Source organism: Xiphophorus maculatus, chromosome 2 (genome assembly GCF_002775205.1).
Source record: "Xiphophorus maculatus strain JP 163 A chromosome 2, X_maculatus-5.0-male, whole genome shotgun sequence".
Lineage (NCBI taxonomy): Eukaryota > Metazoa > Chordata > Actinopteri > Cyprinodontiformes > Poeciliidae > Xiphophorus > Xiphophorus maculatus.
In genome coordinates this window covers 1-113,521 of record NC_036444.1, presented here as the reverse complement: position 1 = coordinate 113,521, position 113,521 = coordinate 1, and the positions used below count along the sequence as shown (strand labels likewise).

General features: G+C 42.7%; 5 protein-coding genes across 18 annotated transcripts; 1 reads left to right on the top strand and 4 right to left on the bottom strand.

The window, feature by feature from the left end:
- Positions 1–2,159: 2,159 nt before the first annotated feature.
- vps9d1 (VPS9 domain containing 1) lies at positions 2,160–21,101 on the bottom strand. 2 transcript variants are annotated; one of them, XM_023348345.1, is made up of 16 exons: positions 20,944–21,101; positions 19,800–19,860; positions 18,676–18,849; positions 18,414–18,549; positions 18,193–18,304; positions 13,600–13,662; positions 12,572–12,627; positions 9,862–9,949; positions 9,633–9,715; positions 9,284–9,561; positions 8,917–9,135; positions 8,724–8,853; positions 5,553–5,758; positions 4,921–5,002; positions 4,098–4,202; positions 2,160–3,948 (listed from the first exon to the last, which is right to left on the bottom strand). In XM_023348345.1, the coding sequence occupies exons 1-16, from the start codon at positions 21,028–21,030 to the stop codon at positions 3,846–3,848; spliced, it is 1,983 nt and encodes a 660-aa protein (XP_023204113.1). In that variant the 5' UTR covers positions 21,031–21,101; the 3' UTR covers positions 2,160–3,845. The 2 variants fall into 2 exon arrangements, with proteins under 2 accessions (XP_023204113.1, XP_023204115.1); XM_023348347.1 differs by having other exon boundaries at positions 12,572–12,624.
- An 11,802-nt stretch (positions 21,102–32,903) lies between these two features.
- Positions 32,904–38,359, top strand: znf276 (zinc finger protein 276). Of its 5 annotated transcripts, none has more exons than XM_023353500.1 (13): positions 32,905–33,174; positions 33,261–33,308; positions 33,390–33,652; positions 34,032–34,353; positions 34,433–34,479; positions 34,561–34,902; positions 34,998–35,073; positions 35,154–35,231; positions 35,380–35,496; positions 35,573–35,648; positions 35,743–35,860; positions 36,094–36,193; positions 38,029–38,359. In XM_023353500.1, the coding sequence occupies exons 3-13, from the start codon at positions 33,433–33,435 to the stop codon at positions 38,279–38,281; spliced, it is 1,749 nt and encodes a 582-aa protein (XP_023209268.1). In that variant the 5' UTR covers positions 32,905–33,174; positions 33,261–33,308; positions 33,390–33,432; the 3' UTR covers positions 38,282–38,359. The 5 variants fall into 5 exon arrangements, with proteins under 5 accessions (XP_023209275.1, XP_023209268.1, XP_023209272.1 ...); XM_023353504.1 differs by having other exon boundaries at positions 32,905–33,178; XM_023353507.1 differs by lacking the exon at positions 33,261–33,308 and having other exon boundaries at positions 32,904–33,178.
- Positions 38,360–38,973: 614 nt separating this feature from the next.
- Positions 38,974–71,788, bottom strand: fanca (Fanconi anemia complementation group A). Of its 9 annotated transcripts, none has more exons than XM_023353468.1 (41): positions 71,541–71,776; positions 70,780–70,892; positions 70,594–70,708; positions 67,504–67,643; positions 67,134–67,229; positions 66,817–66,890; positions 66,033–66,142; positions 65,598–65,657; positions 65,468–65,513; positions 63,999–64,111; positions 63,801–63,877; positions 63,413–63,554; positions 62,730–62,863; positions 62,474–62,584; positions 61,666–61,761; positions 61,526–61,585; positions 58,544–58,626; positions 56,907–57,092; positions 56,733–56,803; positions 56,376–56,465; positions 56,185–56,297; positions 56,045–56,115; positions 55,696–55,795; positions 55,222–55,385; positions 55,046–55,142; positions 54,545–54,748; positions 53,786–53,859; positions 50,053–50,181; positions 49,557–49,644; positions 48,828–48,982; positions 48,640–48,745; positions 48,494–48,553; positions 48,322–48,426; positions 44,887–45,002; positions 43,810–43,960; positions 40,082–40,144; positions 39,920–40,013; positions 39,760–39,838; positions 39,444–39,579; positions 39,279–39,377; positions 38,974–39,191 (listed from the first exon to the last, which is right to left on the bottom strand). In XM_023353468.1, exons 1-41 carry the CDS (start codon positions 71,593–71,595, stop codon positions 39,105–39,107), a joined length of 4,263 nt encoding a protein of 1,420 aa, XP_023209236.1. In that variant the 5' UTR covers positions 71,596–71,776; the 3' UTR covers positions 38,974–39,104. The 9 variants fall into 9 exon arrangements, with proteins under 9 accessions (XP_023209236.1, XP_023209241.1, XP_023209220.1 ...); XM_023353473.1 differs by having other exon boundaries at positions 56,045–56,297; positions 56,907–56,956; positions 57,032–57,092; XM_023353452.1 differs by having other exon boundaries at positions 49,557–49,641; positions 56,045–56,297; positions 71,541–71,777.
- Positions 71,789–76,265: 4,477 nt separating this feature from the next.
- On the bottom strand, positions 76,266–78,229 carry slc10a3 (solute carrier family 10 member 3). Its single transcript, XM_005815739.2, has one exon. It carries the CDS (start codon positions 78,135–78,137, stop codon positions 76,767–76,769), a length of 1,371 nt encoding a protein of 456 aa, XP_005815796.1. The 5' UTR covers positions 78,138–78,229; the 3' UTR covers positions 76,266–76,766.
- A 5,777-nt stretch (positions 78,230–84,006) lies between these two features.
- Positions 84,007–92,994, bottom strand: chmp1a (charged multivesicular body protein 1A). Its single transcript, XM_023325889.1, has 7 exons — positions 92,853–92,994; positions 91,920–91,939; positions 91,721–91,798; positions 89,979–90,125; positions 89,722–89,850; positions 89,448–89,641; positions 84,007–84,787 (listed from the first exon to the last, which is right to left on the bottom strand). The coding sequence occupies exons 1-7, from the start codon at positions 92,857–92,859 to the stop codon at positions 84,766–84,768; spliced, it is 597 nt and encodes a 198-aa protein (XP_023181657.1). The 5' UTR covers positions 92,860–92,994; the 3' UTR covers positions 84,007–84,765.
- Between the last annotated feature and the right edge of the window lie 20,527 nt (positions 92,995–113,521).

Here is a 113,521-nt window from a genome sequence, read left to right as displayed (position 1 = left end):
TCTGTGGCATCTGCTGAGTACAGGACAAGAGCTTGGGTTTCTGACTTGCCATCTGAAGTGTCCAGTGAGTTGTCGTCGACTGAGGATAATGAACCAGAAGGCACGGTTGTGGAGCATCAACTGGCCTCCACCTACGTCACCTCTATTGACGCTGATGTACATGAAAATGTGACCAGTGATGAGCAACAATCTGACTTGGTCATATCATTGGATCCAGCTACATGCTCTTCTGCTTTGGAGGCAGCAACGACTGCTGAGCATGATCCGAACTGTTTGCCTTTAGTTACGGTTCCTGTCTCACCTGAAACTGTTGTGCCCACTGGAGACCATACTGTTGTTGACAGGGTGGTAGGTATTCGCACAAGATCAAGGGTGGGAAGGTTACTTAAGCCTGTTTCCAGATTGATTGAGATGATGCACCAGAAAACGGAAACAGTTTGAGTCTTGTTAGAGTGAGGAGAGAGTTTGTTTTATTGTACTTGTAATAGACAATGGTGTTTTAGAATAAACAAGGTGCTTTTGTTTTCATTTGTCTGTATCAGGATGGCGTATGGTTATAAGATGGAAAAATATGTAATCGGCATATTTTGTTTTTTTATGCTTCCCACACGTGTGATGATGAGGTCTGGCCAACTTCTTCTTACACTGATTCTTTTGAGAATAGTCGTCTGACTGGACTTTCTTTGTAACTGTACTGCCTGGACTTTGCTGAGCAGAACTATCACATTTCAATGGCTGTGAAGATGCTATTGAAAAATTGTCTAGAATATTAATTTTGTTTTTGTTCTCTTTTTTTCTTCTGGTTGCTGTGATGTACCTGTTTTTTTTTTAGAGGGGATGTTGTTTTTGTTTGTGATGTTTGTTTATTTCAGGGTGCAAGTGGAATTCAGCAGGGGGGAATGTAACAGTGTTTAGGTTTAAGTTGTAGAATCCCACTTGCTTTATATGGATCAGTGCAATGGGGAAATAGCGCCCCCTCTCTGTGTGGCTGGTTAAATGTTGCTGGCTCCTGCACTCAGTGCCAGTCTGTGAAAGCTGCACGAGAGGTGAGTTGCGTTTTTCAGCACACAGTAGAAACGTATTAGCAACATAATTTTTATTAACTTGGACAAATAGTGTGAAATTTATTAATTACTAGATGTGTGCCTAGCACCAATTTTTGTACTTTTAGTTTAGTTAAAATTATCAAACACTTCATGTGCTAAGCTAAAGGCTAACTTAACGCTCTGTTGTAGTGTGCTGAATGAAGCGGAGCCGTTGCACTGATCTGAACTCCCCATATGTTCCCATTCAGGAAATAAACTTGATAAACCAGAAACTTCTCGTCTTCATTAAAAATCTACACAACGCAGAGTCGAGGGGTTACTGGGGCCGGCCTGGTACAGTGGAGTGAAGCAGAACCCGGTTACATACAGTATTTACCCGCCATGACTCACACCGCTCACCACTTCAGCCTCCTTACGATGGTCCATTCCGGGTTTTGGAGACCTAAGGATGTTTTGGTGGAGTTGGGGGTAATCAGGAGAGTATTTTGGTGGACCGTTTGAAGCCAGCTCATGTGTTACCAGGGACCCAGTTGGCTCAGTCGCCTCGCCGTGGTCGGCCTCCAGTTTCTTTACAAACTCTTCCGGGTCGTCCCCTTCCAGCTGGTTTGTCCCCTCAGGTGGACAGTTTGGTAGCAGTCGATCTGGAGAGTCTGTTTCAGTTTCAACCCGTTCCTGTGAAAAGAAGCCGTGGCGGCCGACTTGTTAAACTCTCTAGTCGTTACCGTTAAGTATTTCAGTTGTTTTGTTTGTTGCTGCTGTTTAGTTTTTCCTTTGTGTTTTGTTGTATGTAAAGAAACGTACAACAAACAACAATGTGACGTTGTTTCACATGTTGTGTGTTTTTGTGTTTGTGACATTCTGTGCTTGTGGCCCCCTGTGTGGCGGATACAATGTATATATTTCACCCCCGAATGTATGCTTTTATTGTGAAGGGGAGGAGGTGAGGTGAGAAGACACCAACTGTTTTACTACATTCTGTTTTTGGTTTGGATTGGAAGACGTTGAGAATAAAACTAGACTCAAATTATATTTTGGTCTTTTTCTGCTGACTTCCACTGTGCATTACATACAGTATATAAGCCAAATGATGGAAAATCAGTTCATATATTAAAACTTTTTAAGTCATTTTATTAGCGACGTACAGGCAGGAGGAACATGCTGTCAGAATGGCAGCCAGTGCAGTTAGTGAGAGGTTGATCAATCCCAGGTGAAGCTCGGCTTCCTGCTGAGCTTCTGAGCATTTGAAAGGGAAATTAAGAAAATTCAGCGATTTTCAAGAAAAAAAAAATGATCAAAATTGGTAAAGCTAAATGAAAAATAAATACTTTATAGTACAAACCACAGGGTGAAAATAGAAATATAAATTTTATTACATATTTTTCCATGATAATTTTTGAAAAGGTGGAGCCCAGTCATTTTGACCTAAATTACAAGTTTTATTAATAACTGCCCTCCGCTATGAACAGCTGGACGCGTACTCGCTGAAAAATTAACAGCTGAAGGATTTCTTCCTCCCTAAGTAAGAAAATTAGACGTCTGGCTGGACGAGACGGTTTAAACTGGAAATCACCCAGAGAGAGATAAATAAACAAGCTGTTTAACAGTTAAACAATTTATCTTGTTAACTCTTCTCACAAAGATGCATTATTTCAGAAACATTCCCAGTACAGTTTAGAGTAAAATCACAGGATCTTTAACATCTTTCCAGTTGTAACATTTTGAATGTTACAACTGGAAACAGGATTTTCTGTCTTTTGAAAACATCTTAAATAAAAACGATGCAGAAATATTCCAGCAGGTTCTCCCAGTTGCACCAGTTTACTGGTACCGGTTCTTCACTCTGGGTCCGTTCTGTATCTCGGAACCAGAAACTAAAACCGGTTTCTGCTCTTTGGACCAGAAATTATTTTTGCTTCTTAAACAATTGAGAATAAAAAATGAACTAAATGAATCTTTGGGATGTATAAACTGGTCTGATTTAAAACTAAACAATAAAATACAAAGTTACCTGATTGATTTAATGACCTCCGACCTCTGCACAGGTCCTGGTGAATTGCATAAAAACTAGAGGAGAAGAAACTAAATTCTGGGAAAAAATAAAAAACAAAACCAAGATTCCCTTCAGCTCCTCTGGACCAACGTAGGCCTCAGAGGTCATCCTGAAGGTCACCCAGAATCTGCTCTGTCATCACATCCACTGCAAGCAGATTACCCACAATGCCGTTCACCAACATGGTGACCCGGATAGATCATCAGCAGGATTATCAGACTTCCTGTAGTTTCAAACAGTAATCTGCAGCAGCGTTTAACTCCCATGTTTTGACTGAATAATCCAGTAAAGTCTGGATTACAGGCCTCAGATCTGCTGCTGCTTTAATTCCTGAATGTTTCTCTCCAGCTCAGGCTCCGCCCACCAACCAGGTGATCATGTTTGCAGAGGAATTATTGAAATGTCCTGCAGGGGGCAGAAAAACCAATTGACACCTGGAGTCTTCTGATTGGCTGGGAGGCGGAGACAAAAGCTGCAGCGTCAGAAAACGATGAAGAGTGAGGAAGATGAGGAACAACCTGGAAAAGTAGAAGAAACGCAGAAGCAGCCCCTCCCCCAGTCCAGCCCGGTCCGGTCCAGTCCGGCTGCAGTGCTTCCCGTTTCTCAGCCCCTACTGAGCATGCTCAGAACAGGCAGCAGTAAGTTCTTCCTGATATCCAGGAGCCTCCACAGCAAAGGTCATGACCTCATCTCCGTCTGGCCAATCAGAGGCCAGCTGGTACCTGTGGCGGCTCCACAGGTCGGGGGCGTTACTCGGTGTCAGCAAGGTCAGCTCTTGCTGGAAGAGACTCAACGTAGGCCAGAGCGCTCTGCAGGGAGGTGAGACAGTAACCCTCCTCACCAATCAGGAAGCTGGGAAGACAACAGGAAGTTGGTCAATAAACAAACAGGAAATGGTTTTAAACTTGATGGCGGGACACAGAAGATCTGTAGCAAAGAGTCAGAAGAAAACAAGTCAACGTTCTGATAGACTGTTAGCCGTTTCCATGACGACGACTCGCCTCTCATGGATGAACTCCTCCAGGGCGGCGCACTCCGACAGCAGCTGGGGACACTGGCAGCGCAGCGCCACGAAGGACAGGATGGGCAGTAGGTCATCGGCGCCGCTGAGGGGACAGAGGGGAGCTGAAACGGTTCGTCGTCGTTATTGAAATAACCGTCAATTAATTCATTAATCATTAACTGGAGCACAGAGGCTCTGAAGACGCTGCTGGCCAGAAGAACTGAAACAATGAAGCTGAGCTGGTCTAGCGCCCCCTGGTGCCGGGTTAGCAGCTTTTCTCTATTTCTAACGTCTAAAAAAGGATTAAATGGTTAACAGAAAAATCTATTTATTACCCGATTAATCAATACAGTAATTGATTAATAAAATAACTATAATGAAAGCTAAATCTGGTCTTAAATTACAACTCCAGAAAAGAGATTAGAAATTATTAGTTCAGATTATTAATCCCCTCTAGAAAAGTGAGGACCAAGTTCAGAGTTTGTTTGGGTTCTACTGGGTTTTATGGTTCTGCTGGGTCGCCCTCTTCTTCCCGCTCCAACGGCCTCGTTGACCTCCTGCTTCAGACGTGGCGACCCAGTTTCAGGCCGGGCCAGCGGGGGAGGGAGGCAGCTCCAGAACCGGGGCGGTTCCTGCTGGGCCGGGCCGAGTGATTCTGATGAGACCCGACAGCGGCGCTGCTGGGTCACGGAGCACCAGACGGCGCCGGCCGCCTTTCAGAACCAATTTCACGGCTGAAGGAGTCCGAAGCTCAACGAGGTCAAAGACAAGAAAGACTGTTTACTCTAACCGGGCCGGCGCTGGCCCGGCACGTTACTCACATGGCGGCGGCCCGGGAGGCTCCGCCCCCCTGCTGGTTCCGGTAATCCTCGGCGCAGCCGCAGATCAGCCGCAGCGTCCGCACTGAGACACAAACAGAACAGAACCGGTAAGTGGGTCCGATTCACGGTTCTGAAGAACCGGTTGACAGAGCAAGGAGCGGCGCTGCCGGGCCGGTGGTTCTGCCGGGCCTCCACTGACCTCATAGGAAGAACCAGTTTGGTTTCTTACTGTTCAACATCCTGGTTCTGATAGGTCGGGTTTGGGTTTCACGTTGGCCCAACAGAACCTCCACAGTGCCGGTTCCGGATCAGCAGAAGCAGCTGCAGGTTCTGAAACGGACTGACCCGACTTGCTAAGAACTTTTTGAAAAAGAACCAAACATGGAGGGAAACCGGATCAGAACCAAGAGAGTTCTGCTTCTGAGGTCAGACATTTCCAGCAGCACCTTGCGGTCCGGTTCTGTGGTTCTGGTAAACCAAACCACTCAGCTCCGACTCAGAACCAGAACAGCTGTAGACCCAAACTGGGTTGCGTTCAGGCTGTTCCTAGGATACCAGGCTTTCCCCAGACAGAACCAGAACCAGATTTAGGAGCAGCTGGACCTCCAGATTATAATCTGGTTTAATCTCACCTACGCAGTCCAGCTTCCTCTGAGGGCAGCGGTCCCGCACCAGCAGCTTCAGCTCCTGCACCGCCACCTGGTAGGGGTAGGAACCTTGGAGCGCGCCGGGGTCCTGGGGGAACAGTTTGAGGGGAACACCGACCTCTGCTGGCGAGGCGCTGCAGTACAGCGCCATGTTCCTCTGGAAGAGAAGCTCTCGCTCCCGGAGGACTCGCCTGAGGAACACAGGATGCAGGAAAACTTTTCACCCTGCAGTCAGGAGCAAAAAATAATCCCAATAAAGCTGCTAATCCCTGCAGATTAAACGGATAAATATGGAGCATAAACTCTGACTGGACAAATATTCAGCCTCTTCCTGGCAGTATTTAGTATCAGCACCTCAGTCTTCCTGGATCCGTCAGCTTTCCTCCATTTTTCCTTTTCACCTCTCCCATCAGGTTGGAGGGGCGGGCACACATACCTGATTGGCAGCGCTTAGACCCGCCTCCAGGCTCTGACAGTTTCTACTTCGCACTGAGAGAAGGCATACTGTCACCACATGCACCTAGAAGCTGCAGCACCTAAAATAAAATCGCTATTTACATGGCGTTGAAAGAAAACGTCGTCTAATATGTTGTAATTTTGAATGGTTTAAATCCACCAAAGGTCAGGGGTCACAGGCGACTCCTTAAAGGCTCACAGTGCAGCTGGAAATGGAACAAAAGCAGGAAACTTCTAGAATGCATATTTCTAAGTAGATAAGCCAGTCAGTGGTGGGGGGCGGGGCTAAAGCCTCGTTAACACCCAGAGCGCCGACATTCAAAGATGATTTTTTATTTCTACGCCATCAGGAAGCTGAGAACCGGCTGTACATACGGAGGATGTGAATACTTTTTCAAATAAAAACATCTGATGGTGATTTAGATTAGGCCTGTCGCCATAAACAATAAATCTATTAATCGCAGGATAAATTAAACTATCGACCTCATTTTAATTATCGGCTTTACCGTTTCTTCTTTTTCTCTTTCTGTTGACGACACTCAGGCGCATTTCATTTTCATTTTACAATCGTCGGCCCATTTTCAAAACCTGAGAGACCAAACAGTAACCGACAGGAAATCGTAGGTGTGTCAGGTTTGATCAGATCGGGTTTGACCGGGCCATAGGTCCAGCCACACGGCACGATCAACACACCACATTCGAACCGGTTTCTCTCACCTGCATTCAGGTTTCAGGCAGAAAACCCCATCAAAAGTCACACATGAATTAATGTAAACAAACACGGCTGATGACGAAGAAGCAACAACGATAGTTTATGAACTTATTTTAAAAGATGTAACAAAACGAAAAGGCGTTGGATAAAAGAGTGGAGGACGGGGCTTCATTTGCTGCACTATGATGTGGAGGTGAATTATTCTGTTTTTTCTTCTTTACCATTTGTGTGTTTAAGTTTCATCAGTTAATTAGTATTTTTAATGTTTAAAATTACATTGAGAACAATGGGCACAAAATAATGGCTCCAGTTAAGTCATTTGAAAACCAGCATTAATCATCGTTTACTGGACTCGACCTGCAGTGCATGTGGTCAGTGTCAGCATAAAGTCCTGAATGAATGAAAATCATTAGAACCTGTTTGTAGAAGCCATTTCTCCATTTTCAGTTAAATCTTAGAATTTAGATTATTTAGTTTATTTGTTTGTTTTTTTTGCTTATTTTCTAGCTGATTTATAATTAGAATTTTTGTTTAATTTGTTATTTAGGTTTTTGGCTAGTGATTCACTTAATTAGTTAATTAATTTCAGTTTGGGACGTGGCTGTTTCAAGGTATAAATAGGTAGCTCATTATGCACCTGGGTGGTCATATGGGTTTTTGCCAGTCCCAGTCCCAGTCCGCCAGTTTGTCATCAGTCTATCAGCTTATAACTTGTTTTGCCTGAACTGTGGAATAAAACAAAGAACTGCATTTTGACCTTTTTTGAACTTTTGGCTGCATAAGACAGAATCCACGGTGCATCAGTGATTATTTGAGTTGAATTCACCTTTTGTTTGATCACCTTTAAGTTTTAAGTTTTTTGAATTTGTGTTTTGGACAAATAGTCATTACACTATTTATGTCACTTTAATGATGAACAGCTGAAAAGTTACCGGGTTCATCAACTGCGGAACCAGTTCCGCTCCAACTCCTCTCCTTGCCATTTATGTGGATATTCTTTACACAAAATGTTGAATAAACATTAATGTTGTTTCCACATATCATCTCTGATGTCCACTGGACTTCGGGTTGCGCCTTGTCAACTGTTTGGGATTCCCCTCCGCGCTTTCTGATTGGCTACCTGTCACATTCAACAGGCTGCGTTCTCCTCCCAGTCGGAGAAAACCAGTGATAAACTGGCCAAGACAATCCAACATGTTGAATATGACTGATTTAGATCGGAGCGGTCCGATGTTCTACCGACTGGACCCGATCAGTAAGATTGTCATAAGGGGAAAATCGGGGCAAAAAACAAAATCGTGTTGTTTGACGTTGGCTTAAGAGAGGAGAGAAGTATCACATCATAGCAGTCTGATATGACCGCCTTTCTCTAAATCTATTGATTATTGAAGGGCAACATGGTGTACAGACTTCATAATCTGCACTCTTTTGGTTTAATGTAGTTTTTATTTCCACTTTTTTATGTTTAGTTTTTATTCAAGCCCATTTTTTGTTAATGGAGACTGAGAATCCATTTTATTTTTGTTTTTTTTCACCAGTTCCAGGATTTAATATTCTTTTGAAAATAAATTGCATCTATTTTTGCAGGATATTGTTTGCATTATTACGTCATTTCCATTAAATCAGTTTAAAAAGGTCTACAAACAGTATTATCGTTATTGCAATAATTTGAGACAATTAATCGCTCAGCAAAATTTGTTATTGTGACAGGCCTGCTTCCAGTCCATTTCTACCGGGAGAATTTGTCAAGATTTTAATTAGAAAACCAATTTATGAGAAAATTGGCAATCTTACAATAACCCTGAAAACGCCGCCATGCGACGCAACGTCTGCCGGCTGTCCCAGGAAGAAACTAAAACTGAGTTTAGGCTGATTTCCATAAACCAGAGAAACTTTCTGTCACTGGCTGGAGGGCAGAGCGGGGCGGAGCCGCAGGGCGCAGTGGGGCGGAGCTGCCCACCTGGCCCAGCAGAAGACAGATGTAATACCTGAAGAGAGCCAGCAGGGGGCTCCACAGCGGCGTGAAGAAGGCCTCCTCGATGCAGCCCAGACTCAGATCCTTAAAGGTCGCCGTGTTCAGGCAGTCGAAGGAGAGCAGGCAGAGCGACAGCAGCTGATCTAGAACCGAAGCTCAGGATCAATATTCAGATCCATCGATCAATAATCGGTCGATCAGCTCACCGACGGCTCCGTGGACGTCTCTGACGATGGCCTTCAGGTGTTCTTTTAGAGCTCTGAGCTCCAGCTGCTCCAGCTCAATGGAGGGGTCAAAGGTCAGCACCGCCCGCAGGTCGCCACAGTCCAGCTGGGACAGGAAGTGCTCCAGGTCCTCGAAGGAGTCGTCCCACTGCACAGGGTCCTCGCCGTCCAGAGAGCTGCCGGTTCTGGTCGGTTGTCGCTCTGTGACGGGTCGACACACAACATTCACCACCGACCCGCTGAGATGATGACCTGCTGCGACGGTCGCCGTGGCAACAATCTGCGACGCCCCACATCATCTCAGCGGGTCGACGCCCAACTTTAACCCTAACGCAACTGGATGTTTCACCTGGAGAGAGCCGGGCGTGGACGCTGCGAGAAGACCTGAGCAGCAGGGCGGGGCTCTGAGGAAGGCTCTGAGGAAGGCTCTGAGGAAGGCTCTGAGGAAGACTCTGAGGAAGGCTCTGAGGAAGACTCTGAGGAAGGCTCTGAGGAAGACTCTGAGGAAGGCTCTGAGGAAGGCTCTGAGGAAGGCTCTGAGGAAGGCTCTGGGTGACGATGGGGTAGAGCTGGTTGTAGATCCTGAACTGATGTTTCCTCAGCAGCTCCACTAGTGGATGATCAGACCTGGAAGAAACCAGGATCATCACTCCAGACTCAGATATAGATATATAGATATAGATATATCCCATAATCACCTGAGCAGGTAGGAGAGCAGATCCAGAACCAGCGAGGCGTCCGGGTTCTTCTTGATGTTGGTTCTCCACTGTTTGGGCCAGTCCTAGAACCAGAACCGCCTTTAGCCAGACCACTCTGGGCCCAGCAGAACCTCTAGCAGATGGACCCATCCCAACTAGAGCAGAACACGGTTGGTACCGAGACGTTCTGCTGAGCCAGCTGGTCATAATGATATGCCGGGTCACTCACGTGGTCCAGTTCGTACTCCAGAACCCGGGAGTAGAGGAGCCGCTGCTCCTGCTCCTCTGCAGTCAGTGCTCCAGAGGCAGCAAACCTCCTGTTGAGACCAAACAGACCAGATTAGATCAGATTATATCAGATTATCCAGGCTCCTGAGAGGCCTGAGAGATCCGCTCCTGGATCAGGTGGGCTAACGTCCGCCATTTTGATCGCTGTTTACATTCCCCCATCAGCTGATGCAGCGGTGGCCTGTGACGTCATCAGCGCTACTGCAGCCAAAATACAGACTAAAAACCCGGACGCCTTCATGGTCATCACAGGTGACTTTAACCATGCCTCATTGGACAAAACTCTAAACAACTTCCAGCTGTATGTTGTCTGTCCCACCAGGGAAAACAAAATGCTGGATCTCCTGTATGCTAATGCCAAAGATGCATACAGCACCACAGCCCTGCCCCCCCTTGGCAGGTCGGACCACATCTTGGTAAGGATGACTCCCAAGTATGTCCCTCTAGTGAGCAGGCAGCCTGTGCGCATCAGGACGGTGAGGAGGTGGACACAGGAGGCAGCTGTACAACATGTACAACCTGAGCTTGAGGCTGGAGAGAGTCTCACTGCGGTGGAAGACATCACATGTGGTTCCTGTTCCCAAGAAGCCAAGGCCATCCGACCCAGAGGACTACAGACCAGTTGCTCTCACATCTCATGTGATGAAGGTCATGGAGAGACTGGTCCTGGCCCAGCTGAGGCCTCAGGTGAGGACGTTTCTAGACCCCCTGCAATTTGCCTACCAGCCCCACTTAGGAGTTGACGATGCCGTCATCTTCCTGCTGCACCGAGCACTGTCACACCTGGATGGTGGAGGAGACACTGTGAGAATCACATTCTTTGATTTCTCCAGTGCCTCCAACACCATCCAGCCTCTGCTGCTGGGTGAGAAGCTGCGGAGGATGGGTGTCAACAACTCAGTGATCTCCTGGGTTACTGACTACTTGACAGGCAGGCCACAGTTTGTCCGTCTGGGCAGTGTCCTGTCTGATGTGGTGGTCAGTGACGTAGGAGCTCCACAGGGAACTGTGCTTTCTCCCTTTCTCTTCACCCTGTACACCACTGATTTCCAGTACAACTCTGAGTCATGTCACCTACAGAAGTTTTCTGATGACTCAGCGGTTGTCGGGTGTATAGGGGCTGGAGGGGAGGAGGAGTACAGGACACTGGTGGACAGCTTTGTGGAGTGGTCTGACCAGAATCACCTGAGGCTCAACATTAGTAAGACCAGAGAGATGGTGATTGACTTCAGAAGGAAGAAGATACCTTCACGGCCACTAAAGGTCAAAGGGGAAGTGGTGGAGGAGGTGGAGGATTACAAATACCTGGGAGTTGTAATCGGCAACAGACTGGACTGGGCATCTAACACTGACGCTGTGTGCAGGAAGGGGATGAGCAGACTCTATTTTTTAAGGAAGCTGAGATCCTTCAATGTGTGCAGCAAGATGTTGGAGACCTTTTATCACAGTGTTGTTGCCGGCGCCATCTTCTTTGCTGCTGTGTGTTGGGGAAGCAGCATCAGAGCCAGCGACTCTAATAGACTAGACAAAATCATCAGGAAAGCTGGCTCTGTACTGGGACTAAGGCTGGAGTCCCTGGAAACTGTGGTGGAGAGGAGGACACTGAAGAAGGTTCTGTCTATGATGGACAATAAACAGCAGCCTCTCCACCACATAGTGGACAGACAGCGGAGCTCCTTCTCACATAGGCTGCTCCAGCTCCGCTGTCGTAGGGACAGATACAGGAAATCCTTCCTGCCACATGCCATCTCACTGTACAATAAAAGCTAAATCATTGTTCTGCACTAATCAGTCCGATTTCACACAATGCACTGTGGCACACTGCTGTACATATATTTACATATACATTCTGTTCTGCATTTTGAATCTTTGCAAGGACTGCTCTAAGCTGCTTTTATATTGACAGCATGTTATATTTTATTCTTATTTATCTACAACTGCTACTCAGTGGTGGTTGTTATTGTGTCTTGTCTCTATGCTGCTGTAACTGCAAAATAATTTCCCTGCAGGGATGAATAAAGTACTTCTATTCTATTCTATCAACCAGCAGACCTCTCAGGTCTTCTGGTTCTGCTCTGCATCAGAACCAGAACCAAACATGGAGAAGCAGCATTCAGCTTCTATGCACCACAGATCTGGAACAAACTTCCAGCAAACTGCAAAACATCTGAAACCCTGAGATCCTTTAAGACTAGAAGCTGCTGTTGAACCATAATCAATGAAACGCTGATCAATAATCTGATGAGATTCTGTTGACGTCTCATCGACGTGTTCAGTTGCCGACTGTGTGGCTGAGCAACTTTCTATTTTGGGGTTCATTGACGTAAATCAATCTGAGCGCCTTGCTGCTGACATGTGCTAATAAGTTGATTGATTAGACCAGAACCTGTTTAATCAACTATAACCAGGTTGATTTCTTTATAGCCACAAATATGCGACTGCTAAAGTTTACAGGTGCCACTGCAGCTTCCAGTGGAACTGGGAATGTTGGGAACGCTGGGCGGACACGGAATCCCAAACTGAACCAAGAGTTACATCAGACCAAACCAACAGATAACAGAGCGATCTTTGGATCGCATCTGACCAGCCAGGCAGAAACGAGCAGCTGGACGCTCCCCCCACCCCAGGTGAGGATGATGATGTGCTGCTACCTGTTAGCTTCGTCCTGCAGCCTCTGCCTCCTCTCCTCCACCTTCCTCTGCAGCTGCTCTTCACGTTGAGGAAAGGTCAAAGTTCAGAACAACCAACTCTACTGCTCACAAACTATGGCAAGCTGCTTTAGCATAAAATCTGCTTCACTCACATCCCTGATCTCTGAAAGTGGTTTATGAATAAATGTTTTAGTTCATGAAGATTTCTCTAATTCCATTCTGACAGATTTACTATTGGAGTGTTTGGAGGCTTCAATTCAAGAAATGCACATTTCATGTATCTATTGCAATCGGACTAGTCAAAGTAAATTTATGATATCCTTTTTTCTGACCAGTCATAATTCTAAATCAAGATATCTTAAATCTTTTAGATTTATGCAGATTTTAAAATTTCAATGAAAACGCATTTCTGAAAATTTGTCTCTTCTGTTTTTAAGTGCAATGGCTGTTGGAAGAGGACAAATAGGAATCTACAGATTTCTGACTCAGTCTTCAATCACAAAGTTAGTGTTGTCATATCTAGTAACGCTGAGCTCTTTCTCCATTGTGGCATTTTCAGACTATTTTGTACCGGAAACCCAAAAATTCTGCAGGCAACAGTTTGGACGGCTCAGGGGGCTTAACATCCACAAATGTAGTTTTGATGAGTCATAAATGTGTGAAATCTTAAAGTGTAATTATGAACGCTTCAGATGACAAATCATTTGAGATACTTTGGAAATCTAATCTTTATTCTATTTAGCTCTATTTTATAAATAGGTCTAAGTTTAATTATGTGAGAATTTCTGTTTGTTCAGTCAGTATTTAATAAAACTGACAAAAAAAATGTAAAAATTTTGATGATGGTTTTTAACTCAGCATGTTATGATAAATTTAGCCTGTTCTGTTATGGAAATATGATCAGGCTCATTGATTTTTTTTTTAACTCAATCGATAACTGGCTTCCCTCATCTGGATATTAAAGCAGCTCAAGTTCTAGAAAGCAGCAGATTTTAACTCCATCTTGGCAGCGCTCGGTGAAAGGATACGGCGTCCTGTCTGGCTCTGGCGATGATCAGATTCTCCATCATCTGCCGCTGCAGAGAAAGCGTCTGCAGCAGAAAGATATTTATGATAAACATTTATATCCAAAACTCAGACATTTGAAACAAACTTTTAAAAGCAGAGAGAACCAGATTCCTAAACACGGTTCAGTGTCCAGACAGAAACCAGAGGTCCATTTTCCTTAAACAATGAAAACAGGAAACACAACATAAATATTTCTATTATCTTTATTACATTTTAATTTGTGACAAAAACACGACAAGAGAATAAGGAGCAATCAGCAGAAATCCAGCAAACAAAAGTGGAATAAAAACAGAAACTGAGTCTCCATCAGTTGATGAGTTAATGAAAGTCCAGAGAACGATCCAGACCGGTTCAAACCTAAACGTTGGCAGCAACTCTCAGAACCGGTTCTGCAACAGCAGGAGGCTTAGCCGCAGCCCAGAGTCCCAAAATAATCCGGAATAATACGCCATGATGACCAATATGAATAAATGAATTGAACATTGTTTCATATTTTCATGTCAAACAACAAAATCAAGTGTAAAACTGCAGATGAAGGTAAACAGAGCTGCAGACTCAAAGTGTGTCGATCGTTAGGAGAAGAACCCAAATATCGCAGCAGCCATCATCCACACTAAACTCCAGATAACCAGAACAAACACCATAGCGCCTGAAACGCATGCATCTGGGCCGCAAAGGTCAGAGGTCAGCAGCACTTTAGATCCACCAGGTGCTGCAGGAGTGAGGTCACTGCTCTGTTTCATCACCTGCAGCATCTGAAGATGAAAAATGCTTTTAGGTAATCAGATTACTGATCGCTTCATCAGAAAACAGAGAAAATCCATCAAGTCCTCCTAAAGCCCCCTAAAAACCCCTAAAACCCCTAAAACCCCAGACCCTCCTAAAAACGGTCTGTCACTGGCTGGAGGGCGTCACCAGGTCTGTCACCTCCCAGTGACTCGGTGTTGGAAATCGCTCACAATCTGTCATCAGCTTTTAGAAATGTATAAAATAACCGTTTATTATTTAAGGGGTGAGTATTCTCTACCGTTCCATCAGCCAAAAGGAATTCATTTTCCAGTTTGTTGCCAATAAAAAGCCCAACTTTGACAGGAATCTTGTTCTTTGATGCATTTTGTTTTGAAAGGAATAGAATAAAATATACTTTATTGATCGCCAACGGGAAATTGCTTATTTGTTGACAAGCCACTCCATCAAGGTGTTAAATATTAATAACACAAATATAACCATAAGAGATAGTTTATTTTACACACACATTTGAGTGATGTAAGTAATTCAATATGACTGAATGTAAATAAATTTAATAACAACCATGCTCATGCAAATATATTAATCCACAGGTGTAAATCCCGGGGGGTCGGGGGGGTCCGGACCCCCAATCTTATAAAAGTCAAGAATTGTCCCCCCCAAAAAAGCCATTAAAGAAACATTTGCATTTAAGTAATATCAATATGAAAAGAAAAATGAAACAAAGGACGAAATAAATCTGCCATTTATCTCAGGAAAAAATAAGAATTAATTTTTAGGTCCCCCCTCCATTACTAGAACAATGGTTCAGTCCAAAGTGTGGGAGGAGCAACAGCAGCTGAACGGTACCGACTGGCAGAACCGCTGGAGTGAGGAGCTAGCTGTTAGCTGCTAGCTGTTAGCTGTTAGCTGTGGCTCTGCAGCACAAACATAAAACCTTTCAGTAAGTAAATACTTAAAGCAAAAGACATGTAACACCTTTTATTTACTTTTACTGCTCAAAAAGAAGAAACACATTAACAATAAAAATCAGACTGCAGTAATTTCATTACTTTGAATCATGATAAGCTGCCTTATTAGCAAAACTGCTACATTGCTTTCATAAACTTTAAGCTTTTTTGTCAAAGGTAGTAAACATCTCATTCATATTTAGCTCTTTAACTTTTAGTTAATTAGAGTTTGAAACTGGAGGAGGAGCTGAGGAAGTGGACCAGCTCAGAGTGGGAGCCCAGAACGGATAGAAAAAACTAAAAGTTATAACTTTATTTCTCACTGTCTTCAACGTAGAGCCTTTAAAAACACAAAATAGGATCTGAATATTTTTCTATATAAACCCTGGTGCTTTAAGTGTTTCAGTTATAATACCTCCCAGATATTAATTTCTATCTACCTGCTGGTTCTCAGTCACCAAGGACATGGCAAAGCTAAAAAAGGCTTAAAAACAAAGCATCTTAAGTTATAATTTAAACAGCTCATAACTTGTATTGGGAGCCATTTCAATAAAATGATCAGTTAAAACTTTTTTATTTAGAGCCTTAAATGTTTGTAAAAGTGCAGCAGAGATTAGATCAGACTGAACAAATCGTATCTAAGCAACATTTGAATTTTAGTTTTATTTCTCTGCAGGCTGTTTACTGAGAATAAAACATGTTTGATGTGCATTACTAGTCATTTTTGGTCCTGCAGCTTGAATGTGGTTTAAAAATTTTCTAAACTACCTTTTACCTTACATTTCACTGTAACTTTGCCGACCCCCCAAAATTGTTCTTAAGAAATGTTCCTGTTTATGGTTCCCCCATAATGAGATGGATTTACGCCCTTGAAAAACCCGAACAGCAACTTGGATCTCTGAGAACCTCCGGACCAAGAAGCTGAGAGACGACCGCCTCAAATCACTTAAATTATGAATCACACCTGCAGAGCTTACTGTGGAAAAGCATCTCTGCTGTCTGGATGTTCAGCTGTTAGCACGAGACTGTCTTCAGTCAGAGGCCTCTTTAAACTGACTGCTACTGGAGGTCCGTACGTTCCCCAACACCATCAATACTTCGTCAATATGAGTTACGACAAGATTTAATAAAAATAAATATTATTTCAACCCATTAAATTAACACCTGAAGTTGGAGCTTAACTGGGTTAACTGGGTCAGACTGGAAGTGGAACAGGTTGAAAGATCTCCAGGAATCTGAACCAGAATTTCACCGTTTAATCTGGAAGCACTCAGACTTTATGGACCCGTAGTTCTGGTTCCGAGTGGTTCTACGTTGGTTCTATCTATATTTGGTTCCGGTTCTGTTCGGGTTCTGTGTGAGGCTCGTTACCGTGTCTGCAGCGGACCACGTGTCAGTCTGGACCGAACCGACTTGCAGTAGTTAGCCAACACTTTACCTTCATGAACATCGTCAGCTTCCTCCAATATGGCCGCAGCTCCACCTGGTTCCGAAACATTTTCCTAATCTAAACGGAAAATTTTCCTTTAATCCAAAATTTCTCTGACAACTAGAGAAATAGAATCTAAGACGGGAGGAACCGTGGTTCAAGAAAAGGTTCGGCTCACCATGGTATTTCTTCAGGCTCTGGTTCCCAACGACAGACATGAGACGAAGGAGAGGTTCTACAGGGCCACTTGGACCTTATCTGGAGTTAAATAAGCCCAGAGTCCAGATGAACCCACCCTTCCACCCCCAGCTTCATCAATGACGCCGAAACGGAACCACTACAGTTTCAAAATAAAAGCCCGGAAGTCATGTTTCGGATCTCTTGGTACATTTCAGGTCCCGGTGGAGTGTGCTTATATCTTGACCGGATCAGAATCAAAGCGTTCTAGTTCAGATATCCTGAAGTCCATCTGCTGCTGGCAGAACCATCGACTGGAACGGATCCATCAGAACCCAACATCCGTTACTGAGGCTACAGCGCCCCCTAATGCAGGGGTGTCAAACTCCAGTCCTCCAGTCGCTGTCCTGCAGGGTTTAGATGAGCCACAGGTACAAAACACTGGAATGAAACGGTTTAATGACCTCCTCCTTGTGTAGATCGGTTCTCCAGAACCTTAATGACCTAATTATTCTGTTCAGGTGCTGCAGCAGAGACTCATCTAAAAGTTTCACGGCAGCGAACCTCCAGGACTGGAGTTTGACACCTGTGCCCTAATGAATCAATAAACACACCAGAAAACACGCTGGGGCGCTAGAGAGAAGGTTCTGGTTCTGTTAGTGTCGACCATTGTCTGGAGGTTTTGGTCCTGAAACCTCAGGGTGTCATCTTGGGTTTCTGCAGATGGTTCTGTTGGTTCTTCTCTGTGCGGTTGGGTCATCGTCAATGGGTCTGAGGTTCTGGTTCCTCCGGCTCAGAGGTCTGGCTCATGTGGAGCAGTTTCTGAGTGATGGATCAGAACTGCAGTGATAAGAACGCTGCTCCAAAAGGTTCTGGTTAAGAAGGAGCTGGTCCAAAGGTCTCAAAGTTCTGGTCCCGAGATCGGGATTGTGACAAAAGAACCAGAACCTGGTCCAATCAGCTGGACTTCAGAGATCAGGAGAAGAGCTCCATCATCCACAGATGCTGCTCCTTCACGCAGAGGTTCAACAGGAGGTCAGAAACTCCTCCCAGGACCAACTGGACCAACTGGACCAATGTTCTGTGGAAAACCTTTCCACTTTGACATTAAAGGTCTTAATCCTGTCAATCCTGACTGGCTGAAGCAATAAAGGGAGGGTGTGAAAACTTTTTCCAGGAACTGTAAATTGGCCCTTGGGATTCAGACAGGAAGTGATGACAGAGATCGGCTCTGCAAGGTCCAGACTCACCAAGGAGGTTTTCTGGAACGCCTGACCCGGAGCCAGCCGGGCCACACGAGCCTCATAGGACGCCTGGAGCTTCTGGTTCTGCCGGGACGCTTCCTCCACCGGGGTCAGCGTCCTGCAGGGGACACATCCAGGACACACGAGGACAATCAGTGGACACATCGGTCTGCTATAGTCTATAGAACCAGTGGAATCAGTGGAACCAGCAGCAGATTTGGACTTACTTCCTGCTGGAGTCGTGTGAAGCTGCAGTCTGTTGTCTCTGGAAGACATCAGGAGGAGGGAAAGAGGACGGCTGTCCACCATCATCTGACAGACCAAACCGGGACGAAGCGTCAACCTGTCCCTCAGCAGCAGAGGCTGGGGACAAGATGGGACATTAAGAGACAAGATGACAATGTCAGAGCCCTAACCCAGGAGGAAGTTAGCTGTGATTGGTCTCTGAGTTTATACCAGGCCTGCTTCTGATTGGAGGAGAGGACTCACCTCTGTCTCCAGCCTTAGGACCGGCCTCAGCCTCTGATTGGTCAGCTGAAGAACAGGAGGCGTTGTGGAGGACAGGGGGGACAGGATGGACAGAGCGCTTCCCTATGAAGGTCTTGGCTCGGTCCAGACACTGCTCCGCCAGCCGCAGCATCCGCTCCACCTCCACCTGCGTCTCTGAGGACAGAGACACACGAGACGGACAAATAATCCAGGACAAAACCTATGAAAAGTTCAGCTTGTTCAGTTCTAAAAGTTAAATAATTTATTCTACAAGATTAGAGCGTCATGAAGTAAAATATTCCAGATGTTTCTTCCTGTTTCATAATTCTGACCCCCAGCTAATGAAAATGTTCAGGTTATCTGAAAATTACAGCAATTAATACAAGATTATAATCCAGAAAGATGGAGCTGAACGTCCTCACAGAGGGACAATTAAGGACATTTCTATTCTGTTCTGTTGAACAGGAGGTCCAGGTTCTGGTTCTGGTTCTTCAGGTTGACCTCAAGCTGGTCTTCTTTGTTGGTTCTGGCGTCTCTCATCTTCTTCTGACGTTTTAGTGAGCTTCAGTCACGCTGCCACAGACTGGCTGGGAAGCAGATCGACCCAACTGGGTGGCTACTGGTTGCTCCGTGGTTCCCAGTAACGTACTGGTCCGTGAAGCGGATCGACCCAACTGATCTGACTTCTAGATGTTGCTTATTGTCTGTTCTTGGTGCTGCAGCTGCTAAGTTAGTAATCTATCCTGATTTTCACCTTTCTCCACCAGGGGGCGATAAAACTCTAAAGTGAGTGAACCTGGACAGGTAAACCAGGTGAAGCCTGAGGAACTGCAGGATGTCAGAGCCAGCAAACCGCATCTCCCCTTCCTCACACTTTTCACTGAACACAGCTGCTAATCCGGGTCATCATGCTCTTCTGAGATGGGATTATATTAAATAAATGTCAGTAAATTATGACTTCAAGTCTGGAAATAATGAATATTACTGCATCTATCAATCAATAAATGGGTCTGCTTTATGTAAAATGAAGTAACTCACTGGAAACTGCTGAACATGAAACTAATGAAGCAGCTAAATATATATATTATTTAACATGCGGCGAAGCTCTGATCTTTGAGGCTCACCTTCTTGGAGAAGAACGTGTGAAATGTAGTTGATGGTTCGCAGGTATTGGCAGTAAGCTTCCTGCAGACAGAAACACATCAACTGTAACATCTGGTCATGTTGACACGAATTTCACACCAGATCAGCCTGAGGATTTCCTCCAGAAATAACCAGAACAAACATTCTCCAAACAGTTGAAGTCAAAATAAATGTTACTTTATTAAAAAAGAGATTTATCTTCATAAATATTCAGTCAGTCCAATCCCATTCCAGTTTTCAATCACTGGAACGGGATTGGACTGAATGGGATCAAAACGTTGATTGCCCATTTGGGATACAAATAAATCTGAATCTGCATTTAGTCCAGTTCTTTATTCCAACCTGTTAAACTGGTTCTATCTCAGGAAACCCAACAGAGCATTGACTCACTCCTCCTGGACCAGCAGGGGGCGACAGTGGAGAGAAAAATACCTCCCCTCAGGAAAGAAGTCCAGCAGAACCAGAACAAGAACCACGACTGAGCCAAAATAAAATAAAGATCTACGTTCATCAGGTAGCTGGAAAGAAATGTGAGCAGGTTTCAGATTTACCCCATCAAGAGACTGAGGAAGGAGAGGATTCCTCCAGAGAGGTCAGAGGGTTCAGAGGTCAGAGAGTCTGGAGGCTCCGGTGATCTGGAGGAGGATCAATATACTCTACAAATTTACCATCAGTGGGTAAACTACCACCTCTAGGGGTAAACGTAGGGAGCCTCTCCACATCTACCACCTCTGGGGGTAAACGTAGGGAGCCTCTCCACATCTACCACCTCTGGGGGTAAACGTAGGGAGCCTCTCCACATCTACCACCTCTGGGGGTAAACGTAGGGAGCCTCTCCACATCTACCACCTCTGGGGGTAAACGTAGGGAGCCTCTCCACATCTACCACCTCTGGGGGTAAACGTAGGGAGCCTCTCCAGTCCATCAGGAGCTTCCGCCCCATTTTTACCCACATTATGACCATTATAACCAGTCAAGCTCCCAGCTGGTCCGTTTACTGGCTTTCCTGGACATGACAGCTGGAATAGCCCCCGCCCCCATGTTTGTTTACATTCCATACATCGTCACTTCCGGTCGGCTTCAGCCCGGAGCTTTGATCCTGCCGTCCAGTGAGCAGCCGCCTACCTGCTGCCTGTCTCCCCCCTCCAGCTGGATCGCCTGCTTGGCCATCTTCATGGCGCTCTGCAGCGGCTTCCCTCCGTCGTCCGCCATACTCTTCCTCTTCTTCAGCTTCACGGGCTGCTCACTAAGGTGCACGGCGCCCTCCGGTGGCCATGCAGGTTGTTTCCTAGGGAAATTATTAATATCTGTCTTCTATTGTCAGATGTACGGAAGAGGATAAGGGCCACCAAAAAAAAGAAGAATTCCGAGAATTCTTTTTTTTTTTGGTGGCCCTTATCCTCTTCCGTAGATTCTGACTTTAAACTCAGAATTATTTATTTTTTATTTTTTCGGTGGCCCTTATCCTCTTCAGTACAGATGTGTTAATCCGAGGTGGTGGTTTCATTTTCAGTTGTCAAATAAATATTTATCAATGTCGCATTGTTGCATTACTGCTTATTCTGTGTCAAGTCCAGGGTTTAAAAAAGTTTGAATGATTAAAGGTGATAATTTCCTCTCTACATATTCAGAGGTTGGCGGGGCATAGCAAATAAACTGAAAAAACTACATGAAAATATGAAGACTTAAATTGTGGAAATGGGCTTCCATACATAAATAGAGCTGCAGATGAAAGAGACAGTTACACTAGAGAGATTGGATTATAAATTTATATGTTCAAGTTACAAACTTGAACATATAAAGTTTTATATGTTAGTTAAGTGATAAAAAATATAATTTATATTATGTATATAATTATAAATATCTATATATGGACTCTAATTAAAGGACCTCATATTCTGCTGAGGCCCTGGTCTCGCAGAACCGGAACGCGGAAGTTGGTTGGGTGTGAAAGGCGAACAATTGAACACAACAAACAAAGAAGGCGGTAGGAGCTGATTTGGTGGATCACATAAGCTGTGCATTGACTGTAGTAGCATGGCTTCTACATCAGGAGGAAATAGTGGAAAGGAAATGGAGTGGACGATATCGAGGTCAGCAAAAATGAAAAGAGCAATCAGAAAGAGACATGAAAGGGCAAGAAGTTGGTCGGATGAAAGTGAGCCAGGAGCGGAAGGCAGTAAAAGGACAAAAATAAATCAAAGAGTGAGTTCACGGGAACAAGATAACAGTAAATCAGAAGTGGAATACAAAGTTGTGGTAGAATTTCAGCAAGAAAGAGGTTATATTCATCCGATAAAGATAACCAAAGCAATAGAGGAAGAGATAGGGAAAATTAAAACGGCCAGAATCATGAACAACAGAAAAGTGATAATTCAAGCTATCAGTGAGGCACAACAACAGCAGATAATCAAAATGAAAACTCTGATGGGAGAAAGAATTAAATCATATATACCAGGTTATATGGCAAGGTTGAGAGGAGTAATTGCAGGAGTTCCACTTGAAATGACAATGGAGGAGGTGAAGAATGAAATCAAAGGAGGGAAGATAACAAATGCCATCAGGATTAAAAGTAGAAGAGAAGGGGAACTCAAAGATACTATGGCTGTGATATTACAGTTTGAAAACAAAATGTCAGAAAATATTCAGCTAGGATTCATGAATTATAAAGTTAGAGAGTACATCCCGAAACCGCTCAGATGTTTTACCTGTCAAAGAATGGGACACATTGCAAAAGAATGTAAGGGAAAAACTAGATGTGCAAGATGTGGAGTTCCACATGAATTTGGAAAGTGTGATTAAGATGCTAAAATCAAATGCTGTAACTGTGGAGGTGATCACAGTGCAGCCTATGGTGGATGTATAGTTCAAAGGGAAGCTAAAGAAGCCCAGAAAATCAAGATAACAGAAAAAGTTTCATATGCAGAAGCATTAAAAAGAGTAAAGAAAGATAGTACAAGAGGAATGAGGCTGGGAGAAACAGATCAAAGTTACACTTCTCGGAATAAAAATGAAGGACAGAATGATCAGAGACAAATACTAATGCCAACAACAAATACGTATAATACATGTGTGCATAAATGTAAAGTAGAGGAAAATACAATGATGGTGAAAAAAGAAAACTTTGTAGCATTTATATGTCATATTATTAATGTTGCAGTCCAAATGAAGAAGAAAAGTGATAAAATAAAAGCAATAGTAACAGCAGCAGGGAGGTTCCTAGATATGAAAGAAATTCAAGCAGATCAGATTCATAACATTTTGAGAGCCACTGAAACAACAGAAAATGGTCAGGATTAGGATACAAGATGGTTCTTCATATTCTTCAATGGAATGCCAGAAGTTTAATAGCCAATGGACAAGAATTTAAAAAGTATGTTTATGAATTAGAAATAATACCAGATATAATATGCATACAAGAAACATGGTTAAATTCAAATTTAGATTTTAAAATTCCTGGATATAACATAGAAAGACAGGATAGAAGTAATGGTAGTGGAGGAGGATGTGCCACCTTAATTAAGGAAGGAATTGCTTATAAGAAAAACTCATTAAATAAAAAATTAGAATGTGTTAATATAGAAATATTTCATTTAAGGAAATATGGAAATATTAAAATTATAAATTATTATAATCCATGTAAAAATCTTGATAGTGAAATATTTAAGGAAATAGGGAAAATACATAGAAGAGAAGTTTGGTGTGGAGATTTTAATGCTCACAATAGTCTATGGGGTAGCAAGAAGACAGATCATAATGGTGAAATAGTGGAAGAATTAATGGATGAAAGGTCATTAGTTTGTCTTAATAATGGAAAAGGTACAAGAGTAAATATACATAAAAATGCAGTTTCATGTCTGGATATCACATTAATATCTGACTGTCTTGTTAGTGCATGTGAATGGGATGTTAATTGGGAGTCTACAATAGGGAGTGATCATTTTCCAGTAAGTACAATAATTGATGACAATATAAATAGACAAGAAGAGTTAACATTAATAAGATGGTGCTTTAATAAAGCTAATTGGTTTAAATTTAAAACAAAATGTGAAGAAACAAGTCATGTAGTAACATTAAAAGGTAATATTGAAGAATGTACAAATCAAATAACAGAACATATCTTAAATGCTGCAAATTATAGTATACCAAAAATAAAAGTGAAAGGTCAGAAGAAAGTAGTTCCTTGGTGGAATAATGAATGTAGTAAAACAATTAAAGATTGTAATAAAGCTTTTAAAATATTACAGAAAAATTTAACAATCGAAAACCTTATTGATTATTAAAGGAAAAGAGCAAAGGCTCGGAAAACTATAAAGGATGCAAAAAAGAAAACATGGAGAGATTATTGTTCATCAATAGGTTCAGAAATAAATTTAAAGAATGTTTGGTTAATGTTTAGAAAAATGATGGGGAAAAAGAATAATGTTAATATTCCATCCTTAGTTAGAGGACAGGAGGTATTGGTTTTAAATAAAGATAAGGCAGATTTATTAGGTGAGACATTTGCGGCAGTTCATAGTGGTGATCAGTTGACAGATACTCATAGAAGGCAGATGATTCAAAAAATTGGAAATCATAAAAATTCACTAGAAAAATATCAAAAATATATGTCAACATTAGATATGAATATAACCATGAAAGAAATAAAAACAGTATTGAAAGGGACAGGATATTCAGCTCCAGGGGAGGATCAGTTATGTTATGCTATGTTTCGACAGATTCCGGAAGTAACATTGAAATTAATATTAAAATTATTTAATAAAATATGGAAAGAAGGATCGATACCAAATAGTTGGAAAAGGGCAATAATATTACCATTTAATAAGCCAGGTAAAGATCCTACCTGTCCAAATAATTACAGACCAATTGTTCTAACTTCTCATTTCAGTAAATGGATGGAGAAAATAATAGTAAATAGACTAGGATATTATCTTGAGAAGAATAATCTAATTAATGGATATCAATGTGGATTCAGAACAGGAAGATCAACAATGGATGCTCTAACTAGAGTCAGTAATGAAATAGAGAAAGCTTTAAAAATGAAGGAACTAATGATTATAGTATTTTTTGATATAGAAAAAGCATATGACTCACTATGGAAAGAAGGATTACTTATAAAAATGAAACAGATGGGAATAGGTGGGAGAATGTATAATTGGATAGCAAATTTTCTGCTAGATAGAAAAATAAGAGTAAAAATTGGGAATGATTATTCAAAAGAATTTAATGTTGAAAATGGAATACCTCAAGGTAGTGCAATTAGTCCAATTTTATTTAATATTATGATCAATGATATTTTCTATGATACTGATAAATGTATAAAATCTGCACTATATGCAGATGATGGGGTCATATGGATGAAGGGGAAAAATATTAAATATGTGGTAGGAAATATTAAAAAAGCAATTAGTAAAGTAGAAAAATGGTCTTATGAATGGGGTTTTAAATTATCAGCAAGCAAGTCTTGTTATATGGTTGTCACAAAGAAGAGAAATATTAATATAGAAACAATAACATTATATGGACAAACATTAGAAAGAGTAACAGAATATAAATATCTAGGTTTATGGTTGGATAGTACTTATTCATGGAAAACACATTTAGATAACTTAGAAACCAAGTATAAAAAAGTTATTAATCTATTAAAGGCTGTGGCTGGAAATAATTGGGGTGCAGATAGACAGTCATTATTAAGCATATACAGGGCTCTCATGAGATCAATAATAGATTATGGCAGTATAATATATGGAGCAGCAGCTAAAACATCCTTACAAAAAATAGACAGATTACAGTGTAGGGCTTTACGTATATGTACAGGAGCAGCAAAAACAACACCTATTAATGCTCTTTTAATTGAAACTGGGGAAACTCCACTGGAAATGAGGAGAATTAAATTAGCTTTAGCATATTGGATGAAAATTAAAAGTAATAAAGATGATAATGTGAATTCAATTATTTTACAGAATTGTTGGGAATATTTGAAGTTCCAAAGTAATGGATTTGGATGGATGGTTAGGAAATGGATTAAAATGTATAGATTAGATGACAAGGAAATAGCTCATTTTAATCCAATTAGCGTTATTCCTCCATGGTTAGTACCAGAGGTTAATGTAGATTTGAAAATTAATACAATGAAAAATGACTGGAATTTAAATGAAATAGGGATCAAGACTGATATTTATTTAAGAAATACATATAACAATTATCTTAAAATTTATACAGATGGTTCTAAGAATTTAAAAGGATATGTGGGAATAGGAATATATATATCAGAGTTTAAAAAATTTATTTCTAAAAGAATATCAGATCAATTGTCGGTTTTTACAGCAGAAATGGTGGCAGTTATATTAAGCTTGCAATGGGTGGAGGAGGTCCGACCAGACAGGGTGGTGGTGTGCACAGATTCCAAAGCAGTAGTAGAAAGTATTAAGGGAGAAGGAAACGATAGAAAAGATTTAGTATTAGAAATTCCTCATATTTTATTTAGATTATATAGGGGTGGCATTGATGTTTGGTTTTGTTGGGTACCAGCACATGAAGGAGTAAAAGGCAATGAAAAGGCAGATAAATTAGCTAAAAGGGCTTTAGAGGGGGAAATAACAATTTCAATTCCTTTTGGGAAAGGGGAAGGGAAATCACTTATTAAAAGTAAAGAAATGGCAAAAAATGTGGAATGAAGATAAGAAAGGAAGATTATATGAAGTACAAAAGTCAGTTCGAACTCGAAGCATTAATGAAAGAAACAGAAGAGAAGAAATAATAATTAGTAGATTAAGAGTAGGTCATACCTACTTAAATGACATGCTTTATACAATAGGGAGGAAAAATAATGATAAATGTGAGAGATGTGGAGAGAAAGAAAATGTAGAACACATATTGATGAACTGTAAGTCATATGAACTCGAAAGGGAAGAATTAAAGAGAATAGTTAGAAATATAGGGCATGAATGGAATCTTAAAGGTATATTAGGAAATGAAGGAAACATAACAGATATTCACAAATTAAGGAAAGCCTTGTTTATTTATCTTAAGAATACAAAATTAAAAAATAGAATTTAATAGATGTGAAGTAATGCTTCTACACACTAATGTACAGTAGGTGGCGGTATGCACCTTAAAGTTGCTTGTGATCCGCCATAATAGAAAAGAAGAAGAAGAAGAAGAAGAAGAAGAAGAAGAAGAAGAAGATTTTTTTGATTTTTCACAAAACATTTATTATACAATAAACCTATTTTTGTCACATTATTCCCTTAAATCAAGGCACTAATCAATACATAAAAAATAAATATACATATTCACAATAACAATTTGTTATAAAATAAATCCTTCTGGTCTGAAATGGTGCACAATACATTTTTAAAACCCCACAAGCTTAAAAACCCCGACAAATTCCCAGTGGCTCTGTGGAAACAAAACTCCAACCTCAACCTGGCTTTGACGTTGACCTTCCACAGAGTCACAGCATCAAATTGAGGTCCAGCCTGCATTCTGTCCCGTCGAGTAATATAAATAGCCATTTTGGCTTCGGAAATTAAATAATTTAAAATCCGGGATTTAAAACTAGTGGTTTTACTATGATGTACTCCATTGATAAAGACAGCATTAGAAAAAACCATATGAAAAAAACTAAAAAAAGTCGATAAAAGATTAAAAAAACTAGTTAACCGTGCACAATCTATAAAAACATGAAAAACACTCTCGGACATCTTGCAAAAAGGACACTCGTTTAAAACCCCAGGACTGATGACAGATAAAAAAGAATTGGTGGCAATGGCTCCGTGAAGGATCCTCCACTGAAGGTCACCAGTCCTTTTCTTGATTGGAGGCTTATACAAGGTTCTCCAGTGAGTTTTCTGTCCTCCGAACTTGCTGTCCCACACACTCACTTCTCTTTTTTGGAGGGTCCTTTTGTTTAAGAGTTTTGTACAGTATCTATACAGTATTTTTGGACCTGTTTTACACAGGTCCATCTTCGAGTCTGTGCTCTGCAGTAGGGGACCACTGTCCTCCTCAAAATCCGGGTCCAGAAACATTTCTGGGAACGGGTCAGTGGAATCCGGCAGGCACTCCTCCTTCTCGTACCATTGTAGGAGCCTCCTCTCCTCGGCGGTCAACCGATTTTTCACCCTCTCCAAGAAGCGCCTCGTCAATCTGACGGACCGTATTCCAATGACCGAGGCAACCTCCTGGGCATTATCAAAGTCCGGTCCGGACGCCTGGATCAGTTGCCGTAGAGTTACCGTTCTGGACTCAGACAACACTTCAGAAAAACCCGGAACGGCATTATCGCTGACATCCAATCTTGCTCCACAGATCAAAGGTTCTTCTAAAAGCCAATACAGAGAGTTATTCTTATCTGGTCTGTGCAATTTAAAAAATGCACACGATCTAAAAACGCTTTGATAAAATTGAGGAATTCCCTTTAACTTTAAAAGGCTAAAATTTGTTAAAAACAGAGCAGCATCCAGCCCTAGAAAATTTACACGTCTCAGAATGCAGCTGGCCACATCCCTCCACACAGGGGATCCTGTTAGATACTTTTGCAGAAACTGCAACCGGAAAACAGCGGCTCTACTGGCCAGGTGGACAAGGCCCTGGCCCCCCTCCTCTCTGGATAAAAACAAAACGGACTGCGGCACCCAGTGATGGTTGTTCCAGAAGAAATTGACCATCTCTGACTGTATTTTTACTAGTAGTCCTGATGGAGGATCTAAAACAGCAAGCTTGTGCCACAATTGTGACGCCACCAAATTATTCAGAACCAGCACTCTTCCTCGATATGACATTTGTTTATGCAACCATTTCCATTTTGCCAGTTTATTCTGTATTTTTTGTTCCAAGTCTTCCCAGTTTCTTTTTACAGTATCCTTTCCACCTAAAAAAACACCAAGATATTTAAAACCGTCTCTCTTCCACTGGAGTCTTTGAGGGAGAACTGGTAGCCCACCGGGCCACTCGCCCACGGCCAAAGCTACGGTCTTTCCCCAGTTCACCTTCGCAGCAGACAAGACGGAGAATTTTTCTATTATCTCGATTAAAATGTTGACATCATGTTGATCTTTAATAAAAACAACAACATCGTCAGCATAGGCGGATAAAATCAACTTGTTGTTAAAACCAGGTAAAACCAGACCATGAATTTCTGAGCGTATTTTCAAGAGAAGGGGTTCCAGGGAGAGTGCGTAGAGCATCCCCGAGAGCGCACAGCCCTGTCGGACGCCTCTACACACTCTAAAAGGGGCACACAGGCTACCGTTGATCTTCAGCACACTCTCAATGTCACTGTACATCACCTGGATCTTGGCGATAAAACCCTCGCCGAACCCAAACCTCCTCATTACTTTCCAGAGGAAGTCGTGTTCGACGCGGTCAAACGCCTTTTCTTGATCTAATGAAATCAAGCCTGTCTGTAAACCCAATGAACTGGAGACTTCCAAAATGTCCCGAATTAGATAGACATTGTCCACCATGGACCTGCCGGGGACGCAGTAGGTCTGGTCCCGGTGGATGACTTGCTCCATGGCTTTCCCTAGTCTCGTGGCCAGAGCCTTCGAAAGGATTTTGTAATCCGTGCAGAGGAGGGACACGGGGCGCCAGTTTTTTATTTCCTGCAGGTCGCCCTTCTTTGGCAGCAGGGTGATGACCGCCCTGCGACAGGATGTGGGGAGCGAACCGGTGGCTAGACTCTCGTTGTACATTTCGAGCATGTCTTGGGCCAGAAGGTCCCAGTAGGCCTTGAAAAACTCGACTGTTAGCCCATCAACGCCCGGGGACTTCTGGCCCTGCATGCTCTGGAGGGCTGTGTGGAGCTCTTGTATGCCCAGCGGGCGCTCCAGATCGGTACTGGTCTCCTTATAGATCTGAGGTAGTTCTTCGCAGAACTCCTCCATCATTCTCTCACTCTCATCATATTCGCTCCGGAACAGAGAATGATAAAACTCCACAGCCCTCCTCCTGATCTGCCCCGGTTCGCTCAGGTGCTGCCCCGTGTCCGACAGCAATGAGTGGATCATCTTCCTCTGACCTTGTTTCCTCTCTAGACCAAAGAAAAAGCCAGAGGGAGCATCCATCTCTGTGATGTTCTGCATCCGGGACCTGACCAACGCGCCTTGTACCTTACTCTCCAGCAGGTTGGCTAAAGTTAGCCTTTTTGATTTGAGAGCTTCAAAATACTCTCGATTTCCTGTGGTGTCACTAAGTCGCTCCAAATCCACTATACTCATCTCCAGATCTCTGATAGATTCAGTGATGTCACGAGTGACATTGACAGTGTGCTGCTGACTCAGCAGTCTAATCTGGACCTTCCCATAGTCCCACCACTGTTTGATTGAACTAAAATCAGCCTTTGTTTCTCTAAAACCGGTCCAAAAATAAGTTAAAACCTCTTTAAAACTCTGATCGTATATCAATGCAGAATTAAAATGCCAATACGCACTTCTCGGTAAAATGTTTCTAATAAAAACACTTCCTAAAAGTAACGAATGGTCTGTGAAGGGTACAGGTACGATCTGGCATGTTTTAAACACATTAAAATGATGCTTAAAACAATAAAAACGATCTAAACGAGCTAAAGAGATTTTACCTTCCTTGATGTGGGACCATGTATACTGCCTGAAACCTGCATGCATCCTCCTCCATACATCCACCAGGCTATGAGACGAGACCAGCTGCTTTAAGACATGTTGGGCTGCCGGGTGCGGCTCTGCGTGATTACGATCTAAAAACTCGTTTTCTGTGCAATTAAAATCCCCACCTATAAAAACATAATCTTCAGTCTCACAATTTTCCAATCTTTCCCCAATTTTCTCATAAAAACATTTCTTCTCTGCATTGACGATTGGAGCATAGATGTTAATAAAAACCATGTTAAAAAAATCAAACTTCATCTTTACTAAGAGACACCTCCCTTGTATAACGTGCTCAGTTTCAATAGAAAGCGGGATAAAAGCTTTAGAAAAAACAAAGCCCACTCCTGCATTCTTGGAGGTGCCGTGACTCAGAATCACCTCCCCCCTCCACTCTCTTCTCCAGTCTGCTTCGATCAAAAGATCGCTGTGCGTTTCTTGCAAGAAAATGACATCTATTCTTTTTTGATTCAACATTTGATACACTAATGCCCTTTTTTTTGCCTCCCGCGCCCCGTTAAGATTCAAAGATGCTATCTTAAAAGAATCCATGATGGGTAAAAGGCTAAAGACAACATGCCAAAAACAATTTAAAAAAATTAAAAATATTAAAAAGTTACTGTGCATCATTAAAACTGTTTTCTGGCTTTGGTCATTATTTTCTTTAACCTAAAAACCTCTGTATTTGTAAAACCTGACACCTCTTTGTTTTTTACATAATGCCTCGCAGAGAAATAAAATATTTTTAGATCAGGGAAATAGCTTTCAAGTTTTATTCCTTTTAATCCTTTTGTTTGTTTTAAAAAGGTCTTGAATAATTCTACCGGGTACCTTGGTTCTTTGCTTGCTTGTGACATTGAAACCTCACTGGTGTCGGAAAACCAGCTCTCTTCATCACTGCTCTCCGACACCTCTTTCCTTTCTACAGCTAACTTACTAGCTTGCTTACTAGCCTGTTCAGCAGTAACCACATTTCTCCTTTTGCTTCGCCTCTTTGCTGAATAACAAACCTCTAAATCCATCTCTTTCTCCGCCCCACCCATATCCCTCTCTTCTCCACCTCCTTTAACCGACTTTTCACTATATTTTCCTTCAACCTGTTCATGCGCCTGCACTTCCCCTCTCTCCCCCTTGTCTCCACACACTAGATGTTCCACATCATCCTGCACTCCCTCCTGCTCTTCCTGTACATCACCTCCTCCCCCCTCTACACTCTCACCTGCATCACCAATTGTCCCACCTCCACACACCACCGTGCTCTCATCTTTTTCCGCATACACACTCCTACTACTATCCTCTATTGACCCCTCAACAGTGGCTTCCACCACCACCTCCTCCGCTGCCCCCAAATCCCCCACCGCGGCGTCGGGTTCCCCCGCCGCTTCAGCAGCAGCTGGCTTCTCCGCTGCTGCAGCAGCAGCAAGTTCTCCCTCCACAACAACCTCGCTGCCTGTTCCCCCACTCTGCTCAGCAGCAGCGGGTTGCTGCTTTTCTGAATCCGGCCTGGCCGACTCTGCCTTATCCGGGCACATTTTTATTACGTGGCCCTCCTGTCCACATCCAAAGCATTTCATCTGACCTGATGTTGCAAACAGCACATAATCAAAATCATCCACTCTAACGTGAAACCGCAAATTCATTTCCTCATCTTTTTTATTCAAAATCATGAATAATTGTCTCCGATGAGAAACAACATGTTTCAGTAGCGGTGATTTACACCCGGAAGGGATTTTTTTGATCGGTGACACCACTTTGCCGTGCCTCGACAATTCTTTTATCAAGAACTCGTCGCTGATAAAAGGGGGTATATTTGACAACATTATCTTAGTGGCTGGTAGCGTGAGCGGTGTAACTTGTAAAAATAACCCATTCACCGACACACCTTTTTCCACCACCTGTTGTGCATGTTCCACTTTTGCAACAAACAATACCACCGCTCCATTCATTCGTGCCGCCGACCTTATATTCCCGTGTCCAATCATTTCCCCTACAGCCAAACAAACTTCCTCCACGCTGCACGGAGAACCAGCACCCACCTTGATACCGTTCTTCCGTGTCAGCGTGGAGAAAAACCCACCACCGACAACACCCACCATTGTTGCCGTCAGACGCCGGCAAGCCAGGCACGCCCGACGGCCACACCTAAACTAAACGAAAAACCCCCCTAAAACGTGACCAACTAACACAAAAACACAATTAAACAAATGAAAAACAAAACACCTAGTGAAAAACAGTAAGACAAACAAAGATAGAAAAGTACACACTCGCTCTCTCTCTCACTCTTCTTCCGCTCTCCACTCACCCTCCTCTCACACGAAGAAGAAGAAGAAGAAGAAGAAGAAGAAGAAGAAGAAGAAGAAGAAGAAGAAGAAGAAGAAGAAGAAGAAGAAGAAGAAGAAGAAGAAGAAGAAGAAGAAGACCTCATATTCTTATTATTATGCCGGTGAAGTAACGGTATTGCAGGTAGGTGGCGCTCTGAGCTGTTTGTCCTTCCCTCTCTCTCTGGTAGTACTTCCGGGTCCTGATGTTTACAGCAGCTTAGCAGCCGCGGACTTTGTTTGTTTATTTGCTTGTTTAAGTGGCTCAGAAAGTCACGTGGTACAGTTAAACATGTTCAGCTGCTGCTGGTCTCTGCGCATGACAACTGCAGGCTCTAATTTCTAACTCTGGTGTTGCGCAGACTCACTGAAGCTAAGCTAACGAGGCTAACGAAGCTAAGCTACGACGTCAGGTCGGTATGTTTTGATGAAAATCAGCAACCTTCAGAAATCTGGAGATATAATCAGAGGCTGTTTTATGATCTTTCCAATCCACCAGCCTCCATTTACTGCAATACAGGACTACAGTCTCTGAATAAACCTCCAGGTCAAATCCAGAAACGGGAATAATTTCCAATTTTCTCCAGATGTTTCATGTCAGTGGCTCACGGACACGTTTTCTCCACAGGCTGCAGAAGATTCGGATCTGAAGGTCCAATAACGCAGAAACCATGAAGAAGAAACCTCGGCGTCTAAAGATCTCATCGCCTCAGACAGCAGCCGATGGATGTGAGGGGAGGAAGACTGGAGACAGAGAGACTCTGCTGAACACCGTCCCCTCAACCACAGACGGCTTGTCTCCTGAAAGGACGGCGATGGACACAAACTCACACTTCAGTGTGATAAAAGATGATGAAGAGAAAGATCCAGAGAGCAAGTCCAGATGTTCAGGTGAGTTCAACCTGACCTCAGACCTGCAGAGGTTTTATCTGGAATAACGGTTCGGTATGACATGAATGACCTGAGTCTGGATGTAAATATTGGCTCATTTTGGAAAAGCTGCATCCATCATCTATCACCTGTCCATCAGAGAGACACAGGACAGTTCAGAGACTGACTAACCCAACAGCTGTGAGTCTGGATAGGGGGAGGAAGCTGGAGTACCCAGAGAGAACACAGGGAGTTGAACGCAAAACTTTCTCGCTACCAGTTGTAGAATAGATTAGGATTAACGCAACAAACGATCTTTTCCTTCAGCGGTCAGACGTCCCAGCTCCAATCCAACAGGAAACAACCTGCGTCTGATTTTCACTGTTTTGTCTCCCTGCAGGAAGGACGTCCAGCGCCGTCTGTCGTCTCTGCCACGGAAAGTTCTCCCCACGCAGTCTGAGGCATGCCTTCAGCAGGTGGCCTCCAGGGCCGCTGCGGGCCCTGGACCTGGCTGCCCCGTCGCCCCTTTTGGACCCGGCCGCCCCGTCTCCCCTCCCGTTCCATTCGGACTTCCAGCGTCTGGTCGGAGTGCGGTTGGACCGGGATCCACGGCTCTCAGACTTCATCTGCAAAAGGTGCCACACCAAGTTCTACAAGTGCCACAGCATCCTGCGGCGGTTCCTGCAGAGGGTCAACCTGCCGGCGCTCAGAACCGGGAACCGGTGAGGCGGCTAGCGCGTCTCTAGAGGTCCGATTCACAGAGAGAAGTTCCGAACCTGAAGCGGGTTTGTTTCTTTCCAGGAGGAACCTGAAGGGTCCGAACGCGCCGGCAAATGAGTCGCCAGGAAGTAAAGAGACCCGTCCCTCAGAGGTTCTGGTTCTGGTCCAGCTGCTGCCTGGTGTCGTCACCGTTGTCTCTCTTCCTCCAGAACCACCGTGCTTCCCGTCTTCAGAACCGCCATGCTTCGCCTCTGACCCAAAGTGCCTTCACAGCCTGGTGGGTTGGGCACACCGCCACGGCGAGGCTTGCACTTCCTGCCCCGACCTGAAGGAGGTGCTGGAGGGGCGGTGCGGGGGCTCCCTGAGGGCCGTGTGGGGATGCGCCGACGGCCACCGTTACATCATGGACACTCAGAATGCCGCCGCCGGTTACCTGGGAGACCAGGTGGGCTACTTGTGGAGGCGGAGCAACGAGGAGGATGGAGTCGAGAAAGTTCTGGATGGACGGATGGACCCAGGAACCCAACAGAACCAGGACGACTGGGCCAAAGGTGAGAACCTCATCAGACCTGCAGGAGGCCGGGCTGAGCGGTTCTGACCCGCTGGGCTCACTGGGAACTGAGTCCGGTCCGGTTGGTTCTTCCAGGCTTTCCTGAGGAGGCGACATCGCCGGCACCCGGCCCGCTCCAAGACCGGACCGCTGACAGCGACCTGTCGGACAGGTGAGTCTCTTTGGTCCTGTCTAGGTCTACCGGACCAAACTCTTTGGACCGGTCAGACTGATGTGGTTCTGTGGTTTCAGGGCAATCTCTGAGGAGGAGCTCCAGGAGAACCGGGCCCGGTCCGATGAGGAGATGTTTGACCCAGTCCAGAACCAGAGGTACGCTGGCGCTATCTGCCCTGCAGAACTTTTCCCGATTCATAAAAACATGTTTTAGAAACTGGACCAGAGTTCTGGACTCCTGGTTCTGGTCCACAGTAGAAATCAGGTTCTGACCCGATGTTCTGACCGTCCTCTCCTCCTCCAGAACCTCGAGGCTCAGCAGAACCCGGAGGAGGCAGAACCCAAAAACCTTGGAGGAACCCCGAGTCCGAAAGAAACCCGGACCCAAACCGGGTTGGAAGAACCAGTTCCGGCCCAAAGGGTGCGTAGAGGTTCCAGAAACCATCATCGGTTTTGACCGGTTTGGTTCTGACCCATTTGGTTCTGCTGTTTTTAAGGGAGGAACTTCCCAACATCTACAAGTGTCCGTACCAGGGCTGCACCGCCGTCTACCGAGCACCTGACGGGTTAAAGGTCAGAACCGTTGGTCTGGTTCCGGTCCAGAGCCTCAGTCTGTTCGGACTTGGTTCTTATTCTGGTTCCGACCCGCTGCTCTTGTTCCCCTCAGAAACACATTAAGGAGCATCATGAGGACATGAGGGAGCGGCCGTGCCCCCATCCCGGCTGCAACAAGGTGTTCATGATCGACCGCTACCTGCAGAGGCACATCAAGCTCATCCACACAGGTGAGGCAGCGCAGCCACAACTTTCTGCTGCTAGTGGTTCTGGAGCGCAGCTGGTATCAGCTGTCGTCATGGTGACGGCTCCATTAGGTTGCTGTACTTTAATTGGCAGGACTTTTCCAGGCCTTAATAATTCAGATCTAATATTTTTAGATTTTCCACTTTGTTGTTTTCGGTTAGAATCAGATTTCTGTCCTGTTGACGTTTTTCCTGCTGATTGAAACGGTTTCTTCCAGAGGAGAGGAACTACATCTGTGATCAGTGCGGTCAGACCTTCAAGCAGCGGAAACACCTGTCGGTTCATCAGATGAGACATTCAGGAGCCAAACCGCTGCAGTGAGTCCTGGTGGTGGCACTATAACACACCTTAGGAATAGAATGTTTGGACTTTACCTGTCGCATCCCCCATCCTCATGTTTTAGGGACCTCTGTAGAAATATGGCACATACACTGCCTGGCCAAAATAAAAGTCGGCACCAAAAACTGGTCACACTCTCTAATATTTTGTTGGCCCGCCTTTAGCTTTGATTACAGCCCACATTCGCTGTGGCATTGTTTCAATAAGCTTCTGCACTGTCACAAGATTTATTTCCATCCAGTGTTACATTAATCTTTCACCAAGATCTTGTATTGATGGTGGGAGAGTCTGACCACTGCGCAAAGCCTTCTCCAGCACATCCCAAAGATTCTCAATGGGGTTAAGGTCTGGACTCTGTGGTGGCCAATCCATGTGTGAACAAGATGTCTCATGCTCCCTGAACCACTCTTTCACAATGTGAGCCCCATGAATCCTGGCATTGTCATCTTGGAATATGCCCGTTCCATTTGGGAAGACAAAATCCATTGATGGAATAACCTGGTCATTCAGTATATTCAGGTAGTCAGCTGACCTCATTCTTTGGGCCACAATGTTGCTGAACCTTGACCTGACCAACTGCAGCAACCCCAGATCATAGCACTGCCCCCACAGGCTGGTACAGTAGGCACTAGGCATGATGGGTGCATCACTTCACCTGCCTCTCTTCTTACCCTGATGCGCCCATCACTCTGGAACAGGGTAAATCTGGACTCATCAGACCACATGACCCTCTTCCATTCCTCCAGAGTCCAATCTTTATGCTCCTTAGCAAACTGAAGCCTTTTTTTCTGGTTAGCCTTACTGATTAGAGGTTTTCTTATGGCTACACAGCTGTTCAGTCCCAACCCCTTGAGTTCCCTTCGCATTGTGCGTGTGGAAATGCTTTTGCGTTCACAATTAAACATACTCCTGAGTTCTGCTGCTGTTTTTCTTTGATTTGATTTGACCAAACGTTTAAGTAATCGCCGATCACCATCATTCAGGATTTTTTTCCGACCACATTTCTTCCAGGAAGACCATGGTTCCCCACCATCCTTCCAGTTTTTAATGATGCGTTGGACAGTTCTTAACCCAATTCTAGTAGTTTCTGCAATCTCCTTAGATGTTTTCTCTGCTTGATGCATGCCAATGATTTGATCCTTCTTAAACAGACTAACGTCTTTTCCACGACCACAGGATGTGTCTTTTGCCATGGTTGTTTAAGAAATGAGGAGTTACTCATTGCATCAGCTGGGGTTAAATAACTTGTTGCCAGCTGAAAGATAATGGCCTATGCAGAACTTATCCAATAGGAGGCTTGTACCTATTTGCTTAGTTAAATCCAGGTGGCGACTTTTTTTTGGCCAGGCAGTGTAGATTTATGATGAACTTTTATTTTAAAAAAAAAGTCTAAAATTTTAAAATGAAAACCATGTAAAAAATAAAAAGTTAAATTATTAAATTTCTAAAACAATCAGGAAATAAGGAGGTAATTAACATTGTTTAATTTATTGGTAAGAAGCATTTAGATTAAAATTGATTTTCCTGCTGCTGATGAAACAGATTCATAGCTACAAATATAGATTTATTTTCTGTTATTTTAATTGGACTTAATAAAATAACAGGATAAAATAATAAGTAAAATAATAAACAGGAACAATTTAATTGTAGTTTCCAAGAGTTTATCAAGCTGATGTCAGCTGCTCAACACTGCATTACCTTAATCAGACTGATGGTGGCGCTCCTTTAGTCTCCCCACCACCAGTCTCGATGTCTGAAACATTGGACCCAGTACCGACCAGAACCAGAAGCTGACCCTGTCCCTGTCCTGCAGGTGCGAGGTTTGCGGCTTCCAGTGCCGCCAGCGGGCGTCCCTCAAGTATCACATGACCAAGCACAAAGCCGAGTCCGACCTGGCCTTCGAGTGCCGGACCTGCCGCAAGCGCTTTGAGAAGCCTCACAACCTCAACGTCCACATGTCCATGGTCCATCCGCCGGTTCTGGCCGAGGCCCGGCAAGCCGGCCCGGTTCGCCTGCAGACCATTGGCCTCACCGGAGAGCTGGTCCTGCAGGACCAGGACAGATGACGGGCGGGGGTCCGGTCCGCTCCGTCCGGAGGAGTCTGCAGCTGGACGCAGTTTTTCACAAGGTTCTTCAGACGGGCTACAACAGAACCAGGAAGCAGAACTCAGCCGGGTTCGTCTGAATCTTACTGTAGAAGCAACTGATCAATATTTAATCCCATCGATTATGATGGGATTAACAGAGAAGCGACTTTCTGGATTACGGCTCCATCGTTTAGAAATACAGCTGCAGCCCTTATTACCATTTCATAACTATGCTTTATTTTGAAGGTCTCTGTGTTTTTTCAGTTCTGTGCAACATTTCTGTGGAGGATCAGTTAATCCAGATTTCTAAATCCTGACAGTTTTCTATTTATTCATTACACTCCATGACTGATGAAGTCGCCTGTTCAGATTTCTCTGGATTATTTAGGTTTAAAAGCCCAGAACTCAGTTCAGTTTGATCAGATATTAATGTTCAGATGAACAGGTTGTGGAGTTCCTGTTTCGTCCACCAGAGGGCGCTGAAGTTCAGTAATGTGAAGCTACAGCAGCACTGAAGTCTTTGGTTCTGGAACCGCTCCTGTTATTCCAGAACCAAGTTTCTAACAATTGGGCTGCTGGTCAGACAATGAAATATTTAAAAGCTGATGTTTGCAGTTGATGCACCAGGTGGCGCTGTACTTCCTGTCAGCAGCAGGAAGGAGAAGAAGAAGAAGGAGGAACTGGTTTTATTTTATTTAGGATTCATGTTACTGCAGAAAAAACAGAAAATAAAAAGTTTTCATGAAACCGAGTCGACTGTCTGGCATTCAGTATCAGATCAGCTGGTTCTGGTTCCGGTCCGCTAGAGGAAGCCCACCCTAGGATGGTCCAGGTGAATTGAAAGAGTTGCAGCCAGTTCTGGGTCCAGGTCCGCACAGCGAGTCTCCAACTGGACCAGAACCGAGACATGAAGAGGAAAAGCAGGTCAGTAGGGCCGGGCCGGGCCAGGCCGAGCCGAGCCGGGTCAGGGGGTTACCTGTCTCCACTGGCTGCAGCTCAGGGCCGCTGCCGGCGCCTGCCGGATCAAACTCAGGACAAACTGCTTGGTGCGGTCCAGAACCCGGGTCGGTTCCACCTGCAGAACAGGACCACAGTTAGAGTTGGTTGTGAAGGTTCTGTGTCCGGACAGAACCTCGCTCACCTGGCGCGCCGAGGCCGGCGCCTCTCCGTCCAGGAAGAGCCGCAGCACCGCCAGGTACCACAGGGTGGCGCTGTGGAGGAACCCGGGGCAACGCAGCGCCCTCTGGTGGAAGGCGGCGCTTTGCTGCTGCAGCAAACTGAGAACATGGAGGAAAAATGTTCAGACACTGAGAAAAGTAAGTACACCCTTACAATCAGTTTGCATGTCGAAACGTTTCAAAGTTTAATTTTTTACGACGATTCAGGAGGAAGGAAAGGAGATAAAGAGCCCGGTTCCCCAGCAGAACCGAACCGCAGCAGGAACCGGGTTGGTTTACCTGCAGACTGCCCAGGGCATCAACCGGCTGCAATCATCCGAGACCGTCAGGGTGACTGGGTCCGGTTCCGGGTCCAGTTCTGGAGAACATCAACAGCACAGATCTTTAGGCTACAGAACATCCAGAACACTAGATCCGGAGCAGCCGGAGTAAACGGTACCGTTGGACCTGAAGAGCAGCAGCCAATCAGCTGAGTTCACCAGAACCGCCAGAAGTTCTGAGCATAACCATTTGGACCTTCCAGAATTTTTCTCCTGCAGAGAGAAACCAACGAGTCAGAATGATTCAACAGAGCACGTCGGTTCTGTTGGTCTGGACCCACCTGAGGATCCAGAAGTTCTGACAGGAAGTCCGTCACGAAAAGAAAGAGCAGAGAAACCAGAACCTGGAGGGGAAAGCAGAACCTTCAGAACCGACCCAATGGACCTTACCAAGCTCCGCCCACAACCTGGCGGCGCCCTGTTTCTAGGTAACATGACTGATTAGTGCGTCATTTCTAGCGGATTTTCACAATAAATCAGCTGCTAAATGGACAGAGGAACTAACAAGTTCATGTCATCAACTGGGAGGAGGTTACTGGTTTCTCAGTCACAAGCTGGTTGCAAACCTGAGGCCAGCAGGTGTCAGTCAGTTATGGTAGATCTGAACTTTGACCTCAATATGAGAAGCTACAGTCTGATAGGATGAACCAAAGAGCTCTGTAAAGGTAAAGGCAAATCTTCTGAAGTTGGGATATAATTCATTTAATTTCACATAATTACCGCGGTAGAAGCCATTTGTTTGTTAAAATTTTATGAAATACATTTGTTCTATTTGATGTTTGTTGTGAATGACGTAAACTCACAAACGAACGAGGTAATTAGTCCAACGTTTAGAAACTACAGCGGCTGTAATGAGCCACAGCAAAGGGAAACAAAGGTAAAATAACCTGAACAGGTGATCAACTCAGAACCACTCCTACCTTTTTACTCTCTCTCTCTCTGTAGTTTAAGCACACCTGTTACCGTGGCAACCGCCTGCGCCCCGCAAGTCGAGCAAAGATTACGTTAAAAACACAACATTCAGTCCGTTACGATATCCAGTTTCCAGGCTTGATATTTATTTATCGATTATTAATCAGCGCTTCCCTGAACACAGCGATGGTTGATTGACTAGCTGTACTTGGTGCTAACGTGGCTAACAGAGTAACAGTTTAGTCCAAAGCCTTTTCTGCTAAAATAAAATCTTTAGTGTATGTCAGATACAGACACATTGCATATTGATCAGTTTAGCTAACGTCAGACTGTGTAGCAGACAGGCTGCAAGGTGTAGAAGTTGTATCAGTTCTGCCATTATGCTGCACTTAGCTCCTCCTGACTACCAGTAGTTCAAATTTGGCCTCTGTAGAGGACATTTGTAAACTTGAATATCTCCCACCCACTGCATACTACTGAATTAATTCATTTTGCTATCTACAGAGGACATTTAGGGCTTTTCAATGATACCAAATGTGAAGGGGTGGAGCTTTTGAACCTTCCTTTTCCTCATTCAGAAAAACGGCGTCCGTCAGTACAAGCACATTTTATGGGAAGAGAAAAAGTAAGTGCATAATACTTCTTATTGTGCAAATTTTGGTTTAAAATTTTGTTGGCATATTCTAAATAAGTCTCTTAGCAACATATTAAAACATTCTATCAAGTATTTTGACTGTATTTTATCGTAGTATTTAAAAGTTGAAAAATTGTCCTCTGTAGTGGACATTTGTAGTTATCTCCTCTGTTTTTTGTTGATTTTTTTAAATGACAAGAAAGGGAGACGTTCTCAGATGCAGAGAGAATTTTACTGCAGATTATTGATGGAGACTCAGATATTGAGTTGTCTGATGAAGAAGGTGAAGATGCAATGTTTCAGGCAGAAGCAGAGGAAGTTGATTCAGAGAGATCTGTGGATGAAATTCAGGCAGGGCAAGCAGATGCAGAGTCAGATGAAGCAAGACAGTCCAAATCTCAGTCCAGTAGGCGTCCTCTGTGGAGCCAGAATACGAAGTACACATTGAGTTTGTATTCTAAAAAAAACTTATTTTTTCTCTAAAAATTGAGACTCATTCTAATTTTGTTTCTTTTCCTTTATTGTTTTTGTTTTAAGATTCCAATTCCAACAAAGTGATTCTCCCATCATTCAGAGCAATGATGCCATGACACGCCAAAACTGGACCCCAATGGATTATTTTAAGCAGTACATTGATGACTCTGTGTTTGAAGTGATGGCCCTGTGCACAAATCAGCGTGAAGTCCTTGTGTCTGGAGCAACATTAAATACCACTCCTGATGAACTGGAGACATTCTTTGGGAATTCTATTTACAAGGGCTGTCTAGGATACCCAAACATTCAAATGTATTGGGCCTCAAATACCAGAGTTCCAATTGTGGCAGAATCGATGACCAGAAATCGGTTTTACAAGCTTAGAAACTCCATCAAGATCGTCAATGATCTTGATGTCTCACATGATGAAAAAAGAAGTGATCTCTTGTGGAGAATCAGGCCCCTCTTGACCAAAGTAAGGCAAGGATGTTTGAGTCTGCCTAGAACAGGGAAATTGTGCATTGATGAACAAATGGTTCCATTTACTGGTCGATGCCCAGTGCGCCAGTATGTACCAGGCAAACCACATCCAACTGGATTGAAAGTGTTTGTCTTTGCTGCACCAACTGGTCTGGTCTTGGACTTTGTAGTCTACCAAGGTAAGACTACCGTCCAAGTTACAGGAGGAAATGGCATTGGAGAACAAGCTGTTCTTCATTTGGCAGAGTCTGTTCCTCAAGGAACCCACCTGTTCTTTGACAGGTTCTTTACAACAATCAACCTCCTTGATACCCTGATGACAAAAGGGTTAACAGGAACTGGAACGCTCATGAGTAACAGGATTCCAAAGAACTGTAAGATCATAGAGGACAAGACCTTCAAAAAGAAAGGAAGAGGTGAATCAGAGATGGTTGTCAGATGAAGCCCTTCTGAAGTTGCTGTCATAAAATGGTTGGACAACAAGTCAGTTGTCATGGCATCCTCTGCCTATGGCATTGAACCTCAGGACACACGCAGAAGATGGTCCAAGAAAGACAAAAGATTTGTCCAGGTGTCAAGGTCACTAGCGATTGCTGAGTACAACACCAACATGGGTGGCGTGGACTTGGTTGACCGAATGTTGAGTTTCTACAGGATGGCTTCTCGCACTCAGAAATGGACAGTGCGTGCAGTTTTCCACTTTTTTGACCTGGCAATTACCAACTCATGGCTTCAGTATAAGAGTGACTGCCAGTTTCTGGGGAAGAAACCACTGAAGTTGCTTAACTTCAAACTGCTCCTTGGTGATGAGTTGATTACTCGGGCCCAAGCAGGAATTGGAAGTGACAGTGAAGATGACTACACTCCTCCACGTCAAAAGTGGAAACCACACCCAAATGCAGCTCTGAGACACTACGGTGCCATCCATCTTCCAGAGATGGTGGACGAAACACATGCGTCAAGATCTGGATGCACAAGCAAAACATATGTGATGTGCACAAAGTGCAAAGTGTTCCTTTGTGTTTCCAAGAAGGGGAATTACTTTTTGAAGTATCATAGCAATTAAGCACAGGAAATGCTATGATACTCACACTAATATTTATGTTAGTGTGATGATGGACAGTTTTGTCAATGTGAAATTCATTCTTATGTTGATGTTTGGATATTTTCTTTGGGACAAACTGGTTGCCATCAAGGTTCAATTTCAAATGTATGGAGTTCAGATGTCCACTGTAGTGGACACATGATATTTCAAAAATAAAAACTTTTTTTCCAAAATTCTTTTTTCAGTATTCTATTTACCTTACAAAGATTGTGGAATAAAAAAAAATTGTGATTGGACAATATTTTTTTCCCTGGTAGTCAGCTGTACTTAGCTAACGGGAAGCTAAGTGTGTTTGTGAGACAGCCACGCACGTGACCACGTAGAATGGGCATCAGCCAATGAAAAGCGGCCCCTCTGGTAAGGTCCATTACAACAAACCGATCAGAACCTGGTTGGACTCTCACCTGCTGGTTCTCAGCCTCTCTCAGTCCGTCCAGAACCTCTCTGAAGTTCTGCTGGGGTTCCGCCCCGCCTCTGAAGGAGCCATGCAGGCTGGCGGCTTGGACCAGAACCGGACCTGGAGGGATCTGGACCAGAACCGGACCTGCTCTCAGACTGCAAAACACAACAGAACAACGCTGACCCCGGTCCGTTTAGACCAGTCTTTCTCAAACTGTGGACCGCAGGCGCCCCTACTGGCCAACAAGGTACTGCATGTAAACGACCATTAATTTGCCGTGACGCTACAGCTAGTTTACCGATGACTGCAGTTAAAAACAATAATGGATAAGTGGCTTAAGACCGGCTGACTCAAAACAAAAGCTGAAGATATGCTGGGAAGAAAACAAGTCCAGGAGTATTTCTGATCAGAAGAAGCCTCCGATCAGTTTTAATGTTTCATTCATCAGCGATTCCATTCTTTTGAACGGCTCTATTCTGTGAAATATAGGACTCAAGTCTGTTAGTGAGAAATGTTCTTTATTTTTCTTACGACCTTGCTACTATTATGTTAATTATTACTTTTTATTCAATTAAAATTAACATTAATTAAAAACAATCGATAAATAAGTGGGTGTATATTTTTATGTTTAATGGTGCAGAAGAGGATTTTTGTTTCTGCCAAAGCAAATCAAGTCTATTTTTCTTTAATTCTGCTTCTAAATTACAAAAAGACCTAAATGTTATGCACACAACACTTGGGATTATAGAACTTGTTTTTTACTTTCCATGTGTTTGACAAAATTTGAAAGCTTAGAAACTTACACGTTTCACAATAAAAATAACTCAAAACGTCCTGAGAATTGTTCCTGACAATAAGTGAGCTACTGTCCTGAACAAACATTTCAGGTCGTATAAATTAGATGTTATTGTGGTTAATTTAGGGTTAGGCGTTTGTTAAACGGGTTAAGTGATCCTTTGCCTGAAAAAGTTTGAGAAATTCTGGTTTAGAGGGTTCAGGAAACGTTCCTGCATGGTTCTGGGATATCTGTGGTCTTGGCGAGTCAGGGGGGAACCGGGTTCTGGGTCGGGTTGGGTTCTACCTGCAGGCCCAGAGTCGGCAGGCTGAGAGAAGCTGCAGCTGCTCTGGAAAAGGTTCTGCATCCTGGAGGCGAATCCAGAGTGAAACCAGAACCGGAGAAATCTGCTGCCACCAACGCTAGAGAGAGAGAGAGAAAGATATTGATTTTTAATAATTCATTTATTTTTCAATAAGTAAGCAACATAGTATCACAGCCTGTGTAACAGAAAATAGAACAGAAATCAAAGAAACATAATATTACATAGAATAAATTACAAATTACTTCTCCATAACTCCAGAGGTGACCAAATGAATTCAAGTTTGAGACTGAGCTATAAAATTTTTATTCAAGCAATAGCCTAGAATTCACCATGTTAACAAATAAAGAAACCACATCAATATTCAACTCTTTCTCTTTCTGCTTATGTACACGGCCATTTTAGCCTGTCCTAACAAAAAATTAATTAACTGACATTTATTCTCACGTGTAAATTTAAAACCACAAATAAATCCATGTTTAGTCAAAGCTTCCCCACATCTGTTGAAGATTGTTTAAAAAGCACAAAGAGCTGAAAGACAAACAGCCAGAAAAATAATGAAACCGTTTCTCTCTGTTCCCAGGATGGATTAATAACAGAAACAAGAGATTTACAGCTATAATACCATGAAGGATTCTCCATTGTAAATATGTATGTTTTATACAAAGATTTCCATTCAGGTTTGATTTCAGGTGTTAAGGAGAGATGACTTCTCCATACTGTGTCACTGCATCCATTCAGTTTGTTTTGATTGAGAGTTTTTACAATCAGCCTATAGATAATTTTTCCAGAAGCTCCTTCTAGGGAGATTCCTTTACTGTCCACCGAATCCAACAAAGGGCCAGAGCAGTTCTCTATTCCAGGAAACAGTCTGAAGGATGGAAATGGGTCCAGGTGATTTGGTAACGCAGTACCTTCATAATAATCAGTCAAAAGGGACATTCATGTTCACTTCACTTGTTCCAGTAGCTCAAAAGCTGAACCAACAACTGAAACAGATTTTATTCCCAAACAAGCAGCGAGTTTAACAGGATCATCCAGCCGAGGTCCAGCCAGCTCCACCGCCCTCCCAAGGCAATAAACTTTTGTGCAGCAGTCTGGACCAGGTTGTTGTTCCCCAAACAGGACAATCCAACAAACTCCCAAACAGAACCGGTTCCTGGAGCAGCCAGTGCAGAGACTCAGCCTGCTGCTGCCTACACAGAAAACGCTCTTATAAAAAACTGGAAGGAGAGAAGAGTTCACTTTGCTGGAGTCCATCAGAAAGAGAGGATCCAGACCCATGCCACCAAATCTCTGAAGAAAGCAGCATGATATTCTCCTCCACAGCAGATCTGCGGGTCCAGTCAGCTGTCTCTGAATAAACTGAAAATGAAAAGCAGCGCCTCTGCTGGCCGGATGGACCAGGCCTCGTCCACCTTCTTCTCTTAGCGGAAAGAGAATACTTTGAGGAATCCAGTGAAGTTTATCCCATAAAAATCCACCAGAATCCTTTGAACATTTGATAAAAGAGAAACTGGAGGATCAATAGACATCAGAGGTCTTGGGTCTGCACACACACAAACTAACTCATCCAAAACAGTCCTAGTAAAATCCAAAATGTCTCTGCGCTCCGTCTCCAAAACTCTCTCCAGAGCCTCTCTCTTACAGTAGACTTTTAAATGCGTCACGTCAAGCCTGCTAAGGGCATCGACCTTAGAGAGTTAAAGAGACATTACACCCAGGAATAGAAGCGCCACACAAATCTTTCCTCAACTTATGAAGCAAAGGTTAGGGTTAGGGTTAACCCAACACAACCAGCTGATCCGTTTCTCAGTCCAGATTAGGCCCATTCGAGGAGTCTTTAGGAACATTAGTCCCAGTTTTCCCAGTATCCTCCCGTACAGGGTGCTTATTCAGACCACTGCTTCCCTCCCCGCCATCAGAGCCAGCTGACGGAGGAAACAGCCCCACCCTCTGCAGGCGGAGGAGCTCCAACCGTAGGCGACGCCTCTGCACTTCCACTCACCTCAACCTGCGCTTCCGGATTTTTGTGCGGGCGAGAATCCCGTTTACGTCCAACATCCCCAGTCAAAACATTTCATGTTCCCAGTGCTCATATAAGATCCTTCTTCACATTTAACTCTGAAAGAAACTTCCAGCGTCTGTGTGGCAGAGATTAAGATCATAAAAACCTGAACATGTCTCAGTTTATCATGTTTACATCCCAAACCAACAGTTTTAAAACCACTGGAGCTCTTTCTCCAACAAAACATTAGGAATGAACGGCGGGACACCGAGACAATAACCCGGGTGGAGGGCGACACCTGCAGGTGTGTCCACCTGTTGTCACCCACTGACAATCAGATGATTCACAAAACGCTCCTCTTTTATAAATATCACTACTCCCTTATTCATTCTGGAAGCATAAATTAAATTGATGTGACCAACTAGATCACCAACTGCCAACAGAACCGTTTCAACTGGGATTGTCGGATCAGGTTGGACCCGAGTCCCATTCCTCAAAGAGAGGGGTGGTGGCCCTGAAGATGCAAACTAACAGCGCCGTAAGCGCTAAAACTGAAAAATAAACCTCAAGATTTAGAACCAATGCAAGTAAAGAATATTAGAAAACAAATGCTTAAGAGAAAGAAAAGATCAGAAAACGTTAGAGACACTTTCACTCTATCAGACTCACCGTCACCAACACTGAGAGGGAGAGAGAGAGAAACTCGTTTTCTCCGATGTTCTCGGCTCCCTCCCTGCAGCTGATCAGAACTTATAATCACAACATTTTCTTGTTTCATGTCTGAACTAAAATATTGTTTTGGTTCTAAAATCTCAGCTGCAGTTTGTAACTTTTGTAAAAATGTTTTTTACATATTTGTTCAAACAGTTTAATATGAGAGATAATCTGTGAAACGTCCAGGGTTAACTACAGAAAGCTCTGTTAGAAACACCCAATCAGAGCCAGTGGGAGGGTCTTAGCGCTGTAAGTCATTCCTGTGTCTACGCTGCTCTTGCTGTCCCCTTGCTCTCTGCAGCGCTGCAGCTTTTTCTGCCAGCAGAGCCTGCCATAAATGCTTGGCTAGTTAGCATAGCCACCCATGACGACTTGCTGTTCCAATAAATAATTGGAAATTGTTTTCCACCATTAACACATGGTGTATACGAGGATGACTAATAGTGGTAAGCTCCGCCTCCTGGCTCTGATTGGTTCAGACGGTAATAGCAGCTCATGGAGGAGTAGATCGAATTCTTCACAGATTATCTCTCAAACGTGGGGTTTGTTGAAAGGAGACACTTTTAACAAATATGTAAAAAACATTTTAGAAAAGTTATGTATTGCAGCTTTAAGAGTTTTCCTCTCCACTCTGCCTCCTGCTGGTCAGGAGGAATCACTACAATCTGATAGAAGAGGCATGAAAAGCAAAGAGTACCACTGCAGAGATGAGGAGGAGAGGACAGGAGGTGCTCATCAAGGACCAGACACGGTCCACTTCTGCTGCTGGACGTCCACACTGTCCCACAGCAAAGAGCAGGCCCTGCAGAGATGGAGCAGGTTCTGGTTCTGGTTCTTGCAGGACCTTCAGGTTTGGAGCAATTACTCACCTTCAAGAGATGTACTGTCACCGCGCAGGGCAGCACGCCGGCTGGAGGACACGCCTTCCTCTGGGGAAATTGGAGACGGAAGCTGAAGCAGTGGCAGCTAACTATCAGCTACCCTGCAGCTAAATGGCAGCTAGCCTGTAGCTAACCTGAAGCTGTGTGATGTGCTGCAGCAGCTGGCTACAGTCTACAATGCTCCGCCCTGCTTCAGCCTTTATTTTGAAGAACATCGCGGGTGGCAGTGTCAGGAGCACCCTGACACACACACACACAGAGCCAGCATTGAGTCTCAGACCAGTATCACCTGTCCGCAGGTGTCACCTGAGTGGAGCAGCACCTGTTCCAGGCCTCCATGGTTCTCTGCAGGCTGAGCCTGGAGGAGATGCTGCCAGAGGAGGCGGAGCATTTCTCAGACACGACCCGGAGCAGGAAGTCCCCCAGATGCCCCCGGCGACCCGAGAGTTCACCGACCTCTGCCTCGTAGACCAGCTCCTGAGGGCGGACCAGCAGAACCAGGAAGTAACTGGTGGTGACTGTTTCTTTATAACGTGAAAATCCTGCATGTCAGCGTTTTGTGAAAGATTAACGGTTTAGTAATTTTTCTGATGCGAGATGATTTGGAGTTATGTACTGTTATTCATTGACTGGAGTTGTTTTCTGTCACATCTTCAGTGAAATGAATAACAGAAACATGTATAGAAGAAGAAACCTGCTATTAAGCGTGAAAATGTGTAATCTTTGTTTTCCAGAGTAAACTCTCCTTTGCTGCAAAGAATAAATTCAGTTTGTCTTTTCAGCATTTTCTTTATGTTAGAACTCCTTAAAGAGTCTACTGGCAGACATTACTGATGGAGGTTCTGATCCTGTGGGAACCGACTGCAGCGCTTCGTCTTCAGAGACATAGATATTTATCATGTAGACAGACACACAGGATAGAAATATTTTTCAGACCAGAAACTTTGCTAAATTAACATTATTTCAGTTTTTCACAATTGAAGCTGCTCTGAGCAGCATGGAGTTCTCCTATGTGATGCTAACTGTGAGCATCGTTAGCCGAGTTGCTAACCTGTAATCTGGACAGCAGGTCCGGCAAACAGGTTCCAGTTCCAGACGATCCTGGAGAAAAGTCCAGGTTTTCCAGGTTCATCTCCCTACTAACATCAAACAAATTAATGGCAACTAGAACAATCAAATTACTGAAGAAACATTATAAAATATGCACTTCTTTCATTTTGAGCGTTGCAACATCTTAAACAAACGAAACCAATAAGCTGCCGATATTCATGATAATGTAGAAATTTTATCGCAGATGTTTCAGACTCAAACTGGAAGCTTCAGGAACTCCAATAATTCATTGCTGCTTTGTTTTAATCTCAGAATGATGTCCAGATGTTTCATCTCTAAGTTTATCTTTATTCACCTGGAGCTTCAGGTCCGTTTCTGATTCCAAAAAACAATAAAAAATATTCTGCAACCTTTAAAAAACACAGCAGGTCATTAACTATTTCAGGTTCAGGTTTGTGACGAGTCGTGAGAGAAGGTTATCAGAGTGTGGCTGGCACCTGGGTGGCGGCTCCATGACGGCGGTCAGCAGACGGGAGCAGAGCACCCTGGGGTCGCCACCACAGCCTCCCTGCTCCTCTGGCCGGGGCAGATAAAGCTCCCAGCAGGCCCACTGCTGGTACTCCTGCCTGCAGGTAGACGGACAGCAGAGCTGCACTCAGACGCCTCAGTGGTGACCTGTGGTTTCCGTGGCGATTACGTGTGAAGCTGCAGCGCCGCGCATTCAGAGGTTTCTGAAGCATTCCAGGAAATTATCAGAAATTACTGATGCAACTAATTTAAAGACAGAAATAAAACTTTACAATAATAAAAAAAACTCTGTTATAGCCATGAACCTGACGGTTTATCAGGTTTATTGTTGTGGATGATATTGATTATTTCTGGGTATAAAGAATTAATCGATATTAATCAATAATTGGGAAACAAACTAAATATTGTAAACAGAAACATTTGTGTGTTTATCAAATAGAAATAGTTTAGTTAATAAAGCTTCAAAAGTGAGAATGGAAAAGTTATTTTTTAACCGAAGCTGTTTGCATGGAGTTCAGACCAGTACGGAGCCCTCTAGACCAGTGGTTCTCAAATGGGGGTACGTGTACCCCTGGGGGTACGTGGAGGTACTGCAGGGGGTACGTGAAGCTTTTCAAAATATCTTTAAAAAATCAGTAGGCTCCTCATAATAAGTCTTGGGAAAAATTATTTTGTAAAAAGTTCGATAAAATATAAATGTGTGTTCATGCACTGAATTTTATATTCAGTATTTAGTTTCAATATCCTTTAAAATAAAACGGACCCCCCCACCAAGTTAGTTTGACCCACGGACCCAGGGCACTCGTCAACGACTTGTTGTTATCATGATTACACTGTAACCATGGAGACGTGGCTAAAGCGTAGCAGCAATGCTGCTGAAAGTACAGATAAAGTGAAAAAGAAGGCAGTGTACCTCTTTTTTGTTCCAAAAATGTTTTACCAGTGTCAGGGGGTACTTGACTAAAAATATATTTTTAAGGGGGTACATCACTGAAAAAAGTTTGAGAACCACTGCTCTAGACCAGTGGTCCCCAACCATTTTAGTCCCGTGGACCGGTCAGCCCTTCGCAATTTTGCTGCGGACCGGGGTGTTGGGGCCAACCCCCTGGTGTTTTGCGGCGGTTACGTTCCAAAAAGAACCGCGACAGGCGAAACCCGCGAAGTAGGAACCTTTAATATTTTTTACAATAATTATACAATAAAATACTCCATAATACACTGAAACCAAAGAACAAAACCTTTTTACAGGCCCAAACATTTGTTTAACAAATAAAAAGTACTGTATAAACTTTTTTTTTTTTTTTTTTACAAATAACTACTGTACTGTAAAATAATAATTTTAATATGAACTGAAGGCGGATTCCCGTGCCCGAATTGCGGAGATCAGCGCCGCCCCACCGCGACCTGAGTTATTGGATTAGAAAGGGAGAAAATAAAAAATGATTATGAAAAATCAAAGAAAACAAAGTACAGTAGGACAAATAGTGACTATCATGTATTTCACTCCTCTCTGACTGAGCCGCTGCATCCTGACTTCGCTCTGTAGCGGTTTTTTCTTATAAAGCCCGAGTTGCAGGTGGGTTTCTTAGAGAGAAGAACATAGTTATCGGTAGCTGCTGTCGCTCTTTGTTCTTCTGGGCAAAAAGATTCTTATAAACCGACATGCCACCATCGATTATGTTAAATCTGGCAAGCTGTTTTACGTAGGTGTACATATTAAACCGCAACGTTGTTGACACACAGGTAGAGAAGAAGCGGAGAGACTGTTTAGCCAATCAGAATGCAGAACACAATGCACGATGCAAATCCGCGAAGCAGCGAGACCGTGAAAGGTGAACCGGGAAATAGCGAGGGTTCACTGTACTCTGATGTTTTGTTACTCATTCTGCTGCAAGTTGGCTCAATTTTGACACGCAAGACGTAACCGGTAAAATCCGGTTTAGGATTTTCAAAATAAAAGATCCAGAAGTAGTTCATTATTTCTTGCGTGGCCCGGTACCAATTGGTAGGGTAAGCCCGGTGGTTGGGGACCACTGCTCTAGGGGACATGGGGAATTTTTTTTCTTTTGCGTTCCCTCGCAAAACCTTTTGCGTTCCCTCGCAATACTGTACTGGTCAGTTATGCAGCATTACTGAATCCTGTAGCCTTTCTTACGGTGGGCGCCGTATTTATGCTTTAATATAAGGTTATGTGAGGTTTTTCCATGAATGTTAATATCTCTTTGTGAAATATCTGAAGTTTTATATCTTTCTTTAGGATAGAAAGGCACCACAAACCTGTGATATAAACAGAAACTTTACGTAAGTAGGAAAGAAATAAAAATACATCCTAATTTGGACTATTTCTGAGTTATTATAGCGGGTAATAAATCATCTGACAGTTTTGATTGTGTCTCTGTTGTGTTCATAGTCTGAATGGTTTAAAGAGCTGCTTTCAGTGTCGCTCCATCTCAGCCTTAACAGACATAAACATGCAGGAAAAAATAAATCGATTTTCAATCAGTGTTTTGCACCAAACAGTTAATAATAATAGACAAGTTTTCACTGAGGCTCTGTAAGAGCCATATGAATGAAATAAGTAATTATTGATATGACAGGAGCAGGAGGCTTTGACACTTAGGTGTGTCGATGTGGGCGTGACGTCACCAGGTGTGAATGGGAAGGATACTGACCTGCTGGCTTTGTGTGTATGAGGAAGCGGTGAGCGGGGCGGTCAGTCCTGGCAAAGTTTGGAGCCTGATCATCAAAATGGAATAAATCGATAATTGTGACAGAACAAAGAAAAGGTTTGGACTTGATTGATAAACGAACAGGTTAGATTCCCCGAGTTAACCCAGTGCGGCCCTTTACCATCATTAGTTTGTCGTGTTTTTAATAATAAAAACTTGTTAATAATAAAAACTGTTTGGTGTAAAAACACTGATTGAAAATCGATTTATTTTTTCCTGCATGTTTATGTCTGTTAAGGCTAAGATGGAGCGGCACTGAAAGCAGCTCTTTAAACCATTCAGACTAGAACACAACAGAGACACAATCAAAACTGTCAGATGAATTATTACCCACGATAATAACTCAGAAATAATCCAAATTATAATGTGTTTTTATTTCTTTCCTACTTATGGAAAGTTTCTGTTTATATCGTAGGTTTGTGGTGCCTTTCTATCCTAAAGAAAGATATAAAACTTCAGATATTTCACAAAGAGATACTAACATTCATGGAAAAACCTCACATAACCTTATATTAAAGCATAAAGTACGGCGCCCACCGTAAGAAAGGCTACAGGATTCAATTATGCTGCATAACTGACCAGTACAGTATTGCGAGGGAACGCAAAAGAAAAAAAATTCCCCATGTCCCCTACAGGGATCCGTAGACCAGAGATATTCAAGTATAAAGTCATTTTTAAAAGGAATATTAATGCTGTGGAGCGGTCCAGTTCAAGTCCAGACCTGGTTCTGGTGGAGGTCGCTACAGATTAGGGTGATGGTAAGGAGGCCTTCCATCAGGAACCAGGAATCTTTTCTGAAGAAAATTTTTAACGTGATTACCGAGATCAAAATAATTTCCAACATTTTTTAGTTGAAATGTGAATAAAAACGGGATTTAATTGTTTCCAATAGAGGTCACTGTTCTCTGATTTCTCATTTTATTATTTGTGATGAACAAACTTGTGGATGATTTTAAGGAGTTTCTAATCTCACCGCTCTGCGTCCGACAAAACATCTGAGTTTCTCTGGACTCTCAGCTCTTCATGCAGCCACTCTGAAAAACACAACTACACACAAACAGCAGATATTAAACATAATTAAACATTAATAAATCCTTAATAAAGTAATTAATATAACATTTCTAAGACCATTAATAAAACATTAATAAACATTATCCAGTCACAATCAGCAGATTTAAAACTTCATCTTCAGATGAATAACCAGTTAAAAAATTCCCATGAATAAAGTGGGTGGACCAGCTGGTTCCGACGGCTCCAAACGTTCAGCTGGTTCCGACGGGTCCATGACTGCCAGGAAAATGTCCCCCACATCATGATACCACCTATTTAGTTTCACCTGGTTCTGACCCAATCCAGCTTGATTGGACCAGATCATGTCTCTCCAACCTGGTCTGGTTCTGGTGCTGCATGCTCCAAGGGTCTACAGGTTCCGCAGAACCCGGTCGGAACCAGTGGGTCTCTGAACTTCTGGACCCAGTCGCCCGTTCTACTTTGACCTCTGACCTGAGCAAGACATTCTCCTCCAATCAGCTCATTTGTTCCTTCACCACATGAACAGAGATTATAATCCAGGAGATTAACTGATTCACAGTTCATCAGTTCACAGCCCGGCTGAGCCTTCATCATCCTCATCATCGTGTCTGAAACATTGAACCTGCTGGTTGGATCCAAACACTGAAGGTAGGGAATCTCTCCAGCTGAGCAAAAAGAACCTGATCCAGATTGATCTCACCTGGTACAGCTGCAGTTGCTGCAGCTGCTGGAAGGCAGCGTGTCTCCACAGATGCAGCACCGTCTTCGTCCAGCTGGTTCCATCAGTGAAGCTCCACAGCAGAGACAGACCGTCCCCAAGATGGCCGCCTGTTGGACCGTCTCCCCCCTGTCCCTCTGGACGTATCCTGGCCTCAGGGAACAGCCTTGGGACCAGGAACAGGAGCTGGACAGAGAAACGACCACTGATGAAGAACGAGGGAGAGACAGAGAGAGGTGGAGAGAGAGAAACAGAGAGAGAGAAACAGAGAGAGAGAAACAGAGAGAGAAACAGAGAGAGAGAAGCAGAGAGAGAGAAACAGAGAGAGAGAAACAGAGAGAGAGAAACAGAGAGAGAGAAACAGAGAGAGAGAAGCAGAGAGAGAGAAGCAGAGAGAGAGAAACAGAGAGAGAGAAACAGAGAGAGAGAAACAGAGAGAGAGAAACAGAGAGAGAGAAACAGAGAGAGAAACAGAGAGAGAACCTTTTTATAAAGGCTCCTGGGGACAAAGTCCTGCAGTCGCTGTGGAGACGCAGACTGTCCTCTGCAGAGTCCATAGGACACAGCAGCCACAGCCAGCCTGGGGACAGAGAGAGCTGCTTTAATACCCAGGATGTAAACTGGGAGGTTTATTGGTTTCACTGGTTTTCAGTTTTCACCTGACAGAGAACAGCATGCTGCTCCGACTGCCGCTCAACACGGCCGAACCCAGAGCCTCTTCTACCGAAACCGGACCCGGCTGGGCCGGACCCGGCTGAGCCGCCTGCAGGTGGACGATGAAGGCTGCCAGGCCCAGGATGTGAGCCGGTTTCAGAGAAGCTGCCTGAGGACAGAAGACGGGGTTAACCCTTTAACAGTGACCATGACAACGTTCCCAAAGCAACCGTCGAGGACGCCGGCGTCATCATGGCAACTGAGGGGTTAATCTTTGCAACTGGTTCAATAGAAAACTATTACTAGATTAAGGTGAACCTGATGAAGCCAATCTGTTTTTGCAGCTCAGCTGATTCGACTATTTTTCATGAAACGTATTCAGACGATATTTGTTGTGAATTGCTTTTGTCTAAATGAATTGTGTAAGACATCCATTTATTGGCGGCGGCCTGGCTGAGCTGTAATCTGGATTACGGTACCTGTCGGTTAAACAGATCCTTCAGTCTGTGGATTACACTGGAGAGAAGCTGCCGGTTATCGAGCAGCACGCAGACGAACCTGCTGCCCCACAAACTCTGTCTGAAAACAGAAACAAATCAGAAAAAATAAGGAATTTCTGATCAGAAATTGAACATTTCTGATCGAAGTTGCTTTTCCACGTTAACAGAAACGATTCTTATTAAATATGATTAACCCCATGTAGTTTCTGAAACATCGACAGAAAACTATTAGTACGATATCACTGCAGATCGATCATCTGCCAATAATCACTTCAAGCAGCAATTTGCAGTAAATAAAGCTTTTAATGTGAAAGTCGCAGGAAGTCACCTGTTGGGAGGATTTCCTCTGGAAGCGACCAGCAGACTCTGACAGAAACTTTGCAGAATTAAATCAGCCACCTGAAGATCACAACACAAACGCTTCAGAACCGCAGACCCAACATGGTCCAGAACCAGAACCAGGTTTACCTTCAGGAGGAGCTCGGGCAGCAAGGGGGCGGCGGCCGGTCCAACCGGGTCATCAGAACCGGGACACACGACACTCAGGGTGTGAGAAATCCTGGACAGCTGGGCCAACGACTCTGAGGGACCAGAAGCGGGTTAAAGGAACAGAACCAGAACCGGGTTAAAGGAACAGAACCAGGTTAAAGAACCAGAACCTGGGTCCCGTCCTGCTGCCAGCAGTTCGGTGAATTCCTGCAGTTGCTCCTGCAGAACGGCCAGCGGGACTCCGGGGCGCTGAGGGCTTCCTGAAACATCACAGCAGATCTATGAGCCGCAGATCTAGTCAGCGCTGAAAGCCGATTAATTAATAAACTGTTGGGAAAATCAAATCCAAACTAAGAAACTCAAATCAAACATCAAATCATCTCTGAACATTTAAAAAAAACCATTTCATCCAAATTTACTGAACTGAATTTATGATTTAATATTTATTACTTCTAATCCTAAATATTTACACCCGAATTGATGCCGCAGTCAGAATGAAGCTTTAAAGAATAAATTTTATTGTTTACCGCTCTGCTGTCTTCGCTTCTGACAGGACTCCACATACTGGGAATACTGGGCAGCTGGGATCTTCTCTGCTCTGCACACAACAAACCAGTTTGACTGATGGGAATCTTCAACTCCCAGTGAACCACGAGGAGAAACGCTGGATCATCAGTCAGTGAAGAAAAAGCAGAACTAACTGTTTCAGAGCTTCAATGAAGTTCATCTGAGCATCGGCTTCGAGAGGAAGCTGGAAGGACGAGAAAAATCTGCTCAACACACCAAAGGTTCTCACCGCTCTGACAAACACACTGAAGGTTCTCACCGCTCTGGGCTTCAGCAACGCAGGAAGGAACCTGGTTAGAAAGTACGGCCTCCGGAAAATGCTGTGGAGGGAAAAACTGCAGTCAGTGTTCTGGGATGTTAGCTTTAGGTGGAAGGAGATTTTAGTCACTTTGTCTAGAATCGTTTGATGTTAACTCTTCGTAACTTTATTATGTTTTAGTCTGGCTGTGCTGGTCAGGTCAAAGGTCACATCAAAGGTCAGAATGACACCGAGGGTTTTAAATCGCTCCATGAAAGCTTTGAGGATCCGACTGCATCGAGTTCAGCTCAGATTTCTAACCAGGAAGATTAGACCATTCCATGAACTGCTGCGTTTTCATTCTGTGAACATAAATACTTTAATAATAAATATTTATCTGTAGTGTCGCCGTTATCGTCTGTAGTAACTGGGTCAAACAGATCTATGAATAGAAATAATCCATCTTTAATTCTAGTTGATGGGAATAATCCAGTTACTTTACAGGGGCTGGTTCTGTGCGATCCAACGTTTCTGATCATGGCGTTCTCTCATTTCCAGTTCAGTTTTTCTACGTCTGGCTGCGACGTTTCCATGTTCTAATCAGTCGAGTTTATTTGTCCCACATTTCAGCAACAAGGTAGTTCAAAGTTCATTACATGTACTTTGTAGAACTGGATGATGTAAAACTGGGTGGTGTCTCTATCCTCCTGGTTCTAGTCAGAACTCCAGCAGCAGCGTTCTGGACCGTTGGTTTGTCAGTCAGACCTGTGAAGGTGCTGCTGCATGAATCATGGCTGCAGCTGATCAGGTGATTGTTATGACCAACTGGAATCTATCCGTATTTTGCCAGCCGGTAAATTTGATCTCGAACGGCGTGACACTCCCTGCAGTCAGAGTGAACGCTAACACCGACTAAACAGGCAGAAATGTCCATTCGTCTTACGTACATTAAATTCTGTTTTCCATTCAAATTTACAGTTTTAGGAAAACCTTATTACGGTTTTAGACCTGCGCCTTTTAGAGGGACTCGGTGCAAAAGCAGTGATGTTCCCATGGTTACGGTGGGTAACCATGGGAACCGGTGACAGTTTAAAGGCAGGCCTTCTGCAGGCGGACTGCGGTTGAATCCACCATGTCGATAAATACTCTGTATTTTTATTACTATGGTTAATCATGTTTTTTAAAATATTGTAACTGGGACTAAAACAAATTGAATTAATGATTTTTTTTTACCATTAAGGAAACAATCTAAAACAACTTTACTGATATTTGTGCTATTCTGAATGTTCACTAATTCCAATCCGCCGTCGATAATAATAAATTAGTATGGAAAAGTGGCTTTATGTTTCCTACAGTTTTAGGACACAAGGAATTGCGAGCCAGGTCAAATCGACCCTCTTTGGCGCCAGATTTCCTTGGTGAAAAACAACCTTATAAGGAGTATTTTCGCTCTTACAACCTCTGACAATGAGGTCTGCTCAAATAAAATACTCAATAATAAATAGTATAATATCTATAACACAGGTGACTCACCTGGCCTCCATGACTGTTGCAGGGATCCTGCCGCTGCTCTCAAACAGACACACAGCTTTCTCCACGTCCTGCGCAGCCTGGCTCTGAGTGGGAAAACATTAACATAAAATTTATTTCACCAAAGTCTTTGTTGCAGATCTGATGTTGCTCTTTAGAGTTTTTACTACAAGGAAACTATTTGTTAGCTTCTCATGTAAAAAAAACCCCACAATATAGTTAAATGTGTTGCATCTCTGTTTTCTAAGTTTACATAAAATTATTGGATTTTCGACAAATTGGTGGTAGATCTGAGGAGAAGGACCAGGATGCCGGTGACCCCTGAACCATCCCGGGGGTCAGAGTGGACATGGTGGAGAATTACAAGTATCTGCGACTCCACATTGACACAACTGTCAATCACTCATATATACACACATATACATATGTAAAATAAACTATCTCTTATGGTTATATTTGTGTTATTAATATTTAACACCTTGATGGAGTGGCTTGTCAACAAATAAGCAATTTCCCGTTGGCGATCAATAAAGTATATTTTATTCTATTCCTTTCAAAACAAAATGCATCAAAGAACAAGATTCCTGTCAAAGTTGGGCTTTTTATTGGCAACAAACTGGAAAATGAATTCCTTTTGGCTGATGGAACGGTAGAGAATACTCACCCCTTAAATAATAAACGGTTATTTTATACATTTCTAAAAGCTGATGACAGATTGTGAGCGATTTCCAACACCGAGTCACTGGGAGGTGACAGACCATCTAGACCAGTGTTTCTAGCTCTAGAGACACCTGATCTAGATGTTTTCTGCTTTAACCTGATGGAGATGCTTGCAAAGCAGCAGCCTGTTAATCAGCCATCAGACAGAAAACAGGATTCAGTTCCTGTAAATAAACCTACGCCACTCTGATCAGAACAAGAAGTAACTGAACTCTGAGTCAACTTAGCTCTGAGTTATGTGATCATATAAAAGCCTTCATCAATAGAAGGCAGACAACGCAATTCAGAGAAACAGCAGGACAAAATTACAAATGATGGGATATAGAAAACATCATAAAATATAAATAACGCAATACTGTCACTGTGAAGTAGCCAGAGCTAGCAAGTTAAAGTGTGAATGTGATGTGACAGAATTAAAGTTTGAAAAAAGGTAGGTGATTTTATTTGAACAAAATATTAATGCTCTGCATTTTCACTTGCAGGCAATAAAGAACGACGACATTTAATGTCTTTAAGGGAAAAACATTTCAGAGAAGTTATGCAAGTTTTGCAAAACATATGTAATGTCAATAAATGTACAATCTCCTGTTCAGGGCCCAACCAGTGTGAGATATTTCATTTTCTAGTTCCTGATGCCGCCCTAGGAAACTGCCCACATTAAGCCCATGTTCAAAAAAATGCTTTAATGTCTGAAACCAGACATGTCTGAAGATTCTCAGGTTTTAACTTTCAGTAAGGTTCAAAAGAAGCCATTTTGTTCTAAACATTAATTTAGAAAAGTTTCTCTCCGTTCATTTCCTGAAATGGACCTTTTGCTGTGGCAGCTGAAGGAGCAACAGCTTGTCTTGCTCTCTCCCGTCTTTACTGATAACTTTGCCTGAGCTATTTTTAAAGTGACAGTTTTTATAGTTATATTTACATTTTCGACATCATAACTGGATTACTACAAACCGAAGGACTGCGGGATTTTCTTACTTTTATTTTTACCTTACTTTTCTTCATCTCCAAGTTGAACCAGGACAAAATGCCTCTGGCAGACCCCAAGGACATTAGCAGTATTATACAATGACTTCAGTCTATAGAAATGAAGATCAAACAGCTGGAGGTGAACTTTGAAATCAACGCTAACTGTGGAAATCAGACAACTCTTCCTCAAATCAACGGAGAGGTTGTACGCCTCGCATCAAGCAGCTCACCCTGGAACGCTCTGGGTGCCAAGCCGAAGCAAAAGTCTCACACCGCAGATCCGATGATGCGACTGACGGGGAGAACCCCTCACCTGGATGAATCAGCGTGGCCGGCTCTGAGCCGAAACCCACCTTCAACCTCAACACCTGCTCCACCAAAGAAAAACAAACAAGCAGCTGCAACCAAAACGGTTCCACCGACCGCGCTCCCAAGGACAGCGTGACCAGCCCGGGCCTCAAAACATTCTGACTCTGTGGGAACCCCACTGAAAAACAGATTTTCTGTACTATAGCCTGAGCCTCTGAGTGAAACCTCACTTTCAAACATCAACAATGAGGCAAGACCAACACATCCACCCCCCAAAGCCTCAAAGGACACAGCGGCCACCAGGAAAACGAAAGGTATGCCAAGAGTCCTTATTGTTGGAGATGAGGCAGTAAATGGAATCAGTCCCGTTTGCAATCCCAAGAAAACGAGTGATTTCTTTTCCTGGTGACACTGTATCTGATTTAACACAAAAAGTTATCTCTCTAACCACTGATCAGCCAGATATTGAGACTTTTGTTTTGTTGCTGTCGCAGAAAATGCTCACCTTTCGCTGCCGTTCGTCGAATCGTAACGCTGATAACTCGGCAGCCTAAAAGAGGCTTTTAAGCTGAAATAGTCGATTAATCTGAATGACGTGATATTAACTCGGTAAAATGTTCAGATTAATCGCATGCGACAGCGCGTTAAAGTTGACAACCCTAGTACAGACATATTAAATACAAAGTGTGACAGAACGGTGGACTTCTTTTACCAGTCGTGTGTGTCTGACTTTGCAGCAGGGCTGGCCACACTTTTCAGAAAAGTTCAAGTCACAAAGATCTACAGAAGGACAGCAGGGAGGCTAAATAAAATTGACCTAAAACTAACCTTTTTGTGCTTGATGACAACAACATCAAATATAAAGGGAGTAAGTTTAATAAGAAACACCAGCTGGGGATTGATGGAGACGGCGCTCTGCTAATTAGAAGCTCATGGTGTTAATGTGAGCGATTCACATCAACAGTTCAGGGTCCTGCTGGCTGGAAGTACCTGAAGTGAAGCACCGGCAGCAGAAACATCTTCATACAAACCCATGTCCTCCACCGACTCCTGCAACAACACAGAATAATTGTTCTGTTTATTAAAATCACCTTCAGATAAAACATTTCAGCTCAAACTCATCCTGCCACCTGCAGGTCGGCCAGCCGGGTCTTCGCCAGCGTGACGTACTCCATCAGGAGGCTGCGGTGTTTTGGAGGCACAAATGGAGGGTGAAGAATATGAACCTGATATAAAAAGATAACTGTCAGCTGTGGAAGGTCAAAGGTCACCCTAGTACATGAGCAAACTCCACAATTAGGTTAAAATGAATTTTTCACTAATTACTGCTACAGTTGGTGCATTTACAACTCTAAGGCAGTGGTCCCCAACCACCGGGCCGCGGACCGGTACCGGGCCGTAGACCAATTGGTACCGGGCTGCGCAAGAAATAATGAACTACTTCCAGATGTTTTATTTTGAAAATCCTAAAAAGGTTGGGGACCGCTGCTCTAAGGGACTCAGACTTCAGTCATTTTATTGTTTTAATATTTAAAACATTTTAAATTATAAAAATGTGGAATTTGTTATAACTGCTTCAAATTTGAATGGCTTCAGATCTGAAACATGACAACATTTTCTGTCATTGCTTAGAAACAAACTTTAGCCTGTGTAAAGTTTTTATTTACAAGAGAATTGATATAAAATCCTGATCTTGATTTTCCTGAAAAATGACATTTTGTGATTTATTCCCAAAAATATTAAACAGCCTTAAATGGAGGCTGTTTAATATTTAATGATGGGAAAATAATGCCTGGTTTTAATTACCTCAATATGTTAAAAAATCAACTGACATTAAATGTGAGGGTGACTCCCACTTCCTGCTGCCTCCAAATAAATAAAATAACTAATGTGAATAAATGTGCTCTGTTCATTCAACCTGTAGCTAAAGGATTTCACCTTTAAGTACTGAGGAGGTTCAAAGGGCACGAGGTCAGAGAGGAACTTCAGCAGGAACACCAGAGACTTCTTACTGCCGGCGTGGAAACCGGAGCGTCCGCCAAACGACATCTGAAAGCAAAGCAGATAAATTTAATAAACATTACTCTTTAAAGAAATGTTCATATCAAATTCATGGAGTGAAATATAGTGAGCTTTGTTCTAAAAGCAATGGGGAAATGTTCATTCACAAGTTGTTGTTAAAACCAGATAAAACCTTGAACCAGTCAGTGTAGGATGGAAACACGCCGGCGCCCTCTAGCGCCCCCTGCCGGGCCAGCAGGAAGGCGGTGATCAGCTTCTCCAGATCGTAGCCTCTGAACGCCGAGCTCAGCAGGTGGCACAACAACTCTGACAGAAACAGACGCAGCACGCCGTTAGCTTCGCGGCTGGCCGTGTGATCATGTGGCAGTGACGCAGCAAAGGATTATGGGATGTTAAACTGGAGCAGAGAAGTGAAGAAAGCGGTAAATATCGCTTATCGACATAGCAGCAGCATAACCGATTCTCGATTCATTTGTTAATGGCATCGTGACTTACCCTAACCCAGACCAGCTGAAAGTTTACAAAATATTTCAATCTGAGCAACAAGGTTTTACCAAAAATGTTTGTGCCGTTTTAACAAAGCAGCAACTTCACTATAGTTTAGTGATTTTAAAATTTCAATGCTTCTCTAAACACAAGTCAGCAAATATATTCTGGCCAAAGAGCCTGAAAGAAGACAAGCTGCAGTTCTTTCAGCATGAAGGTTATTTTATTACTGGGATAGGTTTTCAGTATATTGAGCAGAACCAACAGTCAGGAAATTATTTGTTTAAATTTAGTTAAATAATTGTTTATGGTTTGGAATATTTTGAATGAGATCCTGGTCAGTGTAGCTTTCATAGAAACTGGGTTTACCGCTGAGGCTGGGCTGGGCCAACTGGTCGTAAACCAGCAGGGTGGAGACAAAGACCAAGACGTGTTTCCAGTTGACCTCGTGCGTTTCCAGAACCTGCTGCAGGTGATGCAGCAGCTGCTCCACGCTGAAGATCGCAGCCAGCTGCCACAGACAGGAAACATCCATAATGCATGCATCCTCCGTAAATCATCAGGAAAATCATGGCAGCGAACGGCGGAGATGGCTCCAGATATGATGCCACATTTAACGTTTCTTCTTCCTTTCAGCACCAGACACAGAGCTGCAATGCTTACATGCCAGGCCTGATGAAGTGACAAACTTTTACAGATTCAAACACAACGTCATCCCAGAGTTTTCCAGACAACTGAGTTGGTAGAAATCATTTACCTTGCAGCAAAGCGAGGTCAGACGGCGGCCGGCTTTAGCAACCGTCCAGTCGTTCTGCGAAGTCACAGCGTCCGACACTGACGACAAACAACTATTTATTCCAACAAGTTTCAGGCCGGATCAGAGGAATTCACCCCGTCATTGTATCAGACACCAGACTACGGTTAACTCCACTGTCACTGCTAATGCTAATGCTACCTGTCAGTTGAGGATTCCAGGTGAAAATCTGAGTCAGGCAGTGAGCAAAGAACCGCTGAAGAGCTTCTGGTGACACTGAACCTCCACACAGTGAAGCATCAAGAGTCTGAATCCTGCAGGAAACACAAAACAGAAGAGCATAGAACCAAACCTGGACAAACACAGAATCAAACCTCAACAAACACAGAACCAAATCTGGACAAACACAGAACCAAATCTGGACAAACACAGAACCAAATCTGGACAAACATAGAAATAGGGGTGCACCAATTTATTGGCACTGATTTATTTACTTTTGAGAGCTCGGTGGTGATTGGTCGATGCTTACATGTTAAGCCAATCTCATCCACCGATCTTATCTATGTTGGCAAAGGTCTAAAACTCAACCACTGTCCTCTTCTGCTCTGCAGTGAGAGGTTGGACTGTTAGTCCTACCCACCAGGTCAGGTCTGCAGTAACAATAGTTGCCCCACTCTTACCAACTCAATAACTTTCTTGCTATATTTAGCAACATTTCAGACAAAATCTTGGTATGAACAAAATTGGAATTTGCAGGTCAGGCTTTTTGACAATCTGTAATCTACGATCGGCCAAAAAACTGCATTTGGTACAGCCCTACATAGAACCAAACCTGGAAAACATAGAATGCCTCCAGGACATCTCCAGGTTTTCCAGGGACGTCCCAGTGGGAGGGTACCAGGGCCCTCGTGTGTAAAGCGGCGTACGCACAAAAAATGTGCAGCGTCATCATATTTTACGCACAAGCCAGCATATATAAAAATGAATGTGGTGGGGCGCTGTGGTGGCGCAGGGGCAAAGCATGACCCACATATGGAGGCCTTAGTCCTCGTGCCGGTAGTCACAGGTTCGATTCCTGGCCTGGTTACACTTGCCGCATTGTCTTCCCCCTCTCTCATCACCCTCTTTCCTGTCGGGCTACTTTCAAATAAAGGCAACTAGAGCCAACAAAACCTTAAAAAAAGTTTGTAAATATACGCAAACTTTTGACCTGCCGTGAAAATATGCGGCTTTTTCTGTGAACAATATCAAACTACAAAGCGTCAAAACTCACATAAATACACTAAAATCTGACGACATTCAGTTATTTAGACCAGGAAGCATCAAACCGATGATTTAGCTTGTTTTTCATGATTTCAATATTTTATTGTTTAAATAAACAATGAAACTGAACCGCATTTGTCCTCAGACACCCACACAAAATAAAGAAAGCAAAAATAAAAGGATGCTAAAACCTCACTAGAATGTAAAAAATACATTTCCTCAGTTTGTGCCTCATAATCGATTTTTAATGTGAAAGCTGGACAGGACACCAGGACCCAGAACCGTCTGGTGCGACTTTTTGTCCCGTCTGCCTTGGGATGAGTGTGAATCTGGACTGAGGGCAGCGTGAACTTTGACCCTTTATGCAAGGAGCAGACAGACCTGAAGGTTAAGAAGAAGAAACCAACCATCGCTCTGCTCCTTCATCGCACTCTTCCTTGATGTCCAGAAACCCTAAAAACAACAGCCAAATCTTAACAATCAGTCAGAAAGTAAATGCACCACCAGCGGGCGCAGCAGCGGGCGCAGCAGACTCACAGTGAAGCAGCTCATCCAGTACCAAACTCCTCGGCGATGCCACCAGGACTCCAACCACGGCTGAAACACAGGAGATGCGTCTTCAGCTGCGGCTCTCTGGAACCGGCAACTGGACTCTCCTCAGGTCCAAACAGAACCACAGTACACAATCAGAACCTCAGAGCAAAACCAAAACCGTATTCAAACCTTTCTGAAGCATCACAGAGCTGATCTAGATCTAGAGCAGAGATGACCTGTCCTGAGCAGGGTTCTGGTTCTGATTCTGCTGGAGGTTTCTTCCTGTTAAAGGGAGTTTCTTTCTCTCCACTGTCGCCGTGTGCTTGCTCAGTATGAGGGAAGGCTGTAAAGTTGAACTGAGTCCTGCTGCATGTTGATGCAGGAACTAACGTTACTTATGGTTACAACAGAGAGGAATCTGGAGAAAAAAGCTCTTACTGGATAAAACTTCCTGTTGAACTCGTCTGGTCTCCTCTTCCTCCTGCGGAGGCGTCCAGCAGCAGAGAGCCTTTAACTGACCGGGCAGCCATGATGCGACGGCGTCATCACTGGAACACAAGGAGGTTCATCACTGATATGGTGAGTCTGTTCCATCAGAGCCATGACTGGAGTCTCCATAGCAACCAGTAGACTCCATCTGAGTGCTGATTGGTCGGCTAAGTTCTGCCAGAAAAACCTTAGTGTGAGGCTCAAGTTCTTCTGAGTTAAAGCGCCTCAGGCTCATTGCATGATGGAGGAGGAGTGATGCTGTGGGAGTGTTTCTCTCCCACAGGTTCTGAGAACCTTGTTTAGCTCATAATCTAATGGAAAGCTGAACATGGCTCCTGATTGGATAACAGAACCAGAACATGTTGACCATCAACATCAGTTCCTTCTGCTTCCATCGTCTCAGTCAGAATGAAACCCTGTTGAAACCCGAGGAAGTGATTTTATTGAAAATGCAGCTAAAACAAATTTATTTCTAGGCTCTAAACATCTGATCCTTTGGTACCGATAAGCGAAGAGGACATTAGATGAGTAACGGCAGCGGTTTGGGTCCACAACACCTTCTCTTTTATCTGACAACCAATCAAAAAAATAAACCTTAAACCTCTTCTCATCATGCTCAGAAATACGGCAGCATCTGACTTCAGGTTACCAAGATGCTTTCTGGTCAGGCAGCATCAGCAGCTCCTGAAACATCCAACTTTCATCATGAACCAAACCAGAAAGCAAAGCTCACCTTTCTATGATGTAGTCCAGAGTGAGGATGTTGTAAAGGTGAAGAAAGTACAGCAGCTCCAGGTGAGGATGCTTCTGAAAACACAACATGCCTGGGTTTAGTGTCCGCTTCACCAACTTGCACAAAGTTCCTGCTGGCAGAGAGTAAAAACACTCCAGATTACCAGATTCACATGACCCAAGGTTCTGTCTCCTTGGTTGTTTTAATCTCCAGTTAAGAATAAAGTTCTAAAAACATTCAGAACTGTAAAAACATGCAAGTGAAGGAGAAAAGTGTCTGAGCCGCAGGAAGTGAACCCCGGACAGGTGTGTGATCACCTGATCTCTTCGGTACTCCGCCCACAGCAGCCTGGGGCAAAAAACTCCTTGGTATAGCAGCAGTTTGCCAGCCTCCAACAGAACCTGCAACTGGACCTGCAGAGGACATGGAAGAACAGAACCTGTCAGAACATCTACAACAGAAACGTCATAAAGCTGCTGGTGGAAAACTGACCCAGAGCGACCAGAACCACAGAAAACCCAAAGAGGAACCAGAAAACGGGAAGCAGGTACAAATGGAAAAGCTCAGCAGCAGAAGCTCTGTAGCACAGTCAGATGAACTGAACATGTAAGGGTACCCTAGTGGTGACCCGGTATCGGTATCAGTGTCGTGCAGCGCTGCAGCTGTGGGTCCATCAGACTCACTCACTCTCTGAGAAGACGTGAACATCTGCCTCAGTTTGTCCTCCTGTCCCCCAACGATCTCCTCCAGTCTGTCCAACATCGTCTTCACCGACACGGCTCCGACGGAGACGCCCCGTCGCTCGGCCTGACGCCGCAGTTCGCTCCCTGCAGCAGACAACACGTTGGGGAGGGGCAAAATAATGAGAGACAAACATTTGATCTTGGTGTGGAGGCGAGTAATCTGTTAATCTGGGACTAGTTTCCTTTGGGATTGACCATCAGCAGCTGAAACCAGATGTTCCCATGATGATGTCATGGCTTTGAAAGCCTCTGATTGGTCTATTCATATAATGTGTGTAGCACTATTTGATGTTTATAATGTAGCAGTACTTAATGCACTGAAGGACTAAATAGCTTCTGACATCAGAAAACTAAATTGGTCTGCTGGAGCTGTCGTCAGCAATCAATAAAACAATACAAGAGAGCAACTGTTTTCAATACTATGTATTCTTTTAAAGAAGAAAATTAAATAAACAATACAAAACACAAAACATACATGGAAACCAAAATACAATAAATATATACACAATACTGCAGTTGATGTTCTAATGTGCACAGAGTCCTTCACTTTCCCCGCTTGGTCAACACAGTGTCTGACCGACACACATTTAAAAGTCCATAGTTTGTTTATCCAGAAACTTTAAGGGAAAATGTCCAAGCGCAATTCAGCTCTGATGGAAAGGGTGAATAATGGGAAGTGTGTCTGTGTAATGAGAAGGAGGGGAAAGTTCATGGACCATCAAACTCCTACCAGACCAGTATGGAGTGAAATTCGGTTCTCCTGGCTCCAGCCAGATCTTAGAAGCTCGCCATCCTTTAACCCCAAAAAAGGGAAATCACCTGGCCAATTCCTTTTAAAGATCAGTGCATGGCAGCTTCATGGCTCCAAGCTCACTGGATATTCAGATCTGCAGCTCCTTTGTCTCCAGCTCTCCCTCTCACAGCTGATTGGGAAAGCTGGAGCAGGCCTGAAAAACCTACTTCAGGTGCAGTGATTGGCTGATTGCACTGTGTGACTGACTGTCACTCTAACCAATGAAGTAGCAAAGGTGGGACTAAGGCAGTTTTTACCCTGGGTTACATGTGTACTTGGTTATATAACTGCATCATCAATAAATCAGTTGGTTCCCATTGGTCGATTTATCATTGATTAACGACCTGGAGAGCGAAACGAGTCCTGGACCAGCATGGACTGAAAGGCCATTCAGAGAGGAAGAATCCATCCCCGTAGAACAGCGGTGTCCAAAGTGCGGCCCGGGAGCCGTTTGTGGCACCACAGGCAGCTGGTGGAAAATATTTTCCTGGTCATATCCTGGTTGTGGAACATTGGACCAGCTCCACACCCTCACCAGGGTCCGGGAGGGTCCTGGGCGTTCACCCAACTGATCTACAGTACAGTACAGACCAAAAGTTTGGACACACCTTCTAATTCAATGGGTTTTCTTTATTTTCATGACTATTATAAGGCCACTTATTAACCTGACAGGGCAGGTTGACCCATTATGTGAAAACCATTTCAGGTGACTACCTGTTGAAGCTCATCAAGAAAATGCAGAGTGTGTCAAAGCAGTAATCACAGCAAAAGGTTGCTACTTTGAAGAAACTAGAATACAAGGGCTATTTTCAGTTGTTTTACACTTTTTTGTTTAGTGCATATTTCCACATGTTATTCATAGTTTTGATGCCTTCAGTGTGAATCTACAATGTCAATAGTCATGAAAATAAAGGAAACTCATTGAATTAAAAGGTGTGTCCAAACTTTTGGTCAGTACTGTATATGCACTGTGTGGACTTGGAGAAGACATTGGATCTTGTCCCTTGAGGAATCCTGTGGGTACCGGGCCCTTTAATACGGGCTGTCAGGTTCCTGTTTCAGTGTCAGAGTCTGGTCCGCACTGCAGGCAGGAAGTTGGGCTCGTTTGCGGTGAGAGTTGGACTCCACCAGGGCTGCCCTTTGTCACCGATTCTGTTATGGACAGAGTTTGTAGACCAACCAAGGTGTGGAGGGGATCCGTTTTGGTGACCTTAGGATCCCATCTCTGCATTTTGCAGATGATGTGGTCCTGTTGGCTTCATCGGGTCATGATCTGCAGCTCTCACTGGAGCGGTTCGCAGCCGAGTGTGAAGCAGCTGGGATGAGGATCAGTGCCTCCAAATCTGTGTGTCCTTAGCCGGAAAAGGGTAGAGTGCTTTCTCCGGGTCGGGGGGACGTCAGGGTAAGTCTAACCCTACCCTAACCCTAACCCCCAAGTGGAGGAGTTTAAGTATCTCTTGGTTCATGAAAGAGGGAAACATAGAGAGGGAGGTCGACAGGCGGATTGGTGCAATGCTTGCAGTGAAGCGGGCGCTGTATCGGCGCCCGCTTCACTGCAGTGATGTACCTACAGTACATCAGTATGTATGTTTAGCGAAGTGGGCGTCGATACAGCGCTGCTCCTTCACATTAAGAGGAGCCAGTTGAGGGGCATCTGGTTAGGATGGACGCCTCAGTGGAAGATCCAGGACTGGAGGGACGATGTTCCTCTGCTGGGAACGCCGTGGGATTCCTGGAGGAGTTGGAACAGGAGGCTGGGAGAGGGAAGTCTGGGCTTCCTACTGATTCTGCTGACCCCATGACCCGACCCCAGATAAGAGGAAGAAATGTGATGAATGGATGAAAGCAGCTGGTCTAGCCAAAGGCCAATCTAGATCTCCACTTGTATCCAGATCCATTTACCACAAGGCTCACAATACTTTCATCCTTTTTTTTAAAACACTGGATGTTAAGTTATTGTTGAACATGTAAAAAAACAATGAAAAACACAATAAAAATTTTTTTTTTGATTTTTAATTCCAAAAATGTCAAATTTTGTGGCCAGCCAGTTTTGACATCACTGATCTGAAAGCAACTAACTCACCAAAAACTGAGGAGATGGACGGAAACTTCTGACTCTGAAGGAAGATTTTAAATAATTGTTTACAATTCTGAAATTATTATTTTTGTTAAGGAAACATAAATTAATCTCCACTGACCTTCATGTCAGACAATAAAAAGGTACATTGTGTACATTCTCACCCACTAGCAGTCCTGCAACGTTCAAAGGGTCAGCATCAGACGCTGCTTGGTTCTGCTCCGGGTTTCGGTTCTGCTCCACGTTCTGGAAGCAGATCATGCGACATGGATCCGGGTTCTGGAAACATCAAACATCTAAAAGTTACTGCAGGAAGAGACTTCCTGTCTGTTAGATGGACCAGGACTCACCTGCAGCTCCTGGAACAGGCTGCACAGGTTCTGGTTCCGGTCCAGCAGCTGGACCGCGGCCTCCTGCAGCCGCTCACCATCATCAAGCTTTGGCTTCTTTAAGCCGCGGCCAGCTGAGACCGAGCAGAACAAGAAATATTAAAACATTCTCTAAACATCACAAAGCAGAAAGTTTCTGACTCTGCTGGAAAACTAGAAACCATTTCAGAGACAAACTTCCTCCATGGGGACGGGATTCTGTCCCCAGCACAGAGGAAAACAAGGAAGCTTCCAGATGTTTCCTCAATCTGCAGAAAGGTGGCAGGACGTTTACATCCGCTCACTAGAGAATTAAAAATTGTGGACAAATTGTCCTGCTCAAAAGCAGCTTTGCAGGTCTGCTGCTGGAATCTACTTTAATATTCCAGGATCTTCAAGCTGCAGTCAGCCTCTTCTCTTGTTGTCCCCGGTTCTTCTTCTGGCTTATTTTAGGTTCACTAAATGTTTCATTTGAGTTTTACGGGTTAAAGGTCATCCAGGAAGCTTATTTCCATATCATAAAACCTGGCATCCTAACAGGGCTGAGCATTTTTATTAATATTTCACCTTGTGAGGCTGAATAGAATAAACGTCAATATTTAAGCCAAGTCTAGAAAATAGTGTCACATTTAGCTCCGTTCATATTTATTCAGTTTCTTCTATATTTATAGAACGTTCAAAGCTTTAACTAGGTCCATAATCAGAACATTACTAACTTTACCCGGCCAGGTGTATTAACTCACCGAGGAGGGAGCAGAGCGGCCTTTTCTGCGACCCACAGGACGTTTGGAGGGACATGATGTCTGGAGAGAAGGTCCCGGTTCCGAGGCGATTCTGGGTCAGAGAAGGTTTTGGTTCCAGAAAACGTTCAGGTTTAACTTGTCTTGCTCCTGCTTTCTGTGTCCGCCATGTTTCCTCTTGGCGCTTTGTGCTGTCATTGGTCGGACCTGCAGCCAATCAGGTAAGAGCTTCTTCTTCTTCTTCTTCTTCTTCTTCTTCTTCTTCTTCTTCTTCTTCTTCTTCTTCTTCTTCTTCTTCTTCTTCTTCTTCTTCTTCTTCTTCTTCTTCTTCTTCTTCTTCTTCTTCTTCTTCTTCTTCTTCTTCTTCTTCTTCTTCTTCTTCTTCTTCTTCTTCTTCTTCTTCTTCTTCTTCTTCTTCTTCTTCTTCTTCTTCTTCTTCTTCTTCTTCTTCTTCTTCTTCTTCTTCTTCTTCTTCTTCTTCTTCTTCTTCTTCTTCTTCTTCTGGTAAAGTCTTGGCGCACCATCGCCACAAACTGGACCGATATATATGAACCTTATTGATCGAGGACTCGGTGCGTGACTATGGTGGTCATCTGATCCATTTCCTCTGGTTCTTAGCAAGTTGTCCTAGAATATCTTGTTGTACCAGCAGATTGCTTTGTATGTTTGTTTATGTTGCTTTGCATTGCAGAGCAGAGAATCAGGTTCCTGTTTGGCTCCTGAGGTGAAATCTGAGTAAAGCTGCAGAACAACATTATTGTGTCACTGATTAAAAAACGTTTCAGCTTCAGCTCAGCTTTGTTCCTCTAGGCGTCAGAACATGAGCACCAGTTTGCTGCTCTCTGTTCTTCCACAGATGATCCGGCACGCTCAATTTACACTGTCACTTTAGATCTGGTGTATAGATTGATCACTGCAGATTTTAGCAAGCATTTGGTCTAAATTCATTAATATGCATTTTCTGAATGAAATGTTATAAAAGATGAAGCAGGAGTGTTTTTGAATATCTAAGTGAATTGGTTAGGGTTAAATTCTCCCTTTGTATAAAACAGAACTATCAACTTGGTTCCGATCTGGGCTCAGTGACCCAAATGTCTCACAGAACAAAGTGTAGCAGCTCATGCTTCAGGACCCGCCCGATATTTCCTCACTTTCTGGTTCTCAGGTGAAACAGAACCCAGGCCCGTTAATGACCTCCTGGGTTCTAGATTTTACTCATTTGCAGCCAGTCGTCTTCTAACGTGATTTTGTTCAATACTTCTTTAAGCTTTCTGATAATCCACTTGTTCAAAACAGAAAATTATCACTAATCCGGCTGAAAATTCAAACAAACTTAGAGAAAGTTGAGTGAAGCAACCGTCCACCAGGCACTGGTTTCTGCCAGGCTTTGCTGCAGATGTTCAAGCAACAGAAGAGCTACTTATAAAAGCTGCAAAAAGAAACTCGTGAAATCTTAATTCATCCTGTCCTCTTAAATATTTAAAAGCCCATCTGCCTATTGTGCCACTAATGTACTGGATAGAGAAATAAATAGAGGGGGATGTGCAGCCAACTGTGTGCAGTTGATGCTTCCCAGGTCCTGATATCATTCAGATTGAGTCTGAAGAGATATAAACAGAACAAACAACACGGTGCCATTATTTATTACACCAATGTTCAGACCTTGGGTCGTTGTTTCAGTTGTTTTTAAGGTTTCGTTATTATTCTGTGTTTCTTTGATTAGATCAGTCTTGTTTCTGTTTTACTTTAGTTCAGTCCTTTTTAATGGTTTTAGCTGATTTCTTTTCTGTAGTTATTCCAGTTTTATTATGTTTCTTAGGTCTAGTTATTCTTTGGTATTAGATTTCTTTAGCCAGTCAGCTCAGCTCCATTGTCCCACATTCAGCCCAGTATTGAAACACTTCTGCTGCTGTTTCCTCCTGTCACTTCGCTTTAGGTCCCAGCCATGTTCCTTGTGCTTTTGTTTGTTTCTGATGTGTTTTTGTAAGTCTTTGTTCACATTTTTCATTAATCTACTCACTGCCCCTGCATTTGTGTCCTCTTTAACTAACGCATCATGACAACCTGAGACTCAAATGGACCAATCCTCTCCAAGCTTTAGCTCCCACTGTGCTGTAGAACAGTATGGGATACTGCAGGGTTCCTGGTTGGGTTCACAGAACATGTGGGTTTAAGAAAAGCCCACATCATCCACCTTCCACCACCGTGCTTGACAGTTTGTTTGAGGTGTTTGTCTTGATGTGGTTCCCTGTAAACATTATGTCCAACTACCTCTAGTTTGTCTCATCTGTCCAGAGGACATTGTCTCTGAAGTCTTGTCCTTCAGCCTGATGGATCTCTGCTAACCTATGACCGGCAGCCATCTTGTTTCTAGAAGGAAGAAATTTTATCCATTAAAACTGAAACTTCTCTTTAACCCTTCATAGCTCACACTTATGAAGATCATCAACTCGGTCTCTTTTAGGGAAGCAGTTTTTAACTTTCTGCTTCTCCACTACGAAACAGAATTGAAGTTGGTGTTTCATATCCTGACATATAAAAATCAACAACAAATCTACTTTATTGTTTATTACTTGGAATACCCATTAGCTAGTATTTACACCCAACTCTTCCTGGTGTCTACTATTAAAAACACACATCATACAATAGAAATCACTCTAATATATGACAGATGACAAATTTAGCATATCAATGCAAAGTAGCTACAGTTCATACAAAATGTTGATAAATTTATCAAGTATAAAATAATTAATCATTCCAGTTATAGGTACATTTCTTCTAAAAAAGCTTTTCATTTTCTTTTTAAAAGCCTCTTTTCAGCTTTGATTGGAGTTAATGGTAGAGAGCACCGCTCTGTCTTCGTTCTGCAGGTAAAGGTGACAAGGAGAAATTAAGTTTTTGCCTGAGGAATTTGAAAACATCCTACAACTGCATGTCTGGTCACATTTCCATATGAACTTAAATTGTTCTTTAAGGAGCAAAGAAAAATCATGACTCTGGCATCTTAAAGTTTTCCATGTTGAGATAATGAAGCTAATATCCTATCATGGACCTTTAGCCAGTTTAGACTAAAACGCATTGTGTTTATTTTTGTTCTGGAAGAACAATTCAATACTAAATGAGCAGCGTTATTCTGTCCATATTATGTGACAATATTCCATCTGAGAGATAATTCAAGTTCTGACATACAAGCCAAAGACCCGCCCATACGCTTCTGCTACTTGTTTGATGATTAAGTTTGATGATTGCTGTTGATGATCTAAAACCCATTGATCTGCAATTTCCAATTCATTGTTTAAGATTAATGTCAATGCAGATAATGATTTTGCAGATGCATAGTATCATCTGCATATATTGTTAATTTTGCATGTTTTAACATAAAAGGTAGATCATTTGTAAAAAATAACATACCAGAGTGAACCAAGACAGCTGCCTTGTGGAATTCCAATCCTCTGCACCCTTTTGTGAAAAACTACCATTAAAATGCCATTAAATACCATTAAAACTCTGTGGTCTGCTGCACAAGTAACTCTTCATCAGTGTTAGTCCAAACAGCTCCAAAACGAGCTGCGATCAGTTACATCGACCGGCGATGCAGACGCCTAATAGACACATCTTCTAGTTGTAAATAGTTCTTATTGTTGTATTTTAAATAGTTTGAAATATACGTTATATTAATGGACCCACATTAATATTTTGTATTGTTCGTTTCTTTGCAAAGACAAGTTAACTTTTTTGTAAAATGCAAATTTTCAGGGGGCTTTTCTTCAGGTTCAATTCATATATAAATGTCTTTAAATGTAATTTTCAAAAACAAAAGACATTTAAAAAGAGGGAGATTTATTTATTGTACTGATGCTCCTGTATGTCACACATGGCTCCACTATTCATGTTTACCATCCTGCACACAAAGCAGAGGAGGAGTCCACAGTGATGACTCACATGATCTTCTTCCTGTTTCTGCTGGACTTCCCCTAACCGCCATTTTAAAGCTTCTCCTGTTTGGACGATTTACAGCTGCGCCACATTCCTGAGAGCTCAAGCAACCAAACAGAGGCAAACATTTCTGTTTCCCACCATCAAAGTGTTTAGCTCCAGCCTACAGATGAAGGTTTTCTGTGTTGTTGTGAAACTTGTGAACTTCGACCCTATGAAACTGTTCAGATAAAACCTGGACCTTGTCCCATGTTGCAACAAGTTAGTAAACTCACATTTCCTCATTAGCTTTCCTTTTTATTCAACAGCTCCACATTTCAGGAACGTCGGACCAGCTCGCTTCATGTTTTTACACACTTAACACTTTTCAGAGGAAAAACTTGAAAGCACAAAAATAATTTCTTTGAAAATGATCATTTGACAATTTTCATCTTTCAGCCCTGAAAATATCTGACTGAATGGAGCTAATTTTATTTATGGGTGTTGTAAGGGGAATGAATACAAACCCAGATTTTTTATTTGTAAAACAAGTTGAAAACCCTTTTCAGATCTGTGGCAGAAAATCCTAAGAACAAACATCAGCGTTTCTGTTGGGAGCATGACAAAGTGGAAAGGTTCAGGAGTGGGAGTACTTTACGTAGCGTGGCTAGCTTTGCACCCCATTGTAACAAGCCGAGTTTAAAGAAGCAATTGGTGGTGATTCACACTGAGTTGCTGAAAGTTTCACCACCAGGAGAAAAAGCTCAACGTGGTGATAAATGCACCCTGGAAACAAAACACACAGCTGAGAAATTAAAGCTCTCACAAGGACTTTATTCTTCATTTTCAAATATTCAAGTACATGGATGTGAAATATCCAGGACACAATCAGTGGCAAATACTTTCCGAAGGAAATAATCACATCATCATGTTCCTTGAAAGGTGTTCCTCTCATGTTCCCCTCGCAGGCTAAGACACATAGATCACTTGTAAACATGATACATTTTCAGTCTGATTTTAGAAATACAAAAAGCCGTCTTGTAGAAAAATAAGTTCTGTCTTCAGAGGAATATCAGCATGAAGAAGCTCACAGTAGAATCTGATCTGAAAAGGAGCAACACACAAAACTCTCAGGGGTAAAAGGCCTTTGGTTTCCATGAAAAAAAATAAATAAATACCAAAAACGACATTAAAAGAAGCAGAAAAGATCAGTCCGCTGTACAACAGTGATGAGTGGACCGGAACCGAGCCGCCACGAAGGCAGACGGATGTCCACAGGTTTCCAAAGGTCCATTCTGCAGCTACAATCAGCCGTCACTCCTGAGGACAGCAGAGCCTCTGCCAGATGAAGGAGCCCAGGACGATGAGGAGCATCTCAGAGGTGCTGCTGAGCGCCACGATGAAGGGCGCCTGGGACGCAAAGTCCGCCTCCACTCGCCGGAAGGACAGCTGCATGACGGCCAGAGCCAGCAGGCTGTTCTGGACGCCCACCTCGATGCTCACGGTTTTCATCTGCGGCAGAGCCAAGCCAGCGCTTCTGGCGAGGCCGGCGCCGACCAGGAGGCCCAGCAAAGGCACCGTCACCCCGACCGCCACGATCTGGGGCTGCACGTTGGCCAGGATGGACGCCCCCATCTGGTAGGCCATGAAGATGCCACCGACCATCAGCACTACGCTGAAGGGCCGGATGAGCACCAGCAGGACGCGGGTGAGAGCCGGGAGCCGCAGCTTGATCAGCATGCCCAGGGAGATGGGGATGGCGATGAAGAGGAGGGTGCCCAAGATCTTCACGAAGGGGACGTGGAGGGCGGCGTGAACGCCCAGCAGCCTGCCGTACACAGCCGAGGACAGCGGCATGGCCGCCGTGGCCACCACCGTGGACACCAGCGTCATGGAGATCGCCAGTGTGACGTCGCCCCCCAGCAGCAGGCTGTAAAGGTAGCCGCCGCCGCCGCCCGGTGCGGAGCAGGTGATGACCAGGCCGAGGGACAGCGCGGTGGGCAGCGACAGCAGCCGGGACGCGCAGTAGGCGTACAGCGGCATGACCAGGAACTGGGCCAGCACCCCCAGCAGCAGCGCCATCGGGCGGCGCAGCAGAGCCCGCAGCACCTCCACCTCCACCTTGCAGCCGAAGGCACACTTGTTGACGAAGATGAGGGGCAGCAAGGCGAACAGCACCGGGTTCTCCGTGAAGTGGGACAGGCCCCCCGACTGCAGCAGCCGGGTGGCCGCGTCGGCCTCGCTGGGCTCCACTCTGATGAAGTAGTCCGTCCTCTCCTCGATCAGAACCGGAACCGAGTCCCGGTCCCGGTCCCTGTCCAGCAGCTGGATCTGCAGCGGCGCCCGGCCCGGGAACCCGGAACGGATGCTGATGATGAAGCTTCCGGCCGGTCCTTCCAGGCCGCCGGCCGTCACATTCAGGACGGAGAGGACCTCCGGGTCCAGAGACCGAACCCTCACCGTCTGCTTCCGGCTGGAGCCCCGGTACCGACTGGAGATCACGATCACTCCTTCAGTGTTTTCCGGAAACTCAAATTCCTGCGCCGATCCGTCCCCGATGGAGATGTAGCCGGTGTGGTTCGTCCGGCTGGTGTCGGTGCTGCTGTCCACGGTCAGGTTCCCGGTGGCCCAGGTCCGGTTCGGTCCGCCGATCAGGAGCAAACAGAGAGTAAAAAGCGTTCTCATCGCAGTGGCGGCCAGAGGGCGGAGGGGCGCCGCAGAGACACGCGTCGGCCCGGCCAGGGCCCTCCGCAGACGGCTACACCGCCGCCCGAACCAGCCGGCACGCCGAACTTCTCATTCCTGTCTTTGGGATAAAAGCTCCGCGTCGTCGGCCGCCTCCCCGTCTTGTCTGGTTCCCATTTTCGTACCGCCTTTATACCGGACCCGAAGCATCACCCCGCCCTGTCCGGCCCTGGCGGAGCCCAGCTGCACCGCGGCAGCTCCGGGAATCTAACCCACAACCGGCCGGTTGGTCTTCAGTCCGAAGGAAGAACCGCAGCTTCGCCTCTTTCGCTCATTTTTTTTCTCTAGAAAGATGAAAAGGGATTGAAAAAATAATGAAAACGGACGCTGCAGCCTTCTGCCGAGGCGTGACGTCAAGCTGGTTAAAGGAAGATGCAGACTTCCGCTCAGGCATGCCAAAATAAAAGTCTCATATCTCCTTAGATGAGCGAACACGATGAGCCCAATTGCGTGAATAAAAATGAAAGCTTAGGTTAGATGGAGGAATCTCGTGTTCATACTATGGGATGGTATCTTAGAGTTTTGACCTTGATTATTAGGAGTTTCCAGACTTGGACTGGATCACAATGATCCAGTTAGAAAATCAGATCAATCGTCTACAAGAAATTCAGCTTTAATGCAGCATTCATCCTGCTTATTCTGAGTGTTTTTTAGATGATAGTGACCAAAGTTTGGTTCTTTCAGCTCAGGACTGGGTGTTGTTGTTTTCAGCTGGTTGCAACCTGAGATTAAATTAGCAAGTCATTAAAATGGAGGAGTTTTTCATTACTATAGTTTAGCTACCTCATAGATATTTAAATTATATTTTTGCTATATTATTGTTGCATTGGCAAGTTACATTAAAGTATTTTGGCAATTAAATGTAAAACAGTCTCATACCTTCTTTCCTTTCCACTGATTCTTTTCATTTGACTACAAACTAACACTGTTAAAAAATTTAATATTTAAAGAACTATTTAACTATTTAAGCTATATATATATATATATATATATATATATATATATATATATATATATATATATATATATATATATATATTGAGCTATCCAGCCAGCTGATTACTGGCAGGGCATAGCTGTTTATTGCGCGGATTTTGTTCTTGCCATTGAGCTGGCTTCTCAGGACTTGCCTTATTCGTTGGAGGTATTTAGCTGTGGCTCCTTTCCTTGTGACCTCATCGAGGTTGCCATTTGCTTGTGGTATACCTGGGTACTTGTAACTGTCCTCTATGTCTGCTATTGTTCCTTCTGGGAGTGAGACCCCTTCTGTGCGGATGACCTTCCCCCTCTTTGTGATCAGCCGACCACACTTCTCTAGTCCGAATGACATCCCAATGTCCGTGCTGTAGATCCTGGTGGTGTGGATCAGTGAGTCGATGTCTCGCTCACTCTTGGCATACAGCTTGATGTCATCCATATAGAGAAGGTGGCTGATGTTGGCCCCATTTTTGAGTCGGTATCCGTAGCCAGTCTTGTTGATAATTTGGCTGAGGGGGTTCAGGCCTATGCAGAACAGTAGCGGGGACAGAGCATCTCCTTGGTATATGCCACATTTGATGGACACTTGTGCAAGTGGTTTGCAGTTGGCTTCAAGGGTGGTTTTCCACAGCTTCATCGAGTTTGCAATGAAGGCTCTCAGAGTCCTGTTGATGTTATACATCATCATGGCTGGGCGGCTCATCCTGGCCGCCCAGGAACAGGCCCTAAACACCAGAGCAATAGAGGCCCAGATCTACCACACCAGACAAGACCCAAGGTGTAGGTTGTGCAAGGAGGCCCCTGAGACAGTCCAGCACATAACAGCAGGGTGCAAGATACTGGCAGGGAAAGCGTACATGGAACGACATAACCAAGTTGCAGGCATAGTGTACAGAAACATCTGTGCAGAATATGGACTGGAAACCCCGAGATCAAAGTGGGAAACACCCCCAAAGGTGGCGGAGAACGCCAGAGCTAAGATCCTGTGGGACTTCCAGATCCAGACAGACAAAATGGTAATGGCGAACCAACCAGACATTTTCGTAGTGGATAAACAACAGAGGAAAGCCGTTGTGGTAGATGTAGCAATACCAAGCGACTGCAACATCAGGAAAAAGGAGCACGAGAAACTAGAGAAATACCAGGGCCTCAGGGAGGAACTGGAGAGGGCCTGGAAGGTGAAGACCACAGTGGTGCCTGTGGTCATCGGGGCCCTCGGGGCAGTCACCCCCAAACTGGACCAATGGCTACAACAGATCCCAGGAACAACATCAGACATCTCAGTCCAGAAATGTGCAGTCCTTGGCACAGCCAAGATACTGCGCAGAACCCTCAAGCTCCCAGGCCTCTGGTAGAGGACCCGAGCTCAGAGGATAAGAACCACCCGCGGTGGGTGAGAAGGGAATTTAATTATATATATATATATATATATATATATATATATATATATATATATATTCCTTAAGCACATTACAGTACATGCTTAAGGAGAAGGAGGTGTCATGAGGTTTGATGAACCAATCAGGGAAAAGCTTTGGTGTAACCATATGAGTTGACAGAAACACAAATATATATACTTCCTTTATCGCATAAAATGCTAATGATGTTTTTCGTCCTTCATCAGACAGAAATATTTTTACATGTTAAAGACATACTGTCAAAAACATAAATAATTACTAACAAAATAATGTTTGATTAATACCTCAGATGGAATAAATGCTCATTAATAGGCTGAATGCTTTCATTTTTTGAAGAAACTTCCTGCTCTCCCACTCTAACCATGACTGCCTTGATGGTCCATAATCCATGGAGCGGCGCTGCGTCACAGCTCGCCCCGTCAGCAGGGGCGGTCACGTGACCACGGGGGGCCGAGGGGGCATTACCTCCTTTATTTACACATGAGGAAAATAATGGAGGAAAACCCAAAGCGAAGTTCAGTCCTACACAGCAAATTCAAAAGTGTTAGATTTCCAGTGTTGGTGTTGTGTGTTAAAAATCCAGTGTTAATTCAACACTTAAACATTTTAGTCAAATTCAACAACATGAGTTAGTTGGTGTTATTCCAGAGAGTTAAATAAAAGCAATTCTGTCTGGTGTTGATTTCTAAATTAACACCAGACAGTTCCTTCCGTATTTGTGACGTCACGTGTTTGCCCGAGGGGCGGAGACAGCAGTATGGCGTCAGGTCTGGAGCTTATCATAACAAGGTAAATTACAACAGCGTTTTAACAAGAATATGGATATTATCTGCTCTTTTTTGAAGGAAATCCAGCAGATGTGTTTCATTTATTTTGGTGTTATACCCTTTCTGTTTAATTTTGGAAAAGTATTTGCACTTTGATTTGTATTTCCATTGAACCAGATTTCTCCCTTTGTCTTGAACATGTATTGGCCTCATTGACTACCCAATAACCAATATACTGTGTATATATATATATATATATATATATATATATATATATATATATATATATATATATATATATATATAAAATTTATCTTATGATATTCTTAATTTTATGATATTCTTAGCCAAATGCCACATTCACAAATGCCGTTCCGCTAATTAAAACCCATTTCTTTCCATTTTTGAAAATGAGGTCAAACAATATATCAGAACTATTGAAAATTCCACCAATACCAAAGCTATTAAAACATGCTCTTTATGTTATTTATGTAACGTTACGGTGATGTATTGTCTCAATGTTTGTAACCCCTGGCAGATATCATACCACAATGTATGCTGTGTTTGTACTGTTATGTATTCTGTATCTCAATAAAGATCTATTAAAAAAAGGTATGTTCCATGTTAAAATGATCATGTATGTGATTATATTTTATGGATGCATTACAGGCAAGTGCAGAGGGGGGGCGAAGGGGGCTTGAGTCCCTGCCCCTTTTAACCTTGATGCCCCTAGTGGCCTTTTTGAGTTTTTTTATTGTCAAATGTTTTATTTTTTTTTAATCTGTATGTCAAAAGGCCTCCCTGTACCCCTCAGCAATAATATGTAGCTAAATATAATAATTTAGCTAAATAATCTAGTCTGGCTGCCCTCTGTCTAATAATGACTCTCAGTTTCTGCCTCCATCTTGTTCAGACTCCTGGTGCATGATGAGGAGGAGGCGGATCTGGATCTGGATCTGGGTCCATCCATCCATCCATCCGTCTGTCCATCCGTCCATCCGTCCTTCCATCCATCCATCATGAGGGTCTGGGAACAGCCATTGACACTCAGAGGGTCTTGGGGATCGGAGGTGTCCTTCTCTACATCACCTCTTTTTCAGCTTCTGAATGGGGAGTAGCAACCAGTTGGGGTGGGGGGTCAGGAACGGAGCTCAGCCTCTTTTAGAGTCTGGAGCTCCTTGGTAATTGGGGTTCCTGTTTGTCCTGGAGGATGAAAGCCCGGTCCCAATCTTTTCCCTTCCTCCCTCGTTCCACCCTTTAGATGCTTGTTGAAGGTTTGAGTGCGTAGTGCAGCCCAATTTTCCACTTCTGGGTTTAGCCCCGCCCCCTTTTGACCTCTGGACAGACCACATGCCAGTTCCATATCTTATGTCAAAACGGCACCATTGCACTCCAGAACAGAAGGGGGCGCTATTTCCCGTATTAGGGCTAGGGTTACCCTTCAGTGAGGAGGAAGAGGAGGGATGAAGACGATCCTTCTGGTTTTACAGAAACATCTGGAAGCAAATGTTTGATCTGTCTCACGTTGCAGACGAAGAGGTCAAAGGTCACAGAGGAGCGACCCTGCAGCCTGGATCAGAACCAGAACGTTAACCGAATGAAGTTTTTTTTCTAAAGCTGAACATGCATGAGAAACAGAAACAGGGATAAACTTGAGTCTGATAGTAGGAAAGTTCCCAAAATAATTCAGATTTTCCTAAAAGACTGAAATCTTTTTCAGTCTTTTTATTTTATATCTGATTATTAATCCGAATAATATTCAGATTTTCCTGAATGTATTCATTCACACTGAGAATCTGGTTGAACAAAAAGCATTTTTTAAATAAACATCAAAAGGTTTTCTGACAATAGTGGGAAGATTTGTGTCTAAAATGTTTAAAGCTTGTTTAACTGTTGGTTTTAGAGTCTGATTCATAAGTGGCATAGTAATGAAATATAACATGATCTTTAGAGTTAAATAGTTTCTAATAAGGTTAAACTTCAACTTTGTTGTTTTTTCAGGCTGAGATAAATCACTGATTCTATGACTTAGTTGCATTTTAATCCTCTTATCTGTTTTTAATATAAATACTTTGATCCATTTCAGCTTTTCCCTTTTTAAAAGGTTTTATTGGCCCTAGTGGCCTTTATTTGATAGTTACTTGACAGGAAAGTGGGTAATGAGAGAAGGGGGAAGACATGCGGCAAAGGTCGCCAGGCCGGGAATCGAACCTGCGACAGCCGCAACAAGGACTAAGGCCTCCTTATGTGGGTTGTGCTTAACCCCTGCGCTACCACAGCACATCCCAGCTTTTCCCTTTTTTAAGATGTAAACAGTTTGGAGACAGATTAAAATTAACTTCAGTCTGAAACAACGAGATAAAAATCAGATTTAAAATATTTAAGAGGTTTATTTGGTGGTAGAGTAGGAATGTTTTCTTGTCTTTTCCTTTATGATGAGTGATGTCAGATTTATAGATCAAGAGATGAGAACGTTTCACTCTGATTAACTTGAAAAGCAAAATAAATGTGAATAACACTTGAAGATTTGCATAATTATGTTAATAGATCAGATTTATAATTAAAACTGTGGAGAATCCAACCAATCAGGGCCTGAAAAATGTCTGTGGCTTCTGGATTTTTATCAAACTGGGAGAAACAAACGGCTGACGGACAACAGAGGGCAGAACTTTATTTTACAAGATAAATATGGAAAACAAAAAGTGCTGAACAGTTTAAATAAAACCTAAATTATTAAAACCGATAAGCAACAAAACATCAGAAACTTCCTTCTGAATCACCGAGGAACCGGACAGGAACCAGATTGCAACCGGATCAGAACCTCGCCAGTGGAGACGCTGCAGAGGATCATCTGGAGCACATCATGGTTCTGGTTCTGATCCATAATTGGATCAGAACTCCGCCTATGATGGCTAACTATTAAAAACAAATAAAACCATTTCTGAGCGAGGAAAACTTCCCGCCTACCCGGCCGCTCTTTCTAGGCACTGAAGGAAGAAGCAGCTGCGTCCCAACATAAGGCTTTTAAAGCAGAAAATCTGAACGCAGGAAAGAAACTGAACTAAACCCCACAGAAGAGAAATGGGAGGATTGTCTGAGTCTGAGGAGGGAAGAGGAATAAACCTGTTAGTGTTTTCAGCATCTGGTCTGAGAACCACGCTGCAGATCAACAGCTGAGCTCATCACTAGAAACATATTTTACAACATTTGCATCCAGATTCCTGTGAGTGGAGTGAAGAGGAGACTGATGGAGCCAGTAAGTTAAGCTGATGCTATTCCTGGCTGCTGTGGTTTATTTTTAGGCCAGAGGAGGAAAATCAATAAACTCATTAAGTTCTCCCAGCAGGAACAGTTCAATCGAAACATTTAGCTGCTGCCGTCCTGCTCCTCCATGCAGCAGCGCCTTCAGTTCCTCAGAGACGCCAACCTGCAAACAAACATTTCACACATCAGCTGCATTTCAGCAAACTGACAGCAGAAAAACATGCAGCAAAAATCCAGACAAACTGAGCTCAGTTCAAATCATTAGAGCAGTTTAAATTAAAACTTTAATAAAAACAAACCAAATCATAACAGAAAATTTGCAATATTAATGAATCAATGTAAGAAAATCTGAAGTCTAATTGTTTTCTGCTTCTCAGCAAACATTCGTTTCTTCCTTCTGGATCACTGGTGTCAAACTCCAGTCCTGGAGTTTCTTGTAAAACGTTTAGATGAGCCTCTGCTGCAGCACCTGAATAGAATAATCAGGTCACTAAAGCTCTGGAGAACTGATCTACACAAGGAGGAGGTAATTAAACCGTTTTATTCCAGTGTTTTGTATCTGTGGCACATCTAAAACCTGCAGGACAGCGACTGGAGGACTGGAGTTTGACTCTCTGTTCTGGATGATTCTGACAGAAAAATCCATAAAAGGAGTTTTCATAGCAGGGGGCACTGAAGAGGACTGCTGACTGTTGCCCTCAGAAAGGAGGGAAAGCTACAACAGGCTGGCTGCTCACAGAATGAAGATTGCTGGAAAGTTTAGTGGAAGGAGTAGGTGTGTGAGAAAAACGTCCTGAAGTAGCAGGGCTGACTGCAGCCCATAGTAGCGGAACCAGTTGAATAGCCTGGAGGAAGTCCAGAAGGTTTGGTTCAGAACATGAGCTCCAACCTTCACAGAACCTCTCCAGAACCCAAGCGTAACAAGAAAAGGACCGGATCCAAAGTCCAGCCTTTTCATTTGAAAATATGTGTCCATGAATCTGGGGTTAAAGTTTCTAATCAGTGAAGATCTGAGGAGCCTGTTGGTTCTGTTACGATTCTATCTGGTCCAAACCCAGAGCAGCATCTGCCAGGACGTTTCAGAGCGTTTACTTTTCAGATTTTCTGGATATACATTTTTTTTTTGGTTTGATGTAAAATTTATTTGTGGTTTCTATCAACTATAAACCAAAAACATTAAAATGATCAAAAACAAGCATTTCAGATGCATCACTATGTATAATATTGCAAATAAATCACTGAAATTAATTCACTTTTCAATGATATTATACTTTATGAAACAGCTGCATAATTTCTCAGATTCCCAGAATAATTTTCTGTTTCACAGATTTGAGGAAATACTTTAAAGTTATTCTAGATGTAGTTCTTTAGTTATTCTAAATCTCGCTCAGATACTTCACTCTGTTGAACCACAGCGCCCTCTGGTGGGCTGAAATATTCAGAACCTGTGAAGCTTCAGCTCGGATCCGGAAGTTGAACCCAAACATCTGCTGGAAATTATAGCTTCTCTTCATCGGCTCCCTGTTAAACCAGATTATAATCTCAGATTCTCACAGATAAAGAATCAGATCCAGTAGAGGTCTGATTGATCCAGAGGTTCCTAGCAGAACGTTTTAGTACCAGACTGCAGTTTCTGGAGGTTCCAGCAGTAGAATGGGAGGTGGATCCTTTAGCATTCAGACGCTGAACTTTGTCGTCTCGTAATGTTTCTGATTTCTGGCCTGGATGTCCCTGCTGATCGCATAACGACACCAAAACTTCCAGAGATCAGAGGAAAGATCCAGTGGACGAAAAAGAACCAGAATGAAGACGATGGAGAATAATTGTGTTTAAAAGTGACTTTGGGATATTTTACTTAAACTCCAGGACACTCGGTACCACATTTCATTTGAGGATAGAATAAACTGGCTGTTACACTCTGTCCTCTCTTCTCTCTCATGTAATAAGAGAAGTTTGCCCTGCGGAAACGTGTCCCCAGTACAACCCGGACTGTCACCATCTGGCCTGAGGATGCCTCTGACCAACTACGGGACTGCTTCCAGAGAACTGACTGGGAGGTTTTTGCACATCAGGACCTGGAGAACTACACCTCAGCAGTCTTGGACTACATCAGGTTCTGCACGGACAATGTCACCAGGAACAGACTCATGAGGATCTATCCGAATAGGAAACCCTGGATGACTAAGGAGGTCCGGGGCCTCTTGAAAGCCAGGAACGCTGCTTTCAGGTCTGGGGACAAAGCACTCTACAGTTCTGCCAGAGCCAACCTGAGAAGAGGCATCTGCCAAGCTAAGGCATCATACAGAGGGAGAATAGAGAAGCAGCTCAGGAGCAACAACACCAGGCAGGTGTGGCAGGGTGTTCAGCACATCACAAGCTACAGATCCAGCAACCAGCCATGCACGGAGGGAACCACTTCCCTGGCAGAGGAGATGAATATCTTCTTTGCCCGCTTTGAGGTGACACCTACCACAGCTCCACCACAGCTGCCTGTCCACAGCAGCTCTGCTCTCACAGTAGAGGAGAGTGAGGTGAGGCAGGTGATGAGGAAGGTGAACCCAAGGAAGGCTGCGGGACCTGACGGTGTGTTGGGACGGGTGCTTAAAGACTGTGCAGACCAACTGGCTGGAATCTTCACAAAGATTTTTAACCAGTCCCTGTCTCAAGCCACAGTCCCTCCCTGCCTAAAGTCCTCTACCATTGTCCCCCTGCCGAAAAGAACCAACATCAACACCCTGAACGACTACCGTCCAGTGGCACTCACACCGATCATCATGAAGTGCTTGGAGAGACTGGTGCGGAGTCACATCCTCGCTGGCCTGCCTGCTGAGCTGGACCCTCTCCAATTTGCCTACAAAGCAAAGAGGTCCACAGAGGACGCTGTATCCACAGCACTTCATGCTGCCCTGACCCACTTAGAGAAGCAGGGGAGCTACGTCAGAATGCTCTTTGTGGACTTCAGCTCAGCATTTAATACCATACTTCCCCAACGTCTGGTGTCCAAGCTAGCAAACCTTGGGCTCCCATCAGCCACCTGCAGTTGGATCCTGGACTTCCTAACAGGTCGCTCCCAGAGGGTCAGACTGGGCCCCCACACCTCCACTGCTCTGAGCCTGAACACCGGATCGCCACAGGGTTGCGTGCTCAGCCCACTTCTCTACACCCTCTACACTCATGACTGTCTCCAACCACCTCAGCAACAAGACCATAAAGTTTGCAGATGACACGACTGTTGTTGGTCTCATCTCAGGCGGGAAGGGGGAGCTGGAGTTCAGGGATGAGGTGAAGCGGCTGTCAGAGTGGTGCAAAGTCAATAACCTGCTCCTCAACACCTCCAAAACAAAGGAGCTGGTGATCGACTTCAGGAAGAACAAAACAGACATCCAGCCTCTCACCATCAGTGGGACCTGTGTGGAGAGGGTCCCAGTGTTCAGGTTTCTGGGCATGGAGTTGGAGGACAAGCTAACCTGGAGCACCAACACCAAGGAGCTGTTGAAGAAGGCACAGCAGAGACTGTACTTTCTGAGAATACTCAAGAAGAACCGTCTCCCCTCAGACCTGCTGCAGGCCTTCTATCACTGCTCCATAGAGAGTGTGCTCACGTACGGTCTGTGTGTCTGGTACGGCAGCAGCACATCCGCGGCAAGAAGGCGCTCCAGAGGGTTGTTAGCTCAGCAGAGAGAACCATAGGCTGCCGCCTCCCCACTATGGAACAGATTTACACTTCCAGGCTCCACAAGAAAGTTTTGGACATTTTAAATGACTCTTCACACCCTGGCCATGGTCTCTTCCAGCTGCTGCCATCAGGCAAGAGATACAGAGCAATAAAAACCAGGACAAATCGCCTAAAAAACAGTTTTTACCCGATGGCAATCATGGCACTAAATTCAAAGGCATAAGAACTTCTGCTCTTGACACCACTTTGTTAAAAATGTCAATTCTGTTGCAACACCTCCAGGCGCTGCAACCATCTTCTGATGTCTATTTATTTCTCATTTTGTACTATTTATTTATTTATCTTTGTATATTATGTATATACACATAACCTGCATCTTAACTCGAGTCGAGCAAATCTCAATCTCGTTGTAATCTGTTGATGACAATGACAAATAAACCTTATCTATCTATCTATCTATCTATCTATCTATCTATCTATCTATCTATCTATCTATCTATCTATCTATCTATTAGATCTCATTATGCATCAGTACTGATATTTCTACACATCATACATTAGAAAAAGTTCATTGCAATTTTCAAACAATATTGAATGATGATTCTTTTGTCCAGCAGGGGGAGATCAGTCTTTAGTGTTCACATGATTTCAGCACAGGTTAGGTCTGCTGCCGCGACGTTGCCAACAAGGTAAAGTCCAAAGAATGACTGAGTCACGATAAACGTTTTGTACCGACTGTCCTGAGTCACCGCTAAACAACTCTAAATAGTTTTCTGTCCTATTTCAGTTCATCCAATCTGATAGAATTCTCTGTTTCTGACCTGGTCTGATGTTTTCTTGAGATAATCTTCACTCTGATCCTGGTTAAAACCTTCCGGGTTGCTAAGCCTGACTCAAACTGGAGAAAGACTTCTAGTCTGAGAGGTTGGTCTTTTTTAATGTATTTAAAGCCATTCTTAATCTTTATTTCTTTGTAAATGCTTTGATTAACATCAACCTGTAATTTAGACCTACCTTTACCTTAATGTGTCTGTGTTCATTGGTTGACTTCCTTTATGTGGGTTTAGATTTTTCTGTTTTTCAGGTTTGGTGTCTGCCAGGTGTTACACCTCAAACAGATCTACCTGGTCAGACAGGTGACCCTTACCGCCGAGACAGCTGGTCCTCCTTCTCCTGGCTCCGGGAAGTCTCTCCGCCCAGTGACGTTGCTCCAGCAGGAAGCTGGTTCAGCTGGTCCATCACCTCCAGGCCACCTTCTTCTGCTATTTGGTGGATGAGGTCATCCACCTGCTCCTGGGGCGTGGTCAGCGTCATGGCTGAGCTCATGGAGTCCTCCATCACCTGGTGCGGGCAGGAGCAGATGAGGTTAGGGAGAGAGTTTCTGAAGCACGAGAGCAGACGGAGACTCTGCAGCGACTCACTGAGGTGTGGACGTCAAGGTTCTGAACCTGGCTCTCAAACTTATCCATTACTGCGGAAACCTTCTGCAGATCCATGGAGTTCAGAGCCTTGTCCAGGGCTTTGGTCACCTGGCCCATGCTTTTAGTCACCTAAACCAGGAAATCCCATCAATTTAACATTTATATTATACACTTTAATCAAAAATAGAAAATGAGGTGTCAAATTCTAGACTTCTGGGTGAAACAGAAGTGGAGCTGATCCAGTTGGTGAGACTCACTCCCTTCATGGTGACGGCAGTCTGGACTTTAGAGGCCACCGCATCAACTCGGGACGCCATGCGCAGCCAGTTCACACCTTCGTTCTTTTTCCTGATGGCGTTCTCAGCATAAACTCGAGCACATTCAACATTTTTCTGTTGCAAAGCCTGTTGAGAAAAATTCTACTATTTCTGTTTTGTAATTAAATCATGTCTTTAAGAAACACACAACAGCACTGATAGCTGTTTGGTCTCTCAGGTAATTATAAGCATTTTATATGAATAAGATTCAGTGAAGTTAAGACAAAGCTATGAAAGCAAATCCATTTAATATAAAACTCTAAAGTTAGATTTTCTTTCCACCAACAAGGATTTTTTTAATGTACTTCTTTACTGTCACTGTAGATCAGAAGGTTTAGCTGTTTTCTGTGTTTTATCTTGTTACTAATGCTTAGTGAAAATTGTTACTTTACAACTGCCAGAAAACAGCTTTAAATCTAATGAGTAATATAGCAATGACTCAGACAGCAGACTTTAAAAATAGTAATCTGGGTTCCAAACAAGTCTGTTCAGAGGTGGAGCTGTGCTGCCTCCTGCTGACTAATCTGCGCCACAACAACTGTCTATAGTTCCATCTACCAACCCAGAGGTGAAGACATGCTTCAGTTCAATGAACAGAACAAAATAATGTTGCTTACTCTTAATTAAGGTAACGGATGATCGGCCATTTTGGTGCCAGCTACAAACCTTCCTCTGACTGGCATGAAGGAGCAGGTGAGACAGGTGAGGTATTTCATGAATACATGTTAGAGAAAATGCTGAGTCATCTTCTACCGATTCTATAAATACACTCTATTCATGAAGGTAGCCTGACCACTTTAAGAATGTGAGGAGAAAAAGTGCAGCACCAGATTTCCAGCTGAAGGATCATCATGTTCATCTTCAAGATATGATTATGGGTTACAGAATGATGAACAAAAAAATATATAGAAATGACTTAACAAACCTGATAGAATTCATCATCTGACTTTCCATCACAGCTGCACAGATTAAACTCTACAGCTGTGTACAGTTTAATCTGTGCAGTGCAACAATGGCTAACCCTGGACTTCTTCCATGAAGACCAGATTTATAAAGTCCAAGACTAATAGACGGTTCCACCTGAGCTGTGGATCTCTGCAGCTCCTCCAGAGCTCCCCAGGTGCTCTTGGCTGCTTCACAGAACAACTACATTTATACTAATACTAAATTACTAAGAAGTGGACTCTCTTTATTAGTTAGGTGAGGTGTAGAAGTAGTCACTTAATTTCATTTAGGGTCTTCATAGTTCAGGGGGTTCAACCCTAAATTTGGAGAACCATGAATCAGTTCTGTTCTCTGATCAACCAGAAAGCAGGTTGGGCTTTGAAAGCCACTCTGCTCCATCTTCAGTTCATCAAGGACTGAAGAGCAGAGCAGATTGTGACCCAATGTTTGCATTTGAACGCCTTAAAATACGCCAAACAAGTTGGACTTTCTGTACTCCAGTTGAAAATGTAATTGTTCACTGAACTCCAAATTCTGCCGGTTAGAAATATTCCAACCCAAAATTGGATCAAGTCATTTGGTTCTGGTCTGTTTGCTGATCCATGTCAAGCCTTCTCAGCATGTTTTATCCAACGTAGAGATGTGACAGTAGAAATGAAGAAAGAGAATAAGTAAGCAGAATAAAATCTGGACCGTCCTGAACTACACTGAGCATTAAAGCGGCTCCTAATCCTCACCTTCTTGACTTTGGCCTGCTCCTTTTCTGACTCCTTTTCTGCCTTCTTGGCCAGTCTCTCAAGCTGCTTCGATGTAAACTGTGAGAAACCAGGAAAAAGTGTCAATTATTGACACTTGAATTGTCAATAATTTAGTTTATTTGAATTGAACTTTTAGTTTGTATAGACAATACGGATCAAACATGATCTCAGGACGTACCCTCAGCTGAAAGAGTGTTTCTGGAGAAAGAGAGCAGAGTGCATTAAAATGAATGAGAGCAAACTTCACAATATGGCTGTTGAGACCATAAATACGGTTCAAATAATCCTTTTGTTAACTGAAAACATTACAAATATTAATTAATAAACAGATTCACTGCAAATACTAAAAATATTAAATTCCATTTTTATAAATCATTCATCAAGCAGCATTTCAGTATTTCAGAAAAATGCTCCCTTCCAACCAAATAAAATCCCTGGAGTTTAATTTTAAGGTTTTCATTAATATCTATATCTAAATAACCAGAAAATAATTATACTGACTAAAGTTACTGAATTTAATATTTTGTGTTTTCTTCAGTTTTTCTAAGCATGATGATTAAATTTTAATCACCATTATATACCGATTCTCATAAAACATAACATAAAAACAAATTACCTGAAAAGACAAGTAAACAATGTGATGTTATGATGGGTTATTGTTAGGGTAAGCATGTTTCATAATGCTAATAAAGTCATATTAATGTGGCTTTGAAATTGCACCAGTTCATAGCCAAAGTCCTCTTAAGGCACTTTAGAAAAAATGTCTGGTTTCTAAGGTCAATAATATTCAAATGAACATCAAATAGATTATGATTCAATATTTTGCCCAAACTTGTAAAAATGATTAAAAAAATTTTAATTGTTCTGGAAGTTTTAGTTTGTACAGGTGAAAAGTTCAGGAAGTCTCTGCTTTTTAACGTGAATTATTAGCCAGTAATTTGAATCCAGCTGGAATCTGATTTAATGATCAGATTCAGTTCAACTCGAAGCTCAACATGAAGAAAACAACAAGCCGCATCCGCGCCCAGGCTAGCAGTAGCTCCCAGTGATCAGGTTAAAAACAGGCCAATCCCATTAACACAGAGTCTTAATCTGTCAGAACAAAACCCACCTTCCATGTCGACACGAACAAGATGCCTGACAGTTACAGAGGATGAAGTTCTGACGGTTCTTTGGCGGTTCTGAGCCTGTTCTGGTTAAAATAAACCCCTTCTTCCTGGTTCCACGGCCGCCTTCTTCCGCCTCCCTTTCTTCTTCTCTGGATGTCTTTTGGCTGTTGGCAACCTGCGTGAAGGTACGTTATCGCCCCCTATTGGGCTGACGTGCAAACAGTCGACAACCAGTCGACTGGGAGAATCTGTCTCATACCACACTGTCACAACAAAGTGGTTAGAGTTAGGGTTGGTTATTTTTAAAAATAAAAGTGACATACTGCAGCTTACATGTGAAAATCACTCAACCAAGTTTATTAATATTCTGTGCAGAAAATGAGAGCTTAAAAATGATAACACTGTTGCACATGTCAGTCTGAAAAAAAATCTGCCACATTTTACCCACGTATTAAAATGTTAATGTGTTCCCCATTTGATTATGATGAAGTCCATGTTAAATAATCACAGTAAATTTTATTTATTAGTGTATCTCAAGGATATTGACAACGCATATGCATTTGTGAAGCATGATAGGAAGAAAATACTTTCTAGTAAAAATAAAACATGTAAAATGAAATGAACTAATAAAATATGTATTAAACATGATGAAAGAAAAAGGGGTAAAATTATACATTATTCTAGTCTAGTAGTTTGGGATAACAATTGGTCAGAATTAGAGTTTTAGAGGAAAGTGCTTCCATGACATGAACATTAATCACATTTCCTATCATCTGTTTAATAAGGGGAATCATACAGCAAGCCAGGATCACGAGGATGAGTACAGGTGTGAGGAACTTTACAGTCCGTTCCCAATCAAGTGTGGACTCAAAGTGCACATAATGTGTTAGGGTCATATGCAGCTTGACATTTCTTGCATTTTGTCCCTCAGACATGTCTAGCTTACATTCAAAGTCTATGTGGAGGCGCATTGGACACTTTGGACACTCTTGACTTGTCAAATGCTCCAAACGGTTCAAATCACAGGGAATTACAATTTAATGGGATACTGACTGAAGGGATACCCATAATCACTAAAAAGCTGAAACTTATTACAATATTAAGGCTGGAAAACCTTTACATAAACTAAGCATCCTCAGCCTTCTCTCTAAAGTTAAGGTATTCATTATTCAGATTTGATTGGTGGTTATGTGACATACTACCCTTGGCACCTCTTTGGCTACTGCGGTGTGGTGGTTTAAAAATAAATTATAATTCATCATGTTTTGGGTGTGCATTTCCCAAAGTGGCTCAATTCTGTGGATCACACAGCAGTTAGTTGCAATTGGGATGGGAACTTAAGTTTGCGTTTTGTGTGGGTTTCCATTTTTCTTCTACTCTCACAGTTTTCCCACCAGAGGGAGCCAGGGAGCTGCTGTTTCCACCAGATGGTGAACCTGCTGATGCACCTGCAATTCATCAAGTCTCATCAAGCAGAGCTTAAGAGGAGCCAGGTCATCCGGTGTTAGCCTCCTATGCTACTCTGAGCTCTCTGTGGCCTCAGCTTGACTGGGTTCTCTAGGTTTTTTTGTTTGTTTTTTTTTTATCATTTGTGACTCATCAAAACTGATGTTTTGGTAGTTGTACTTCTCTTTTTGCCATGTTGGTTTCTCTTCATGTTTTCTAAAGTCTGAACACCTTTGGTTAAATCTCCATGACTGGCGACATTATACTCCCCTTCCTCCAAGTCACCTGTAACCTGTCTTTCCTCCAACCATATTACCATCCAACCAGCAACTCCCACCAGATCGTTCAAAGAACTCTCTGCTTCCAGCTTCAATGGATCGCCAGATGTTTGCCCACACAAAGACTTGAAACCACAAACCCAGTCACCTCCCCCTGGTGGACTCATCTTCATCTCCATCTCCATCAGGAAGAGCTCCATTCAAATTTACATTCAATTTCTGTGCTTCTGTGACTCACCGTTGTTGAGATCGAGATATTTCTACCTGTTGCTCGTTGTTATCTCGTCTCCAGGTTTGTTAATGTCAGGTGTAAAAGTGAAACCCTAAATAAAGACAACAATCACTGTTCAACTTCCCAATCAACCAGAATTTATTCAAACAATCAAATGCATAAAACCATACCAACAGCTCAACATGACGTCACATACCAAAAGCCACTCAGAAAACATTACCTTAGAAAAATACAAAGCCATGTGTCCGGAGATGCGCTGTACGGACAGAAAAAATTGCAATCTTACCCCAGCAATCTGAATAGCTGTTTTAGCTCAATTATGTTTATATCAAAGTACATTAAGGTGGATTGTTGCTGTCTGATCTTCTCTGACGTTACTTGTTTTAGAGGTGGCCCCATCTTGTGTCCAAGCTGCACATGCGTTGTTTCTGCTGCACGAAAACGACTCCACTGAAGGTCCAGTCAATTCGCTGCCTAATCCATCCTCCCTACGCACTTTCCCAAGCTAAGAACAATGGATGTGCTATTTCACGTGGCAACATATTTCCGCCAGTTCATTCCAGTTCGAACTGCAATGAACTGGTTTCTGAATCCACAGAGAGCCTCTCCATTGACCCAGCAAACTACTACATCAAACAGTAGGTTTATGAATATTAGCACAAATCTCATTTAATATCTTCAAGCTTGTTTAAAACAGACATGATCAATCTCAATATTAAAGTATCTATTACACTCAATATTTTAGTTTTCTGCTTCTTTGGTTATAATAAACTAGAGCATTTCTCAGATCAATATATGTAAATTACACCCTTTTATTGACGTAATCTAATATAAAAACTACAAATTAGACTAATTTTAATTAAATTGAATACTACATCTAATTTAAAATACTGTACTGATTAGGCTCTACATAAAGCTAAACAAATTGAGGCCTACTAAAAACAAACTTAACAGTCTAATATTTAAACATTAGCTAAAATTAAACATCATTAAAAGCTATCATAATTAAGCTAATATTTTCAACACAGTCCATCTACTTTTTCCAACATCACAAGGCTCCTGGATAAAGAAGCACATTTATTATTCATTGTTCAATAAACTTTAACCTGTGTATTCTGCATGTGGGCCAAAAGGTTCCATGTATTTTCAGGCAGTTCGTTTTTTATTTGAAATGAAAAACTGTAAAAACAAAAATGGATTCGTTTTTTCATTTTTCCTTTATTGAACCAAAATGGGAAATTGGATAACGGCTGGCTTGTTATCCGATTTCCCATTTAGTGCGCAAAACTGTAATGGGGAAAAAAGTATAACGAGCGTTCAATTTTGATTTCCATGATTTCATGTTTGACAAGCGGTCTGACCCGGACGTTCTCTCTGCCCTGCACACTGTGTAGAGACCAGTTTTTGTATATTGGTCCAAAGCGGCATGTAATTAATTTCATCATGATACCTTCAAAGAGCTTATATTCTTCCTTTGTTTTGTATTCAAAGCAAAAGTTGGCTTCTGAATGTAGCTTCTGGTTCAGTAAATTGCTAATGAGCTAGTCCACCCAATTTTTTTTACAACCTTGAGAGTCTTTAATCTGCTCTAGTTTAAAAACTACAATTCAAGATTCTCAAACCGCAACTAGAACATTCTGCCAGTAAGTTAAACCTTATTTTACGTTTTTCCTTTCTGAATAGCATTAGCATACCAATTGCAAGAGCCATATGAGTTAAATAAGTGATTATTGATGTGACGGGTGAGCACTCGGCCTTAAGACTTGGGTGGAGGGTTTGAAATAGGACAGTCCATGAGAAATGAAAACCGTTGTCCCCTTCATGAGAGTATTTACTTATAAATTATTGGTCTCAACTGACTAAACACAATGAACAACTTTTGAGTTGATTCTTTTCATTATTCCTTAGCTCTGGATTTATAAGCAAGAAACATTAAAAGAATTATTTCATATTACATTTTTATCAACCTGTATGTAGCCAGTTGGTGCTTTATAACTGGAAGATTTTCTACAATACTTACTGGACACTTGCCAAACTCATTTTCTTTTACTATCATCAGATTGTAAACCCATATCCTACAAAATAAACAGGAATAAAATACATTCATAAAAATGTGTTAGAATAACAAACAAGCCGATATTCAGCCTATGTTCGAGGAATAAAAGATAAGGAGACGGTGAAGAAGACAATGCCAGGAGGAGGAAGAGGATCTCTGGGAGATTTTGGGAAGCTGCATCCGAACCTGGAGCTGAGGCCAATCCTCCTGAAGAGCTGCCTCTATGAAACAATAAAAGATAAGTAATCATTTGCAAAAAAGTTCCCACTGCACGTAAGAAGCCAATGGAAGGGAAGTGTATATTTCTCTCTCATACACGTCCACAAATATTTTTAATAATATGAATTTACAAAATAAAAAATCTCAGAGGAAGGGAATATTAGTAATTGGTATTGGAAGAAAACACTGTGGCAACGTGTAAAAGATACTAACATTTTCAAAAGTATCAAAATCTCCATAGAAGAATATTATATTGTTGGACCTCATTCATTTTTGTCTCTGTGCTCCACCAGGTGACACGTGGCAGTTGATTCAGTTGAAGATGAGGCGGGGCCACCTGATTGAGTTTTTTTGTTTTCCTCCTCTTACTGACCCATTTGTGTGCCACATCCAGGACCAGAGGTGAACGGGACTTGTCATTTCAGAGAGCAAGAAGACTGGCGGCAGAAGAGGTGGGTGGATGTTAAGTGCCGCTTCCTGGATCTGGAAACTGACACTTCTGTAATTAAAATAATAATAAATTCATAAATAATATTTTTTTTTCTTCCACAGGACTTTCATCAAGGGTTCTATCGTGTGTGACTACCCTGGAATATTCACTATTGCTGTGAGGGCTGCCGTCTTGCAGTGTCCCTGGAAGCGGGAGAAGATGCATACATTTACTTTTTCAAGTCTGGGGACCAAGGACGTCTGCATAAACTCTCAGGTCCACCTGTGCGACACTCATCCGCAACTCGCCATGTTCGGCTGAATGATAAACCTTTATGCCAAAAACTTCAACGCCAAAGGTCTGTTGGCAAAGTTCCCAGGCCTGGCAGACCCATTTCTTTAAGGTTTAAACTTTAAGGTTTAAACTTTAAGGTTTAAACTTTAAAACCTTAAAGAGCTGTTGCTCTTTTTGCTTCAGCGATTAAATATTCCTTTTCTTTCCTTCTTTCTGTGCAACCATGAAAGCTGTTATCCCACCCGGCTCGGCTCAGTTGTTACCTGGTACCAGGAGAAGTTGGTTCTGATGCACCATACATCTGAAATAAAGTTGCTTGTCGCAGCCTTTCGTTCCAAAAAAGCAAAAAATAAAAACTCCAATAAAGGCTGTGGGTGGTAACAGGTGGTTTGGGATTTGTACGCACTTTGACTTGATTCATTTATTGTAAAAGTAGAAATAAAGGTCTTGTAACTTAGTTGAAATGAAAAATAATCTCAATTTAATGTTTGAAGGTGTAAACAAGTGTAAATAAGTGTTCAAGTGTTCAAACCTCCCGTCCACACCAGACATCCACCAAACAATCCACCCAGCACCCAGCACCCGGTGTGTTCTTAATTACTTAAATTGGTGGGAGGGTCTAACAATTAACAACGTAAATTAAACAATTCCAAATATAAAAATTAATTACAAATTTTGATTCTAAATTAACTTAAATATATTCCAACTACCCAAAGAACAAAACAAAATTGGTAGAAATTATAAACTACAAAACCTTTGCATAAATGGCCACGACAGTTGCTCCTAAAGTCATCAGTTGGACCTGTCTGGTTCTTCATCTGGTCTCTGGTTGTTCAGGCACGATGAAGAAGTTCCAATAGGTTCTGAGGTTCTGTTCCAGGTTTTATTCCAGATTCTGCTTTGGGTTCTGTTTCAGGTTCTGCTCCTAGTTTCATGATGTTTAACCTTTCGCCAGCTCCACTCAGACTGGTTCTAATGTGTTCTCCCTGCCAGAGGTTTTTACTGGTCCATGGACCGTTGAGATGTTCTTGCAGAGCTTACATCTGTCACCATGGTAACGGAGACACCATACTGCATAGATGTTCTGATCATTTCTGTGAAAAGCTGACCCAATCAGAAGGAGCCATGTTTGCAGGACTCTGGTGTCGCCAGCAGGGGTCGCTCCATGATGAGCGACGATTGGCCAATCGGATGATCGTCATTAAGAAGAGTTCAATTTCGTCAGAGTGCAGTTTGGATCACACATAGCCTGTAATATTTATAGAAATATTCTTTATTGATTTTAAAAAATATATAAATAATATATACATACATATATACACACACACACACACTGGGCTAGGGTCCTGTTGACTGTGATATGTGGCATAGGGATATTTTCCTTTTATTGGGTTGGGGTTCAGGGGGTTCAGACTGGACCCCGACCCCCAGAGCACGGTCAGTCCTGCTAGGAATCCCCTCAGCTGTCCTGCTGCTCATTCAGGCCCACCGGTACCAGCGTTCTGAGTCTGGAGATCCAGAGTCTCTCAGCACGTCGGACTCGGCTGTGGACCTGGTGAGATTCTGCTGGAGAACAGAAGAACTCGGGTTGGTCCATCCACGATCTATGAAGTGGTGAATTAGGGGAACATGTTTGTTCTTCTGATTGATAATATTGGATCTGCTGGTGAAACGGGTCAGAATGGTTTCCCGTTTCACCAGCATATTCAATTGGGCAGGTTTTTTCATCCAATTAGGTAAACACAGGTTTTGATTTTAGGGTGTCCAGATTGTTCAGTTTTGTAAACTTACTAAATTTGTTTTTAATCCAAAATAGTGGTTGGAAAGATTCTCCCTTACCTTTGACCCCGGTTCCTTTAATGGTTTAACCCAGGCATGTACCAAATAGTCTTATAGGTTTTTATTCCTGCTGTAGGGTGCAATAATTCTTCAATTTGGTAACAGTGAGGTGTTTGATTGGAACTTGATGTTGTGAATGAGCTGGCAGACAGATGATGAAAATGTGGTAAGAAGAGGGAGAACAGGAGAGATCTCCGGTTATCTGGACTCAAGGAAAGAAGCTCTGCATCTCCTCCGGAAAGTCCTGGAGTTTCACCTCAGAAGAACTGCCTTGAAGAGGACTCCATGAAATCTGCTGAGTAAATGCAGTGGAATCTCAGTAATTGTGATTTAATTAGCCCTGCCTAGGTGTGTTTGGGTGATAACTGGTTTTATAGAGGAGAGCATGTGAGGTCAGTGGGCTCAAAATGGACTGATGTCTAATTTATGTGTGGTGTTGAATTGTGAGTCTTCGTATGTGGTGGTGTATTAAAGGTCTACAGCTTTAAAGCTAGACTTGAATGTGATGGATGGGTTGTGTGTTCAGTGCATGAGTGAAATGTTTAACATCTTCCTCTGCGTGAGTCCAGACCTCCAGATGTCATCCAGGTATCTGAAGTAGAACATGGTTTTTTAATGCATTTCCTGAATCCTCTGTTTCCTATTGTTCCATGAAGATGTTTCCATATGTGGGTTCAAACTTCTTCCCCATGTTAGTGCCATTGATCTGGAGGAAAAAATGATTCCCCTAATTGATTTGTAAAAGTTGGAGTAGCTCCTTATCTGTTCTCCTACAGATAAGGAGGAAATATTTATAGAAAATATTTTCAATGGACTTAATGCCCTCAGATATATCAATATTAGTATTGATAGAATCTTCTGGTGAACAGAAGAAATTTGTCCAGTTAGGGTCAAGTATATAGGAAGAAAACCAGAAAATGAGTTTTCTCACTTAAAGTAACTCAAACAGTATAAGTGGAAGTGATCTATGGGAGGGGCCCCACATGCCCACCAAGTTTGATGGGCGTAGCTTGTTCCCTTGATGTAGCTACCATTGATTCCCATTCATTTGAACAATTTCTCACTCAAAATATCTCAAAGATTATTTTATGGATTCTATCTTTTATCTGCTTACACACACACTGCTGCTTACATAACCATATCACATAAGACTGACAATCACACATAAACTGAAACTGAATAATTAGAGAAGGAACAGAATGAGAATAAAAGCAGAACTTGCTCTACAATCTGCTTCACTTACTGTCACCCATAGGTGAGCTATGTTACACTCAGTGCTGGACGGTGAACGTCTCTGTTTCTGTTCCATTTCTATGACTTGCATGGTTTGTAACATTTGATCATTTTTGGCATTAAAGCCCGTTTTATACTTAACCAAATCTCATTATTTCTCAAGCAAATGATGCTGAGGGGTGCTGGTCAGGTCCTGAAACTGTTAAATCAGGGGTGTCAAACTCCAGTCCTCAAGGGCCGGTGTCCTGCAACTTCTAGATGTGCCTCTGCTGCACCACACCTGAATAGAATAATTAGGTCATTAGCAAGGCTCTGGAGAACTGATCTACACAAGGAGGAGGTAATGTAGCCATTTCATTCCAGTGTTTTGTACCTGTGGCACATCTAAAAACTGTAGGACTGCGGCCCTCAAGGACTGGAGTTTGACACCTGTGTGTTAAATGGACCTGGGTGGTGCACAGAAAGGAAAATTGGTGAAGTACAAAAAGTGCTCATTTGACCAAACTTGATTCACATTCTCCCTCCAACCCTCTGCAGGTCCCCGCCATGTTTGGTGGTCCTAGCCCATTCCTTTCATGTAGCTGCCATAGACTCCCATTCATTTTTCGACCTAGTCAAAGTCTGGCTAGTAACGTCTTATCGAGCTGGGCCTTAACCCTAACTTCAGTGGCCTCTTACCTCAACTTAACCAGGTTTCAATACATTTTGATTTGTTTTTTAGCTCAATTGTTTAAAATAAATCAGCTGAGCTTTAAAAACTCGTCTGAGTTTCTGTTGAATGAAGGAGTTTTGCCTCAATGCTGCTCGGCTCACCAGGAATTAGCCTTAAAAGTACATATTTAAACAGATTTTCTCTCCTTTTACTTTTTAAGGAGTAAAAAGGAACAGATGAACTCATGTTCATTCATGTTTATTGGAATAAACATGAGTTCATTCCAATAAACTCATGTTATTGGAATGAAGTCAGCTCAGCTTTAAAAAGTCATCTCAGTGATAACTGTTGGATGCAGGAGTTTTTTTAAAAAAAAAAAAAGATTTTATTGGCTCTAGTGACCTTTATTTGACAGGAAAGAGGGTAATGAGAGAAGGGGGAAGACATGCGTCGAAGGTCGCCAGGCCGGGAATCGAACCTGCGACAGCCGTGTCGAGGACTAAGAGATATGTGGGTTGTGCTTAACCCCTGCGCCACCACAGCACATCTGGATGATGGAGTTTTATCTTAATGCTTCTCTGAAGGGGCTTGAATTTGGTTTTAAAAGTCTGATATTTTAACCAAGTTTTATTTGTCTTCAAACTCTGTTTTGAAGACAGAAATCACAGCTCAGCTTCTGATTTCATTGTTGAGCTCCTGCTAGGTGCCAGAAATGTGCATTATCACGGTTCTGAACATCAGAAATGGACTTTAAAAGAACCCAGAATGCATTGCATGGTGGAGCTTCATATTTTAGCTTCTAGTTCAGCTGTTTTTGCTGCAACCCCTAACAAACCATATACTATTTTCATCAAAATGAACTCCTCTATCAAACTATCAAACTAGATTGCTTAGAATGAATTTGGAAACTTGTAGAAAATCAGCACCATGAGTCAGAATGGGGTGTTTATTGTTGAACTGCTGCCTGCTGCAAGCTTCAAGTATCCTTACTTATTAATGTGGTCATGAACTTAAAGCTGAGCATTCTAGAGGTCTTGCGGTGTATGATGGCACTAGAATGGCTCTTTGCTCTCATTTCAGGGATGATGGTTAGAACCCCAGCAAGTGTCTAGAGATCTGGAAGGCAGCAGCTGGTCCAGGTTCTTTTTCCTTGGCAGAATGGCTGGGTGATGATTACTTTGTATGACTGCTAATGCTCATCCTCCTGGTTGGCGTTATGGCACGGGGAGCCATACCAATCTGGTGCAGAACTGCTGGTGCGCAGTTAACTTTGGCTAGCTTGACAAAGGTGAGTCAGCGCCCCACCAAGCAGACTCCCAGTACTTAACACAGACCAGCAGAGAATCTACGGAGAACTCTTCTGCTTCCTGGGCATGCTAGTTCCACCTTGCGGTGTTAACGGATAGCGTGTTTTTGAAACCAGGGGCCCGGTACGTATCAGCCTTCCCAGGTTCCGCCTATAGGAACAGCACGTGGGAAAGGTGACTCTAGGACTCGGGAGTCTTAAATGCAGTCCAGTCTTCTATGAGGAATAGCCTCTCACACACACAGCAACATACACACCAACTGGTATTCTGTCTTCAATTCTACAACTCCACTTCTTCTAACTGCAAAAGGAATGAATGTTAGGAAATCTTCAGCTTAAAGGTCTGCTAAACAGCTTTAACCTCCTAAGACCTGAGTTCTTGCATGGCATATATTATTAAATCCTCTTTGATTTTTGCAATCATTAGGTCCCAATCAGCCCAAATATATATTTTTTTACATGATTTAGTTGCTGAAACAAATTATGTCCACATATGAGGACATTCATTTTAAATGTAAAAACATGAACAATTTATTGATGAAATCCAAAACTCTTTCTTTAGCATTATTTCTGAGTTCAAAAACAAAATGCTACACAGTAGTTGTGTCTGTTTCCATCATGTGGCCCATTCAATGTACTGCTAATGGCTACGGGAAGACACATGTCCCTAAAAAGTAAAATCCCTCAAAGTAAATTCCATTGTTGCTGTTCTAAACAGTTAATTTTAAACATTTAGTTTAATATACTTCAAACTATTTTTCCCCTTATGGAATCATGCTTACACTTATGTGTAAACAGCTTTGTAACAATTGCGATCTGCCTGTAAGCAGAGCACCTTCCAAATTAAACAGCATTCAAATTTTTTCTGACATGCTTTTACTCAGCACCACATTGTATTCTTCAAGTTTGCTGCCTTTGGCATATGGGTATTAGCCCTTCCATGGACTGAGACATGGAGCAATGCCTTTACTGGGTGCTTTTTCCACTGCAGTAAGATCTCTGGGTCAAATCCCACTCTGAAAAGTCAGTTAGCAAGCTAAACCAAGACCATTTTGGCAGCTTCCATGCAGAAAAGCATGATGCTCTTCTTTGTGTGTCACACATTGGTCTTTTTTCAGTACAACAGCCAGCTATTGGCTATAGCAAGATCCTTAATTAGTACCCTCAATTTCCATTTTTTGCCACTTGTGTGGTAGCAACTCATAAGTTCAATTACACCCATCTTGGAGTTGTATATATGGACAATACTGGGTTGTGAGATGGTTACTTATTTCAGTTTGATGTCTTTGTGAGGGTTAGGTAATTATGCAAGTAGTGGCATGCTAACCCTGTGCCACTACTTTTTAAAATTTTTTTTTTACCAGAATACTGTTTGGATCAGATGCTTCCATGGGAACTTTGGTTTCTGCAATCATCCATTTTTGCTGTCCCCTGTAATGTTTTCTAGTCTACAACTAACATGTGGCAGGAAAATGACCTCATGTGGATGCCAGGTGATAGGAGATTATGTTGCAGATATATTTGTACATGGCCCCTTAAATTACAGTTCTAAAATGTGAGCTCACAGTTGTAAGACAATTGGAGTATAGGTTTATACAACGTTTCTTAAAGTTAATATCTTGTAGTTTTAACCCTCTATGGCATGGCGTTGCCCTCAGGCAACAAACCACATAGCTGTACCTCACATTGCTCCTTTATTTTATTTTTTGGGGGGCATGATTTTTGACATATTTTTGTCCAAAAAATAGTTCTTTTATGAATATAGTTTTTGTTTGATTTGTATTTCATTTCTCATAATCAGTGTAGACAATCTTGGTGTTCTAGACCAATGTTACCCTGAGGCAACAAACCCAAATCTGGTTCCAGGAGGTGTCAGAGTCCGATTTTATGATTGACATGTAATTAGGGACCACCAAGCTCCCAAAGAATGCAGGAAAATATTTCTTCCCCACAAAAATAAAAAGTCATGCCATAGAGGGTTAACATGTTTGCACATTTAAACCCTTCAATGCAGAAACTTAGGGTTTGACTTAGGGTTTGAACTTAGGGTTTGAACTTAGGGTTTGAACTTAGGGTTTGAACTTAGGGTTTGAACTTAGGGTTTGAACTTAGGGTTTGAACTTAGGGTTTGAACTTAGGGTTTGAACTTAGGGTTTGAACTTAGGGTTTGAACTTAGGGTTTGAACTTAGGGTTTGAACTTAGGGTTTGAACTTAGGGTTTGAACTTAGGGTTTGAACTTAGGGTTTGAACTTAGGGTTTGAACTTAGGGTTTGAACTTAGGGTTTGAACTTAGGGTTTGAACTTAGGGTTTGAACTTAGGGTTTGAACTTAGGGTTTGAACTTAGGGTTTGAACTTAGGGTTTGAACTTAGGGTTTGAACTTAGGGTTTGAACTTAGGGTTTGAACTTAGGGTTTGAACTTAGGGTTTGAACTTAGGGTTTGAACTTAGGGTTTGAACTTAGGGTTTGAACTTAGGGTTTGAACTTAGGGTTTGAACTTAGGGTTTGAACTTAGGGTTTGAACTTAGGGTTTGAACTTAGGGTTTGAACTTAGGGTTTGAACTTAGGGTTGAATAGGTTGAACTTAGGGTTGAACTTAGGGTTTGAACTTAGGGTTTGAACTTAGGGTTTGAACTTAGGGTTTGAACTTAGGGTTTGAACTTAGGGTTTGAACTTAGGGTTTGAACTTAGGGTTTGAACTTAGGGTTTGAACTTAGGGTTTGAACTTAGGGTTTGAACCTTAGGGTTTGAACTTAGGGTTTGAACTTAGGGTTTGAACTTAGGTTTGAACTAGGGTTTGAACTTAGGGTTTGAACTTAGGGTTTGAACTTAGGGTTTGAACTTAGGGTTTGAACTTAGGGTTTGAACTTAGGGTTTGAACTTAGGGTTTGAACTTAGGGTTTGAACTTAGGGTTTGAACTTAGGGTTTGAACTTAGGGTTTGAACTTAGGGTTTGAACTTAGGGTTTTAGGTTAACTTAGGGTTTGAACTTAGGTTTGAACTTAGGGTTTGAACTAGGGTTTTGAACTTAAGGTTTGAACTTAGGGTTTGAACTTAGGGTTTGAACTTAGGGTTTGAATTAGGGTTTGAACTAGGGTTTGAACTAGGGTTTGCACTTAGGGTTTGACTTAGGTGTTGAACTAGGGTTGAACTTAGGGTGTGAACTTAAGGGTTTGAACTTAGGGTTTGAACTTAGGGTGTTTGAACTTAGGGTTTGAACTTAGGGTTGAACTTAGGTTGAACTTAGGGTTTGAAGCTTAGGGTTTGAACGTAGGGTTTGAACTTAGGGTTTGGAACTTAGGGTTTGAACTTAGGGTTTGAACTTAGGGTTTGAACTTAGGGTTTGAACTTAGGGTTATTGAACTTAGGGTTTGACTTAGGGTTTGACTTAGGGTTTGACTTAGGGTTTGACTTAGGGTTTGACTTAGGGTTTGACTTAGGGTTTGACTTAGGGTTTGACTTAGGGTTTGACTTAGGGTTTGACTTAGGGTTTGACTTAGGGTTTGACTTAGGGTTTGACTTAGGGTTTGACTTAGGGTTTGACTTAGGGTTTGAACTTAGGGTTTGAACTTAGTGGTTTGAACCTTAGGGTTGAACTTAGGGTTTGAACTTAGGGTTTGAACTTAGGGTTTGAACTTAGGGTTTGAACTTAGGGTTGACTTAGGTTGAACTTAGGGTTTTGAAACTTAGGGGTTGTGAACTTAGGGTTTGAACTTAGGGTTTGAACTTAGGGTTGGAACTTAGTGTTTGAACTTAGGGTTTGAACTTAGGGTTTGAACTTAGGGGTTTGAACTTAGGGTTTGAACTTAGGGTTTGAACTTAGGGTTTGAACTTAGGGTTTGAACTTAGGGTTTTGAACTTAGGGTTTGAACTTAGGGTTTGAACTTAGGGTTTTGAACTTAGGGTTTGAACTTAGGGTTTGAACTTAGGGTTTGAACTTAGGGTTGAACTTAGGTTTGAACTTAGGGTTTGAACTTAGGGTTTGAACTTAGGGTTTGAACTTAGGGTTTGAACTTAGGGTTTGAACTTAGGGTTTGAACTTAGGGTTTGAACTTAGGGTTTGAACTTAGGGTTTGAACTTAGGGTTTGAACTTAGGGTTTGAACTTAGGGTTTGAACTTAGGGTTTGAACTTAGGGTTTTGAACTTAGGGTTTGAACTTAGGGTTTGAACTTAGGGTTTGAACTTAGGGTTTGAACTTAGGGTTTGAACTTAGGGTTTGAACTTAGGGTTTGAACTTAGGGTTTGAACTTAGGGTTTGAACTTAGGGTTTGAACTTAGGGTTTGAACTTAGGGTTTGAACTTAGGGTTTGAACTTAGGGTTTGAACTTAGGGTTTGAACTTAGGGTTTGAACTTAGGGTTTGAACTTAGGGTTTGAACTTAGGGTTTGAACTTAGGGTTTGAACTTAGGGTTTGAACTTAGGGTTTGAACTTAGGGTTTGAACTTAGGGTTTGAACTTAGGGTTTGAACTTAGGGTTTGAACTTAGGGTTTGAACTTAGGGTTTGAACTTAGGGTTTGAACTTAGGGTTTGAACTTAGGGTTTGAACTTAGGGTTTGAACTTAGGGTTTGAACTTAGGGTTTGAACTTAGGGTTTGAACTTAGGGTTTGAACTTAGGGTTTGAACTTAGGGTTTGAACTTAGGGTTTGAACTTAGGGTTTGAACTTAGGGTTTGAACTTAGGGTTTGAACTTAGGGTTTGAACTTAGGGTTTGAACTTAGGGTTTGAACTTAGGGTTTGAACTTAGGGTTTGAACTTAGGGTTTGAACTTAGGGTTTGAACTTAGGGTTTGAACTTAGGGTTTGAACTTAGGGTTTGAACTTAGGGTTTGAACTTAGGGTTTGAACTTAGGGTTTGAACTTAGGGTTTGAACTTAGGGTTTGAACTTAGGGTTTGAACTTAGGGTTTGAACTTAGGGTTTGAACTTAGGGTTTGAACTTAGGGTTTGAACTTAGGGTTTGAACTTAGGGTTTGAACTTAGGGTTTGAACTTAGGGTTTGAACTTAGGGTTTGAACTTAGGGTTTGAACTTAGGGTTTGAACTTAGGGTTTGAACTTAGGGTTTGAACTTAGGGTTTGAACTTAGGGTTTGAACTTAGGGTTTGAAACTTAGGGTTTGAACTTAGGGTTTGAACTTAGGGTTTGAACTTAGGGTTTGAACTTAGGGTTTGAACTTAGGGTTTGAACTTAGGGTTTGAACTTAGGGTTTGAACTTAGGGTTTGAACTTAAGGGTTTGAACTTAGGGTTTGAACTTAGGGTTTGAACTTAGGGTTTGAACTTAGGGTTTGAACTTAGGGTTTGAACTTAGGGTTTGAACTTAGGGTTTGAACTTAGGGTTTGAACTTAGGGTTTGAACTTAGGGTTTGAACTTAGGGTTTTAGGGTTGAACTTAGGGTTTGAACTTAGGGTTTGAACTTAGGGTTTGAACTTAGGGTTTGAACTTAGGGTTTGAACTTAGGGTTTGAAAAACTTAGGGTTTTAAACTTAGGGTTTGAAAACTTAGGGTTTGAACTTAGGGTTTGAACTTAGGGTTTGAACTTAGGGTTTGAACTTAGGGTTTGAACTTAGGGTTTGAACTTAGGGTTTGAACTTAGGGTTTGAACTTAGGGTTTGAACTTAGGGTATTGAACTTAGGGGTTGAACTTAGGGTTTGAACTTAGGGTGATTTGAACTTAGGGGTTTGAACTTAGGGTTGATTGACCTTAGGGTTTGAACTTAGGGTTGAACTAGGGTTTGAACTAGGGTTTGAACTTAGGGTTTGAAATTAGGGTTTGAACGTAGGGTTTTGAACTTAGGGTTTGAACTTAGGGTTTGAATGACTTAGGGTTTGAACTTAGGGTTACTAGGTTGAACTTAGGGTTGAACTTAGGGTTTGAACTAGGGTTTGAACTTAGGGTTTGAAACTTAGGGTTTGAACTTAGGGTTGAACTTAGGGTCTTGAACTTAGGTTTACTTAGGGTTTGACTTAGGGTTTGACTTAGGGTTTGACTTAGGGTTTGACTTAGGGTTTGACTTAGGGTTTGAACCTAGGGTTTGAACTTAGGGTTGAACTTAGGTGACTGGTTGAACTTAGGGTTTGAACTTAAGGGTTTGACTTAGGGTTTGACTTAGGGTTTGACTTAGGGTTTGACTTAGGGTTTGACTTAGGGTTTGACTTAGGGTTTGACTTAGGGTTTGACTTAGGGTTTGACTTAGGGTTTGACTTAGGGTTTGACTTAGGGTTTGACTTAGGGTTTGAACTTAGGTTTGAACTTAGGGTTTTGAACTTAGGGTTTGAACTTAGGTTTGAACTTAGGGTTTGAACTTAGGGTTTGAACTTAGGGTTTGAACTTAGGGTTTGAACTTAGGGTTTGAACTTAGGGTTTGAACTTAGGGTTTGAACTTAGGGTTTGAACTTAGGGTTTGAACTTAGGGTTTGAACTTAGGTTGAACTTAGGGTTTGAACTTAGGGTTTGAACTTAGGGTTTGAACTTAGGGTTTGACTAGGGTTTGAACTTAGGGGTTTGAACTTAGGGTTGAACTTAGGGTTTGAACCTTAGGGTTTGAACTTAGGGTTGAACTTAGGGTTTGAACTTAGGGTTTGAACTTAGGGTTTGAAACTTAGGGTTTGAACTTAGGGTTTGAACTTAGGGTTTGAACTTAGGGTTTGAACTTAGGGTTTGAACTTAGGGTTTGAACTTAGGGTTTGAACTTAGGGTTTGAACTTAGGGTTTGAACTTAGGGTTTGAACTTAGGGTTTGAACTTAGGGTTTGAACTTAGGGTTTGAACTTAGGGTTTGAACTTAGGGTTTGAACTTAGGGTTTGAACTTAGGGTTTGAACTTAGGGTTTGAACTTAGGGTTTGAACTTAGGGTTTGAACTTAGGGTTTGAACTTAGGGTTTGAACTTAGGGTTTGAACTTAGGGTTTGAACTTAGGGTTTGAACTTAGGGTTTGAACTTAGGGTTTGAACTTAGGGTTTGAACTTAGGGTTTGAACTTAGGGTTTGAACTTAGGGTTTGAACTTAGGGTTTGAACTTAGGGTTTGAACTTAGGGTTTGAACTTAGGGTTTGAACTTAGGGTTTGAACTTAGGGTTTGAACTTAGGGTTTGAACTTAGGGTTTGAACTTAGGGTTTGAACTTAGGGTTTGAACTTAGGGTTTGAACTTAGGGTTTGAACTTAGGGTTTGAACTTAGGGTTTGAACTTAGGGTTTGAACTTAGGGTTTGAACTTAGGGTTTGAACTTAGGGTTTGAACTTAGGGTTTGAACTTAGGGTTTGAACTTAGGGTTTGAACTTAGGGTTTGAACTTAGGGTTTGAACTTAGGGTTGAACTTAGGGTTTGAACTTAGGGTTTGAACTTAGGGTTTGAACTTAGGGTTTGAACTTAGGGTTTGAACTTAGGGTTTGAACTTAGGGTTTGAACTTAGGGTTTGAACTTAGGGTTTGAACTTAGGGTTTGAACTTAGGGTTTGAACTTAGGGTTTGAACTTAGGGTTTGAACTTAGGGTTTGAACTTAGGGTTTGAACTTAGGGTTTGAACTTAGGGTTTGAACTTAGGGTTTGAACTTAGGGTTTGAACTTAGGGTTTGAACTTAGGGTTTTGAACTTAGGGTTTGAACTTAGGGTTTGAACTTAGGGTTTGAACTTAGGGTTTGAACTTAGGGTTTGAACTTAGGGTTTGAACTTAGGGTTTGAACTTAGGGTTTGAACTTAGGGTTTGAACTTAGGGTTTGAACTTAGGGTTTGAACTTAGGGTTTGAACTTAGGGTTTGAACTTAGGGTTTGAACTTAGGGTTTGAACTTAGGGTTTGAACTTAGGGTTTGAACTTAGGGTTTGAACTTAGGGTTTGAACTTAGGGTTTGAACTTAGGGTTTGAACTTAGGGTTTGAACTTAGGGTTTGAACTTAGGGTTTGAACTTAGGGTTTGAACTTAGGGTTTGAACTTAGGTTTGAACTTAGGGTTTGAACTTAGGGTTTGAACTTAGGGTTTGACTTAGGGTTTGACTTAGGGTTTGAACTTAGGGTTTGAACTTAGGGTTTGAACTTAGGGTTTGAACTTAGGGTTTGAACTTAGGGTTTGCACTTAGGGTTTGAACTTAGGGTTTGAACTTAGGGTTTGAACTTAGGGTTTGAACTTAGGGTTTGAACTTAGGGTTTGAACTTAGGGTTTGAAACTTAGGGTTTGAACTTAGGGGTTGAACTTAGGGTTTGAAACTTAGGTTTGAACTTAGGGTTTGAACTTAGGGTTTGAAACTTATGGTTTGGAACTTAGGGTTTGAACTTAAGGGTTTGAACTTAGGGTTTTACTTAGGGTTTGACTTAGGGTTTGACTTAGGGTTTGACTTAGGGTTTGACTTAGGGTTTGACTTAGGGTTTGAACTTAGGTTTTGAACTTAGGGTTTGGACTTAGGGTTTGAACTTAGGGTTGAACTTAGGGTTTGAACTTAGGGTTTGAACTTAGGGTTGAACTTTAGGGTTTGAACTTAGGGTTTGAACTTAGGGTTTGAACTTAGGGTTTGAACTTAGGGTTTGAACTTAGGGGTTTGAACTTAGGGTTTGAAACTTAGGGTTTGAACTTAGGGTTTGAACTTAGGGGTTTGAACTTAGGGTTGAACTTAGGGTTTGAACTTAGGGTTTGAAGGCTTGAATAGGGTTTGACTTAGGGTTTGACTTAGGGTTTGACTTAGGGTTTGACTTAGGGTTTGACTTAGGGTTTGACTTAGGGTTTGACTTAGGGTTTGACTTAGGGTTTGACTTAGGGTTTGACTTAGGGTTTGACTTAGGGTTTGAACTTAGGGTTTGAACTTAGGGTTTGAACTTAGGGTTTGAACTTAGGGTTTGAACTTAGGGTTTGAACTTAGGGTTTGAACTTAGGGTTTGAACTTAGGGTTTGAACTTAGGGTTTGAACTTAGGGTTTGAACTTAGGGTTTGAACTTAGGGTTTGAACTTAGGGTTTGAACTTAGGGTTTGAACTTAGGGTTTGAACTTAGGGTTTGAACTTAGGGTTTGAACTTAGGGTTTGAACTTAGGGTTTGAACTTAGGGTTTGAACTTAGGGTTTGAACTTAGGGTTTGAACTTAGGGTTTGAACTTAGGGTTTGAACTTAGGGTTTGAACTTAGGGTTTGAACTTAGGGTTTGAACTTAGGGTTTGAACTTAGGGTTTGAACTTAGGGTTTGAACTTAGGGTTTGAACTTAGGGTTTGAACTTAGGGTTTGAACTTAGGGTTTGAACTTAGGGTTTGAACTTAGGGTTTGAACTTAGGGTTTGAACTTAGGGTTTGAACTTAGGGTTTGAACTTAGGGTTTGAACTTAGGGTTTGAACTTAGGGTTTGAACTTAGGGTTTGAACTTAGGGTTTGAACTTAGGGTTTGAACTTAGGGTTTGAACTTAGGGTTTGAACTTAGGGTTTGAACTTAGGGTTTGAACTTAGGGTTTGAACTTAGGGTTTGAACTTAGGGTTTGAACTTAGGGTTTGAACTTAGGGTTTGAACTTAGGGTTTGAACTTAGGGTTTGAACTTAGGGTTTGAACTTAGGGTTTGAACTTAGGGTTTGAACTTAGGGTTTGAACTTAGGGTTTGAACTTAGGGTTTGAACTTAGGGTTTGAACTTAGGGTTTGAACTTAGGGTTTGAACTTAGGGTTTGAACTTAGGGTTTGAACTTAGGGTTTGAACTTAGGGTTTGAACTTAGGGTTTGAACTTAGGGTTTGAACTTAGGGTTTGAACTTAGGGTTTGAACTTAGGGTTTGAACTTAGGGTTTGAACTTAGGGTTTGAACTTAGGGTTTGAACTTAGGGTTTGAACTTAGGGTTTGAACTTAGGGTTTGAACTTAGGGTTTGAACTTAGGGTTTGAACTTAGGGTTTGAACTTAGGGTTTGAACTTAGGGTTTGAACTTAGGGTTTGAACTTAGGGTTTGAACTTAGGGTTTGAACTTAGGGTTTGAACTTAGGGTTTGAACTTAGGGTTTGAACTTAGGGTTTGAACTTAGGGTTTGAACTTAGGGTTTGAACTTAGGGTTTGAACTTAGGGTTTGAACTTAGGGTTTGAACTTAGGGTTTGAACTTAGGGTTTGAACTTAGGGTTTGAACTTAGGGTTTGAACTTAGGGTTTGAACTTAGGGTTTGAACTTAGGGTTTGAACTTAGGGTTTGAACTTAGGGTTTGAACTTAGGGTTTGAACTTAGGGTTTGAACTTAGGGTTTGAACTTAGGGTTTGAACTTAGGGTTTGAACTTAGGGTTTGAACTTAGGGTTTGAACTTAGGGTTTGAACTTAGGGTTTGAACTTAGGGTTTGAACTTAGGGTTTGAACTTAGGGTTTGAACTTAGGGTTTGAACTTAGGGTTTGAACTTAGGGTTTGAACTTAGGGTTTGAACTTAGGGTTTGAACTTAGGGTTTGAACTTAGGGTTTGAACTTAGGGTTTGAACTTAGGGTTTGAACTTAGGGTTTGAACTTAGGGTTTGAACTTAGGGTTTGAACTTAGGGTTTGAACTTAGGGTTTGAACTTAGGGTTTGAACTTAGGGTTTGAACTTAGGGTTTGAACTTAGGGTTTGAACTTAGGGTTTGAACTTAGGGTTTGAACTTAGGGTTTGAACTTAGGGTTTGAACTTAGGGTTTGAACTTAGGGTTTGAACTTAGGGTTTGAACTTAGGGTTTGAACTTAGGGTTTGAACTTAGGGTTTGAACTTAGGGTTTGAAC

Bases quoted from the DNA above. Each gene is read 5' to 3' on its own strand.
- vps9d1 (XM_023348345.1), bottom strand. From the start codon at position 21,030: ATGGCGGACGACGGAGGGAAGCCGCTGCAGAGCGCCATGAAGATGGCC. The intron at 19,861-20,943 runs GTAGGCGGCTGC...TTCTGTCTGCAG, and splicing joins AGGGGGGAGACAGGCAGCAG to GAAGCTTACTGCCAATACCT. The intron at 12,628-13,599 runs GTATCCTTTCAC...CAACGTGAAGAG, and splicing joins CCAGAGCCAGACAGGACGCC to CAGCTGCAGAGGAAGGTGGA.
- chmp1a (XM_023325889.1), bottom strand. The intron at 91,799-91,919 runs GTACGTCCTGAG...GGTTTCTCACAG, and splicing joins AAACACTCTTTCAGCTGAGG to TTTACATCGAAGCAGCTTGA. The intron at 89,851-89,978 runs GTGAGTCTCACC...TTCCTGGTTTAG, and splicing joins CTGCCGTCACCATGAAGGGA to GTGACTAAAAGCATGGGCCA.
- fanca (XM_023353440.1), bottom strand. From the start codon at position 71,595: ATGTCCCTCCAAACGTCCTGTGGGTCGCAGAAAAGGCCGCTCTGCTCC. The intron at 48,983-49,556 runs GTTAGCAACTCG...GTCCGCCCTCAG, and splicing joins ACCTGCTGTCCAGATTACAG to GAGCTGGTCTACGAGGCAGA. The intron at 39,839-39,919 runs GTACCGTTTACT...GATGTTCTCCAG, and splicing joins GCTGCTCTTCAGGTCCAACG to AACTGGACCCGGAACCGGAC.
- znf276 (XM_023353507.1), top strand. From the start codon at position 33,433: ATGAAGAAGAAACCTCGGCGTCTAAAGATCTCATCGCCTCAGACAGCA. The intron at 33,653-34,031 runs GTGAGTTCAACC...GTCTCCCTGCAG, and splicing joins GAGCAAGTCCAGATGTTCAG to GAAGGACGTCCAGCGCCGTC. The intron at 36,194-38,028 runs GTGAGTCCTGGT...CCTGTCCTGCAG, and splicing joins TCAGGAGCCAAACCGCTGCA to GTGCGAGGTTTGCGGCTTCC.
- slc10a3 (XM_005815739.2), bottom strand. From the start codon at position 78,137: ATGAGAACGCTTTTTACTCTCTGTTTGCTCCTGATCGGCGGACCGAAC.